This window comes from Meriones unguiculatus, chromosome 12, assembly GCF_030254825.1.
Source record: "Meriones unguiculatus strain TT.TT164.6M chromosome 12, Bangor_MerUng_6.1, whole genome shotgun sequence".
Taxonomy (NCBI): domain Eukaryota; kingdom Metazoa; phylum Chordata; class Mammalia; order Rodentia; family Muridae; genus Meriones; species Meriones unguiculatus.
The window spans coordinates 85,895,903-86,020,007 of record NC_083360.1 but is presented as its reverse complement, the minus strand read 5'-3'; the positions used below and the strand labels follow the sequence as shown (position 1 = coordinate 86,020,007).

General features: G+C 52.3%; 2 protein-coding genes and 1 long non-coding RNA gene across 14 annotated transcripts in view; 1 reads left to right on the top strand and 2 right to left on the bottom strand.

Moving 5' to 3' along the window:
- The window catches only part of Magoh (mago homolog, exon junction complex subunit), a 7,780-nt gene extending 7,073 nt beyond the window's left edge, over positions 1-707 (bottom strand). Inside the window, exon 1 of the mRNA XM_021660601.2 lies at positions 519-707. Coding sequence (XP_021516276.1) covers positions 519-606 — 88 coding nt within the window. The 5' untranslated portion in view covers positions 607-707. The remainder of the gene's footprint in view (positions 1-518) is intronic.
- Positions 708-2,910: 2,203 nt separating this feature from the next.
- Lrp8 (LDL receptor related protein 8) lies at positions 2,911-74,999 on the bottom strand. 12 transcript variants are annotated; one of them, XM_021661159.2, is made up of 21 exons: positions 74,724-74,999; positions 73,907-74,026; positions 44,566-44,688; positions 36,565-36,693; positions 33,437-33,817; positions 32,290-32,415; positions 31,422-31,544; positions 29,567-29,605; positions 28,292-28,411; positions 28,094-28,219; positions 24,830-25,004; positions 22,692-22,919; positions 21,431-21,549; positions 21,118-21,257; positions 19,727-19,868; positions 18,455-18,607; positions 17,184-17,408; positions 15,422-15,490; positions 10,527-10,699; positions 9,405-9,581; positions 2,911-7,317 (listed from the first exon to the last, which is right to left on the bottom strand). In XM_021661159.2, exons 1-21 carry the CDS (start codon positions 74,827-74,829, stop codon positions 7,279-7,281), a joined length of 3,033 nt encoding a protein of 1,010 aa, XP_021516834.1. In that variant the 5' UTR covers positions 74,830-74,999; the 3' UTR covers positions 2,911-7,278. The 12 variants fall into 12 exon arrangements, with proteins under 12 accessions (XP_021516834.1, XP_021516842.1, XP_021516851.1 ...); XM_021661167.2 differs by lacking the exon at positions 29,567-29,605 and having other exon boundaries at positions 74,724-74,998; XM_021661176.2 differs by lacking the exon at positions 31,422-31,544 and having other exon boundaries at positions 74,724-74,998.
- LOC132646857 (uncharacterized) lies at positions 9,801-14,765 on the top strand. The gene is made up of 3 exons (XR_009585190.1): positions 9,801-9,976; positions 13,407-13,498; positions 13,585-14,765. It is a non-coding gene; the product is annotated as an uncharacterized LOC132646857 (long non-coding RNA).
- Positions 75,000-124,105: the final 49,106 nt, after the last annotated feature.

Below are 124,105 nucleotides of genomic sequence, written 5' to 3'. Positions count from 1 at the left end.
CTGCTGCAGCTATTCATGGCCTACATAGCGAGGCTCCTTCCTAACATTATTTCCTACTACTGTCCTCAGTCACGCCAATGGCCAACTGAAATATGCCTGGTTCTTCTGTCCTAAGGCCTTGACACTTGCTACTCCTATAGAATGCCTTTCTTCCTGAACCTCAAAAATTGCTTCCTTTTCAATTACTTCTTAATTCAAATTAACCCACCCTTCAGAGCGCTCTCTAAATGCGACCCTATATGCCGATCACTCGTCGCTACAGGACATCACCGTTTCTCCCGGCACTGAAACAACATGTTCCACGAGAGGGGAAATTTATCTTCGATGCTCCTCTGTCCCCGGAATGGATCACAGCCCGGTGTTGAAATGTAAGCAGTCCGGCTTCTTAAAAGTTACCGAGAGCCCCAGCGTGTGAACAGAAAGAAGCAGTCCTTCCCTCCCATCGCCACATTCCGGCTGCTCCTCCGCCCTCCCCCAGGTCCGTCCCGCTCCCAGGAGGCGGGAGAGGCCGCTCTTACCGTCAGGTCGGAACTCAAACTCCAGGAACTCATGACCGAACTTGCCTTTGTGACCTACGTAGTAACGCAGGTAAAAGTCACTCTCCATGGCTCGCAAGGGACAATCAAGACCGAACTTAAGGAACGGATCACACGGCCACGGTCTGTACTCTACAATGACGTATGGCGGCGCGCGGAAGTGACGTCAAACCACAGCGACGGCAACAGCGCTTCGCTCTCCGGGGGCAGGAACAAGGTCGCCACGCCCCCTCACCGGAAGTTAAGGTTCTGCAAGGGTCTTGGCTTCTATACTGCGGAACTTGGGACCCTCTGTGCTCCCACTCATGTAACAAGTTGCCTTTCATCTCTCCTGTCTTCCAGGCTCACTGACGTCTCGGTGTTGTGGGTGGACGTTTAAATGGATGTTGGATTCCCACTCCTAATCACCGTATTTAGCCTTGATTCTCAGCCCTAGCTGTAGGCTGATGGAATCCAGTTGCATGAAGCTTCGAAAGCTCTGAGTTTAAACCCAGCCTGGTCTATGCATAGCGAGTCCCAGGCCAGCCAGGGGTCACAAGTTTGAGACCAACGGCGGCATACTAAGACCCTGTCTCAAAAAAATCGTCTTTTAAAAAAACTGTTTTAAACGACTCCTTCCCCACTCCACAGCGTTGCCAGGAACTTGCCTGCACTTAGCCAACATCCCACTCTGCCACTTACTTTGTTTTACCTATAGGGAGCATACTGGTTCTAGGCTAGCCAGGACCACAAAGTGAGATCCTCTTATGAAAAATTAGATGAGTCAAATTGGGGATCACTACCCACGAGGTTTGTTTTCAAGAGCCGAAGTTGACCACTGTGAAGGTTTTTCTGGCTGTGGGAATTTTAAGGTTGAGTGGGTAAAAAAGTTCTAATTTATAGATTAACACATCTTTACCAGATGAGCCATCTCACCACTGGCTCCCCTGCCACTGGCTTTTGTTTATTGTTTTTTGAGACAGAGTTTCACTGTGTATCCCCAGCTGGCCTGGAACTATGTAGGCCAGGCTGGACTTGAGTACAAATATCTGCCTGCCTTTGCCTCTGGAGTGCTAGTATTAAAAGGCATGTGCTACCACCATGCCCAGCCCCCACTGCATTTTAGAAAGATCACGTTGGCTGTCGTGTAAGCTAGACTGTAAAACGGAAAGGCCAGAAGTTTAATACATTGAGACAGGTAGTTGTTAAATCCACGAGGGTAGCAATATGATGATGACCCATGTACAGGTGGTTGTTGAGGAATATTAATACAGAAACATGGCTAAACACAGGCAAGAACATCTTCGAGTTCAAGGCCAGCCTGGTAGAGTACACTTCAGGTAAAGAAAAGCTTAGGTCCAGGCCTGGTGCTACATGCCTTTAGTCCCAGCACTCAGGCATGCAGATCTCTTGAGTTCAGTCAGGAAGTTCGGTTGAGTCAGGGAGTTGAGAGGCAGTACAGTGGAGCTGAGTTCATGGCAATTCAGTTCGTGGAATTTAGAGGCAGTTTTTACCAGGAGTTTTACAGAGAGAGGATGAAGGGAGAAAAGGCTAGACACAGGTGAAGAAAGAATGAGCCAAAGAATGAAGAGCCAGAAGATTAAAACACATTGTTAGTTTGAGGTCAAGAAGAGCAATTCAGTGAGAGACTGAGAGAAGCCAGATTAAGTCAGTTACCTTGGAGAGGAGTTTGAGACAAAACAGCTGAGTTGAACCAGGCAGCAAGCAAGAGTTCAGAAAGAACTAGAAGGAGTGAGCTTATTTAGCAGTAAGCCTCAGAGGCTGAAAACATTCTAGGCCTAGGTTAGATTGTACAGAGGCTAGAAGCTTCCAGGACGAGGCCTGGGTTTGCAGACAAAGGCAGTGAGCCTCCAAGACAACAGTTACTTCAGCTGAATAAAAGTTACTTGAACAGTGACAATGCAAGTTGAGAAATGGGAGGATTTGAAATGCAAAACCTTAACAGAAAGGGTAGGCAGAGGAGTCTAAGCTGTGGCCAGAGCTGTAAGGAAAAACCCAGGAATATGTCTTGTTAACGCCACCATAAGAGCATTTCAAAATGAGTGGCCTAGGGGTAAATACTGCTCCAAGGTCAAGGAAAAGGACTGAAGGTGTCTACAGGATTTTGAATGAGGGAGGCCCTAGGTGACCTTAGCAAGAGTCACCGCAGTGGCCCGGAAACACTGGGCAGCAAAGTGAGCACAGATCACAATGGAAACATGCAGCTGTCTAACCCGGACAGAGACAACAGGTTGCTTCCTGGAAGAGGCATTACCTAAATTGAGTACTTAAGGTCGAGGGGACTTGTGCAAAAACATTTGGTATTCACTAGGGAGTCGATTAGTGATAGTTCCCACCTTTGCCCCCATCAAAGGACCACAAGAAACAAAACAGATTTTAGAAAATGAATTTAATCTCTCTAGAAACAGCGTACTGATTTTACAAATGTCCACATTTGGTTCTCAGTTCACCAAGGTGATGTCACTACAGCTAGTGAAATAAATGGAGCCCACCTCCTTCAGTCTCTCCACCTCTGGAAGACTAGACTGCTGAGGCACTGAGCACAGGAGCTAATGGAACTCAGAATGACAGGACAAGAACAGAAATGGTTAGTGACCCAACATTTAACATGCCCTATTATTACATCAAATACGGTAATTTGGAGGATCGGGCAACAAATAAGAAAATCCATTTGGCTAGTGTGAGTTTGCAAACCAGTACCTTACCCTCACATTAACAGCTTATATAGAACAAAATGTTATTTTAAAAGCCTGTGGTTTGTACAGTCTCCTCTTGTAGCTTTTGTAAAAAAAAGTATCAAAACCTTGTCTTTAAATATATATGTATATACTTATACAGGTAGCTTTTTTAAAATTAGGTTTTTTGTTTGTTTTTTTACAGCACAAAGTGTTTGCAAATGCAGTTCCTGCTGATTCTTAAGATGTGCACATGGTGTGCGGCCTGAATGAAGCTTCCTCTAATCAACTAAAAAATTGAAGCTGTACTTTCCTCCACCATCTAAATCCTTCATATGCTGAAAACTCCCAAATACCCTAAAAATGTAGTGTAAGGGGACGGACACTCTTATCTTCATGCATTTATGGGGAAGGAAATGATACGCTTTGAAACGGCTAACTTACTGATGTTTGGTGAAATGGCGAGCGTGGTGGGATGGGAGTGGCTTTGTAGTCCTACGGGATTAGAATTTTTCTCCCCCACCCAAGAGCACCCCACTGTACTGTGGCAGGGGTACCCTCTCCGGGTTCTGTAGCTTGTTTTCTCTCACAGGTGAGAAAATCTAAAAGGTGCCTGCAACGTGGCGTGCTTCTGTTGAAAAATCCCACTGCCCTGACTTTAGTTGTCACCTACCATATCAAAATCTCTGACTCAGACCAATGAAGAGCAGTCAGCATTTCCCCACAGAATAACGTCAGGCCTGCAAAGGGCTGGCGGTGAGTGCTCTGTGATGCCCTGCACCCAGTGAACGGCCAAAGAAATGTCTGCTGAACTAAATCATTTTATAAAGTGCCTATGCCGAGCTTGTCTTTCCATCCAGGCTGACTTCCTGCCAACTCTCCTTGAGGTCTTTACTCCAGGTGTAATGAACTACGTGTTGTTCCCCAGAGCCCTGCTGCTGAGTCACGCCTCAGTTGCCAGCTCAGTGTCTCTGCCGGGAGCAACCTCAACACCACTTTTTTTTTTTTTAAGACTTGGCTTCAGGTCACTTCTATGAAGACCCTAAAGGGTGAAACGATAACCAAGCTTTGCCACGAGCACACAACACTTAGAGGATGGTTTTAAAGGGTAAGTATGCTGCCAGCATGTAAGGATAGCAGAACGGCTCAATAGTAACTGCCATCAGTTTAAATCCCATCTCATTTTTACTCCCTGAAGTCAGAAGCCTTTTCAATCTCCGTGTACACTGACACACATTCTGAAGAGTAAACAAAGGGTTAGTTTCTTCTTTCTGGAAGGCCGTTTCTGTTAGTGTCTTCCTCAGTTCATTGGACAGGTAGCCATGGGAGAGGAAGCAGGGCTGTCGAGGCAGCCCAAAGTTGTCTTCTGGAGAAGGGAGAACTGGGCTGGCTTCTTTTTAATAAGCCGTTTGATGAATTGTCTGCTCTCTTGATTATCACTAAGCATCCTCCCAGCTCTTATTGGCTGTGGATACATGTGCACAGGGGAAAAAGGCAACAGAAAATTTGAATCACACCTCAAAATGAGGCTCAAACGTTTGTGAGGAGGGGAGGAAGCGGGTCTGCCTCCTTCGACTGCTTCTACTGGACCGCTGTCCTGTATTTGTCAGCTGCTTCTGTGGTCTCTGCTTTCAGGCTGCAGTTGCAGTATGTTCAGGAAACACGCTGCTTCTAGGTTGTGAACTTAATCTTTTCTTTTTTTTTTTTTTTTAAATACCAGACTGCATGTTATTTTGAAGGCTAGGATCTGCCTAAAAGTTCAGACACTATGCATATTATGAAATAACTTGTTATTTCTGTTTTGTTTTTTGAAGGCAGATTAAAGAAAAAAAAAACCTGCTTGTTCTGTGTAAATTTTGATGTTTTCACCATTTTCCTTCTGTCAAAATTGATTTTCCTCTCCATTCTTGAATGAACAGTGTTAAGTAAGCGCCATAGCAGTTGGCCACCTGTTCTTGAGACTGTTTGGAATGGGTCAGAGGTCAGCTGCATTTCTTCAGTGAATATCCAGGACCAGCAACATATGCATACCAGAAATGTTGTCAGACATAATGGCAGAGCTTAGAACACAGCCATTTTTTTTTTTTTTTTTTTAATTAGGAAAACATGAGTGACATAGAGCAAGCTCCTAGGAACAGGATAACAGACTTCCAGCCTGAAAAGGGTTTCAAGCTGGTGAGACATTGAAGCTCCCTTGGTTTGGGGGAAGCTGGAGCAAGGGAGGCATTTTCTTAAGTATCAAGTTCCAGGTATGTGAAAGTTAGACATTAGTCTGCTGTCACTCACTGGTCACTTAGCTGGAGTGAACTGGCAGGACAGAAGAGTCATGGAAAGACCATACTTTGGAAGAGAAAGCTAGTGGGGGACTGAATTCCTTCTGGGACTATGGGATTATGCTTCTAAGAGTGGATTCCATAGAAAGAAAATGGCATTTCTCCACACAAACCCCCCAAGGCTCAGAAAAAGTACAGGTGGTGTTCATAACGAAGAAAAATCTATGTAAACACCCATAATTTTTCCTTTTATTTATAAATCAGGAAAACAAATCTTTGTGTGGACACACGCCCAGTATGCTATGGTATTTCCCCAAAATAGAACTTTGGATGTGGCCACCATTAGTTTATCCACGTGAGCATATGGCAGTAAGAGACAGACGTGCTTATTACTTTAAGGTGTCTCCCCTCCTCAAGAAAATGGTAGGAAGGATGGGGATGGAGAAACAGATGGAGTCAACCCTGTTCCAAAATCTCTGTCCTCATACGCAGCGATCCGGAGGTTCAGTGCCTGAGCCAGTCCTTACAGTAAACTTGGGAATCGTAGAAATGTCCCCACTTAGCTCTAGAGCAGTGGTTCTCGAGCTTCCTGTCGCTGCGACCTGCTAATACAGTTCCTCCTGCTGTGGTGCCCCCCAACCATGACATTATTATTGTTTCTACTTCAAAACTGTGACTTGGTACTGTTACGAATCATAATGTAAATATCCGTGTTTTCCTCTGTGAAAGGGCCTTTTGACCCACAGAGGGGGCACGACCCACCTGCTGAGGACCACTGTTCTAGAGGAATCTGTGTCCTCACTAAGAGCTGACCTTTAAAAGGACTCACTGAGCTCTGCTCTCTTGAGCTCATGAGAGCTTGTGGCACTGTGCAGTATCTGTACACTGACCTAAGCCACAGAACAGAAAGCCCAGGTGGGTGTCATGATAGCCACGGAGGAGTGAAAAAGCTTTTTCTGGCTCCCCAGGGCCTAAGGAGTAGCCAGAGGTGAAAAGATCTATGTTTCCCACCACATGTCTGCACAAACCGTGGCATCGTATTTTCTGAGCAAGGTATCTGAAGGTGTGTCTGAAAAGTAGATACCCCCTCTTGTGGACTGTTTTTTAAAAAAATCTTGTTTTTATGTATTTGAACAATAGTCTTAAGCGTGCCTCTTCTCTACAGATTCTTTTTCTCTCATACAAACATACACACATAAACACAGAGTCTGTGCAGTGGGCCAATCATACCAAAAATAAATACTCTCACTTCTCTACATTATTTATAGAGCTAACCTTACTTTGAGATATGTTAATAAATAATCTAAATGGGAAGGGAATTGACATGTTCTTTCTTTTTATACTTATGTTGATGGATAGCCACAAAGCATAATCTTATTTACAAAAGAAACCGAGCTCCTCAAACCTAAAAAAGCCCTCAAATCAAACCTCCTGTGTAAATATAGTATTCAAATGATGAGTCAAGTTTGTACCATCGGCCCCCGTTTGGTTATGTACATCATGTTAGTCACTCAGCAGTAGCTGTCCCATGAACTCCTCATGGGTAGTGCAACCAGTTAAAAAGTGTATAAAACATTATACATATAAAAACTTCCACATCCTTTGGATGTCTGCAGTTCATCATAACTTTGTGGTTACCTTTCCGCAACATAAATTTAAAAAAAGTCACACACACATACACACACACTCACACAGACCCACACATAGAAATGGCACTCATCCAGTCACACATCATCCAGAGAGAGTAGTGCATAGGACTGAACTCCATGAGGCACGAAGTGGGCGGTCCCATCCTCAGGGCAGTCCGTCGTCTTCAAGACTTAATGCCACTCGCTGGGAAAAGAGACCAGAGAAATATTCATTAGACCTCGAAGGCCATCTTTACTGAATATCAGCAAAAGTACCAGACATACTATTACTTTACAGGCGTTAGCTCACATAGCCTCCAAACTGCCCACGACAAGATTTACCTTACTTATTTTAGAGATGAGAAAACTGAGGCTCAGTGACAGCACTCGGGGTCACGCAGAAAATGGCTGAACTAAAGCTTGGCCGCCACATCTGTGCAGATGTAGCTTTCCCTCCCCATTTTGTTCTGTCCTTTCAGAGAGAAGGGCAGCCAAGGTCTAAACTTTGGTTCCTTATAGTTTGAGTTGGGTGAACTTACAGAGGGCTAACTCTTTAAGTTCAAACGTTAAATCCTGGGCTCTCAGACCCTGACTCCTGTTAGCTGGGTCCCATGCTGTACCCCTCTTAACCAAAAAAGAATGCTGGAGAGCAATGTGAGCAGTTCCATTCAGTTACTGGATGCTCAGCTCTCCTCGGCCTCCAATGGCTAACCAATGGCTCTGTTCCCGTAAGGCTTAAAATTCTTTCCTGTACTGATGTGATTTATATCTTCTAATGTTCCTGGTTTTGTATTAGTCACAGAGTTTTGGACAGGAAAACTCCAAAGTTTTTTTTTTTTTTTAATAAGAAAATCCCTTTTCTAGGATACACATCTAACGTTCCGTAGCGTATCCTGACAAAACCTTGTCTGCTCCTTTCCCCATTTCCTGGACACCTTCCTTGGATAGACCCTGGTTTCATTACCTTTCTAAAAGCTGTATGACTTGGGGATAGCCTCATTTCACTTTCCTAAGTCTTAGTTTCCTCAGCTGTCACTCAGACTAGAGCTGCTTAACAGCATTGGTGAGAAACCAAATGAAGGATCATATCTAGAGTTTTCACATGCTACCCAGAATGTATGACGTCTGGAGTAGTCTAGTCAAACCTAACCAGCATAAAATAAGCATTTCCCATCCCTGGACATGCTACATATGACAAAAAAAAAAAAAAAAAAAAACAAAAAAACAAACCTTTAAGTTAATTGAGTTATTTTTAATTTCTCCATGCATGCTTGCCCATGCTTTACTAACAGAGACATTGTCAGGCCACCCTCTTATTCTTGCTAAGCTGATCTGTAGGCCAAAGACAGGCCCTAGGAGTGACAGCAGAGCTACAGGAGTAAAGGACAGAAGAAGACAGGTGGTTGAGAGTTCTGATTTCCAGAGCTTCAAGGACACGTACCCATGACAGAGTGGAAAGGACACGGGCCTCTGCACACTGCCTAGAGTTTAATCTTGGTTCTGCCACTTTCTGGATATGACCTCAGGGAAACTTCTATGGGTCTGAAATTCTATGGGTCTCAGTTTTCTCAACTGTAAATGAAGCTAATATCCCTTCTGAAGGTAACTGTGAAGACTGAATGCGAGAAAGACATGCGAAACGCTGAAAGCTATGTCTGACACACAGTACATGCTCGCCAAATACCTCTCTGCTGACTCCATTTCTCTGTGACTGACACAGTGCTTATCACACAGGCCTTATATTAATCAGGTTTAAGCTCACCGCATCATTCTCCTTCTCTGGAAATGATGATACTTTAGTATAGACTGATTTATAGCTTACAAAATGCTCTTAAACTTTATAAACTCAGAAGCAGGGACTGGGGTTATCATTCGTATTTCTCTAGTAAAAGGAGACCAAACCACAGGGCTATGGAATGGTGAAACAGTCATCTGCTTGCTCCAAGCTCAAGGCTTCTAATACTGTGCCTTCTCTGATCTCTAAAAAGCTGTTGGCCTGCACTGGCCACAGTTCAGGATCCTAGAGGCCATCTTCTAACCCTCACAACACTGTTTAACTTGTTTCTCCTTTACAAACAGTTTGTTTGAGCAGCAGTTTGCCTGCCGCCCATTCAGTAACCTTTTCCCACATGCCATTTCCTGTCTGTGACAAGCCCATTCTTCCTCTGTCCCAAAGATCAAGCTTACAGGTGTAGCCTTCCAAAACCAGAGGCCTCCTAGGACTTGCTGTGCCTGCCTAGGGCGAAGGCCCTCACTCACCAGCCCCTCAGGCTCAGAGGGGCACTGCCCTACCTTGCACTTGACGACAGGCAGCTCGGAAAGAGGGTTCTTCGGGAGTTGGTGCAGCTGTGACCTTGGTTCCCCCGGCAAGACAAAAAGCTCCTTGAGGGCAGGGGCTGGGTCTTCCAGGTCTCTGGTCTCCCCAAGACAGGGCTCTGCCCACACTGGGCGATCAAAGCTGCTGATTGCCTGACAGGGGGATGGACCGGATGACCTCTGAGGTCATACTCAGCCCCCTGACTCTGCTGTACAACAATGACATCTGCGCTACCCACTTCACAATTCTTGCTCCCCGAGAGGCCACCCTCTTTGGTGCCTCTAAACCTTTGCACGTGATCCTGTCTGGAATGTCATTCCATTCTTCCCTATCTGAAAATTACTGTTTTTAAAGACACAGCTCATCTGTTACTGTGAGTCATTAGGGGCCCTGGTTCCCCAGACATAATTGGCAGCTCCCTTGCTGTGCTTTCATACCATTCAATCATTCAGCATTCGTTAGAAGCCGGCTATGCTATGCCTGGCCCAGGAAAACAGACTAACCACATTGGATCCTGCCCTCAGGGACCTCACGGTCTAAGCAAAAGGTAAGTGGACTGTGTGTGGACAGAGGCCCAGGAGACTGTGGGAGAAGAAAGCAAGCTGGGGAAGGCTTCCTAGAAAGATAGATTCTTCTATGGCACTTAGCATCTCTAACTCCAACAGCCACTTGGGATGCCACGTGTTCCTTTATTACTTCTGAAATTTGACTGGAGTATAGAGCTTGCTGGAATTCAAACATATATACTTACTACTATATATATATATATATATACATATATTAGCCAGTTACCTTTCTGCAGAAAGATATTTGGCTTCTTAACTGCCCCAAAGTCCTGCTATTCTGCTACCCTCATCACCTGCTTCAGTATGTCTGTGTTCTCCCAAAGCCAGAACAGTGCCTAATATATGTGGGAGGTTTGTGATTAAGGTAGAAGGGAGGAAGGGAGGAAAGGAGGAAAAGGAGAGGAAAGGAGAGAAGGAAGGAAGGGAGGGAGGGAGGGAGGGAAAGGAGAGGAAAGGAGGGAAGGAAGGAAGGGAGGGAGGGGCAGGGGAGAGGAAAGGAGGGAAGGAAGTACCCCAGCAAGGAATACTTACTGCGGGGTAGACGTGGCCAATCTGAGCAGCCCTGCCTATATGAAGCTCGTCTTCATCTTCCTCTTCTGTGGTCTTCCTGTATACCGGGTTGTCAAAATTCATGCTCTTGGTGTTCTTCCGCTTCCAGTTTCTCCAGATCAGGTACCCACTCATACACAGCAGGGCTATTACCACTGGAGGGAGGGACACATCACACTCAAGCAGGAGCCCCGGCCCAGTGTCAACACAGACCTCGCCACCTCCCCAGCTTTATTGCCCCCTGCTTCCCAGCACTGTTTCTGCACGCTCACTTTCTCCTGCTTGAAAGTCCTCTCACCACTGCTCTTTATTAACTCTTCATCTTCTGAACTCAAATGTGAAGTCTGTCCCAACTGCTCTGGAGAAGACTCTGCTGCTCCCTTACCTGTATTCCCAGGTCACACTATCATCAAACATCTGTTCTCCCAACTGAACTGAGCCTTTGAGGGCTGTGCTAACTTTAAAATATATATATATTTGTATCGTTTTTATATATGCGGATGCATGTGTGTCTCATGTACATGTGTACATGCGTGTGCAGGTTTGTGTGGAGACCAGGAAAAGGCATCTGATATGCTGGAACTGGTGTTACAGCTGAGTGTGACAAGGATGGCGGGAAATAAATTCCTGTCTGTTAGAAGAACAGCAAGCACGGTTAACTGCTGGGCCACCTCTGCAGCCCAGGGCGTGCTTATTTGTCTCTGTGCGCATGCCTCGCACTGAGGAGGTGCGCAGCGACACTTGCTCAGTGGCTGCGACGTGCTTGCCCACACCTGTGCCCTAACGCTGCTGCTTCTCTAGAACTCTTAAGAAAGCCGCTCCCTCCAAATCACACCTTTCCAACGCTAAGGCTCCATCAGATGAAGAGTGCCGCTAGACGCGAACAGAGAAGGAAATACAGGTTTGAGCTGCCGTCTTGAGAGCTGGTTAAAAACACCAAGCAGCTTGGTTCTCGTTGGACAGGATGGGAAAGTCAAGGCCCAGCACACTCTTTGTCCCTTTGCCAGAGAGAGCAAAGGAAGGGTGTCTTATAGGTTCAGGGCCGAGGCCTAGGAAGGGACCCATGCTTGATTCCAACTTGAGGGACAGGTCTTTTAGAACTGGTGGAAGTGCAGGCAAAGGGTTAGAGCAAGATGATGGGAGTGGGCAAGAACTCAGGGGCCACGTGGGAAGTACAGAGGCAATCAGGTTGGCCTGCAGGAAGGGAGTTTCCAAGACTGCCCACCAAAGTTCATAGTGGTTCTGAGCGTACTGGTGGAAGCTAGTTAGGGTGCTGTAGAGGGCTTTCTGTTTGAGGAAGATTACTGCAATTAAAGACAGCAATGAAGAAAACTTATAGTGTTAGAGAAGCAAGTGAAAAGAGCAGTAGAAATAATGTAGTTAATGAGGGAGGGGGCTACAGCTGGGATACAAAGTGAATAAACTGTAATTAATATAAAAAATAAATTAAAAAAAAGAAATAATCTAGTTAATCAAGAATCAACATAAAAAACCAATAGCTTTTTGTTGTTGTTTGAAACAGGGTTTCTCTTAGCTGTCCTGAAGCCACTCTGTAGACTAGGCTGGCCATGAACAGAGATCCACCTGCCTCTGCCTCCCCAAGTGCTGGGGAGTGTGTGTGCCACCGTGCCCGGGAGTAGCTTTTTAAGCAGTAACACATTAGAATGGCAGGTGTTGGGCTCACACACTATAATTCCAGTGCTCAGGAGACTGAGTCAAGAAGATTATCATGAGCTCAGGGATGGTCTGGACTCCGTAGTGAGCTCAGGCATGTCTGGCTTACAGAGTTTCTGCAAATCTGTCTCAAAAAAAACCACCCATCCAAACAAACAAATTTTCCAAATAAATAACCAATTAGAAAATGCCATGGCATGGAATAAGCACATTCATAACCACTCAGGAAAAGTTTAAAACTTCCTGGTATAATCTAACAAGAAGCAGGCAAATGTGATATGATCTATCAGCTTCTGCTAAAGGACACAATGAAGGCTGAAATGGAGATGTCATGTCCTAGATGGGGAAATTTGACCCTGTAAATGTGTAAATTCCCTTGCATAAGTGTATATATCCAAAGCAATTAAAAAAAGAATCTTATAACAAATTTTACAAAATGACACAATTATTCTAAAGATCATCTAAAAGAGAAGCCAGATATAAATCTGTTTTTAAGAATGTCTATAAGAATAACATTTCACAAAGTATCGCTGAAGGGGAATACACAGGCCAGCATGGATAGGCATATAGTTTACAATAAAGTTGGTCACTTAAGTCAGAAGGACATGATGGGTCCCTAAATATGGTTTTGGAGAATCTATACACATGTATAAACAAAGTCACAGATTAGAACAGGTGTAACAACTACAAAAGAAAACAGAGCGAAGGCTCTGCCTCATGCCACCCTCGGAAATAAGAAATACACCGAGAAAAGAGTTTAAATTAGAAAAAGAAAATATGAGGAGACATTTTAGTAATTCAGAATGAAGTGGGCCTTTCTAAGCAGGACAGAAAATCCATTAACTGACAAAAGAAAAGATTGACAGATCTGATACTTAAAAATGTAAATTTATGAATGATAAAAGATATCATGAGCAAATTTAAAATCAAGCGTCAAAGGCTGGGAGAAAATATTTGTTTATATATTATTAAGGTTTTAATACTTATTAAGTATTCCTACAAATACGATAACCAAAAGAAAAAAGGTAACACTGTAAACAGGCAGGTCATACAATGTAAATAAATGTCCAGGGAGCTTATGAAAACCTGACTATACTTCTTGTGGGAATAATACTCATCTCCAAAACCTTCAGGTTAGTAGACATTTAATTTAATGACTTAATGCAATTTAAATATTGATTCTTTCAGGGAGGGTGACAGCAACCAGAAAGCACACATCGATGGCAGGAACTGACTCACTCAGAATAAACTAGAAGACAGTCTCTCCACCATCTCTTGTGGTGAGCCCTTTGAAGACCAATTCAAATACTGCCCTCTTTAGCACCACCACTTCCACTCTGGAACCACCTCTCTGCTTCTTCCCCAGATGCTGTTATCACACCGACGTGTCTGCTATTACAGCACATCATACATACTATGCCTTAGCACCTACTGTATGTGACTTATCAAAAGGACCAAGGGAGATGACACAAGCCAGAGTCATCTGAGAGGAGGGAGCCTCAATTCAGAAAACGCCTCCATAAGATCAGGCTGTAGGCAAACCTGCAGGGCCTTTTCTTAACTAATGATTGATGGGGGAGGGCCCAGCCCACTGTGGGTGGTGCCATCCCTAGACTGGTGGTCCTGTGTTCTCTAAGAATGCAGGCTGAGCCAGGGTGCACCTGTCATCCCAGCTCTCTAGGAAGCAGAGGCTGGTGGATTTTCTGTGGATTTGAGGCCAGCCTGGTCTACAAAGTGAGTTCAAGACTGTCCTGAAAAACTGGGAGGTGGGGGGGGGCTGGCTGAAGCCAGGGTGGTAGTGGCTCATGTCTTTAATCCCAGCACTCAGGAGGCAGAGGCAGGCAGTTCTCTGAGTTCAAGGTGGGCTGGTCTACAGAGCGAGTTCAGGGCTATACAGAGAAACCTTGTCTTGAACCTCCCCCCCCCAAAAGAAAAAAAAGAAAAAGAAAAAGAAAAAAAGCAGCTGAGCAAGCTGTTGGGAGCAAGAGGCCAGTAAAGGCCTCTGCATTAGCTCCTGACTCCAAGTTCCTACCCTGTGTGAATTCCTGTCCTGCCTTCCTTCAATGATTTGGAAACATAATCCAAATAAATCATTTCTTCCCCAAGTTGCTTTGGTTGTGGGGTTTCATCACAGCACAAGTAGCCCTAACTAAGACAGGAGATGAACCTAAAAACGGGCACTCATGTCTTAGCTGAGACATCTGGCAGGAACGAGAGAATGGATATTCAGGACACAAGTGAGTATCCCAGGGGGAGAATGAGTCATCCCTGGTTCTGTCTGAGTCTTAACCAGGATTGCTCTGCCATGCTGAACTTCTAGTTCAACCTCCCTGACTCTCTCCATGCCTCTCCTACTCCTGGCTTTGCGCATGCTGTGTGCACTGCTTGGGCTGGCCTCGCTTGCTTTTCAGTTGGCCAACTCGGCTCACGGATTGTTTCCAGTGGGAAACCTTTGCCTGTCCTCTTCCCTTCTCGACCACAGCGATTCCCTGGCATTCCCACTCAGCTCCGTGACCTAATGAACTCACCTGTGGATGTGTGTCTCTTGTGTTGCTGTTTTTTTTTTTTTTTTTTTTTAAATTACATTCATTTCTTTATTTTGGGGTGGTATGAAGCATGCAAGCTACAAGGTGCAGGAACTGGCTCTCCTTCCGCTATGCAGGTTCCAGGGCTGGAACTCGGGTGGGCAGCCTTGGTGGCAAGTGCTTTTCCCCGCTGAGTTATCTTGCTAGATCAAGACTAGACTTTTACAGGATGGGACCATGTCTTACTCTAACTACCTTCCCTTTCTTTATTAGAGTTTGGCACACAGTAGCTGCTTGATAAAATGTCCATCGAAAACCAAAGAGAAAGAAAGCAAGGCAGGATGATTTGTTCAAGAAATGACAAACAGTTCAGCTCTTCAGTTGACAAATATACAGTTCCCTATCATGTGCCAGCCATCGCCAGGAGCTTGGAAGAACGGTGAGAAAGAGCCACCGGCTGGGGGCACTCGTTTGGTCTCCACATGTGAGTGTGGGGTGTGAAGGGGCCTGGGAGATGCAGCTAGATGGTTTCCATAGGGCCGGAAGCTGAAAAGCACCGTGTGCCAGGCAAGAACCCAGACTGAACCAGGCAGCATGCAAAGTTCTTTATCCCCCCTGTGCCTTTCCCAAACCTTGAGTGAAGCGTCCTTTTGCCCTCCTTGGTGGGACCATACTCACCTATGGGCACAATGATGCCAACGACAGCAGCAGTCACCGTTGAGCCCATCTGGCCGCCTTCGTTCCCATCTGCAAAACACCAACATTCACAGGATGATGCTCCGTGACTAGAATGCAAGGCCTTGTTGGCCTCCATCTCTAAGAACCATCCAGCCTCTTCATGCCCTCACTCTAAAATGATGATCCCAGCTCCTATGTAATAATTCAGTCTTACTAAATAGGACAGAGGTTATTTCACAAACAGGAAACTAAACTTTTGATAAATGAAGGCTTGGGACTTGAACTCAGGACTCACAGCCCAAGTCCCATCTTTCCCCATAGTGTCAGGATGGTAGGAAGCTTGTTTTCCTGAGATTGAGATGAGATCTACTAGGATGTAGTGGGATGTAATCAGGAAGCTTCGGGCTCAGGCTTCCTGGGTTCAAATTCTATCTCTAGCGCTCATTACCTGCGTGGCACTGTGACAGTTAATATAGCATTAGACATATAACTCACAGTATATTTCTTTATCTTAAAATGTTTTCTACTCCTAGGAGGTAGAGGGAGTAGGTGCAATAATTCATATGATACTTAGCATAATATATATATATAATTCAAGAGGGTGGCAAGGGGCAGAATGTCCTTTTGTGTGCCTTGAAGAGCAGCCCTTCCTTTAGCGATGGGGGAGGGGTTCCTCACTCTGGGGGCCAAACTAGCCTAAACCTGAGGTTTTCTTCCCTGACCATACTGGGTGTGGTGGGTTACACACATGCACCTCCATGCCTGGCTAACACACCTTCTCCAATTCAGCCTTCATAACAACTCCTGCTCCCTCTTGCTCTGACATGCTAGAAAACTTCTTGTGAGGACTCCCAGAGCTCTGCATCAGGGGAGAGGAAACGGAGTCCCAGCTCCTCTTGCAAACATCAGGGCGAGTGCTCTATTAGATTCCAGCCGCTGCTGGTAAAATAGCCCTGATCTGCAGGGCGCCAACAGCTTGTTTGGTTTCTGGGCCACCCAAGTATGGAAAAAAAAATGTGAGAGATGGTTTATCCTTTCAAATGAACTCCCCCTAGCAATCACAAAGGTATTTTCTGGCTAATGAGATAGAAGAGTTCCGACAGAGACAATTACTGCTCCCAATGATCTAAGGAGCGGTGAGCTTAATTAGCTTAGCCCAGGGTTTGGAAACAGGCACAAGCACATCGCAGTTACGGATGGTACTGTCTGGGCAGCTCAGCAAGGCTGTGGGAGCTTAGCAGAGAGTTCTAAACGCGGTGACACCCGCCTCAGGGACTCCTGAAACACTGACACACATCCAGACACTCCCATTTACAGTGCCTCTTTTGCCCACCCTCCCTATCTTGAGGCAGAGTTTTGCCTTGGAACTCTCTATGTAGAGAAGGCTGGCCTAAAACTTAAGAGTTCCGCCTGCCTCAGTCTCCTGTTAGCTGAGATTAAAGATGTGCACCACCATGCCGGGCTCCTTTGCCTTTCCTGAACTTCTTAAGAAGCAAGTTGGGGGTAGTCTATTATTTGCTCCCTTTAAGGGAAGAAACTGAGAGGGAATAAATAGTTTGCTCCCAGGCCCTTCAAAAGTTGTGGACACCCAAGTTTCCTCACTCCCAGGATAGCTCCTTCCCTCACTTGCTTCCTCCTGAGAGGCGGGCACTACTTTGTTCTGGTAACATCGCCCTTCCCAGACACTCCCAACCTTCACCCTAGCTTCCACAGGACCCCATCCCCCCCCAAGTCATGAAAAACTCAGGGCCAGTTTCCTTACAGTGCTGGGAATGGTTGCTGGTTGCGGGGCTGAGGGTTGATGCGCTGATGCTGGGCGCCCTGGGGACGTCAACTGAGCTCGGGGCAGCAGCTGTCCGGCTTGGTGTCTCTGTGCTGTGGTTCTGGTAGGTAGGCTCGCGGATGGTTGTCCCGGGGGCTCTTGTGATGGCAGGTACAGTCCTTGTCATAGCAGAGGCTAACGTTGTAGTTGAGGTAGACTGAGGTGCTACGGGGGAAAGACCATGGAAGGCACTTAGAGCACTTGGTCGCTTTAGTGCCAACGTTATCGCTGCTGAGTTCCACGGAGGGACCCTTCCTCCGGGCTTAGCGCTCAGATGCCACTTTTGTGAAACTTGCCCTCATCCCCCTGAATGGGCCATGATCTTCTCTTCAGCTGAGTCCTGAGTCCTAGCATTTCACTTTGATCTGATAAAGATGAGTCAGTGAAACAGTGCTGTAGAAATAAGTGTGGAAGAGGCCTCTGTAAAAGACTAGAGGGAGCAGAAATACAGATCTAGAAGCATTTCATCTACTATAGAGTTACGTCATTAGGCTTAAATTCTTCACTTTAAGCAATTGAACCTGGACATTATGAACGATGCAACAGACTTAATGTTCAAACCAAAGGCGTTGGCCGTACGTGGAGACTAGGAAATAAACCCCATTTAGGAGAAGGAAGAATTCCACTGTTAGTTACGGTGGTGCCGCAAGGGCTTCTGTGCAGGTCTGGCTAAGCAACAGGCAAGCACACAGCCATCTGTGTGGCAACAGTTGGTGGAGATGGATGGAGGGCTCTTAACTTGGGTTTTTGTTTTTTTTTAAACTTTTTTAAAGATTCATTTACTTTATTTTATATCTATGGGTGTTTTGTCTGTGCACCACATCCCTGCCTGGTGCCCTCAGAAGTCAGAAGAAGGCATCAGGATTGGATACCCTGGAACTGGAGTTAGAGATGGCTCTGAGCCACCATAAAGGGGCTAGGAACTGAGCCCCGGTCCTCTGCAAGAGCAACAAGTAGTTCTCAACAACAGTGCCGTTTCCAGCCCCATTGACTTGAGTTTTTCAAGGGATTCCAGAAACTTCCTGAAGGTTGGATTTAAAACACTTTATGCACTTTTCTGGGAGATGGGAAAGTCTTAGATGGCACCAGGAACTCACACACTCAAGGAAGGCTAAACATGAGCAATGTGCAAATATGACAGGCAAGGGGTCTGAGGGGGGACAACGAGCAGGATACTGTGTCCTCAAGCCACGGGCATGTCTGTCACTAACCTCGGTAGCATCTCTTCATGTCTGGACCCAGCCACATTGTGTCGGGACAGGCACACGTGTACTTGGGAGAGTGGCTGGAGATCTGAGGAGCAGGAAGGCACAGGTATTCACAGCCGCCATTGGGCTGGGCACTCAGGTCACAGACATCTGCAGCTAATGGGAGGAAAAGGGGCAGAGAGACACCATGGTGGCACACTGGCAGGCCAGGCCAGGCCCTCTTATTTACCAAGAATGCGACCCTGCCAACTGGACTTGCTCAAAGGTCCTTCCCTGCTTTTATTTGACCACCCACCAGCACAGTGCTCAGCATTTTATCCTTATTCTCACTCAGTTCTTACAGTTCTGAGGTGGGTGTTATGGTCCCAACAGACGGAGAACAAATGTGCAAGTTACAACTCTAAGAAATTTGGAGACAGACTTTAAATTGAGGGACAGTGATTCCCAAACTAAAACTTCCCACTACTGTTTTTGTCTTGCTTTCTCCTCTTCTGTGTTCTTGTCATCTCGTTCTGCCTTAAATTTCTAGAACCAGAATCAGGCACCAATCTTTTTTGTTTGGTTGGTTTTTTGCTTTTGAGACACGGTTTCTCTGTGTAGCCCTGGCTGTCCCAGAACTCACTTTGTAGACCAGGCTGTCCTGGAACTCACAGAGATTAGCCTGCCTTTACCTCCTGAGTGCCGGGATTAAAGGCATGTGCCACCACCGCCCAGCTCAGGTACCAGTCTTACCTCCTTGCCCTCTTTGCGGTCTCCCTCACCCTGGCAGCCAATACCTGTTACAGTTAGTAGTGGCAGAGGAGGAGACAGCCGTAGTACAATTACTAGACTCTGCTTCCAATGAGCTAACTGGCTAACCATAAGGCCTTGAGACACATTATTTTCTATTGCTGTAAAATGGGTGCCAAGAATTGGTGTGTCACGACAGAAGGAACTTTGACATCAGGCAGACCCGAGTTTATATTTTTGTTGTTCTACCTGCTGACATTGCTTTGTCTCTCTGCGCTTCAGTTTCCTCTATTGTTGAATGAGAAATTTAATAAGCACCTGTTATAATATTGGCAAAACCAGGACACTTATGTGCTCATTCATTCCTACCCTTGCTTCACACAGAGGCTGAAACAAAAAGAGACAAAGTATGGCGACATGCTCCACAACTAGGGAGATTATTGTATTCCCGGGGATACTGGGTCGTGACATGATGGAAGGAGACGTAGCCTGCTAGGTGACAGGAGAGGATGCGAGCAAACCCCCAGGGCCCAGGGAGGGCCTTACCTCTTGGCTGCTTCAGCTCATGGAGCACTACAATGTCATGCGGGTTATTAAGGTTCTCAGCCAGGATGGAGATTTCCAGGCCGTTGAGCCGATTCGCGCTGAAAATGGCCTCGTTCTCCAGATCTGTCCAGAACACCTTGTCCTGTGGGATACACGTGTAAAGGATGGGAAGCCCAGAATCCGGACTCACACTCCCAGTCTGAGGACCTAGACCCGAATCAGCCTCGGGAAGAGCCGACCTGCCATCCTCTCAGAGCCATATACCCTGTCTGTCCACGGGTTTTCAGAGGGCTCTCCGCCTCTGATGACGAAGCGGGCTCTCCTGGTGTCCTACCTTACGTGATCATCCGGTGCTGCTGAGCTAGGCTTACTTCCTGGAGCCAAAAGAAAGCCAAGGTTGGCTCTCTGCAGCTAGTACCTGCGGCCTGGAGCCAAGGTCAGAGGGGACGTGTGAGTTCCCGGGGGCCAGCAGCTGTAGGGCCTCTGAGAGGAGCACACAGGCCTGCACACTTAGTCCCCAGAAGCCCAGATGTGCAAATTCACAACTACAGGGGCAACCGTGCATCTGGTCCACGGATGCACACACAGCCTGCAGGTTCACCCGTACTCTGGTGCATGTATGCACACACGTGTAGCTTACACGTGCCAGGGAGATGCTCAAGTACACATGCATGTCCAGTGTACTCGAATGGAAGCAGTGGCTGGTTTGAGAGGAGGCGCTTTGCTCGCGAGTTCAAGCAGCACTGAGCGAAGCGTGTCTAAGAAGACACTGCGGCTGCCCACCACAGACGTCTTCCTCACGCTGCCTCCCCTTGATGGCAGGGTTAGTTTTGGGGAAGAGCTGTGTTTGAGAGGCTCTGGTAGGCTCTGGCTTCCTTACTTCCCCAGAAGAAAGGCTACTGGGGTCAGGGCAGATGGGCCTCTTGACTCTTTACCTTCCTGGGGGCTTCTCGAGGGCTTCACTAGGGTAGTGTCTAGTTTATTTCTGTGACCCCAGGATTTAGAAAGGTCCACAGAACTGAGCCACACAGCATCCCTCAGGCTGTGTCCTACGCTAAGCGAGTCTAAGGACAGGCGTGTTCCTTTCCCCTTCCTCCTCCCGTTAGGTGCCTTCTGCACGTGAGACACAGGGCTAGGTGCTGGGGACGCGGAGGGGAAGCGTCTGTGAGTGATTTTCCCGTGACATCCTCTGAAGGAGGCTCTCGGGGAGGAAGCAGAGGAAAGGCTGCCCGGCAGACCGGGCCGCAGCGCCTGGGCAGGCAGCCCTCAGAGCATATCCAAACATGGCAGGAGGGCGGCCTCCCAGTTCTTGTTTCCCTTTCTCAGGGAAGCGTCCTACTTGACCAAGCCTTCTCTACGTTTCGGGCCGTGCCTACCGCTATGCGGCTCACCTCAAACACAGCCACCCCAAAAGGGTGGCTTAGGAAGTCAGTGGAGAAAATCAGCATCTTTCTGTTGCCTCCGTTGAAGTCAATGCTGGACAGCTGGTGCCGTTTGGAGTCCACCCAGTAGAGACGCTGGCTCAGCAGGTCTTGGGGAGGAGGGATCGGGTCAGACACCAGTTACTGCCGCTGCATCTCTGCTCCACCGTACTCCTCCCTACCCACACGCCCAGGCCTTGGAGAGGGGACCCCCTGGATCCTAACAGTTGTCAGGATCAGTTCTGGTCCAGGCTTCCAACTCAGGCAGACAGGCAGGGCTCACCCAGGGTGATTCCATTGGGCCATTCGATATCGTCTGAAACCAGTGTTTGCCGGTCTGCACCGTTGAGCCCAGATTTCTCAATCTTTGCCTGAAACCCCCAGTCAGACCAGTACATGAACCTGAAAGACAGAAGAGCCCAAATTTAGTTTCTTGTTTGTGACAGTTGGAGTTGCCTGGGTCACAACGGTTCAGTGAGCCACTGAATAGTTGGGGCTTATATGAAATCCTTTGGCACTATCGAATCTTAAGAATAGGCACTTTGGCCGTCATCTCGTGAGCGCCTGGAGAAGCTCGGCTTACCCATAGTCTACTCACAGCTGAACGGCCTGGGCCCTGCCTGCTCTCACTTCCGGCTGCTCTAACCAGATGGGTAGAGCATCTGTGTGGTAAGGGCCCGTACAAACTTCTTCTGACTGACACAGAAAAAAGTAGCTGACCATCCTAACTCAGACTCCTGCCCCTTCACCCTCATTTCTAGTAGAGATCACAGCAGCCCACTGTTCCTGAGTCACCCTTTCACAGGCTGCTTTCAACAGCTGACCTCGATTGACGAGGGCTCTCTCAGCCCTCCTTTACAACCAAAGCTGAGGAAGAGGAAACATTTCCACTAAGGGAGGAAGAAGGTATTGTTTTGTTCAGGATTCCTGAGCCCCCATCCAGGTGTGGCCAGCATAAAGCAGCCTAGGGTATAAGGGGCCCATATATTGGGCAGCAAGGGAGGGGGACATGAGTTGCTAGGAGCAGAGCAGCCCCAGGGAGCTGAGCCCTCACATCTTCCTGGTTGCGCTGAGCGCAGGGTTTATGTAACTCCTACTGAGGAAAGTTATAGGGAGACAGACTTGGGATTATGAGGAAAACAAAAACAAAAACAAAAACAACTCCACTGAGTAATGGGTAGGTGTTCCACAATGAAACAGGCTCCTTTGAAAAGTCATGAGTTCTCTGTCCCCAAAACGGTTAAACAGCCAGATCCCCATGGACAGAGGCCTGAAGTAAGGCCTCCACCCTGGAAGGTACTGGCAGGGATCTCTAGTCCTGTGGTGCTCCATCTCAGCGACACAGTGAATGGGCCCGGCGTCCAGGGACAGCCCTGGTGACTAGAGCCTATTTTGGCTGGGGACAAACAGAACGGGGGCCGTCTGACTTCCTTCCCTGTGTCTGTCCGGCTCACAGGCGTCTGGAACCCCCGACAGCCTCTTGTAACAGACACAGAACTGAGCACCTTGGCCAGTGGGACGGAAAGCTGAGTGGGGACACTCACCCTCGCAAGGGGTCAACGGCAATGGCTCGGGGCTCGCTGAGGTCACGGCTGAAGAGAGTGCAGCGGCGGCGGCCGTCGGTCGTGGCTACGGAGATGGTCTTATTGCCTGAGTCTGTCCAGTAGATGTGCTCATGGACCCAGTCCACCGCCAGGCCCTCTGGAGAGTGCAGCTGCTCACCAATGAGGACCACCTGCTCATCCGGGTTACTGGCCTTGTCCATGGGGGCGCTTAGGAGAAAGCAGGGCTGGCCATGGGCAGGGGCTCCACCCACGGGCCCACGTGGAGCTGCCTCTGCAACCCTCCCCTCCTTTGTCTCTTCTCTGGGCCATTGCAGTGGGTTTTAGGGGAACCTGACTAATTCCACTCAAAACATTCCTTGAGCCACCAGGGTAAGGGACACAGGCTGAATCAGCTCATTTCTGGCCTGGTGGAGCTCAGTTAGTTAGGGGTGGGTGGGGGGAAGCTGGCAGGCAGGTACAAGGCAGTGTGTGAGAAGCTTTGTGGCAGAGTCCTGAGGGACCAGATCAGCAGGGGCACAAAAGATGAAGCCAAGCGCACAGAGACAGCAGTTCACACGAGTATAGGAGTGAGCGCGATCCGAAATGAGGCAGTGTTTGGTGCGGTAGCGTCGGTTTATGGGATGCAAAACTGGCAGTAAGTGCAGGCAAGGGCCACGCCCCGGCGGCTCTGAGTGCAATGCTCAAGAATTGGATTGCGTCTGGGGCAAGAAGGGCGCAGCAGGTAATGGAAGGAGCCCAAGGACATAGCTGGGAATGTAACAGATCATTGGCTTTGAGAGGAAGGGGAATGAAGGAAGGGAAGGTGCTGAGGAGGAGGCTATGACATGCAGAGGTGGGATGAAGAGGGGCTGCAGGGCGCTGGGCAGGGCAGGGAGAACTGACTCCACGGACAGACAGGAGGTGCCCAAGCAGGACTTTGCTTTCCAGATGCTGCTGCCCTCAGGCTGCCATTCCCTCCCTCCCAACCGTGCTCTCTCCGCTTCCGTATTGCTTCCGTGGACTGCCGTAATCCTGACTCTGCAATCTGGCAATTCTCTTAAAGGTCCAGACTGCAGAGCACCCTCAGACATCACCTGGACCCCTTTCCGTTCCTGCCCCTCGGCCACAGACTGCCCAGCTGATCTCCCGTGTTCCATCTCAAAGAGCAGCCCAGCTGACGAAAACCCCAGCCAGATTCCCGAGCTCCATGCTTTAATTTAGGCGACGTCTCATTCAGCCCCAGACCCAGGCTCTCCTTAAACCCAGCTTCCCAGCTGCATCTGTTGGACAGGCTCTAGCTGCTTCTGTGTATGCAGGCGTGAGCTCAGTGAGAGAGAGAGAGAGAGAGAGAGTGTGTGTGTGTGTGTGTGTGTGTTGGGGGGTGGAGATAGGGAAATGGGGCATTTACCCACCCACTCACCCCATCTTTCTTCCTACAGTGACTCGGTATCTACCCAATGTCTGGTTATCAGCAGTCCAGCCAAGTGGATCTCGGGGGGAGGGGAGAGAACCCAAAACAAAACATTAGCCCTCCAAAAGGCCTAGATAAGGCCAGGGAGGCCAGATATCATGGCATCTGACACAGACCCGAGAGAGAACTTTCTCAAGTGTCCCAGGTGCCGAAGTCCGCTGCTGAAGTCATGGCCAGTGATGGCAGTAGCCATGGTGACCCGGGTACTATCATCCAGGTTTTCTCAACTGCCAAAGCGGTTCAGCAGTCTCCTTAAAGCCTCCTCTCATGACTGCAAAGAGGCAGCCCCTTAGTCATGCGTGGGACCCTCCAGGCAGAGACCAGATCCTAGCCATCTTGAGTTCCCCAGGGCCCAGAAAACAGGTAAGTGGCCTTATTTGTAGCTCTCCACGGAGAAGTCAGGAGTTTTCTCCCTTTCCCCATTTCCTCTATCCCGCACTTCACAGCTCGGCCACCAGGGGTCAGACACAGTCTAGGATGTGAACTCAAGGTGGTTTTCCCACTACAGCACTCAGGATCCTGGCACTGCTACTGCCGCTGTGCTGTGCTTCCGCAGCCCTTCTGCCCAGCTCTGCCCTGAGGGGCAGAGGCCATGGTTCCTCTTCTCTGTGAACCTCCCCTCCCCCAGGCCTCTCCGTGGCTCGGCTGCGGGCTGCACGCCACTTACCTATAGATTTTGCGGTAGGAAAGGTCGCACCAGTAGATTCGGTTGGTAGCCACTTCCACGTCCAGCGCCACGACGTTCTTGAGCATGGGGATGAGGCGCGAGTAGTCCCGCTTCACCAGGTCTATTCTTCGAACCTCGTGTCGGTTGGTGAAGATCAGGGATGGGCTCTTGCCGGCTGCCGTGCAAGGAGGCCGTGTCAATGGAGGGAGCAGAGAGTCCAGAGACCAAGTTTCTGCCGCCAGTTTCCCTATGAAGTGGGGACGGCGGCCCCTACCTCACAGGCTAGAAGGGCAGACAAAATGAATACCAGCACACAGCAGAAGCTCTGTTCTCTGTTAGATGCAAACTCTGGAGCCCATGACTCCCTGCATCCTCGTGCCCACACTGACTGAGGCCTCTTGTAGCATAACGTGGCTTCCTGTCCTGCTCACCATCCTGGATTCCAGCTAAACTATCTACCATTCTGCTCTTCCCCAGCCAGACTTCACTGTCCCGGGCTCTCTTCAGGTCTCTCCTTGGCTCCAGAGGACGTTCCTTCCCAGCAGTCACCACCCTTTCAGCTTGGGGCTTCACCTGCCATCCTGCAAGAATGGCCCACCTAAAGCACATGAAGGTCCTGGGGGATAGCTCAGTGGGCTGATTAAGTCTGCTGAGCCATCAGAGACAGGACATGTGGCATCTGACAAGATCACATACATGCACTGGACAGAACAACTGACCACATATGTATTATTTATGTAAATATATGTAAATATATAATATTTACATTATATATTTATACTTATATATGTAAATTATATATATGTATGTATATATACACATTTTTAGACTCAGGACCTAGATATTCTTGGCTTCCATCGGGAAGGTTGCTGTCCCAGAGGTCTTTGCGAACCTTGCACTGCCCCACGCCAGGCCAGTTGTGAGATGTATCAGGCAATTCTCAGACACACTCCCCATGTTTTCCAGGACACGTTTCTTGTCAGCCTCCTGGTCCCTGCCAGGCTAACAGGGACAGGATGGGCCCAGTAGGGAACTACCATGTACAAACTGGGCTGTGTAGTACACGCACAGACAGACTTTGAGTACTGAAAGAAACTACTTCAAGGCGGAGGGGTGAGAGGGAAGCGGTGGTACAAACAGCAGGAAAAATCGGGCTCAGAGTGTGGGAAGCACCAGGTTCTCGCCTGCTCCATCGCCAACAGATCAGAACTTTCCTCACCCCAAATAACAGCCATGACTTTACCCCTCCTGAAGGGATGAGCTGGGTTAGAGGGCGTCTTGAGAATTTTATTGAGGACCGTGTCACCGTTTTTTGCACAGCTGCGCCTTAGACAGTCACGTGATTTGGTGTGCATACCCAGAATGTTATCTCTACCACCGACCTATTGGCCACACTGCTCATGTCCCATACGGAAGTGACGACAGGTTACGTGTGGGGATGTGTGTTACACAGTGTGTGGCGTGGGTGGTATATTTTAGGATTTACGGGTTTCGCAGCAAGAACTGTAGCTGCTGTGTTACCAGTATTCTGTCAAGTGCACGTGTGAAACTCCAGACTTCCACTAAACTGTTTGTTCAATACCTCCATCTGAGGAGTTACAGCGTCCTCAGAGCCCAACCTGCCCACCCCAGTCTACGTTCCTCCTCACATCGCCTCTTCCGCCATCCTCCTCATACACTGACAGAGCGAGTCTCCTCTTTTCCCAGTTATTCGTCTTTGGAATATTCCGGCTCATTTTTTTCCCCCTCTAGCCTCCTATATTAAAATTTTAAGCAACTCCTGTTGCTTGGCCTTCAAAAATGTACACACATCTGTCCACTTCTCACTAGTGCCACAGCAACCAGCCTGCCCCAAGCCCTTCTCCCGGAGCACTGCAGTAAAGGTGGCTTCTCCCTGCTCCTCTGCAGTCTGCTCCCAGCAGCGAGGCCAGGCAGAACTTAAATGTTACGGCACAGTTCCCTTCCACTCAGAACCCTCTGGGCGCTTCTCTTTGGACGCAGGAGAAATCAAATCAGTCTTCACCACAGTCTGGAAGGCTTTGGGGAGCACCCCGAGTCACCTCTGACTTCCCCTCTCACTGGTCTCCTTGTTCCAACTACACCAGCACCCTCGCTAGTCCTTCAACATCCAAACATTCCTTTCCTGGGGCTCATGCATTCATTGTCTGTTCCTTCGCCTGGAATGCTATTCCTGCAGGGGACTACTGGGCTCACTCACTTCCTTTAGGTTCCCACTCAATCGTCATCTTTTCTAGTGAGGGCTTCCCTGACTCTCCTGTTTAGAACCACAACTTGTTGCTTCTCCTCCTGCCTGTGGGCTTTCTCCCTGCAGTCAGGAGGGGCGTACCTGGAATGGCCAACGAGCCAGCCAGCGAGAACCAGCAGGGAGCTAGTTCAACTTTGATTCCAGAGAACAAAGGCCATATATACCCCTTGGGGAGTGGGTGCGGGGCTCCAAGGATAGGTGTGTGTAAGTGGTTGGAACCAGGCACTTCAAGGATGCTTGATTTGCGTTATACAGCACGCTCCTGCCATATGAATGGAAACACAGCCCCTAACTATCACATAGGTGAGAGGAGCGGAGAGCTAGAAGGGGCCACATATCAAATGTGGTTAGGGGTGTCTGTGTCTAAAGACACTCTCCAGATGAAGTCTGGCAGAGAGCAAGAGGAAAGAGGGAGTCCTGCACTTTAACCCTGAGCTCAGGTTGGCTTTCCGGACAAGGAGAGCTGTCAAACAGCAGGACCCCTTCCAACAATTCTCTCAGACTTTCCCAGCTCACCTCCTACTTTATTTCTCCTTAGCCTTCAATTGCCACCTGCCACGTGCTGTATTTTATCTACCTATCTTACTTCTCGTCTGTTTCAGTCATTAACAAGGACTGACTCTCTAGCGCCTGCAGCCGGGCTGCTGCCCTTAACATGAAGAATTAAATAACTACCCCAGCAATATACTGATCTGCAGAAGTCACGCTGCTAATGTGGGCTGCCTACACTGGCTGTGTGGTGCACGCTTGTGCCTGTCCGTTGTGCTGTGCGGAAGTGACCGCTGCGGGCCATCGTGAGCAGCTCTAACCACGCCCATGGGTGTGAGCGTACTGTGCCTCACGCTCGCAATGTTCACTTGTACCCTAAGCACTGTGTGCCACCGACCTGCTTTATGCGTGCTTAGGAGTGTGTTCAACCACTCCTCACATAGGTTGAAGTTAGGTGCTCCCTAGACTCTCCAGGGTTGTTCCCTATCTATCTGTCAGGAAGCCCGTACCGACAGCTTTGCAGTTCTTGGTCAGCGTGTCCATTTCATAGCCAGGGTGGCATTCACACTTAAAGTAGCCCTTGTAGTTCACACAGATCTGGCTGCAGGCGTCTGGGTCTTGGCATTCATCAATGTCTGTGGGAGAGACCAGAAGTCAGAGCTGGCAGGAGGACGAGCGTCCACTTGGGTGGGTGGGGGAGGGCTCACCACCACAGGTCTTCTGGTCCAAGAGCTGGAAGCCCGCTGGGCACGTGCACTCAAAGCCGATCTTCAGGTCAGTGCAGATGTGCGAACAGCCGCCATTGTTGTGCAGACACTCGTTCAGCCCTGGGGAGGGACACAGGCTGATGACCTCCTCCGACAAGCCGGGCAGTGGCCCCGAGCAAAGCTAAGCCTTGGGGCAGCAGACCCCCAGAGACCCAGGAAGACCAGAAACTGCACAGAACCAATAGCCAGGTGCCCGGGCAGGAGGAGGGTCAGCAGGGCAGGTCCCTGACTAGACCAGATGGGGCCGGTGGTACAAAGAGAACACAGGTCCTTGTCCTCCTGGGTCAGGGCTCCAACCAATACCAGACTAGAGGCAGCTGGGCCTTCCCTGGAGCCGAGGCCTTTCACAAACATGCTTTTCTCACTTTCCTCTTCCTTCTATCCCTTAAGCTTGCATGTGTAACATTCCCTCCGGGGTATCAAGAATGCCTTCTGAGGCCTCTGCATGGTCCACCCACAGTCAAGGTAGGCGACCACACCCGGAATGCGACTGCCCTTCCCCATCTGTTCCCCACAGGAGCTGCCTCCGCTAGTGCTGCTCCTCCCCCCAGCAATGCTCTGTGAGGTTGACCAACGTGACTCGCAGGGGTTCCCTCCGATCCGGAAGGGGTTCCCTCCGATCTCTGTACACTGCTGACTTCTGGGCCCCTACTATCGTGTGCTTTCTCAAGGCGGGGCCCAGCGTTAGTCTGCACTTGGGAGAAGGCAGACAATGTTGAATGCCCTTACTGGCCATAGCTCAGTCTCTAGGCCAGGCTCTCTTTTACACATGCCTGGGGCCAAGTCAACATTCTCCCGTGCCAGGATTTACACAGTGGAGCCTTCTCAACTCCTCTTTGACCTGCTCCATGCATCCGCCTTGTCTCGAGCCTACACCAGGATTACCAAGTGCCGCAAGGGCCGAAGGGACGCCATTCTCCACTCCCTCACCACCTTCTGGTACGTTCTAAGGGGGGCCAGGACCAAGGCTTACCAAGTTCTCACAGCATCTCCTGAGCTCAGAATCACAGGAAGTCAATCCCACAAGCTGGGGGAAGGGCCACACCACCCGTCTGCCCACCGGGCTCATGCACTGCCCCTCCAGCCAAGCGAAGCCGAGCCGAGCGGAGCCTTGGCCATGCATCCCGCTGCTCTGAGCTGCCCGTCCCAGGCCATGCACAGCTGTGGGTGTCCCCACCTCCAGCCGGAGCCATGCTTAGGGAATGTCCCCTTTACCCCTGGGCCTCCTCCTGTTTCCCCGGAATGTTGGTACAACTGAAAGAACAAGACCACAGCGAGCCGGTGACTTTTGGGGGGAACCGGGAGTGGCTCAGCCAGGCCCGTCCCTGGGAGGCCCCAGACTTCTGGAGGTGTTTGAGCCGTGGAAGCGCTGGAGTCATTGCTGGGGGAGCTACCACTGGGAGGTCATTCATCACTCACACCCTCTGTCGGCTATCTTGGGTTTTATTATTCCGAGAGCACCATCCATTCATTTGTTCTCCCATTCACTCACTGTCTCACTCACGCACCTTCCCACTTCCTTCCTCCCTTTTCGCAGGTAGCATCGAACCCCACAGTTCTGTCTGCTGGACACTTAGTGCAGCTCTATGTGTAGGGCGGTGCTGCTGAGGAAGAGTTCACGGTGACTGTGGCTTCTCGTGAAAGAACGCACACAGTGCCTCAAGGTCAACCCACAGGGGCTGAGAGAGGAGAAAAGCTAAGAGACCCCACTTAGCCTATCCCTGACCATCTTCTCCAGAAGGCCTGAAGGGAGCCTCCGTCCGGCTCTAATGCTGTGTGGCCCGGAGAGGAAGGAAGAAGGTAGAGTGGTGTAGAGGCCCGAGTGGTGTTTGACGTCACTTTCCCCAGCACATACTTGCATGCACACACCTTCATGCGTACACACGTGTAGACACACTAGCTTATTATGTGCAGAGACAGAGACAGGTCTGCATGCCCCACAGACATGGAGATGCAGGCAGAGATGCACGAGTGCAGGAAGTCAGAGATGTGCAAATGGACGCTGGCCTCTCACCAGCCCGGACAAAAAGAACACAGGTGGACACAAACGAGTCCATGCTTCTCTTTGACACGTCATGCAGAAGGTGAGAATGGAGAGTTTGGTAGGTTAGTAGCCCCTGGATAACTGCAGATCTGAGAGTCGTGGGGGAAGCGGGGCTCAGTTGGCCCTGTCCCCCCTTTCACAAGCCCCTTCTGGATCTCTTCTTGGGGTCAGTGGGGAAATCCGTCTCCTGCACGCCCAGGGGGAGGCCCAGCGGGCTCTGCTTAGCTACGCTTCCTTTCAGTCAGTCTGGTTTCACTGAAATCTTCAGAAGGGGAGCAAAGAGGCTGGGCCTAGGGAGCTCTGGGGTACGACGTTCCTCCGAGTTCCCAGGAGGGGAGACAGTGGCCAATCCTCTAGAGAGAGAGAGCAAGGAGGGGTCGACCTGGCCTGTTCTCTGGGGGCGCCTTTGTCCAATTCTCTGAAGTTCTGGCCCGAGAGAGCACAGACAGCTCACAAAGTCTTCTGCGCACACACCGGGCTCTCCCTGCCCTTCCCGCTCCGAGCCTCTGCTCTTGCTGGTTTATACTGTTTCTCTCTAGTCTGACCGGAAGCCTGAGCTCTCTCACACGTTCCAGCCTCTCGGGATTTACAGTAGCAACAGTGCCTGCTGCTGGGAGTGCTCTACTCCCATCCAGGCCTGGCCGAGCACTGCTGGGCCCCCGATGCCTCTCCCAGCCTTTGACTTTGTAAGGTGTCCCACCAAGGACTGGAAAGCTCAAGGACCAAGGTCATGGCTAGACCAGCAGGGCAGGAACAGAGAGGAAGAGAGAAGCTTGCAGAGGGCACACCCTCCAGTTTGTATGCAGCAGGAAAACAAGGAGGCCGATTCAGTGAGAAGCAGCCTGATGTTTGAGCATCTAGACTGCAAAGGAAAGACCCCTGGAGCTTTGCAGCAAAACAGAACAAGAGATCCGGTGGCAAATGGCCCAGAGGGACGGAACAGGCACCGAGGGCCTTCAGCTGGATGCGGAAAGGGAATACGGTACGAGCATTAGTTCAGCCGTTAGGTGTAGACAGATAGCATACCACACTCTTTCTGAGGCTCATCCGACCAGTCCCGGCAGTCCCTCTGATCATCACACACTTTCCCGCCGTCCACGCACTCGCCACTCTTACACTGAAATCTGCGGGGACCCTCACAGGTTGACTCTGTCGGGCCAGACAAGAGAGTGGACAGTGCCTGTGAGACAGTGGGCAGGAACGGGAAGGGCAAGGCCGGGTAGGGTCAACCAAGGCTCACAGAAAACGAACAGAGTTCAGGGGCTGGTCCTAACAGGTCTCTTAGGGGAGATGAAGGCAGACCGTGGAACCAGGCCTACAGACGCTCTTCTCACAGGACACACCCTCATTTATCCACACAGGGGTCCTTGTCTGTTCTGGGGGCACTGGGGTCCTGGGAAAGACCATGCAGCAGCCCTGTAGAGAGAGAGTCTGGACTGGCCATCTTCTAAGGGGATTTTTCTCCTCATGGGCCTTGGATAAGGTACACTGCTTCACTGCCCACCTGAGAGTAACAGGGACTTTCTGGGGACAGGCTTCAGTCTGTCCAGTCTGGGAACTACTAGCGAGGAAAGCCACAGGGAAGCTTGGGTGTGGACAGAGCTCCATTTCCCGAAATAGCCTGTGATGACCTCCCCCCACCCCACCCCCTTTTTTTTTTTTTTTTTACAAAGTCTTTAACTGAAAGTCTGGTTCTTGAACCCCAGAACCCCATGGGGAGGAATTCCAGTGATAACGGGCAAGTAAGGGGTAAAGGCATCTCAGAGATGAAGGGAAGAATTCCCCCAGCTCCGTTCTCTGCGAGCCTGGGAGGGCCACGGGGCCTTTCCTCACAGAGGACGCCAGGGGGGGCCTCTCCTCAGAGGACGCCAGCCCTCGCCTTGACCACACGCACCCTGCAGGCAGCCAGTTTCGTCGCTCCCATCCAAGCAGTCGTGTTCCTGGTCGCAGCGCTTGACTGCAAGAACGCAAGTCCCGTCCCCACACCGGAACTCTTTCTCGCTGCAGGGTCCTGGCGCGGCTGAAAGAGGGCAAGAGGAGGTCAAGACCAGCCTGGAGCGAAGACAGCTTTTCCCACAGCCTCACGCCACATCTACCCCTGGAAAGAATGGAACCACTGACTGAGCTTAGGAGGCCTCAAAGGACGCCTAGCCGAAGCATCTCTAGTGTCCACATGGGGAGACTGAAGCTCAGAGAGGGGGAAGGCCTTGCCAAAGGTCACACAGCACTCCAGTTTCCTGCTTCCCTGTCCACCACCTCAGCACAGATACAAGGTTTTCCGAGGAGTCCCGGTGCTCATGACTCAGTGATCTGGTCCACTCCTGTCAACCTCTCCTGAACAAGGCACTGTGCTGGGTGTGGGTAGGGAGCCCAGACACTGAGGGCCCATTTCCAGAAGCTCAGGTGCAGAGAGAGAGAGATGGGAAACGCACACATGAAGACAGCACAGGGAGCCGTGCCTGGAAGAGAGGGCAGCAGGGATCTGCCAAGGCCCTGGAAGGGACCCAACACAGCAGGGACAGTCAGCAGAATCTGACAGGCTCGGCATGCAGGCACTCCTAGGACAGAGGTCTCTGGGTTGGGTGGGGGTTGGGGTGAGGAACCAGTGCCAGCCATCCCGTAACAGGAAAGCACAGCCAACAGGTGTGATGGAACGGCCACATAGCAGAGACAAAGGTACCAGTGACAGCCGGGAGCAGCAGCACTCGCCTATAATCCCAGCACTCACTCAGGGGAGGCCGAGGTAGGCGGATCTCTGAGTTCGAGGCCAGCCTGGTCTACAAAGCGAGGCCAGGACAGTCCAGGATCCACAGAGAAACCCCGTCGCAGAAAACAAAAACAAAAAAACCAACCAACCAACCAAAACTGAAAACCAAAGGTACCAGCGAAGAAGCCTGGCTTCTGGGGTCAGACCTGAGCTCTGCTCCTCAGCAGCCATGTGACCTCCCGCAAATCACTTCATTCTCCCAAGGTTAAGTCTCCCGGCAGGAGGGCCGCCTCAGCGGGCCCTGGGTGGGGCTGGGTGGCGCGAGGGGGCTTACAGCAGTCGGCCTCGTCAGACTTGTCCTTGCAGTCGCGGTCGCCGTCGCAGCGCCAGCCCCGGTGTATGCACTCGCCGCTGCGGCAGGTGAACTGGGTGGCGGGGGCGCAGGCCGCCGGGGTGGCGCCGGCCCCCGGGCCCGCTCGCCCGCACAGCTCGGCCGCTTCGTCCGAGCGGTCCTCGCAGTCGAACTGGCGGTCGCAGAGCCAGCGCTCCGGGATGCAGGCGCCGCCTCCTCCGCAGCGGAACTCACGGGGCGGGCAGGCCGGGTCCGAGCAGCCGCGCTCGTCGCTGCCGTCGCCACAGTCGTCGTCGCCGTCGCACAGGAACACAGAGGCCAGGCAGGAGCGGTTGCTGCACTGGAACTCGTGCGGGGCGCACACTGCGCAGGACAGAGAGCCGGTCGGCCCGCCGGCTCCCATCCCCCGGGACCCAGCCCGCTGCTCCTGCTACAGGGGTACAGGGAGCTCTGACCCTCGGGTACAGGCTGCAATAGGTCCTGCTGGAGACCTCGGACCGCCTTTGCCCTTTCTGAGTCTCTGGGCTTCACCAAGCACACAGAATTCCTGCCCTGCAGCCAGCAGCGCGGTGGGGCTGAGAGGGGGTCCTGGCGGGAGCACTACCATCCTGAAGGACAGGAAATCATCTCTAACCAGGCACCAGATGACAGGGCAGGGGTTTGTTCACTTGTGGCACAGTGGTATATATAGCTTGCAGAGATTAATTCTGCAGCCTGGGATCTACCTCCCATGGTCCCCACACCTCCCTCCTGAACATAACCCCGCTACGGCCACCTTGATGATTTGCTAGGCCCGGGGCACACCGCTCCCCTCCACCCACGGCTTTGCTCAAGTTGCTCCATCGCTTCTAGATCTCAAGAGTTCTTCCCTGCACGGCTCCAGATTCCACCTCCGGCCATCACACACTTGCTTCCCTGCTTAGCAAATCTGCCTCCGCCCCAGCCTGCCTTCTCTGTGCCTTTCCCACATGCCTGGGTTCCATGTCCTTCACCGCTCTAAAGACTGGCACGGAGCCCCCTTGCAGGGTGTGGATGAAATAATTAAAGAACAGGTCCGGGCCCTGCCTGGGGCAAGCGTGGGCTTCCTTTCTCTGGTAGGCTACTCTGAAGTCCACGGGAACGGCCTTAAGAGACTAGCCAGCCCAGTTGCTGGTCCAGAGAGAGCACCTCGCTCATGGTCACATGTGCCAGGAGAACCAGAACCCAGGTTCCAGGCATCTCCTCCTACTCTGACCCATCCTCTCAGCTGTCCTGCCCTTTGTCTGTTTTGTTCTCGAGTGTTGGCTGTTTTCATGGCATCCACTCCCTTGCCTCCCCCGCCTCCGAGTCCTTCAGACTCTAGTCAGGAATGCTGTGGCTCAGACCACAAACATGGTGGTGGCAGCCGCATATCTCTCCACGTGGGGGCGCCCAGAGTCCACGTTTCTATTCTCTGGTGACAGGATGTCAATTTTCACCGTTACCGGAACATAAAATAAAGTGATGTCTTTGGCGTTTGGCAACGTCGGCAGATCGTGTCGCGTTCTTCTGACAGCTCTACCAAGTCCCTGACAGCTGCATTTTTTTCCCCCTTCTGGGCTTTTGGGATGTGGGAGAAAAGCACACGCTCTCTGATGCCACAGCTCCCAAGGTGCTGCTGCTGACGCCCTCCTGCCTGTCTAGACACAGCTTTTCCAGGCCCAGGGAGAAAAGAGTCTGTCTTCTCAGAGTCCTGATGGGAGGTGCTTCATAACACTGCATTCTCAGCAAGGTTCTGACGCTGGCAGTGACTGGCAGAACCCACGGCCAAGGCCAGGGACCCCACTCCCTGCCTTCACAAACGGAGGGGTCTCAGAGAACTGGAGGCAGAAAGGTTCTTTCTCTGTCTGGCCCACAGGGAGCCTGTTAAGCCTTTCTCTCACCTTTGGTTCCTATAATTAGCAGAAAGTCTCCCTGTCCCGACACGCCCTGGTCAGATGCTCCCATCAGCAATAGTGGCTGATGGCCTCATACTGGAAGAATCATTTGGTGGCCAGGTTGGGGGTGTTGAGAAGAGAGGCGGAACTTCCATGGGTGGATGAATTCTCACAAAACTATCACTGCGGAAGCCGGTGCCACCCTAGCCAGGACCCCCAGCATACACTTCCTACTTGAGACCCATCAACTCTCCACGCTTGAATCTCAGAAGCCTGAGGAGGAGATGGCTTTGCTCTTGGACAGGAGGAATGGCTGGGGGAGACCAGGATGCGGTGGGGGGAAGCTGGGAGAGGCAGCGGTGGACCAGAGCCTGCCACACACCCTCCAGAAGGACCACTTGTATCTCAGCCCAGCCTGGTAGCACAGCCAGTCTGTAGTCCCCAGAGGAAGGTTGAAGGATCACCTGATCGTCCCTTTCAGAACCTTATTCCAGACCTGGCACATAGTAGGTATCCGAGAAGTGAAATGAGCTGGGCTACGGTCACTGTCACCCCCCACACACACATACACACAAGCACCACCACCACCCCAAACCTTGCTGGCCTGCTCCCTGAGGAGGACATAATCCTGTGTTTGAAGTTCAGCCATGCGGAACTGTCCCAATGACCACTTCCATCTGTCCCTGCTGAGGCTGCTGCTCTGCATGTGACACGCGCCCCAGCCTGAGGTTTCAGCAACAGTCGTCCTTCACACCCTAGGAATCTGTCGGCACATGCCCCGTCCCCAGTGCCGCCAGTGTCCTGGCACCGCCTCTCATACAGCCCAGGTTTGGGTCCCCCTGGGCTTGCTTGGAGATCAGTGGGATCAGCAGAGTTGTAGAATGGATGAGCAGATGTCAGACATGGTAAAAGGTTGTGTTGTGTGTCAGAGCTGAATTTGAATCTCAGTTCCATCCCTCAGCCCCAGGCACGTTTCCTCCCTTGTCTGAGCCTCAGTTTCCTCACCCATAAAATGGGGATGGTAATGGCTATTCATGAGGTGGTAGTGAGCATGAAAGAAGAGGATGTCTCCTAAGTGCCCAGCAGTTTCTAACGTTCTCATTGTTCTTCCCTCCCCACCTACCAGGTCCCACAGAGAAACAGACCCCTCTCCAGGAGAGGCCCTGAGGCTGCCTGAGAGCTGGGCAGTCATGGGGATTTTGGCCCTGGACTCACAGGTAGGACAGCCGGCTTCATCTGCTCCTCCCTCACAGTCCTTCTCTCCATCGCAGCGCCATGAGGCAGGCACGCACTTGTGGCTGGCAGGGCCGCAGCTCAGCTTCTCAGCAGGACACTCTTCAGTGGCTGTAGAGACAGACATTGTGCATGGCTTAGTTAAGGGTGACACAGGACAGAGCAACAGCCAGTCCTGCTACTTGGCATAAGTCCCTAGCAACCCACAAGGGTCCCCTGCTCCATGTCTTTATCGGAAGCCAGTCTGCTCTTCAGGCTTTCTTAAGTCCTAAATCTGACCACACCCCACACAGTCCCGGCCAACACCCTCTCATGGTCTCCTAACCTGAGACACACAAGTCTTTCTTGATCCAAAGGCCCCTACACATCACCCCTCTTTGATCTAGCAATATGGAGCTCCCACACCCTTGCTCTGTTTCAACTGTGTGCCTTTGGCTGAGATAGGCCTAAACGGAGCTCGGTTTACCTTCCAGATTCTGTGCTCTGAACCCCGTGGGTTTGGAAGGATCACCCAAACCTTACGTGGCAACAATCTAAGTCACTGCAAAGATGGTGTCGAGCCCGCCGCTGAGAGCAGCCTGCACTCGCAGGGCCCAGCGGGACCGCGCAGCTATAATTACTGCAATCAGAGGCTGACTCAGTCAGGGGCCCACAGCCCGGGGCTTGATTCTCCATTTGGAAGAGTGAGAACCCTGTTCAGGACCAGGGGAAGCTCTTCCTCCCAGCGTCCCCTGCTCCACGTGACAGCCGAGGCAGATGCATCTTCGACCTCTCCTGTCGGCTCCCCGCTGCCTTCCACCAAGTGCAGGAGCCCCAAGCCTCAGGTCTCTGACGCGGGCACGGTGCTGGACATTTCCATTTAATCTTTAGAATAACCCAGCAGGGTGAGGATTAAGCCTTGGCCTCCAGCATGGAAAGTGAGGACGTGGGCTCTGAAAGAGGCTGTCTGGGTTTGAATCACGGCTCAGGCGTTCACTGGCCACGTGACCTTGGCCTAAAATACGTCTCTTTGTGTCAACAAGGCGTAGGTGACACTATGACCTGCTGCTTTGATGACCAGATTAGTGTCTGTAAAACGTTTAGGAGAACATTCAGCCTCGGCTTACCACGTGTTCCCCATTATTATCACCCACACATAATGGATGAGACTCTGAGTCCCGTCTACCCACTCGGTGGCTAATACTGGGCACTGCTGGGCACCAGGCATGATGGGAAGCCCCAGGTTCCTGTCACGTACACACACGACAGAGAAAAAAATGACACGAGGATTTGGCAGCTTTGTCTGGTAGCAGAGATGGGGCAAAGTTCCGCAGCCCCAGAAGAGGAGTGATTCCTGTCTCACTCGGATCTCTGACCTGCTTCCTCTCCTTTTATTTCTATGGCTAGAACGAGAGGCCACAAGAGATGAATAGAAGTGGCCTTGAGGCAAGAAAAGGCACAGAAGAGTTGGCTGGGGTGGTGGGCAGAGGCAGGTGTCTAAATCCAGGTTCCCAGCCAACGCCCCCTCTTGCAGTGAGGGGGGTACCTTCAATCCACTGCGCCTGTCCACTGGGGTCAGAGCATCCAGAGAGCTCACTCCATATGGAGCAACGTCCAGGCAGAGCTCTGGAAAGCACTGATGCCAAAAAATGGCCGCTTTTGCTGGAAGATGGTGACGCACGCCTTTGATCCCAGCCCTCGGGAGGCAGAGGCAGGTGAATCTCTGAGTTCAAGGCCAACCTGGTCTACAGAGTGAGTTCTAGGACAGCCAGGGCTACACAGAGAGACCATGTTTTAAAAAAAGAGGGAAAAGGCCCCTTTACGCTCTCCTGTGGGGGATGGGAGGGAAGAAGGTGGGTGTATGGAGATAGCATTTCTGTCACCACCACTGCAGAATAGTGACGCTTCTTGGCACTTCAGACACAAATCCGCTACAGCTCACCAGCTGACTCCCAGAAAGCACTCTAACCAAGAGGCCTGGGGCTAAGACAGTTGTTAGAAGCTCAAGTCCCCAGACCCCAGGTCATGTCGACTGAGTCTAGATGTCCAAGACCAAGAAATCTGCATTTTAAAAAAAGTTTTATATTTTTCTTCCACTGAATGAATGTGTGTCTGCTGCACGTGGGCAGGGTAGATGCTGGAACCCGAAAGCAGGCCCTCTGGAAAAGCAGACAGCACTCTTAACTTCCGAGCCACTGCTCCAGGCCTTGGAACCTGCATTTTAGTAACTGCTTTCAACTCAAGCACCTCTGTGGGAGAAGCCCTGGGTTAACAATCTGCATATTGAAAAGATACGGCACACCTCATCTCTTTGCAATGCCGGGGCGCCCTAAAAGCGATACGAATGTTCAAATGTCTACAAGACCCCGAGAAAGCAATGGGGTGGGAGAAGGTCATGGCTGAGCCACTAACCCACACTTGGGAAACTCACGGGGAGTCAAAACGATCATGGTTACAGGCACCTAAGTGGGTCAGGAGGCTCAGGGAGGAACACTTGTCCCTTTCTGCTTTACCTTCAGGAGGCAAGTAAGTCACGAGAGCAACACCCTCACCGATGGGGTTAGTGCCCTCTTATAAAAGGAGCTGCAGGGTGGACAAAGAGAAGGGGCGGGGTATACGCACAGTGGGATGCATCGTGCGGCCATAAAGAGCGGAGTCACGTCATTCACAGGAAAAGAAACGCAATCGGAGGTAAGCCTATCAAGCCATTAAGCTAGCCCCAGAGAGACAAATACTGCATGTCTTCTCTCCTTTGTGGTTCTAATTTTATATGGATATGGAAAATCAAGTGTGTATTATATGACATTAAAATAGAAGCAAAGGCATCTACGGGAACAAAGGGGTTAGGAGGGCAGGGGAGGAGGAAGAGGAGGGTTATGCTTAACATGGCACATCCTTGTATGAGAACGCCCTTATGGAATACAGTGCCACATTCACGAACACGCACACTTAAGGTTATCTATAATATCAGAATGACATGAGTGCTCCAGGTGGACTCCACAGCCCTCTGTTATGAAGTGAGACTGCAGCATCTCTGAGGGAGGGACCCTCGCCAGACATCAGTTTGTTAACATCCTGTGTAGCTACTAGAACTATACGCAGCAGATTTCTGTGATTTACAACCTACCCAGTCCAGTCTGTGGCATTTTGTTTTAATATCCAGAACCAGCAAAGAACCAAATGTCATCACCCTCACCCTGATCCCTGACGGGCAAGAAGGCTATGAGTACAGGCCCCAGGGTTACCATTCTCAAAGGGACCATGGCAGCTGTGTTTCCTAGACTGAGCAGAGCAGCAGTTCTAAGGTTCAGAGACATCAGGAAACTCACCCAAACATGCCCAGCCCATGAAAGACAGAGTCTAGGTTCCTCACAAAAGCCCTGTCTTAGCAGGGCCCAGCGGCGCATGCCTGTAATCCCAGCACTCGGGAGGCTGAGGCAGGTGGATCTCTGTGAGTTCGAGGTCTACAGCCTGCTCTATAAGGAGAGTCCAGGACTGCCAAGAAACCCTGTTTCAAACAACAAAACAAAAACAAACAAACAAAGCCCCATCTTTTCATCAGACCATGCATAACTGAGACTAGCCCCAAACTCTCTTCCCCAAAGCCGAGGTGACTAAAACAGCCTTCGGCCAGATGCTCCACCTCCAGAGGCTTGGCTCTGCAGCCCCCAGTGCGGCAGGCAGCCGGCTGAACTTTCAATGAATATTTATACAGTTAACGGCATAACCTTTCAACAAGGACAATGATTAAACAATCTGTCTGCTTCCTTTCTTTATAATTAATAAGGCATTTGCTGCGTCCCTAAATAGACAGTTCTAATTACAGGCTCTCAAGGACCCAGCAGTGCCTGCTACCAGTGCCTTCACCCCGAAAGAGTCAAGACTCTTGGAATGCCAGGACAAAAGAGGCCAAGGAGGTCAAGCTGACAAGCGTCTCTTGGAGTGCTATTCTAGGGCCCAGAGAGGAGCAGGTGGGTCAAATGCCTGTCTCTCCTGCCACCTCATTGCCTGCACCCCTCCTGTGATATGGCCCTTCCCCCCAGGCTCCAGGCCAGCCCTCTCCACTGCCCAGCTTCGGGAAGTGCTGATGGGGAGCTTCCAGAAGGCAGAAGGCAAAGCCTGGAGAGTGGGAGTTGCTCGCCTAGAGTCTTATGGAGGGAGCAGAGCTGGATTCCCCTTCCACGTCTACCCTGCACACAAGGAGACCCTGCTGCTTCCCCAGAGCGGCTAGAGACGTCAATGAGATGCCTGCCTAGCCTCTGCTCGGGTAGGCCAGGCAGCGTGATGTCTACTGCCAGGATCCTTGAAGCAAGACCTGCCGGTAAGTTGCTCTAGGCGAAGGAGCCTGGGTTTTAGAGCCGGTGGACCTAGGACATCTCATTTCCTACGGTCCTGAGGCAAGACACTTAACTTCCGTGCTTCCTGGGTCTCCTCTGCTGCAAACGGGGTCGAGTGATTACCTACAGCTGGTCAGTGGCTTTCGTGAGGCAGTGTGCAAACCCCTATACTCAAAAGCCTGGAACACACTTGGAGCTCAGGAAAACAGTTGCCCTTATCCTGCCCCGTGCAGTGAAAATGTAAATAACTGGGGTGGGAGGGGCTGCTTCCACCCCTGGGGAATGCACAGCAACTCCTGTGTCTCATTATATATGGTCCCCATCCCGGTACCGCCTTTCCCCTCCAGGGTAGATGCTCCCCGGGGGACACACTTGACACACTTGGCTTGCTGTTCAAGTGTCCCAGCTTCTAAGAGGCAGAAGAAAAAGCCCCCACTGCCAGACAGCACGGGTGAAGGGGCTTGACACATCGCCCTGAAGTGAATGAAGCTACTTATCAATAATTAATTAATTAATGAATCTATTTATTAATTAAGCTATTTCCCAAGAATCTTGTTCCAGAAACCCAAGTCCACAGGCACTCTTGCCAACTCCTACGTTAATAAATGAAGAGAAAAGGAACATGTCTGTCCACAGGACCCGGTGGCTACTCACTAGCCTGTAGAGACTCGGGTGAGTTTTAGGGCCCAACAGCTTCCAGCTGGGGATTGTCTACTCTAAGAGAACCGGAGACTTGGGCCGCAGGAACTGCTAGTGTTGCTTGGCTGGGTCCCTGCCTCAGGAAGCACACCCCTGCACCCTGTCCCCTTGTAGGAGCAGTTTACATCAGCTCCTCCACACCGCATCAGGCAAAATGGTGATCTCGGAGCTCCTGTCCTTTCCTTAGCAGCAAGGGCTGCAGAAAGAAAGAAGAAGAAGAAGAAGGAAAAAAAAAAAATAAGAAGCATCCAGATCTGTAACTCAGCTCCCCTGATCGTCTCTCCTCTTCCTGCCTGTGCCCCTCCCACAGGTGCCTGAAGGTGGGTCAGAGCCGGCTCCAATCAAGGGAGCTATAATTAGAGCCCAGATGATATCTTCATTAGTCGAATGTTCTGGGCTTCCCCATTGTGACTCTGGCCGCATTTGATGAGTACCTGCTCCCAGGTCCCTCTGCTCCTTACAACCCCTGCTTATGACACTTTAATAGTATGACTCTAGTGTCCCGACAGCCAAATCAACATATGCTGGGGACAGAGATTTTGAGATCCAAGTACAATAATAAACCATGATCACACTGACTCCAATACTTGTATTTTCTTACTGGAGTCACACATCCCTTAAAAGGCCAGTGCCACTATGCCATCTTACAAATGGAGAAACTGAGGCTCAGGAAGACTAGGCAACTTATATGAGTTTTCAAGGCAAAGGACCAGACCCAACTGAACCAGACTTCAAGCCTCCTGTGCTCTTCTATCTATCATGCCTCTGTTAGGGGTGAGGAAGAAGGCTCCATCCTGGGGCTGGCACAGTCCCAGAAACCTGGTAGGCTATGGAGGTTGCTATGGCAACACCAATTAAATGGACATCGGGTTGGCTGCTGGGTTTTCATTCAGTTGGGAAGCTGTGAACAAGCCTGCTGCCCCAGATTTCCGCCTGGCCTTCAAGGGCCTCTCTGGTTGATTCTTCCAGGCAGCCCTCCCTAGTCAAAGACCTCATGACCACTGCCTCTGACCAAGGCAATGGTTCAGGAAGCCCAGGCTTTGCATCCCACTGGACAAAGGGCAGAAAGAGTCTTGAAATACTAAGAATTTAGGAATTTAAAATGAAGAAATCTTTGGGATTGAAGATCGGGACCCATATTTGGGGGTGGGGAACAGTGGAGACAGGACCTCACAGGAGTAGCCCAGGATAATCCAGAGGGTTGGGCCTCCTCACTCCTGCGTGCTGCCTTGGCTGCTGCTCCCGTGAATACCAGAGAATTTAAGAAGCCACGAACAGGCTGTGTGTCTGTGAGGCAAGTCTATGAAGTTCTTGGGGCCTCTGGCTGCTCAGCTGTTAAATATAAGGGGACCTGGGAGCCAGAAGTTGGGTATATGCGTCCAGCAAACAAGCGTGGGGTAGAAAGGAACTGAGTATTTTGAGGGAGAAAGACAGGAGAATAGGCAGGATGGAAGAAACAAGTAGCAAGAGAGAGGCTGGGAGTATGGAGCATGAGCCAGAAAGGGCGGGGGCAGTCCAGGAGAGTGGGTCAGGTAAGCAGGGCCCAACAGGGAAGGGAGGAAGCGATATCACAAAAACAGAGATTTAAAGAAAAGGGGGAGCAAGAAGCCCTGGACTAATAATCTCCACAAAGCTCCTAGCTATGCCCAGGGCCAAGGCAGAACTGGCTGACTGTTAAGAGTAAGAAGCCAGTAACTTGCCAGGAGGCACATGACTGTGTCCCTTCTCTGCTGAGCAGCCACGGCCAAGGGGTCAAACCTAGTCCGTCAGTTTCTTTCTCTTTGGGGGATCTGCCAACCTCTCTTGCTCCAGGCTGGCGTGAGGATGACAGCCACAGGCAAGTGTGGCAGGGCAGGAGAAAGCCCCGGGCTTCCCTCTGCCTCCAGGCCTCCAGGCCAGCATGGAGTGGTATTTGGTGTGGCAAGGAAAGGATGGGCCTGCAGTAAAAATGGGGAGGGCTTGGCAGCTGCCTAGGAAATGAGGGGCCCTTTGTCTGGGGCGGGGGGGGGTGTCTCTCTTGCTCTCCCTTTCTCTTTCTTGGAAACTGGTAGCTCTGTTGCTAGGAGACAAGGAAACCCAGTTATCATCAGCGGCAGCCTTAGATGGGACTCTGGCCTCCATTGTCCCTGCCTCTACCTCTGGGGCAAGCGTCAGCCCCATAGAGGGGCTTCTGGATCTCCCCTTCAGCGCCACCGGCCTCCACGTGTTCCCCCCAGCCTTTTGTCTCCGGCTGACGCTGCTGCAGCTCTGCCTCTGGACCGCTGGATCCTCCCCCCCCCCCCCTTCTCCTTTTTAATTTAACAAATGTCACAGGATGACCTGCCAGGTCTAAGTTTGCTTTGAGGATTAGAGTCTAGAAGAGGAATCATGGAGAGACAAAGCCCGGGAGAGGGAAAGGTGGTCCTGGAGTGCAGGCTATGCCACCCGACCCCTGTCTCCTTCTGTCATCATCCAGCCGGCCACGAAGGACAGAGGAAAGAGCTGGACCCTTGAAGTCCCGGCCGAATGGCCGTGGACAAATCACACCAACTCTGAGTTTCCACGTGTCCCTTTTGACAATTCAGAAAGCGGGGAGGGATACCTGCCTCTAGAGGCTGCTGTGAAGATAAAAGGGAATGCCAGCATACAAAGAGCTTAGCGAGGTGTGGAGCACAGTGTAAATGATTAACACGCACCAGCTGCCAGTCAGTGCTACTGGAATTACAATTAAGATCCTCAAGAAGGAGAGCAGGGGGCCTGGAAGATGGGACTCGGCCATGTCTGAGCAGGGTTTGTGGACTGATTCTAGCTCCTGGTGCTGGGGGCACAGAGTCCAACCTGCAAGGGAGCCGAGAAGAAAGCCGGGAAGGCGACGGAGACCAGCTAGACAGACATTTGCTTACCAGGAGCCTCCCTCCTCCCCCCTCCCAGCATCCTCCAAGCCTGTCCTGTGAGACTGAGGAAATAGAAGTCCAGGGGCAAGACTCACAACACGCAGCCTTTGATTCGTCAGAGCCGTCAGGGCACTCCTCCTCGCCGTCACATTTCCACCGCTCTGGGATGCAGTGGCCATTATCACAGGTAAAGTCGCTGTCTGCGCAGGTCCTCTTGGCTGTGGGAAAAGGACGAGAATGAGCGTAAGGGATCTGGTGAGGACTGACCGCTTTTCTAAGACAGCAGACGGGTAATGTGCTGAGCCTAAAAAGTGCACCCCTAGCCCTCCCACAGGGGCTAGAAGTCGGAAGCGCAAGCCCAGCGAGGCTGGCACCATCGCTTCCCACTACAGCATCTCTCTTCTCAACTCCTCCTTCGGACGGCTCTCAGCCTCTTCGGCCCACATCCCACCACAAAACCAGGCCCCTTGGAAAAGCCCAGGGGAGCTCAAGACCATGAACCCTAAAAGCGGATGATGATTTTCGTGGCAAAACAAATGAGGAATTCTTTCCTTGAAGCTGTGGCCAAGCTGTGGAGCTGGTCAAGGCATCCACACAGGTCCCTGTCCTAAAACTCTGCGTCAGGGTTTTGGAATGACACCAGGCCTCCTGCCATCTGCATGAACTTGACATTACGAGCCTCTCAATTCCCTCTTCTTGACTGTAAACTGAGAGAGCACAAAGGGCTGAATAGCAGCAAGAAGTTAATGTCTGAGGACATGCCACCAGGCCCTGGCACACGGCAGGTGCTTGCAGTCGGTACAGCTACTGCCGTTTGCCTGGACAGTAATTACAAGGGAAAGGAATGGGGTGTTGTATGCCCACGCAAGCTGAGATCTTACGGCTCGTGGCAGACAGGGAGTAAGAATGTGAATACCAGGTCCAGCCCCAAACTATGCTACCCTGGATGCCTAGTTCTGAGAGAAACTGGAGTTGAAGGGTCAGGGTGGAGGAGAAGCCCACGGCCCAAGGTTGCCCCATATCTGAGTTGTGCTCGTGCCTCAAACTGACCTCATCTTCAGACAGGGGCAGAACAAGGCAGCTGTCCCAAAGGGGAACCTGCCGGTGAGCTCGGCTGCCTGCTCACCCTGGCAAGTGTGGAGTAGAGGTCTGGGGACTTGGCCTTTGGCTCCTTGCACCCTCAGGGCGCTCCAGGGCCTCCAAGAGTCACCTGCATTCCACTTCCATGAGCCCTGCCTGGGCTTGGTCTGAGGGTCCAGGAGTGGGGGCTGGAATGGGGGAGCACTCTGCAGGGAGCTAGCAGGCCTGGATTTTCACCTTGGCTGTTCTGCTTTGCTGTGTACTCTCAAGTAGGACACTTTCCTATCAAGGCCTTTGGTTTCTTTGTAGGGGGAGGGAAGGGGATTAGGGAAGACACAATCTTTTGAACATGATAGGTAGTCACAGATCAAGAGGCCCAGAACTGGCAGAGAGAGTGTCTTCCTAGCCTTAGAGGGTCGTTAGACAGCCCAGGTCTAGGAAGTCCTCTCCCTGAATGACCCTGGGACTAGACGTGATGTTAGGGCCATCTGGACACTGTCCCTCTCTAGGGGCTGAAAGCTCTTCCTCTTCCTTCTGTCTCCGACTTTCCGCTTGACCCCACACTGACTGCTGTTGGTCCCTAGCTACTACTAATGCCATCATACTCCGCCAAGGGTGTCTGTCATCTGGAAAGCCTCCCTTTAGACACGGCTATTACATTAGAAGCTTGGACGTCACTTTCTCTGGGAAGCCTCCCCATCACCTCCAGCCTCTGCCAGGGGCCTACCCTTAGTTGCCATAATCCTCTAAATGGTCCTCCACAGCCTGGCAAACTTGGTGCAGACGGTAGGTATTGGGGCTTTCGGCCGCATAGGCTGTGCGCTGCTCCCCAGTTTTGCTCTTGTGGACACGGCCCTGACAGAAAGTAGATGTCTGCACAGGACTGTGTTTCAGCACGAGTTTGTCTTCAAAGACCAGCAACAGGCTGGTCATCACTGAGCCTCTGGTCTGGCATGGCTTGCCCGTCTCCTGTCCTCCCACAACAGGGACCGTGTCAGATCCCACACAAGACCCAACTCAGGGCGAACCCCAGGAAGGACACCAAGCCCATGCCTGGCCTCTCTGCTTTTACACCTCCAGGGTAGGGCTCCTTCCCCTTGGTAAGCACATTCCATGACCCAAAGATTTTTTGTTTTGTTTTCCGTTTTCCCTTCTTGTGGTCCTCCAGCTGCCTAGCAGGGTTCTGGAAAAAACTGAGTGGCTTCTTTGACTCCACCCCATGTCTGCTTTGCTTTTCCGTGGCATCCATCAGGGCATCTCTGTTCTGAGAAGCCTTCTTCATGTCTTCCTAAGATAGTTGCCTCCGTTTTGTTTTTCTAGCTCTCTATGTCTTTGCTGGATGTTTTACTTGGGAAACCCAGGGACTAACGGCCTGATATTTCCTCATTTGACATAGGCAGAGTTCTAGGCAGAGCTGTTAAGTTATATATCCAAGGTCACATGCAAGTGGAGACAGATCCGAACCTGTCAAATCAGCAGATTTCCCCGGTGCAATCCTCAAACAGTGAGTGGCCCATGTGGCAGGAAAGCCCCCCCAAATAAGTGGAGGAGCCTGTGAGAGCCTCCCTATCCACTAAGCTTCTGTCCAAGGAGCTCTAACAAGGGGCAGGCCTGCCAAGGAGGAAGACAGACTCCATAAGGTGATGCTGGGATTCTGTCACTGGGCACAAGACAGCCAGATACCATCCCGGGACCCTTTCTTCTGGGACATTCTGGGAGTGCAGACGAGAGCTTGCGCTTTCCCTATAAGCCAGGTGATGGCAGGTGCTGGGCATGGAAGCCATAGCAGCCAAATGCCAGAAATGGCAGCTTCAGGGACGGCTAGCTCACAGCAGATTGCAGAATAAACTATTTCAGCATGTGGGCCGGTTTTCACCCAGATCTGGACTTGTACCTTTGGCCCTAAATCCTAGGAAGCCCTCACAGCTATCCTGGTAGGTGCTATTAACCTTCTTTACAGAGGAAACTGAGGCACAAAGAACTGAGTCTGTGTCAGGAAAAAGACTTCAGGGGTCTACGTAGCAGCGGCCACGAGGCCTGCAGCCATCAGGGTTGGCAGGCGAAGAGCAAAGGCTTCTGAGACAGAAGCCCCTCAGACCTCAGGGACCTTGCTTCAAGGCAACAACCAAACGCAGAGGCGCCCGCACACAGGTATATTCTTACCGTGTGCCCAGAAGTGTGGCCCAGAAGCCTGGCCCATGATGAGCCATGCTTGGGTAGTGTCCTACCCCGGGAAACTGAGGTGGTGCAATCACTTTCAGGCTTGTGACTACACAGAGTCACCTTTGAAGGCCTCCACAGGGCGGGCCTCTGTAATTGCACAGAAGCATCTGGCACTGAGCTGAAGGTGAACTCTGACATGACCAAGTCTTCGCTAGGTGACCAAGGGTGACACAAGTCCCTTGTGTCTCAAGCTAGTGGGGATGTGGCTTTCCTGCATATCACTGCCACAGGACAAAAGGCAAAAGAGCTCGGTGAATAAGCTCGGCGGCATCGGGTCCCTCCAGCGCAACCAGGCTAGCTCAGCCTGCCACAGGAAGAGGCCAAGCAGTCGGTCAAGGCTGTCATGGCAGGCCATGCCAGACCCTACTGCCCTGGCCTTGGCTTTGGTTCCCAGGGCAATTCCCCAGCTGGGCTCCAGGCTGTGGTTCCCTGTTTCCAGGGATTTATGTCCCTCTGTGCCAGTCTGCCCCTTGGACAATGCCCACCTCTGTGAGTCCCTGTACTCCACGCTGCAGGAGCAATACATAGTCATCCAGGGTCTGCGACATCATAATCTGGTGCCATGGCAACAGATGGACTGCCACAAAGGACTTGGGATTCCTCGGGGGTTGTGAGGAGGGGCCTACCCCCAGGGAAGAGCAGAGGACAGTGGGAAATCCAGGACAAAGGAAGTGGGAGCTACCGCTGTTTATCATAAGAACACGAGCCAAGGATAGCATCAGACAGTTTGTGGTCAAAGGGACCCTCCCGCCACTTCTGGCTGTGTGACTTTATTCAAGATCTGCAGCTTCTCTGAGCCCCACAAAACGCAGCTCTACGAGGAACAAATGGGATAAGGATGGTGCTAGGGATTTGTGAGTGAGGAGTGTAAAGTTGCAACCTTGGCCCCGGCTAAAGGGTGTGTGATGCAGGGCTGTGGGTCAGCACGCCTGGGTGGTGCTCCGCCTCAAGAGATAGAGGTGTGGTGCTGGCAGGCCCTTCAGCAGCTCTCAGCCCCTGTGCGATCCTGCAAATTATGAGGATCACTCATCACTCCCACTTACCACCCCCAGGGGCATCCTTCCCCAAACAATGCCTGTCCTCAGGCTCTGGGCGCCCCCCACTCCTGCGCAGAGGCGTGGCTGCAAAGAATCCAGCTGCCAGCTGCTTCTCATGGCCAAGAGAATGTCCCACCACGCCAGATGAGTGACAAGTCAAGGTCACAGCATGCACCTGTGGGAGGCCGCAATTCAACTCAGGTATCTGGGTCCACTGTGTGGCCCAGAAGCCTGAGAAATGCCACTGGGGGAAGACTGTACCCCAAAGAAGGGGGTGCCTATTGTGAGGCTAGGGTTGGGGAATGAAGGGAAGGGGCATTCTGGGAAAAGTTAGCAGACCTGGCCTGGAGGAACCAGCAGAGTCTGTAAGGGACTGGGGAGGCAGCAAGTATCATGGTGCTTGAGGGCTCTGCCAGGCTAGCAGCCATATTGCTCTGCCTGGCATCAAACTGCCCCTCGGAGGCTGTTACCCAGGGACCCACTCAGTGTCTGGCTGAGCACGGAACTGCTTATTCAGCAGCCAGTAAGACCCATGGCTCTGTTTGCTTTGGCATTTGGAAAGGCTGTACAACATGGACCAGTGGCTCCTAGCAAAGGAAGAGAGAGTCTGGATACAGGCAGAGGGCATGGGTGGCCATCTACCCAGATCTCTGGGATATACCCTTGGAGAATCATGATGCCCACCAGCTTACCACCCCTCCACGCCTGCAGCAGATACCTGATGGCTTAGCGAAGATTCCCCCTTTTAGATGCCATGCCTATTAATTTCCTAAGAAGAGGAAGTCCAGTGACCACACCCGGGAAACACTACAAGCTCTCCATACTATGAGAAGATGAGGCTCTCAAGGGGGGAAAAGCCTGGCTACAGACAGCCGGCAGAGAATGGTACCCAGGCATCTCACAGTGAGCCTGTCCTACTAGGCCACGAGTTACAGGTGTTCAAAGGGCAGTCAGCACCGGGGAAACAGAAGCCATCAGAACATAGGCTGTCTGAGGGACTGAGGCCACCCACCTGGGACAGGGAGGAAGGAGAAGTCAGGGACGCAGACTGTCTCCCCATTGGTCTCCTGAGCTCTAGAGAGAAGCAGAGCAAGAGACCAACAAGAAAGGTGGAGACTGAGCTGCCCATGGACTACATCTGAGCAGGGGTTCTAGGTCTTCTCCATGCATGGTCCCTGGTTGGAATATTGGTCTCTGCAAAGACCCCTTGGGCCCAGATTTTTTGGCTCTGTTGGTCTCCTTGTGGAGCTCCTGTCCTCTCCAGGTCTTTCTATCTCCCCCTTCTTCCATAAGATTCCCTGCACTCCACCCAAACTTTGGCTATGAGTCTCAGTATCTGCTTCGATACCCTGCTGGGCAGATTCTTTCAGAGGCCCTCTGTGGTAGGCTCCTGTCCTGTTCCCTGTTTTCTCCCACTTCCGATGTCTGTCCCGTTAGCCCTTCTGAATAAGGGTTGAGCATCTTCCCTAGGGCAGCTCAACACTGCAACTGAGGGACCTGAGGCGGGTCCCTGCCCAGGACCGTAAAGCTCCCACCTCAGAACCTACCCAGAGGGACTCACTCTGGCTGCTTCCACTTCCTCCATCAGACCTAGGCCTGCACCAGGGGGCCTGGCTTTGCCTACAGCCAGCCCTATGGCAGCTGGGCCACTTGTACCCTGTTCGGGGAGATGAAAGGGCTGCTCCCCACACAGCTACCCTTCTGCAGAGCTCGCCAGGCCCTGGGGTTGTCAAGACGACTGCTGCCAGCAGAATGAAGTTCCGGGGTGGGGGCAGGGGGGCGTGCCAGCCCGCCCCTGGCCTACTAACCTGGCAGGCAGATTTAAATGACAGCCCAGGAAGCTGCTATTAAACTGTCACCCCAGTCAACAGGACGACAGACTAAGAGTGTTCTCTGGCTGCGGCAACAACACAGCAGGAGTGAGAGGGGGAGGAGACAGTGGCCTGGAGCAGCCTGCACCCCCCTCCGAGAGGCCCTAGCTGCAGGCCTGTCCACCCACTGATAGAGCCCCCCCGCCCCCCCCATGGCGGGTCCTGGCATGGAGCTGCCGCTTGGTGCAATGCCTGGCAAACGTTTCTTCACACTTAAGCAGAGGAACCTTTTCCCAAGCAAAACTCCAACACAGAAAATAGATAAAAATGGAGCTGTGCTGTGGAAACAGGGCAAGGAGTAGGGAACCCCCATAGCTGTTTCCCCTCAACAGCCCTGCAGGAACCTTCAGGAAACTCTGGGACTTGGAACCCCCTGAGAGCAACTTTGGTCCAACAGCTCTGAGTTCAAATCCTTCCCCCATCCCCAGGTAGATGATGCTCCCACAAGTCCTGAGTTTAAAGACCCGGTGGGCCTGACATTTAAAGCAGGTTCCCCGAGTCTCAGGCGCTAACTTTCTAAGGATTCTTAGTTCTAGTGCCACACGCCCTGAGCCCTTACGACTCTGTCTCTCAGATAGTCACTGCCAGTCAGTGAGGCCAGGAGACAGCGGATGGCACCAACTGTGTCCCCACAAGCAACTGTTTTCCTGGGTCCAGGCAGCCACACTCTTACAATCCGCACACCCAGGTCCTGGGTGGTAGATGGGCAGCAGGCTGTTCCTACAGTCCTGGCATCAAGGGTGGCCTGAGCCTTGGCTCTGTGCTGGCCACCTGGCTCCAGTACTTAGCAGGTGCCATTCACGCCATCTGAGTCCTTTTCCACCTGCGGAGAATGAGGAAGACTCCACAGTTGCTATGGAGCCAAGCGAAGTGCAGAGCTCCGCTCAAGGCCACAAGCCCTCTCTGCTATGAAGTTGGTAATGGCTTCCCTCAAGTTTTCCCAGTTGCCTCCTCGCCTGCTGAGTTCACTACAGTTCGCATCAGGCGCCAAAATGTCCCCCAAACAAAACGAGGGGGGGGCAGGAGGCCAGGGAGTGGTCATGCAGGAGACACATGCTGGGGACACTGGGTGGTGGAGCTGGGCCTGGAATGTCAGGGTCACCTCTTGGCCGTAGCCACAGCAGGCATCATAAGTGTTAGTCTGGAAGCACCCAGTACTACTATCTCCCAGCCATCCTCAGCTGGGACCTTAGGGGAAAGCACCACTACCAGATGACAGGACAGAGTCCCAGAAGGAGAGCCTGTGGGGTCTGAGCCAAGATATGAGCCCACGTCTCCCTCCCTGACCCAGGTTCTTCCTCGGTGTCCTCGAGCTTAGGAACCCCTCAGAGAGCATCTCCAGCGCCACATGCCTAACCGGCTAGGTGACTTCATTTCCTCATCTGAAGCAACCTTCAAGGGACTCTCTCCAGCTGATGTTCTGGACCAGTGGCTTCAAGACACGCAAGGGTTGTGACAAAAGGGTCACTCGGGGCTTCCCACAACCACCCCTCCTCCCAGATCCAGCCCATCCCAGTTGCTGTCGGACGCTGTCGGACACTCTCCGACCCTGCTCTGGCTGTCACCAAGGGAGGTCCAAGCTCTCACTGGGGTATGCAGGACTCCCAGGGCCACAGGAAAGATGAGCAGCTCACAAAGGCATCTTCCTGTCCCAGTGATTTGTAGAAGCAGGCAGTATGAGCCAGCGACAGCTGGGGGCGGGTGGGGGGGGGGGAGGCGGATAGCATGGGATCAGCAGGTGTCTTGGGCTGGTGCCTGCCAACCACCCAAACCCAATGGGTGCACGCTGCCTGGAGGCCCCTCGGGAACACCACCACCTAAGGATCAACCAGCCCCATCCTGGACTACGGGCTGTCCACTTGGTTGTAGGATTGTGTGTCCCAGGGAAACAGCTGAAAGAAAACTCAGGGTATCCTCAGAGTAGAAGCTTCCAGAGAGCAGGAAGGTTCTCCCTGGCTGCATCTTTACACACACACACACACCCCTCGAGGCCTGCCAAGGTCCCTTGAATTTGGGAACCTGTTCTTTCTGCCACAGGTCTCCTGACGGGAGGAGGGGCAGCTACCATTTAGAAGGCGCTAGACTGCATTCCAGGCCCGCTCTGCGGCTATGCTGAGGGACTCCTTTAGGCTTAGGGATCCACCAACTGCCAGCGGAAGGCCCAGAGTTCCCAGACCAGAACTTGGCAACCAGTGCCCAAGGAAGCCAGGCTACAGAAGCTCACCCTCCCCCCCCCCAGGTTCAAAGGAGTAAGAGATGGAGTGACTAGCCTCTTCCCACAGAGGTCAACCCCAGGGGGTGCCCCTAGGTGAAGCATTCCCGTCAGCCCAGGGGCCATGCGACAGTAACTCCTGAGAAGTCCACTTCTTGGTGCTGGGCCTGCTGCCTCTCTGGAGCACAAATAACCTCTGTCCTGTGCCCTCGCTCCTTGCTAGCATGTGTGAGGCAGGCAGGAGCTGGGAGTCTGGCACTCCAGACCATACCAGCCATGGAAGGGGTGTCTGCTCATCTCTGTGCCCAGTTTAAGGCATGGCTCTGTGAAGTTGTTGGGCTCCGTGGTGGTGGTGGTGGTGGGGCTACCGGCATGTGTGTTCCTGTTCATGTGTGTTTGTGCCACATACACAGGCGTGCATGGAGGTCTGAGGACAACCTGTAAGAGTCAGTTCTCTCCCTGTACCACACGGCTCCTGGGGCTTGAACTCAGGTCGTCAGGCTTGATGGCCAAGCACCCTTACGGACTGAATCATCTTGCTGGCCCCTACTGGTTAATGTTCTATTGAGGACAGGGTTAACCTGGGGCTATCTCCGGCCCCCAGCCTGTGGAATCCTGGCTGTGCTCTGGGGCCGTTGCCTACTCTGTGCCTTGGTGTCCTGTCAGTGGTGTGATGGACTGGAGAGGTGAGCTCCAAGCTCCTTAACTTTTAGGTGCAGTGCTGCCCACCCCAGGCCACATCAAGGCAGGCAGGAGGAAGTATGGCTAGGTGCCCAGGTCTTCCTCACTCTGTAGGCCGCTTTGGCTCAAGATACTGGGAGGCAGGTAGAAATCAAGGCCCCTCCTGACCAGGAAGACATCTTTCCCTATCCTGCTGACTCTCCCTTCCTCAGAAGACCGTCAAGGGGTTATTCAGGGGCTCAGGAACCTATTACCCTAATTCCTGGTCACCTGCTTCCCCCAATCACTCAACAGTCCATCAACCAGAGCCTTCTCACCAGAAACCCTGACATGGGTAGCTCCTCTGGCCCTTCTTCCTCGATCCCTGGCGAGCCTCTTCCCATGTGTCACAGCCGGCTCGAGCGCCAGTGAAAAGGTGTCTGGCAGCGACCCCATCTCACAAGGCAAACCCCAGCCGACCCCTGGGTCTATGATGTCACCCTCTGGAGGTGTTTTCCCCTACCCCAGCCCCAGCATTTGGATAGGCCAGCTCCAAGGAGTGCAGCGGAAGCCCCGTCACAGTGATCCACGCTTGCCCACCTTCCCCAGATGGGACCAGGGTTGTGCACACCCTCATCAGCCCAGTGCAGCGCAGAAGCTCTTGGTGGTCCGGGAGGTCCACACAGCCGGGCCTGGGCTGAGGCAGTCCTGAGCATTACTCCAGGTTGCCCCTGGCTTCTGGGGGTACACTGGACACGGCCCTCGCCTCCTGCAGTTCAGTCTCCTCTTACAGAAAGCAGATAGGACCGGTGGGGAGCTCTCCAGTCGAAGGAGCTAAGACAAGGGTCTTGATGAGAGCCAAGGGGTGGCAGGCTGGGCATGATGGCATACACCTTTAATCACAGCGCTCGGGAGACAGAGGGGAGTGGATCTCAAGGCCGGCCAGGTACAGGGTAAAATGCTGCCCCCCCAAAAAAAGAAAAGCAAAGCTAGCAGAGGACACTCTCCCTTTCTTTGGAGCATCTTTAGGACATGGACACTGAGCCAGGCTGTCTCCAAAGCCCCTTCTCTGCAAACAAGCCGCAGTGGCGGAGAAGAAGGAGCAGGGGGAGGGAAGGCTGCCTGAAGAGGAAGATTTCAGTCGGACCTCAGAGAAAGGGGTGACCTGGGTCAGGACAGAGCCGTGTGTCTCACTGAGGTCCTACAGGCTGGCTAATGCAGGCCTCTTGCGTCTAGTGAGACTCCCCAGCCACAGCTGTGCAGGCTACAAGGATACAGACAAGGCCCTGGGCGGAAACTGTACGGGGCGGAGGAGATCATCTCTCGGGACCTTGGTTTCCTCCCCTAGAACACAGGGCTCAGATTTTGGAGTAGAGGGACTTTGAGGATATATGAATATTGAAATCATGTCCTGGACTAAACAGCCCCACCAGGGCGTGTCACTGTCAATGCTTTCCTGCTGGGGCTTCAGGGACAGCCGGGCGCGTCCTCTCTGGAATGGTTGAGGGCTCAGATGGACAAGACACCTTCTACGAGGCTCAGGTCCCATGAAGTGCTAGACAGAGACCGGGCCACGTAGGACACTATAGGCAGGCAGGACAAACCTGGAACTTGGGCCTTGGAAGCTGCCTGGCCCAATCCTCAACTCTAGGAACAGGGAAACGATACCAAGAGAAGCTCGGGCCAACCTGAGGCGACATTTCCAAGGTAAGCTTAGCAAAGCAATTCCTCCCTCCCAAGACCCAACGCAACGCAACTCCTGCAGCTGAAGAGTATCGGGAGATGGCTCCATTGATACCATGCCTGCTGTGCAAGTGCCATGCCTTGACTTTGGGTCCCTAGCACCCACGTTAAAAAAAAAAAAAAGCCAGCTATAACTCCGGGAGGGGTTAAGGAGAGACAGAACCGGAGAGCTCAGTGGCCAGCAGTCTAGCCATGAGAAACCCTGTATGAGCACACACTCTCTCTCTCTTTGTCTCCTCTCTGTCTGTCTGTCTCTCTCTGAACCACAAAAGAGCCATAGAACCACCGATCCAACTCTTCAAGGTTAAAAAAAAAAAAAACACAAAATCTTAGCGTCTCAAGATGCAAAATCAGACTGCTGAGGCCCACTGGACCGGAATGTGGGCACTACTCACAGAAGCTTTCCAATGTGGCCATCAGAGACTCTCACAAGCAAATGGCAGAACCCCAGAAACTCCTGTCATGAGATCTAAGGCAGGTGCCAGGAGCAGCAGGCAGAGCCGCCCCTCCCCCACCACAGGCACAGGAATCCCGTTCCCACCGCTGACATATGGCCAGTCTGTGCAGGCAAGGGGCTGACTGCTGTCCCTCCTGAACAGGGAGGGAAATAAGTTCTCAACGGGAGACCCCCACTTTGTACAAATGGATTCTTCACCCTCCTTGTTCTTTGGCTCTGGTCAGAAAGATTCCCGGGGAAGTGGCAAGGAGCCAAGAGCTGCCACGAAATGACTTTAACCAGCAGACAGGCTGGTAATAGGTTTCGGTGGGAAAAAGGCAGGAGCAGGCGATTCATTCCAGCTTGCCACGCGGTAAAGAAAATTAAGGCATAATACTGAGGAGGCAGTGGCGCGCTTAACCTGTGTGGAATACCAATTACTTCCAGCTTCTCAAAATCGCTAGAAATAAAAAGAAAACCCCAAAAGAGTGCCTTTGCAGCCCAAGGCTCATCTGGGTTAGGCTGTTTGTTTGCCCTGGCACCCTAATGATGGGAGTGAGAGAAAATTCCCCGTTACCTGGGAGACAGCTATGCTAAAGTGGGGGGTGGGGGAGGCAGGCCCATGCACAGCCACTGGTCTGCTTGGCAAGTGCTCAGGAGGTAGAGGGGATCCCCAGGTCACTCCAGGAAGGCTGGGTGCAGAGGCTGCTAGGGCCTCCCCTCCCCTTGTCCTGCCTTCTATGGAAACTTCAGTCCCAGGTGTAGCATCTGGAAGGACCAGCTTCACTGACCCTACTCAACAGGAGAATCTCAGGTCTCTACCATGGGAAGCCAAAGAATCAGGAAGGGAGGATGGGCACCTACTGTATGCCAGCCACCAGGCAGGTATTGCTGAACTCTGAAGTTAGGGGAGACTTCAGGGAGGCTGGTCCTGGAAGACAGCCCATTCATCTGAAGCCATCCAGAGAGCACGCAGCAGAGTGGCCAGGTAGTGGCCAGGTGCTATAGTACAGGGCTCAGCAAGGGCTGAGCAAGACACGGGCCGAGGAAGGGAGCAGAGGCAAGGAATAGGACCAGACACAGGCCTCCGGCCCACATCTCAGCTCTTCGGCCTTGACAGCAACTGCCTTGAGCCAGCCTGTTGCCCAATAAAGTGGCCCTGCAGCTTGCATGGAGGAGACGCTGCCTACCTCAGCAAGCATTCATTCATTCATTCCCCTTGGTCTTCCCTTCCAGTGGCCAGTTCCTCCTGGCACGGAAGCTGAGAGTCTATAGCCTGCCTGCTGTGGTCTTCCTCCTACCAGGAGCAGGTTAGGGGACCCCGGGCTTCAAGCCTGCTCCGCTCCTCACTGGCTGTGTGACCTCATGCAGGTTACTTGGCCCAATTTACTCTCAGAGGAGGAACATGGGCTGAGACTTGGCACTGACCATGGAGCGGTGGCCACCTCATTGCTCCGTAAGGTCCACGGAGCCTGTTACATATACTTCCTCTCTTAATTTGATGCTGAGAAACGAACCTAAGACCACTGAGCTACATTATCTGTCTGTCTGTCTATCCATCCATCATCCATCCATCATCTATCTATCTATCTATCTATCTATCTATCTATCTATCTATCTATATTGGAGACAAGGCAGCAGACCACTTTGTGCTCAGGCTGGCCTTAAACTCACTGTGTAGCCAAGGATTATCTTGGTCTTCTGATCCTCCTACCTCCACTATCATCCCTGAGTTATACAGAGCCGGGGACTGAGCTATACACTCTCCTAACTGAGCGATCGCTCCAGTCCTTACTGAGGTTCAGAAAGGAACAGGATGGGCCTAGTTCACACAGCATATGAGTAGACCTGCTAGGTCCAATGTTCTCCAGCAGCTCAAGGTGCCTCCTCTACGGAAGGAGAGCACAAGAGCTGCAGGAGGAGCTATGAACTTGATCCTGGTCAGTCCTAAAAATACAAGTGGTACTCTTTCAGAAACCTCTCTGAGCCACCATGAAAATCTAATGGCATCAAGGATGCCTAAGGCACAAATTGCTGGCCAGGGCAATAGCCTTAGTGAAGCAGAAAAAACAACACAGGGAGTCCAGGGACTGGGCTCCAGTCCTGTCCCCCCGCCCTACCTCTGTGCTTGGACAGGCCTGGGTTTCCCCATCTGTCAAACAAGGCGCGAAGACTCCTGCCCCCTTCCCAATGCCGGTGTACACCTGCCAACCCTCTCTCCATCTTGCCTTCTGCCCAGACAGTCTGTGACCACCACCTCTGCCAGGAAGGCTCGAGAGGCCCACTGGGCAGATAGCCCAGCCTGTCTCACTCTGCTCACAAGCCAGGCCTCAGCCTGGACCACACACGGGGAAGTGTGTGAAAACGGACATGCAGGCCCTCGGGCGTGGTGCACAGCGCACACCCGTGCCGAAATGCACAGAGATACGCTCAGCCGCTTGCACACTCCTCTGTGCCCCAAGCCCAAGCATGCCGAGACACACACGCTGCACTGCGCACACGCTGCCGCACGCGGGCCACATACCCACACACGCACAGGTGGCTCCCTACGATGCTCACACACTGCAGAAAGATATGCAGAGACTCGCCTGCCTCTCCTGTGACAGCCAGATGGTGGGATTCTCCCACCGGGCTACCATTTGATGCTCTAATTAATTAAAAAAAAAAGTCCTAGGTACCCGAGGCCTGGATTTGTTCCAAATGTCTCAGGCATGGCCCAGGCAGAGGCCAAGGAAGACAGCAGGACTTAGGGGGAGGGGACAGGCTGCACCTCACAGAGCTAACAAGGGGGCAGGCAGGGGCCATCCGCCCCTGTCTGGGGAAGACTGCACTGTGGCATTTCTGCATCTTCACCTGGCCCTGGGGAACTCTGTTCCCGCGGGGTGGGGGTGGGGGGCAGCTCCTTCACTGCAACAGCGAAGGTGTTTGCCAACACCGAGGTGGAATGGCGGCTTCCACGCAGATCCGCAGCTGTCTTCGCCGAGTCGTGGTGTGTGCCGAGCCTGAGTCCGTGGGAGGACTCTGTGCTTGTGTACAGCAGTCCGCTGTGAGTCAGGAGGGAGACAGCGCTGAGGGACCAGGCAGAGGGGCTGCCAAGCTCCTGCCCTGAGCTTTGGCACGCCAGTGAGGCAGTCAGCTGGAAACGGTCAGCTGACCTAAGTCTTCCAGGGAGCCAACCCCTCACCCTCTCCCCACCCCCACCATTGCCCAGGCAGTGAGGTGTGGGGGAGGGTGCAGGCGATGGAGGACGGAGGACGGAGCATCATTCGCCCTCCAGGCCTTTCCAAATGTGGTCTTCCGCCTCTGAGCGTTTGGGAAACGCTTAGTATATTTACCGCCTCATTTATGAGTAATCTGCTGTCGGGAGCTTCTCAGAAGCGCAGGGGCTGAATAACAGGGCGTAATTAACGTTAATGTTGTGACAGTTCTCAACCTGAGTGGGGAAACCCCCCATATCCTGCACCCAGGCCCCACCCGCTCTCTCCTGCTCACGGAGGAGGCTCAGCAGGGCCTCTCAGAGATACTGATGGACAAAATGGGGGCCAGTCCCTAACACATGATTAGGAGTGGGGGTAAGGGCCTTACAGCCTGAGTCAGTCCAGGATGCCAGAAGCCCGAATACCCATTTCCCATAGGGCTCCCACACTGCCCTTGAGAGCCAGGCTCCAGGCTCTCCATGCCTTCACAGGCCACGTGACCTTGGGTGAGTTTCCCCACCTTCTGGTGTCTCACAGAGCCAGGCCAGTGAGTAGCCACAATACATCAGTTCACAGTCCTCCGAAGTGGGGACCACCCAGCCCAGGCTACTGTGCAGACAGGACACCCTGACCCTAAGAGGGAAGGTGACCCACCCAACTCCAACGCTGTGTGACTGTGATAGGGCAGGCCACTGTACGGGTGGGCTGAGGGGCCACTGCCATCCACGGAGCTCACTGAAAAGAGCCGAAGTAGGTGGGGGAAAGGCTAGCCCCTGGGGCTACCCTGGGCTGTGCCCAGGCCTGGCCAACAACGTTTGTAGAATGACTTGGTAAATGACAAGGAGGGAGGAAGGTGGTCTTGAACAGCAAGTGGACACCCAACAGGAGTGGCCTGTTTTCCAGCCACCGAGGCTTAACTAAGCCAAGTACCCAGGCAGTATCAGTCAGGCTCTGGGGAAGAGACAACAGCAGTGGGAATCCAGGGAGAAGCACGCCCCTTGCTCTCAAGACTGACGCCATCTTCCATTCCCCACAGCTGTCCTCGGGATGCCAGCAGAGACCTGGCATGAGGCAGACACATCGTAATTTATCATTAATGATTGCCATTATTAATATTAATGAAAAGATGCCCGTGCCCAAGAAAGAGGCCCAGGGCCTCGGTCCTGCATATATCTTGGGTTACTCTAGCCAAATCACCTGTTAGTTTAAGGGCCTTGGGTTCCATCCCAAAGTGGATTGTATGTTGGCTCCAGAGACAGGAGCCCTGGGTCCTACGTCCTCAGTTCCCAGTGAGAAACTACCCAGCTAATACCAAAGACCTGCCTGGGAATGGACAGAGCCTGGACAGAGTCTACCTCCAGAAAAGCGATGGGAACCCTCATTAGGCCAGTGGCCCCCAACAAGCCCCCGTGCACCCAATCCATGCTCCAGGAGACCCAGCCCCTACCGTCCAGATGGGCACCCAAGGAAGTCACTCATTACTATCTACCTCACTCATCTCCTCTGCCAAGAAGGGAGAAAAGCAGGGCGCACTTCACAAGGTGAGTGCTCAGTCGAGACCACTGCCCACAACCCGGAGAACCAACACACTGAGGACCCAACCTGCTGGGGGTCACTCAAGGGATGCTCAGAGATGCTCTGAATAAGCAAGACCAGCCAGAGAGGCCCTGGTGGGCCCTGTGGAAGGCTGGAACCCCCGAGGCCTCAGGACGGACCAAAAGAACATTCTGAGAGCTGAGAAGTGCATCATGAAGGAGCGTGGTGGCTCTATCCCAGAAGCTATGCAAGCAAAGACTCCACCCACCCACCCATTCATCCAACCAAAAAGTGTCCACTCAACCCTGTGCGGCCACTGGGAGTTAGGAGACAGCCATTCTTGCCTGTTGAAACTATTCTAAAGAGTCAAGACACACCCAAGGGACCAGGTCAAACCCAGGTCAGGACTGTCCACTCCTGTGAATGTGTCAGGGCCTAGAATAAATGCAAGGGGCTTCCTGGCATGAAGGCAGCTTGAGGAAACCCAGAACAGCACACCTAGTTGTTGAGTTCTGGCCCGGAGGGTGTTCTGCTTGAGTCCCCAAGGCCTCCTGTCCCCAAGCCCTTCCTTGACCACAGCTCAAGTGGCAGCCTCCAGAGCCCCTGCCCACCCCCAACACCCAGTGAAAGAGAGCAACATCTGTCCTTAGTGGGTAGGGGCAGGAGGCAGGTGGCAGGCTCACCCCGTGCCCGCTTTCCCGCCCCACAGCCTCCACGCGTCACCCACCCCCACGGTCCTGGGGAACTGTCTCTGAGGAGGCCAGGCGGCCAGACCACCAGCTGCTTCCCCTCCCTCCACAAACCCTGGACACAAAGCACCCTCCCCCGGCTCTGCCCGCCTGCGGTGACAGCCTCTTGGCACCAGCTCTCCCCTCCCTCCATCTGTCAGGAATCGGGTGCAGACAAACTGTGAGAACCAAAGAGGAAGTAGAATGCTGCATAGACCCCCTCCCCTCTCCCTGCCTTCTCAGCACCCCCTCCCCTTCTCCACTCCTCCCATATTTGCCCCTCCTCTTCCATCTGTCTCCGTGGTCCCTGCAGATGAGTACATTGACAGAGTGGGCATGCAGAGAGGATGAGAACAGGCTACCCAGCAACACCCCTGATGGCCAGCAGGACCATAGCACGGTCACCATCTTGTCTTCCCCTTCTCCCAGCCATTGAGGAATGATGAGAGTGAGAGCTCAGTGTTCCCATCTGTACAATGGGTACAGTACACCTCCCAAGGGCTATCATGAGCTTCCAGACCTCACATGGAAAGGAGTTGGTCCACTGTGAGGCCTCACAGGAGACAGCCAGCCAGTGTCTTTGGCATAGTCTAGGGTTTCAATGCTGCCTTACTCCTAGGAGTCATGAGGCCACAGCAGGATTTGATGGATAAACGCCTTGCAGAGTACCAGTAGCAACAGGATCATCCAGGATACAGAGTCTCCCCCATAATTGCAAGAGGGCAGAGTGAGGGGTGGGGAAACTAGAAAGCCAGTCTATGCTGGGCTGGAGACGAAGCCTGTGTCAGTGGAGTCCTGGTCCTCCACACCCAGGGTGCCGGTCATGCTTGACCTCTCACCGGGCTCTAATTCTCTGCATTCTCCAAAATGTGGAGCAGAGACCAGCATTTTTGTCTTCAGGTGAGCCATGCCCCGCTGGCTCAGCCCTGCTGCACAGCATGGGGTGGGGAGCAGCAGTCAGTGCTTGTGGGGGTGCAGGAAGGTTGGTCTGGTGTCCAGGCGGCTGAGGGCTTTCTGAGATGTGAGACCGCTATTTTCAATCCTGCTCTGAGCAGAGCAGAGCGAGTGAGTCGTCCTCGCTTGGGGTAGCCCTTGGCAATGACAAGCAGTAAGCAAGACGGAATTTTCACCGGAAGAGCAAGCGGCCTGCTGTGAGAGTTTCTGTCGGGGAGAAGCTCTGGTCTGAGCCCAGCCACAGCATATACGGGCAAGGCCACAGCTCCTCCACCCCTTCATAGGGGCAGAAGCTGAGGCTCAGAGGCGATCACGTTGGAACAGGGGCCAGTGATCTTGGGGTAGGGCCCATAGCACATGACCAAACTCAGGGAATGCTAGAGGGAGGAACACAGGACCCTCATCTCCTCCACACTTCTCTGGGACTCTCGGAAATCCTGTGCCCAAGGTGCCAAGGGAGCAGACACACTGCAAGAGGTGGCAAGCACTGGGCACCCGAAAGGCCCAGGCTCACCCTCCACTCACACTCACTGTCCCTTCCACAACAGGCACTCTCCTGCCCCCGCCACCAAGGCACATATACATTCTGAGCCTCGGACTCTGGTTAGACCATCACAGTATAGTGTGACAGGGATGGAAATGGAGAGAAAGATGGGAGGCGAGGAACGTGTCAGGGAACAGTGTGGAAAAGGCGGCTCTACAGGTAAACTGGACTGCATGGGGAAGAGGGGAGAGCTTTTTACCTGGGAATGGCTGGGGCACGGACCTGGGGTTTGGGGCAGCAGACAGAGACCTGAGGCTACAAAGGAGACAGGAGCCTGTTAAGCCACCACTGGCTGTGAACAGCAGCTGAGGAGACTGTCCTCTCTAAGTGCAGGCGAGGAGGAAGAGGAGGAGGACATCCTTGTCCCTTTCAGAGTGCCCCTGCAAAGCACAGGTTAGCCGGGAGGCAGAAGACAAGACTTCAGGCGGATAATACCATGGAGTCTGGGAGGGTGAGTCAATGGGAGGGAGGGGAGTAGGGCGGGCATGGGCTGACTGGTGGCAGGCAGGGGGAAGGATCTTGGGGACCACAACAGGTAAGGGCTCAGGTTGCTGGGAGTTCCAGCCAGAGCCCTCACACTCACATGCTGTGCCATCACAGACCTGGGCGCTGCTGCCCAGGAAGCTAAGTAGGAAGTCGCCTTTGCCTCTGGGCACAGCACATCTGTCCTCAGGGTAATGCCGACAGCGCCAGAGAATATGCAGCCTGTGGGCCCCACACTGAGGTCCAAGAGACAGAGATGAGGATGAGCGCCTCTATACCAGGGCCATGGCAGGGTAGAGAGGAAGGGAGCCCAAGCAGTCTCTGTCAGCAGAGGTTCCTAAATCAGCTGGAGCCAGAAGGCAGGCAGCAGGCTGGGCTGACTGGAAATGCTGTCTTGGCAGAGAAAGTAATGGGCAGTCAAGGAGGTCCCTGTCCCAGGAGGTGCTAAGCCCTGCCCCTGGGTGCCGAGACCGGAGGCTGCTTCACTACCCAAGGGCCAAACCTTGCTCACGTGGCGCCTCGGGAGGTCTCCGTAAGGCCAGGCTCAGAGGCCTCCAGCGGTGCACACAACACAACAGCATGACGCTCTACCTTCAGGCCTTCCCATTCCCACAGGCAGAATGCTGGGGCAGGGCGGGGAGGGGCGGGGGACAGTGGACGGAGGTGAGGCAGCCCTTCAGCCCTGGCTGTCACACTCGCATCACTGGCCTGTGTCCTCTCTGAAGGGCCCAGTGTCCTTCCCTTCCTGGGCACACCCAGGGACAGGGCCAGACAAATACCCTCCTCTGCACAGCACCCCCTTCCGGGTCCCTGAGGCTCTGAGCTCATTTCTTAACAAGGACCCTGGAAGGACTCACTCTAATTAAACTGGGCCAGTAAGTTCCAGCCTGGGGCCACAGGAATGAGGGGTACTGAAAAAATTTTCCAGGGGTGGGGGAGCTCTCTGGCTCCTCCCACCCCATCCAACAGCGTGGCACAGGAGGCAGTCTCTCGGGGACAGGTTGAAGAGGGGTTTAAAGGGGGCCGAGGTTTGTTCCAGTGTTGCTCCTGGGTCTATAATGGATCCCACTGTCACCTGGAGGTAGTTTCCCGATGGCGCCACTCCGGGCAGCTGGCATATTCAGAGGTTAGGTGACTTGCCCAGAGTCTCCGGCTACAGAGAGTTGAGGCTCAGACTCGACTCAGCCTCGCTGGAGAGTTGAAGCCCTGAGGAGGATTCTGGCCTCGTGCTAAGCTGGGATTGCTAGTCAGGCCTGGAAAGGAGCTGGGCCTCAAGTTCAAAGGCTGCCCACACTGGCTCCGACTCCAGGCCATGAAACCCTCCCCAGGGAGGGCCATAGCTTTACCCAGTAAGTCCCAACAAAGACCCAGCTTTCCTGGGTCTTAGGGTGGGGCTGAGAGCCTGGGGCTGAGGAGCCTGGAACAGTTGAGTTCCAGCAGCCACAAGGGTTCAGGGCTGGGTTTCCAGATATATAGAGAAAGAGCTCAGCACAGAACTGTAAGGGCAGGAAAGACCCTAGCCCGGGACAGGAAAGGAAAGGAAGAAAGTGCTGAGTGTAAACCACGTGGCTGTGGTCCACACTGTGTGACCTCAACCGATGTACAGACTCAGCACCACACTGTTTGTGGTGTTTGTGGTGCCTGCCGTGAGGTAGGAATTACTTAATCCCTACACTGTACAGTCCGGGGTTCATGGGACTTACCCAGGGCTGAGGCCGGAACTAGCTGATGCTGTACACAGCCTAGTTCCTGCAGCCCCTTCCGGGAATGAGCACAGGTGAGGCAGGCCGCAGGAGAACACAGGCAGCCTTTCACAGGCAGCCTTTCACAGGCAGCCAACAGAAAGTCTGCGCTGGCTAGCTCACGGCATTAAAGAGTCGCTCCAGGCAGCTCAGCAAAAGTAAACAGGCATAAAAAGCTCCACGGAGAGATGGAGACAGTGGCTCAGTGGGCAAGAGCGTTTGTGGTATAAGCACAGAGACCCAGCTGAAACCCCACACCCACATAAAAGCTGGCCCTGGAAACACAGGCTGGGACCTGTAACCCCACATTAGGGGCAGAGACGGACGGATCCAGGAGCTGGCCTAACTGTAACAGTGAGCCTCAGGTTCAGGGAGAGGGACAGGTTCAAGGGGAGAAGAGCAACAGAGGAAGGCTACCAACGCCAACCTCTGGCCTCTGCCGGAACACATGAACACGCACGCACGCACGCTGTTGAACATGCTTTCCTCTTTTTGTGTACAGTTCAGACCATGTCCATTAGGGTTAGGGCAGGCCCGTTAGGGTCCACAGGGTCGGCTCTCACAGCTCCCCCTTCTGTGTCTGGACCTGAACTCCTGAAGCGCCTTGGAGCCCCCACGCTTAGGACCTGACCGTGGTGAACTCCAGCTTCTGTGAACACCCTGAAGCTCAAGGGAAAACAGCAGAGACCTGGAGGATTTGGGTCAAATAGGACCCAAAGTTGCCCACTTCCAAAGAGTGGAAACCCTCCTCTCAAAAGGGTCAAGGTCCTCCTGCCAAATGGCCACATGGCAAGCCGGGCCTACAGCCTGGCCCAGCTGCTGACAACCACCTCAGTCCTCAGGGAGGAGCCAGACAGCACATCTCAGGCTGTGGCAGGGTGCAGAGGCACAGGACAGAGACTGCTGGCTCCCCTCCAGCTGCAAGCAAACCCCAGCTGCACAGCCTGGAGGGGACACTTGCTTGGTTTGGGCCACCTCGGTGGGACAGGAGGAAGGCTGCCACCTCGGTTTGTCGAGAATGGTCACCTCGCTCCTGGTTACACCTGCTCTCAAGCACACAAGGTGTGCACAGCCAAAAGAAGGGACTTTCTCCAACTGAAAAATTTCTCTTTCATACACTATGTTTTGATCATAGTCTCTTTCCCTCCCTGAAATCCTTCCCAGCTCCTCCCCATCTCCCTACTGACCCAACGTCACTTCTTTCTCTCTCTGAAACAGACAATGAAAAGCCTGGACTTTAAGGGTGATGGGCAGCAGATGGCAGACCAAGGTCTAGGAAGTGGGGTTGGAGGAGGGCTGGCTTGAATGTCCTTGGATCCCGGCCATCAGGAAAGCCCACGCTGCCTCCAGCTTTTCAGCCAGGCGGCTTAACCTGGGCCTGGTGGGACCTCCCTGCCTCTCATCAGCTGCCACGTCCCTGATGTCACCCTGGACCCACTGCGAACCATGGGAGGGCCAGCTCCTGGAGCCACCCCGAAGCAGCTGCCCTGGACCCCACTGCAGCCGGGATGGGCATGACTGCCGAGACCTCACCCCAGTCTGGACCTCTCCTTCCCTCTGGGTAACTGACCTACATCCCTCCTGCCGCTCTCGAAGCAGCTGCCCCTTGTTGCGCCCTTGGCAGAGGACAGTGGCTGACAGCGCTCTTCGGAGTTTCCATATGCAGGAATCACGTGCTCAGGAAGGGGCTGGGAATGGTCAGCTACTGGTCCTCGCACCTCCACGCTGCGGTGTTTCTGTTTTCTCCCCTCCATCACCGCACTTCATCCAGCCCAAGGAGGGGCTTAAGCAAATGGAAGGGAACGTGGACTAATAGGCCTGGACCCCGGGGCTGGGCTCTGGATCCTAAAATGCTCAGCTGCTCTCTCTACAGGCCCCGACCAAAATCTAGCTCAGGGGAGTCTCCCATTCCTCAGGCTAGCTCCAGCCCTGAGCTCAGCCCCAGGCGAGAGTCTGAGGCTAGGAGGGCCCAGCAGGACCGATGAGTGATGGGAGAATGAAGTTCAGACCAGAAAGCCGCTTGCCCACGTCACACAGCCAGTTTGGGACAGAGGCAGAAGAATCACTGCAAAGCCAAAAGGGAGGTGGGTTCTACTAATGCTTTAGGACAAATGAGGCCACAGTTTGGTTCTATTGTGGGTTTTCTGGTGGGTGAGTGTCCTTGGGCCGGAACACAGTTGCCCTTTATCTCTGCTCTGTGTGGCCCAGATATGGCTACTTTGTCTATACCGTGGGGCTGGGACAAGGTGGCCCTGTGCTTAGGGAACAGAAGGTCCTCTGGGCTGACACCAGGGCCACTGGGGCGTGCAGGGGTGTTGCGGGATGGGAAGGGATGAGCGATGATAAAAATGCGCACGCTAGTCAAGTCCTCCGGAAGACGTCATCTTTTGTTGTTTGTTTCAATTTCGCGTATTTAGTTAGGGTCTAGCTTTGAAGGCCAGGCTGGCCTACCATTCAAGATCCTCTTGCCTCAGCCTCCCAACTGCCGGGGTTACAGACACCTCTGTCCACGGGAGAACACGTCACCACACGTGGGCCACCCTCCCAGTGTAATGACATCCAGTCCTTTAAGACAACTCACATCTCTGTTAATGGCCCGGGAAGCTGCATGGGACATGAAGAGAAAACGACCTGAGTAACGGGGCCTCATTTTTTTTTTAATTACTTTCGTAATCAGAAAAAGGTTATTTCTGTGAGGAAAAATAAGCACATGAATAAATAGGATCAACTGAAGTTTTAGCTCCAGAATGAGCAGTAACTGAGCATGTCCTGTGGGGCTCCTCAGCCCGAAATTCCTCTTTAGGGCAATGGGCTTACACGCTGCCATTATCTGCCTCCTAGGTGCACGTCTGTGGGGCAAGCCGCTATCAGGAAACAGAGAGAGAAACAGGGATGAGGTTCCTTCTAGAACCTCAAGGCCAGTGTCCAGGGCGGGGTGAGGCCACAAGCCCACTCCCATGGAGCAGCTCCCCAGGAAGGCTTCTGCCTGTTTGTCCTGCCGTGTTCTAGGAGGCAGAGTTTGGGGCTGGAGAGATGCCTCAGCAGGCAAGCACATGTGTTACTCTTGCAAAGGACCCAGGTTTGAGTCCCAGCACCCTCATGGTAACTGTCCAAAACTCCAATTCCAAGAGATGTGACATTCCCTTCTGGTCCCCTGCAGGCACCGGGCATACATGTGGTGTCCGTAAACACATGCGGGCAAAATTTCATACACATAAAATAAATGCATCTGGTAGGTTGTAGGTAAAGGCAGTCAGGAGGCGTGGGAACTAGGGATGGTGTCATCGCCTGGACATTCAGGAGGCCTGACAGGACCTCAGAGCCTCTAATCCCAAGGTGCCTGGGCCCAGCTCTCCCAGCTGAGGGTCCCGGGCTAGCCTCCCAGTGAACAGCGACCAGACCAGCATGGTGGTGAAAAGCAAGGTGTTGGTACTGAGCAGGGTTCCCCTAAGGCCCTCAGCTCTCCCTGGGCCATTCAGCCCCAGGGTGGGTGACATGGCAGCTTGGAGCAGGAGGGAAGAGCTCAGGGGGCTTCCTGGCTGATGGTGGAGGGCATCCCAGGGCTAGTATGTCTCCGGAGGGAGCCGGCACACCCTGTGACAGGGGCTGGCGTGGATGCCTGGAATGCTTGGAAAGCGAGACTGTGACACACCTGTGTCTCCCACACGCTGTGGTGACTGATGTGTGTGACCTCTTCCTCTCAGCTGCAAAGGGCTGACACTCCCTTCTGCCTCCATCATCAAAACTTTTGAGTTCTCCTTTCTGAATAGAACAGCTAACAGAAACCCATGAGGCTAGGACAGGGGGCCAGTGTTGGGACTCCATGGGGGGGTCTCCAGGGAAAGTCCCTCCCAGTCCCACTCCCCAGGCAAGAAACTTGTTCCCTAGGGAGACCCTACCGGGCAATGTACCCTTTGACCCCATTGGGTGGACAGAGCTAAAAGAAGCTATTTGTGTTTGTAACCGTAGCATTCAGGAGGCTGAGGCAGGAGAATTACTGTGAACTCAAGGTCAGTCAGGTCGGGGGTGAGGGGTGGGGAGGAAATATGAGGAGGAGTGAGGGAAAGAGGAGAAACAGGGGCTAAGGTAGCAGTTTTCAGATAGTGGAGCGCCAGTCCAGAGGCACCAGGCCATACGCAGCCCATGAGCCATGCCATTTCTCTGTGAGCCTCTGCTGCCTCTTTAAAATGGGAATAAGAGAGCAGAGCTGAGAAGAGCTGGAGAAAATAAGCTGCCCAACCCAGCCGCAGGCCTGGGGCTGCTCGCTCTCCAGAGGAAGAGATTTATTCTGGAGTGCCTGGTGCCTAACATGAGGCCAGTAGAGTGAGGAAGAACCTTAGACTAAAGAGGGGACAGGACGAAAAAAAAAGCCGCCACCCTGAGAGAGACAGCACCTAAGCCACACCTCCAGAGACCCGGATGGGGCCCAGCCTGACTTCCTAGAACAATGAGGGCCTTGGGGACATGACCATTCGCCCCGGGCCAGGAGAATGGCACCTGACTACACCCTGAAGGGGTGCTTGCTCCACTAGCCCTCTGGGTCCCTCTCTTCCTCTGTCCCTGGGGTCCTTTGGTTTCACCTGCTGCCTCCTTCCCCCGAGGTGGAAGGCTGTTATGCCAGCAGCCTGCAGGCAGTGGGGAGGGAAGAAGCCACCAGCCATGGGCCAGCTGCAGCCTCAGAAACTGAGAGGACTCTGACCCAGGAGGGCCCATGGAAGGCCCAAGGGAGAGCCTTCAGCAGCACTCAACTCCCTCGGCACAGACCTGGGCCCACAGCAAGGCAGGCCTGGGGCCTGTCGGCAGTGCCACCGTGGTAGCAGACCCCAGGACCTGCCCTTCCCAGACCCAGACAACTTTCAGAGACCAGCCACATTTGTTAGATCCTTTCCAGATACTTTCTGCCACATCTAGGACACTTCCACTAGGGCTAGACTGTCCACGGCCTGAAGCCACACCCCCTGCCCGAAGCCACACCCCTGCCTGAAGCCACACCCCCTGCCTTCACGGCTCTCAGCACAGCTTCTCCCGTTGTGCTACCCACTTCCCACACCTCTGGAAAGGGAGGACTATTGTCACCAGGGCCGTTCAGCCAGGAGGGCGATAGCTGGGGTTGTCTGATTCAGGACTACACAGAGTTGCAATTTCAGCATTGTTCCCAAAGTCCCTTATCTCGGCCTGCGGAGGGAGTAGCTGACCTTCTTCAAGGAGATGACCCGTTCCTGAACTGTCTCAGTCTCAGACAGCGGTTCTCACCCTTCCTAATGCTGCGACCCTTTAATACAGTTCCTCATGTTGTGGTGAGTCCCTCCCCTCCCCAACCATAAAATTATTTCATTGCGGCTTCCCAACAGCAATTCTGCTACTGTCGCGATGTAAACATCCCACACGCAGGGTGGCTAATATGCAACCCCGGAGGGGGTCTCAACCCTCAGGCTGAAAAACGCTGGGAGGAGAGAACAGTGACCTGGGAAGCAGCTCACACGACAGCCGACAGGTGAAAAGCGAGAGGAAGGTGAGCGAGTGGCAAGGGTGACCAGGCTCACAGGAAGATGAAGGAAGAGAGCGACCGGAGGACAGTGGGCACAGGGCCCCACACAGAAGACCAACAAAGAGGCCACTGTGCAAGCACCCTCCTCAGGGTGCTGAGCGGAGGGACAGCTTGGTCAGGTGAGGAAACCAAGGTTCAGAGAACAGCCATCAGGGAAGGCATCCATCGGAAAGGAAAATAAACTGGGGCCTGGCCCGGAGCAACCAGCGCGCCTGAAGCCCTGGGGGCCAAGCCGTGACCGATCTTCACTGAAGAGGATGGACCAGATGGACCAGATGATGGCCACGAGCTAAGGCAAGGGGAAAGGCATCTGAGCACGGAGAGGGTGCTCCCTGACCAACCTCCCACAAAGCATTCCAGGAGGTGGGGCAGTGGGGGTGGGGGCTGCATACATCCTCTCCTCTCAGGAGGAGAACTGGAGGCCTGGGGAGAGCTGTGCAGGCTCCATGGCCGCATTTCACCCAAACACAGCTGACTGCTCTGTACCCCTCTCAGCCGCTACAAGCCTCCAAGGGTCACCATCTATATAGGAACACTCGCTGCCTGGCAGTGGCAAGTGTGAACAGGGGCTGTGTCCGGGGGCCCAGGAGCAAAGGCCTGGCCAGAGACCGGAATCCCCACCTCTGCTCCTAGACACCAGGAAGCAACAGGAAGCCCAGGCCTACGTGAGCCCACAGCATGTAGGCCTAACCCGACTTCCCCTGACTGGAGCCCTGGGGCGTCGGACCCTTCCTCCACTTTGAAGGCTCGATGGGAACTAAAGCTCCCGTAAGCTTCCCTTCCCTGGCTGGCCAGCTGTGGGCCAGGAGTCCTCTCTGCAGATAAGGATCAAGACCTCAGCGTGATTTCCAGAGTCTCGGACAAGCTGCATGGCTTAAGTGTCAGGTCACTGCTCCGAGCACAGGTGACCTCTCCATAATGGGCAGGACCACCTTTTCTTATGTGTGTTTATTTGTTGAGACTGGGTCTCACTGTGTACCATTAGCCGGACTGGAACTCACGCTGAAGTCTAGGCTGGCCTCGAACTTACAGAACTCACGCTGAGACCAGGCTGGCCTCGACTTAAGAGAAATCCACCTGCCTCCCGAGCACTGGGATTAAAGGCTTGCACTACCATGACCCATCTTATGTTCCTTTGAGCTGTCAAATCTTGAGTGACCCTTCTAGGGATGAGCTCAGCAGTAGCCTTCTATAGGAAGCCTGTCTCAGCCTCTTCAATGCAAAAGCTCCCTTTTCCCCCTCACCGCCCTGGTACTCTGGGCTACATCAGAAGCTTGGAGATTCACTGTGCCTACATTAACCTTTAAAAAAAAAAAAACTAATTAAAACCACTTCCCTTGCCCTATTTTGCAGCCTAGAGGGTTACAGAGGCTGAGCAACCAGGCCTCTTGGGGATAGGGAAGAGAGGGAGGTATAAGGGGTGAATGAGTCTAGGCAGGTGGCCTGGATGGGTTATCCTCAAGGGGTGTGTGTGTGTGTGTGTGTGTGTACACACACGCACGTGCACATGCTGGTGCCCACAGAGGCCACAAGAGGGCGTCAGATCAGCTCTCCTGGATCTGGAGTTACCGGCCGATGTGAGACGCTGGACATGGGTGTAGATACTACAAAACGAACCTCTGCAAGAGCACTGCGTATCTTAACTGCTGGGCGATCTCTCCGGCTCCGTGGGGAAGAATTTCTAAAAGGTTTCCCCTCCCCTTCTTGCCAGCCCCACGAGGAGACTTCCTGAGTTCTAATGGAGACGGGCTTCCCGGTGGGCCTGTGAGGAAGCAAGCTCAGCAGAGTCAAGCCACGTGCAGCCAGCATCTGCCGCCACAGGAAGCCGCTGCACATTCCACCCCACACGGCTGGCACCTCGGAGCCCGCCCACTCGCTGCCGCCTCACCAGCCACCCTCGCCCACCTGGCCAAATCCTTACGAAGAACAGCAGGCCCTCCTGCCCACACCACACTACCTCGGTTCAAGCCCCGAGCTAACAGGCGGGCAGAGACCTTGACCGAGTTCTGTCACCCTGTGCTGTGTGACCTTGGGCAAGCCACCCCGTCCCTCTGGGCCAGAATCTCTATAAAACGAGATGACAGGAAAAGCATCACCACCACACTCACAAGACTAGCGTTCTAAAGAGCCAAGGGGATAAGAGACAAGGTTTCTATTTCTGTACCCTCTCCTCTGCCTGCCCCTCTACGAAAACCAGAACAAGTTCCCAGGCATGAGACTCCCTCTAATATTTCACCCAACCACCGCCACAGCATAGGAGAAGGATTAGGCTAAGATCTTTGCAGAAAAGGCTTAGCTCAGCCCGCTGCTTGGCAACTCAGTAGTCACGGAGCAAGTAGCTCAAGACCTGAGGAACTGAGGCAGTCAGGTTCCGCATGCCCCCAAAGCCTGCCCGAGGCTAGCCCAGAGTGAACTGCCAGGCTGACTGGCCAACAGTCAACAGCAGGTGAAGGCATTCACCGTCCAGCTGTTGGACGAATGGGAGTGTTGTCCAGCCTGAGTGCTGGCCGGGGTCGTGTGCCCACCTGGTGCCTTCCCGGCTCTGACTCAGTGACCCCACGCTGCGGGGCTGGCCTGATCCTGTATGCCTAACACCGGCAGAGCAACAGCAAGCCTGGCAACGGAAAGGCCTCCCTGCTAGAAGAGGAACTCCATTCCTTTCACAGCAGCTAATTCTGTGACAGCCCCACTGCCACCCTACACACCGGCTCGCCCACCCGCGCAAGAGGGAACTTCCAGTGTGTTCAAAGTCCCAGCTCAGCGAAGGCAGCGGGACTCACGGGTAGGGCCCGCCTCCCCTGCCATTGCTCCTGTGGCTTCCAGGAAACACACTTTTCCTCCTGGGCCCCTCCTGGCTGTTGGGCCCCATGACTCACACCCATGCCGGGCTGGCAGGAGAACGCTGTCTGAAGGGTGACTCGACAGAAAGGCTGCGGGTTGTGACCAGGACCACGCGGAGTCTACCACGCGGAGGATGCGCGCGGGGGGCGCGACCGGGGCTGGCCAAGGCAGGGCCGAGAGCCGAGAGCGCACCGCCGGCCTCACGATTGGCCGCTCCGGCCACGGGCCTATGGGGTGGTCCTTGCGCAGCCAATCAGGGGCCCCGGGGAGCCCATTCATTCATTCATTCATTCATAAAACCGAGCAGGGAAGGAGCCCCTCGCGGCCCGAGCTGCGTGGAATTTCGAAAAGCGCGCGCCCAGTAGGGTCCAGGCTGGGGTTCCGATGCACAGAGGTTGGAGGGGCTGCCGGGTCCCCGCCCACAGTCTCCCAGCAGCACGAGCAAGCGGCGCTGGGCTCCGCCCTGAGCCGGACACGCCTGCCACCGGGCCGGGAGCGTGGGCGCCAGCCCGGGGCAGGTGGCCCCAGTGACGGACGCAGCCACGTGCGCGGCGGAGCATGGCGCCCCCCGCCCCACACTTCTCCCTCCGCCCCGACTCACGGCAGTCGTCCTCGTCGCTGTTGTCCGAGCAGTCGTTGTCCTCGTCGCACCTCCACACCGAGGGGATGCAGCGCTCGTTCCGACACCGGAACTGGTCCTCTTCGCACTCCTTGACCGGCCCTGCGGGGAGGGGGGAGGGGGTCGTGAGCCGGGTCACTGTCCCAGAGCCCGTTCCCCACCGCGCAGAGTCCAGGGGGCACAGGAGAGCGGGGAGGTCCCTCCGGGGCCTCCGGGCAGCGTAACCGGGAGGGAGGACCGAGTGGCGCGGGTTCCTCCTCAGCGGGACCCGGCGATGGCCCCGCGAGACCCGACCCGAGCCTACGGCCCGCGGCTGTACCCTGCATCCGGACACGCCCTCGCACACGGCCGAAGGCAGGTCCACGCAGACCCGGCCTGCGGGGGGAACCCCGCGCACTGGCGGCGCACGCACCGGGGCGCAACGGGCTCGGCCCCCTCGCAACCTGTCACCCTCCTCGGACCGCAGGGGTCCCCGGAAACGCATTGTCAGGGAGGGCTGTGCGGCTTCGCTCGGCACCGCGGCGGAGCGCGCGTGGCCAAGAAGCCAAACGGCTTCCCCGAGACCCTGCACGACCGCCCCCCGCAAAGTTCACGAGCCGGGGGGGGGAACCCCAAGAGGGTGCCCGGAGCTGGGGCAGAGCTTCGGTACCCGGAGCCGCGAGCGACGGTCCAAGGAACATCCAGAGAGCCGGGGGGCCCCCGGAGCCTCTCCGGCCGGGCCTCGCCGCACAACGCCCCCTCCCCCCGGCCGCGCTTTGTTGGCGGCTCCGAGCCTGCCCGGGGGAAGCGCCGTACGCACCTTGGCCGCCGGGCAGCGGATCCGCCGCGGAGGGATGCTGGAGCTGCAGCAGCAGCAGCAGCAGCAGCGCCAGCGGCCGGAGCGCGCCCCGCTCTGGGCGGCCCATGGCGGGCCCGGGGCTCCGGCCGCCGCGCCCCGACACCCCCGCGCCGCCGCCGCGCCTCAGCCCGCCAAGTCCTTAACGCGGCGCCGGGGCTGCCGCTGCCGCCGCCGCCACCACCGCCGCTGCCGCCCGCCCCGGCTCCTCGGCTGCATTTCAAGCAGGTTCGGTGACGCTCGGCGGCGGGGCGGGCTCAGGCTGGGCGCGCGGCCCCGGCCCTGGGCGGCCGCCGTCGGCGCGCGCGCTCCCTCCCGCCGCCGCCTCCGCCCCACGCTCCTCCTGCCACCGCCTCTCCTCCTCCCCCGCCTGGCCTTGGTCCCCTCCTCTCTCCGCGGGAGCCCTGCGACCCGGCTTCGCGCGCGCTCGGGCGCCGGGCGCTGCAGACACGGGAACGGTCCCAGCTAGGCTCGGGCCCTCTGCTTTCCCTGCGCGAGCGGATGAGAGGAGGAGGGATGGCGGGGAAGGTGATGTTGCAGACGCACAGGCCTGTGAAATGAACGCGCCTGTGCGTCGGGCGGGAAGGCTGAACGCATTGCCAAGGGAGAAGCTAGGGGTGCCGGGCACCTCCCTGCACCTGTCGCGGCTTCAGATCAGACGAGTAGTTGCTTTCTGCGACCATGTGCGCCTGTGATTGTTACACACTGAGATCCTGGGCGGAGAGGTGCGGCAGCTGTCTTGGGTCTGACGAACAGACTGTTGTTTCCACACCCGCCCTGCTCCGGGGGCCCAGCAGAGAAGCAGATCAGGGGCGCCCCGCGCAAGCGTGGCAAGGTAATCCTTGCTGCTGAGAAGAGCAGGGACAGTGGAGGCCGAGGGGAAGGCTGTGCCATCCCTGCCGCTAGAGGCCGCACAGTTAGGGTCTCTGTTTGGGCCCCATTAGCCTCTGCACAAAGAATGCCCCTCCTCTGGCCCCACCTCCCCCACTCTACCGTGCCGGGAAGGCAAAGCTTAGACAAGGTTTCAGCCACCTGCTGGCGAGCCGGGCCCCAAGCACAACCTTCCTCCTATAGAGAACCAGAGTCATTGAAGGTGCAGTGGCCCAGGGTTAAATCGGCTGTCCCTCTTCAGAAAAAGAGTGGAAGCTGTGAGCCCTGCGCCAGGCTGGGTGCGGAGCCCCTCTGGGTCAGCAGCCTCTTCAGTCCTAGGCCTTCCCCCAAAAGAGGAGCCCGGACCAAAGGCTGTGGCCACCCCACCAGAAAAGAACAGAGGCCTCAGGAGACCACAGGGTGCTCCTGTCATCATCCCTTGGCCACCTTCAGGCCCCATGCTGGGTCTGGAAGTTCCGGTCACAGTGAGGTCCTTGGCTGAGGGGAAGACAGACCATCCACAGAAGAAAATGTAACATTGGCTTATGTATGCTGTGTGTCAGGGACCATTCAAGACCCAAGGCTGCAGAATAAAAAATAAGGTCCTTCCCCGACTTCCTGATGCTTTCATATTAGTTAGAAGAGAGAACTACAGAAGCAAAAGCAAAGCAAAAACGGGGGCTTATGTCAGATCGTAAACAATGTGAGGGCATGGAGGTGATTTAGAGAAGGCAATCACCTCAGAGGAGATGACATTTCATGGACAGCAAGGAGCCTGACCACACAACCACGTGTGGAAGGCCATTCTTGGTGAAGGGAAGATCAATGGAAAAACATCATGGTGAGCTGGAACCTAGTGATGGAGAGAGGAGAACACATCAGGGGTGGCCTTGGAGAGCCAGCAGGGCCCAGTCACAGGACGGCTGTGCAAGCCACAGCTAGGAGTTTGGATTTCGTCCAAGCACAATGGTACCCGATGTGGTATCCTTGGAAGTTAAGCTGGAATCCCTCCTGCAAGCCAGACTCACCCATGAAGCCTCACATCGCTTCTGCTCTGCCCTCCTCGGAAAATCAGCCCCCCAACTGCCAAGGCGACTGAGAACTGGGGAGTCTGGGAAGGTCCCTCTAGTGCTAAGATCTTTGCATGGGGTGAAGTTCAGGCTGCCCTGAACGTCGGCCTTTGGGTCTGAGGCTGCCCCTCCCCTCCCTGACTGCGATGTTGGGGACTTCGCTTCTGTGATTCAGGCTCTTCATGTATGGGACAGGAGAGCAGTGTGTGTGTGTGTGTGTGTGTGTAAGCACTCACCGCACAGGCTGCTGTGACAGTTAGATTAGACGCTGTTGTGTGAGAGCCTCGTACAGAGCACAGTAGATGCCTAACGAACATTAGCTCCTCTTACCATTATTCAAACACCCTCCTTAAAAAACCCCTGAAGGCTCCCCAGACCCCAAAGAATACAAATTGCCCACCCTGGGGATATAGCTCAGTAGGCACAGACCTGTAATTCAAGCTACTTGGATGCTAGGGCAGGAGGAGCTCAAGTCTGGGCTGGTACCTGCCCAGCCTTGGGCCTCTGCTCTCATAGCCTTCCCTACGGAAGCTTCTGGTCTCTCTACAGAAACCCTCTGCTCCTGCAAGTTCCCATGGCCCTGCAGGTCAGCCTCTCCGAACTGCCATTGGGTCCACTTCTGTGCAAGGGTCTCAGGTCAGAAGGGCTCTTGGCAGTCCCTGCTTTGTCTCCACTGGTGGCTTGTTAAGTTTGCTCCAGGACCAGAAAGCCTACTGTCCTGCTTGGCTCTGGGCTGGGGGAGGGCTGGGAGGTGATACACAGCTGATAAAGACTCCGTGCCTGCCCTTGGGACTCTCCGGCCTAAGGACCCAGACAGCTTTGGATAGACGGTGATGACGTCACAGGAGGATAAGCAGCCCGGAGAGCGGGTTGCTCAAGAACATCAGATTCCCACCCCCCCGTGACTCAGGCCCGGGTCACTTACACAACCAGGGTTGGAGACCAGGGGCCCAGCTGAGCCTCACAGCTTGGAGCCTCTCGCCGGCCCCTCCCTTCACTTTACAGAAGTGTCGTCCCATTCTCCCCTGCCGTAGCATGGCCCGTGCCCATCTCTCCTGGTCAGTGTGCTGATCCACGAGGTGAACTTGACTTTTAATCTATGCGACCTCAGGAAAGTTCCGTGGGCTCTCGGCGCGTTAACCTTTTCATCTATAAACTGGGACTACGGCCCTGTGAGGTGGCCCAGTGCGTAAAGGCGCCCAACACAAAGCTCGGTCACCTGAGTTTCACCCCCAGGGCTCACGGCAGAAGGAGAGAACTGACTGCCTCAAGCTGTCCTTTGTCGACTCCCACGTGTGTGCCATAAACACATGGGTACACACACACACTCTCAGAGGCACACACACACACTGTAATAAAACATTTTGATAAACGTAAGGGAATAAAGTAGGAATGGAATCGATCGTGGTGGTTTATACCCATAATCTCATCACTTGGGTGGCTGAGACAAGGAGGATCATGACAAGTTTGAAGCCAGTGTGGGCTACGTGAAGACCCTGTGTCAAAAATAAAAGTGAAAAGGGGACTGATCCTGAAGAGCATCGGTTATCTGTTGCTACGCAACAAACAATTCATCAGCTTAGCAGACAAAATGGGGCTGGGCACAGTGGCACGCCTTTAATCCCAGCAGTCAGGAGGAGGAGGCAGGCGGGTCTCCGCAAGCTTGAGGCCAGCCTGTTCATCGTAGGGAGATCCAGGACAGCCAGGGCTATGTAGTGAGACCTCGTCTCAAAAAACCAGCCAGACAGCGTGGGTTTGGAGGTGGGAGTGGGCACAGCTTCCCTGGGCTGGAGGCTCCCGGATGGCTTCCTTGGCGGCTGGTGAGTCCGTGTTGGTGGGCAGCAAGAGGACCTGGTTCTTCACCCGAGTCCCCCGGAACTGCTTGAGTGTCCTCGTCAGCTGGCTTCCCAGGACAGCTGAACCCCTCAAGATCAAGGGACAAAGTATTCTTCACATTAAATTTACCCTCTAATCATCACTCAAAGTAACAGACTTCATTCTGATTTTTTTTTTTTTTTTTTTTTTTTTTGAGACAGGATTTCTCCTTGTAGCCTTGGCTGTCCTGGACTTGCTTTGTACCTCTCAAACTCAAAGCCATCCTCCTGCCTCTGCTTCCCTGAGTGCTGGGATAAAAGATGTGAGACACCATGCCTGGCTTCGTTCTGACATTTTCACACATGCTCAGTCTTGGTTGGTCCTTCCCCCACCCCTTGCTGGTCTTCCCCATCTCCCAGCTGCCACCCCCTCTTGCACCATTTCAACTCCAGTGACCCTCCCCCCATTTCACTTCCATGTCACATGCGATCTGACACTCTCTTCACCCACTCCCTTAGGTCTCCCCCCCCCTTTCCCCTCTGGGACCCTTTTCTGGGTCCCTGGCCTCCACTCACACACACACGTGTGCACACGCACACCTATATCCACATCAGAAGCTAGGCCACATAGGAGAGGACAGGAGCACTCGTCTTTCTGGCTTCTCCAGCCTCATTCACTGTCCTGCAAACATCATCATTTCATTTTCCTCGTGTGAGCGCAGGCACACATTTGCATGCACATGTGTGCAGATGGGGGGGAGGGGCAGAGGACTCCTCCCACAGACATTCTCCAGGTGCCGTCCATATTGGTTTTTTTGACACGGGTCCTTTACTGGCTAGGAACTTGCTAATGAGGCTGGCTGGCCAGCCAGCCCTAGGAATGCCATTTCAGCTGATTTCAGCATTTGGGGTGACACGCACAGAACACCAGACCTGGCTGTTTGTACAGGCGTCCTGGGGATCAGACTCAGGCCTCGGGTTTGCAAGGCAAGCCCTTCAACAGCTGAACAAGTTGCCCAGGCCTGTAACTTCACTTTTCTTTTATGCAGCTGAGTAAAACTGCATGTCTATACCTACCATATTTCCAAACTATCCATCAGTAAACGGGCCACTGCACTGATCATATAGTTTTTCAAAGGAAGAAGTATAAATATTCGATTAATGTCTTAAGATGCCGTCGACATTTTCAGCCGCCAGGGAAATGAGAACTAAAACTACTTTGAGATTCCGTCTCACCCTAGCAGAGCTGCTATCATCAAGAGAACAAAAGGCAACAAAGCTGATGAGGATATTCGAAAAGAGGAGCCCTCGTTCATTACTGGGGAGAGTGAAAATCAGTGTGGAAGTTTCTGAAAGAAAGAAAGAAAGTTGAACTCTCTTGGTCTAGCTTTATAAGACTTGTGCACACACCTAAAGGACTCTATGCCGATGGCCGGGCTACCTAAGCATCCGTATTTATTGCTGCTTTATGATAAAAGCAAGGAAATGGGATCAGCCTAAGTGCCTACCAGCAGGGGAGTGGCCAAGGACACTGTGGGGCATAAGCACAGTGTCTTTCCTGACCCAAGCGTGGCTGTCACACCATCATTGCTGCCAGCGTTCCGTTGGTTGCCCAGGTCTGCCTGTTTACCGGAGAGAACCCAGCCCTGACCCCCAGCAGGCAAAGGTCTTGTAGGCTGGCTGCCACATCGTCTCCTAGGGGGCGGGACTCTCCTCAGCGGGGGATCCGGCACACAGCACACCTTACCGTGTGTGAGAGATGGCTCTCATTACTGCTGTGGTCACCGCTTCTGTCACACAGAGAGTAAGCGCCCTGGGAGGACTCTGAGCAGCCACCGTTGACACAATCGCCGGTGACCACAGGACTCTTATAGAGAGACGGGCACTCAGCAGCTGAGAGATGACCGTGGATGAGAGGCAGAAGAGGAGGACAAACACAGCCTCCATCTTCTGCTCCTCGGCCAAGTGCTGTCAGGAGAAAGCTGGGAGCCACCCCTCCTGCATGGCGGCATGGCGTTCTGTCAGTACTGGCTGGACCCCTCTTTCTTCAGGTTTGCAGTTAACCCCTGGGGGTCCAATTACGTCAGCATTTCCTGAGTCTTCCGCCATATCCGTTCTACTTAAATGAAGTTTCCCATTTCTGCATGTCTCCTCAAGACTCTGCCTTCTACAGCTATCTCTCAGGATTTGTGGAGGGCTGGTCCAGGATCATTCTCCCCCAGGGATCCCAAAGGCAAAGCCAATGGATAGCCAGGCAAAATGACACAATCCAAGCTCTTGGGAAGCTGAGCAAGTGAGCAGTGCGTTCCAGACCAGCCTGGGGTACAGGCGGAGACCCTGTCTCAAAAGAAGAAAAGACAAATCCATGGCCCCTTGTGTAAAAGGGCTCCATATTTGCATATGACCTAAGTACTGCTTGGACACTCTGCCAAATCACCCACAGCCTGTTTAGAGTGTCTAACACAACGAGAGTGATGGGTGTTCTGTTTAGGACCAACCACAAAGGGGAATGTCTGTTCTTCTTCAGTAGACGGAGACTGTTTTTACACTTTATCATCCGGGGTTGATTGAATCTGAGGATGTGAAACTCATGTGTACGAATCGCCCACTGTATTTGCCTTAGATCCTCTCACTTAATAAACTTGGCTTCATCCTAAGCAAAAAATCTCCATGAAATAATGGGGTTTGGTATGCGAATTGCGTTTCCGAAACACAGTGAAATGAACGTGTGCCTGTGACAGTAAATGACAGAGGCTCTGTCGGGGGTGAGCTTCTCCAAAAGATGCTTTGAGACACATCATTTGTTCTGGGGAAGGGGGTGGCATGCCAGAGCCCTCATCACTCTGCCCATTGTGAAGGACGTCCCTCAAGGTCCTATGAATGGGTCCTGGGCGCCGAGGACCGGAGACACTCCCAAGATACTCAACAATTTTTTTGGTTGCTTTTGATGCACAATTAATTACTTTCAAACAACGTTTTTTAATTAGTTTATTTTAATGTGTACAGGTGTTTCTCCTGCATGTGTGTCTGGGTACCACGCATGTACCTGGCACCTGTGGAGGCCAGAAGCAGACACTGGATCCCCTGGAACTGGAGTCACAGATGGCTGTAGCCACTCAGCATGGGTGCTGGGAATTGAACTAGGCTTCTCTGAAAGAGGCATCTCTCCAGCCCTTAGCCACACTTGTATTTGGATGCAGCTTATGAAGAACTTAAGTCAGTGGGCGCCCACATCCCTTTCCTTCTTCCATAGGCAGCTGCTGGAATAATTGGGCTGAATTATTCGGAAGGTATCCACATCACTGACTAACACAACTCTTCTGCTTATCTTTTCAGTTACTTTATCCAGTGTGTGTGCATGCGTGCACGCGTGTGCCAAGGCCTGCACATGGAAGTCACAGGACAACTTGCGGGAGTTGGTTCTCTCTTTCCACCATGTGGGTGCCAGGAACCAATTCCAGGTTGTCAGGATTATCAGCGGGCATCCTGCTGGCGGGAGCACGGAAGTCATGACTGGCAAGGAAATGGGTAGCCTGGGTGCGCTCGTTTCTCTCTGCTTTTGCTTGTGGATCGAGGCTTCTCGTTCCCGCCTTTGACTTCCCACAACGGCGACTGTACCCTGGACTCTGAGCTCTCCTTTCTCCCCCGAGTCTCTTTGGGTTAGACGGTTCTATCATAGAAACGGAGATGAAGCTAGAAAAATGGCATCGAGTGTGTTCACATGGTTGTGAAACTATCACCATCATCCACACCCGTTTCCTGTCTCAGTCAGTTCAACTAGTCAAGGACGTAGGGTCATACGTTGTTTTGCCTTTGGGGCGAGCCTGTTTCCCTTATCTCATGTCCTCAAGGTTCATCCGTGTCACAGCGTGACATGTAGTATTCCATAGGTGTCCCACATTCATCTAACCCTGTGACGCTTGCTCTGGTCCTGTTGTACCCATCTCGCGTGATGCTGCAGTGGACACACGTGTTCACACAGACCTGCTTTCAGTTATCTGGAAGATGAGCAGACTCGGACTTGCTGGGCCATGTTGTGACTAGGCTTTAGTTTCTGAGGAGCCGCCGTGCCTTATTCGCACAGCGACATTTCCGTTTTTACCTCCGCGATGTACAGGGTTTTCCAGTTTTTCCCATACCAGCCAAAAGTTGCTGGTTTATGGGTTTTGTTATTTGTTTCCTTGAGTTTTTGAAAACATAATAGCTATCCTAATGAGTACGAGGTTATTTTTTTAATTGTGGTTTGCATTTGCATTGCAAATGATCAGCGATAAAGAGCATATTTTCATGTGCCTATTGCCCATTTGTTTACCTTGTTTGGATAAACGTCTACTCAAGTCCTTTGCCCAATTCGAAATCAAGACAGGATAGTTTTTGTGGTTGCTATTATTGAGTTGTAGGAATACCTAGATTTCTTTTTTTCCTTAAAGATTTATTGTTGTTATTATTATTAGTAGTAGTAGCAGTAGTATGTGTGTAGGGATATGTGCATGTGAGTACAGGTGCCCTTGGAAGCCACAAGAGGGCGTTGGATCCCCTGAAACTGGGGTTACAGGCAGTTCAGAGTTGCCTAGCGTAAGTGGTTCTCTGCTTATGTGGTAAGTAAATGTTCTTACCTGCTGAGTCCCAATTCCTGTATTTCTTATATCAGCCCCTCATCAGATGTTTTCTCCATTCTGTAGGTGGCCTTTTCCCTCTGTTGATGTTCCTCTTAAATTTTGTTGTAACCTAATTTTTGTATTTGTCTTTTGTTGCCTATGCTTTTGCTGTTGCATTTTGAAAAGCTTTTTATATGATCATAAAAATGAAACAACATTCACAGTGTGCTGTGATTAATATTTTTCTTACGCAGCTTTGTGTTGAACTTGGAATTAATAATTGATATTTTTTTCCTTTAGTATTTTATTGCTTGCTCAGTTTTCTGTATGTTCATCCCTTACCCCTCTCTACAGTTTTCTAAAGGGAAATGGCTTGTGCCCTCTAAAACTCATGCTAAAAGCCGTTTCCATTGGCGAGGCAACAGTGGGGGGCTCTGACAGTGCTGTTTGGAAATGGGATCTTGGAGCTGGTGACACAGATCAGTCAGGGAGCCAGGCTCGTAGCTTTATGGGAAGGGGAGAGACCGGAGGGACACTCTCCCCACATGACGCCCTACATCACCTAAGCACTCCACTAGCAAGAAAGCCACCACCAGATGCAGCCCTTGACTTCCGATGAGAATCGTGAGCCAAAATAAACCTCTTTCCAGTCAGTACCCAACGCTGTGCTGCTAGCAACAGGAAACAGGCCAGGACAGGGGTCCTTAATGTGAAATGTTCTTTTTTTTATTGAGTATTTTTTTAAATTTTTTATTAATTACACTTTATTCATTTTGTATCCCCCCATAAGCCCCTCCCTCCTCCCCTCCTGATCCCACCCTTTCTCTCCTTTCTGCATGCATGCTCCTCCCCGAGTCCACTGATAGGGGAGGTCCTCCTCTCCTTCCTTCTGATATTAGTCTATTAGATCACATCAGGAATGGCTGCATTGTCTTCTTCTGTGGCCTGGTAAGGCTGCTCCCCCCTCAGGGGGAGGTGATCAAAGAGCAGGCCAATCAGTTTATGTCAGAGGCAGTCCCTCTTCCCATCACTATGTAACCCACTTGGACACTAAACTGCCATGGGCTACATCTGTGCAGGGGTTCTAGGTTATCTCCATGAATAGTCTTTGGTTGGAGTATGAGTCTCTGGGAAGTTCCCTGTGTTCAAATTTTCTTGTTCTGTTGCTCTCCTTGTAGAGTTCCTGTCCTCTCCAGCTCTTGCTATTTCCCACTTCTTACATACAATTCCATTGACTCTGCCCGAGAGTTGGCCATCAGGCTCAGTATCTGCTTTGATAGTCTGCAGGGCAGAGGCTTTCAGAGGCCCTCTGTAGCAGGTTCCTAGGTTGTTTCCTGTTTTCTTCTTCTGGCTTTCAGAGGCCCTCTGTAGCAGGTTGTTTTCTGTTTTCTTCTTCTTCTGATGTCCATCCTCTTTGCCTTTCAGGATGGGGATTGAGCGTTTTAGTTAGGGTCCTCTCTTTTGCTTAGTTTGTTTAGATGTACCAATTTTAGTGGGTTTATCCTATGTTGTATGTTTATATGAGTGGGTATATACCGTGTGTGTGTCTTTTTGCTTCTGGGACAACTCACTCAGGATGATCCTTTCCAGGTCTCACCATAATGAAATGAAGGAGCTTACAGTTCTAAAAGTGTTTCATATTTGACTGACAATTTGCCAGGTACAGAATTTTAAACTGGAAATAATCTTCTTTCTGGAATTTGAAGGCTTGCTCCGTTGTCTTCAGTTCCTGCCAAACCCTTCAACGACATTCTGTTTCCCGATTTATCGGAAGAGCCTGTTCTTTCTCTCTCACAGTGTCTAGGAACATGGGTGTTTCTAGTCATGGTGTTGAGCACATAGCATAGACTCTTGTTCTGGACATGTGTCAGCTTCAGTCTGAAGATATTCCTCTAGAACTAATCCTACGTAGCTTTTGCTCACCTACTTTCCTTCCATCCCTTTTTGCTCTCCCTTCCTGGAAATTTTCAACTCTCTACGGAATTAATTTTTCACTTTTATCATACCTCCAGGAGCACGTCGCTGTGTGACTGCTCCTTTTTTTCTATTTCGTTGTTCTTTTTTCGTGGGTACAATACTTTCTCCCGTTTCTTTGAAGTAGCAAGTTAGTGAGGCTTTGTTGCTGCTTCTGTTGCGGTGTTCTTCACCCTGCCTAGACTCTGCTTTCTCCAACTTAGCCTTCCCCCACCCCCAATACTGAAAATACTAGCCCCATACTGGGAGAACACATCATAGCATGAATAATGAACAAAGCACCACCACCCAGAACGAGTAAAGATATCCAGCAAATCACCGACTGAGGAGACAAACAACTCAATTTAAAAAGAAAAAGAGATAAAACAATCTTCTCACATCAGAGGAAATAAAATTGGAAAGCAAACCTAAAGAGAAGCAGCTCGTGCTCAATAAAAAACAGGGAAATGTCAACGAAGAGCCAGAGATAGCCAGGCATGGTGACACAATGCCTTTAATCCCAGAGACAGGAGGAACTCTGTGAGTTTGAGGCCAGCCAGGACTACATAGCAAGTTCCATAGCAGCTAGGGATCCAGTGGTTGTAAGTATGGTTGATATGTTAATCAGTATATTTTTTTATTTTTAAGGCAGGATCTTACTACCTAGTTCACACTTGCCTCAAAATGATCACCCTCCTAACTTAGGTGCGGATCAGAGGGGTTCACTATTACATCTAGCCAACAAGCCTCCTCCTCATCTTCTCCTCCTTTTAAATGTGTCTGAGTATGTGCCACGTGCGTTCAGGTGCCCACAGAGACCAGAAGGTGCCGGCTTCCCTGGGAGCTGGGGTTATTGATGGCTGTGAGCCACCCAGTATGGGTTCTGGGCACTAAACCTGGGTCCTCTGGAAGAGCAGCAAGTGCTCTCAACTGATGAGTGCTCTCAACTGATGAGTGCTCACAACTGATGAGTCTCTCCAGCTCCAACCATTCTTATACAATCCTTGTATATTCGGGGTTGCTTGCTGCAGCCACTGTGGGAGACTGTAATCTCATTACTAACTGCAAGGCCTAGAAAAGGAAAGAAAAAAAGAGAGAGAGAGAGCAGTTTATTAGTTAGTGGTTGAAATTATGCTAAGGTAACAAACTCTAAGATCCCAGTGCAGTGGTAATAAAGGTTTATTTCTTGCTTGCACAAATATAGTGCAGGCCAATGAATCTCCTGAGCACACCAACTCACATATCCTATCTCCTTCCTTTCCTGGGTGGGGAGAGCAGGGACAGGGTCAGGGTCTTAGGTAGCCCACGCTGGCCCTGAACTAGCAGGATAGCCGAGAATGCCCTTGAACTTCCGATCTGCTCACTGCAGCTTCCCAAGATGCGCAGTGCAAATGCTTTCCGTTTTAGGAGATCACTTCTCTTCAACGCACGGATGTGGTAAGAGGCAAGGAAAACAGCAAGTGTCACTCCAGGGGTAGTGGGGAAGGCTGGCTCTAGGAACAGCAGACATCGCTTCCACCTAAGCACCTTTGGTAAGAACCAGTTGCATGGCACGTTAGTCCGTTTTATGATTCCGTAGCACCATGGTTCCCAGCCTTCCTAAATGCTGTGACCTTTTTAAGACATGGTGTGGTGACCCCACCAGCCGTAACATTATTTTCGTTGCTACTTCATAACTGTGATTTTGCTACTGCTGTAAATTGTACTATAAATATCTGTGCAGCCTGATAGGTCTCAGGCGACCTCTGTGAAAGGGTTGGTTGACCCCCAGAGGGGTCGAGACCCACAGGCTGAGAACCATCTCTACAGCAGGGTATCGGATAGTGGGTAATTTACAAAGAAAGCGGGTTTACTTATCACCTGGCTTCCTAGAAGCCGAGACGCTCAGGATTTGGTGGTTCACGCTGGTAACGTCGCCATGACGCAGTGGACACATCACAGGGAGACCTGCACGTGAGGGAGGTAGCGGGTGCATGGCAAAGAAGGCGGGGGCAGACAAAAGAGTTGACCCAGTTTGTAACAACCGGCTTTTGTGAGACTGAATCCGTCCCTGCGGAAGCTAATCCAGCCTTGCGAGGAAAATATTATCCCGCTTAAGTTTTGCCTCCCAACCCAACTACCTCGGCAACCAAACCTCAATTTGTTGGGAACCAACCATAGCGCTTTGACCCCCTTGGAAATTTAGGCTGGGAAATGCAAGCTTCCCATGGGTCGAGGGAGAAGAAACAAGGCAGTCACACCTGAGCGCTCCGTTGCAGGGCGGGTGGGCATCTCCTTCAAGTCTCACATCAGGTGATGCTGGGGCCTGGGATAAGTGGGATTTGGTCAAGGTATCCAGACTCCCAGGAGAAGAGTTCCTTAGGGCCCCAAGGGGAGGCCAGGCCAGCTTGGGACAGGTCAGGAGCAGCTTCAGTATGCCTGCTTTAGGTTTTCTTGAGGGTTCATAGGGCAATTAGCCCTTGCATGGGGTTTCCCAGTCTTAAGCTTTGCTTTTCATGATCTCTTAAATCCTTTGTGCCCATGCATTTCCCTTCAGGGTCCAGGATAGCCTAAGACTTCTGCTTTCTTAGGTCAGGGGGCCGGGAGCTGTAGGTCCTGCAGAAACCTTCCGGGGACAAGGACTTCTTCTTCTTCTTCTTTTTTTTTTTTTTTTTTAGATTTATTTATTTATTTTTATGTATACAATGTTGTGTTTTGCATGTACACCTGCAGGCCAGAAGAGGGCATCAGATTTCATTACAGATGGTTGTGAGCCACCATGTGATTGCTGGGAATTGAACTCATGACCTCTGGAAGAACAGTCAGTGCTCTTAACCTCTGAGCCATCTCTCCAGCCCCAAGGCCCTTCTTTATATGACAGCCAGCCACTGTCAGGTGCTGGTAAAAGCAGCCACTGGTTTCTGAGGTGCTTTCAGAGCTGGAGCAGGTGGAAGAGATGATGCCTCAGACCGTACAGGCCAGCTGTCCTCAGCAACAGCTCTCCTGCTACCCTGCCAAAGAAAGACCCCACACACTTGAGTTGGTTGATCCTGTCATTTCCCCTGGTACTGGGAGAGGACAGGGAGGGTTTAAGCAGCTTGGGGGACCCAGGGGTCAGAACCAACCTGGAAAGACTGGGTCACCAGGCAACTTCCTTCATCTCTCAGAACCTCCATTTCCCCATCCTTAGAATGGATGGAATGATCCCCAGTTGTCAGAAGGGCCCCAAAGAGGGCTCCCCGAGATAATGACTGAGGGCTCCGGGTCTGGGCTGTGAGGAACCTTGAGCAAGGAAGCCTTTGGGCTCCGGCTAATGGAAGCAGGACTCCTTATCTAAGGGCAAAGATGATGGAGGCACAGCTGGGCCAGCGACTCCTTGGGTGAGGGAGTCTTAAGCACAAGGGGGAAGAAGAATCAGCACAGCCTCCCTCTCGGTAAGCTCCTGATAGACATGAGTGTCGCATGTCTTTCTCTCAGAGGGAGGTAGCAACCTGGCTTCCTAGGCCCTGCTCTCCAGGGAATCCTTCTTAAAGGCCCCCCATCCGTACCTCAGCAACCAACCTTCAATATGAGTTTCGGTGGGAACAAACAGCTAAAAGAAAATCTTGTCATGGGTGAGGGGAAAGGCCTGACATACAAGGAACACTGCAGAAAAGATCCTGAAGTTAAAAAAGGCACGCTGAAAGAGCTGAGCACGGTGGTGGGGCTCGCCTGTAATCCCAGCACTCAGGGAGGCACAGGCAGGTGGATCTCTGTGAGTTCGAGGCCAGCCTGGCCTACAAAATGAGTCCAGGCCAGCCAAGGCTACACAGAGAAACACAAACACAAACAAACAAACAAACAAACAAACAAAGGCACACTGAAGACATCCTACAGGTCTCCTGATGAGGCCTGGCAGGGTGGGAGGTAAGACAGGAGAGGGCAGGGTATGTTTATGGCTCCTGCAAAGCTCTGAGAAGGGAGAAGGAGGTTCTGGCAGGGACGGAGACTAGGAAGTAGACAGGACTCCCAGCATGCCCTGGGCCAGCTCAGCGTCCTGTGTTGTTCTCATGTTGCTTACTTTCTTTGCAGAGGTCACAGCCTGAGCACCCAGCCAGACCCAAGCAGACACTGGGTTGGAGCTGGAGGGGTCTTGTGGGGAACCCTGTTTTTTTGGAACAGAAATTCCTGTGCCCAGCAGTCATGGCTCATCTGCTCCCAATGTAGTACTGCTGGGCACTGAGGAGGCCTGCAGGGCTTAGGTCCAGCACCTGGGGCAGAAGGAAAAGCGAGGACTCTGGATCTAGAAAGCTTGGATTAAACTCTGACCCTGTCACGCACCTGTTTGAGACCTCAGGGAAGACCCCTCGCTCCTCTGTACCTCGTTTTCCCAGTTTATAACAGGGTTCAAAAACAGTAACGCCGGAGCCTGCGGATAGTGTTGATTAAGTGAGCTAATATGTTCAAAATGCTTAGACCAGCGCTCGGTAGAGCGACTATGAAATCATCTGCTACTGTTCTGTTATTTATTATCTAATTATGTTCTCACAGCCTCCGTGTGTGGCTCACTTAAATGCTTTCATTTCAGGAGCGCTGGCTTTGGGCTCACCCGCATCTGGAGCCTGAGCCGGAACCTACCCCCAGCTGTGCGGCCTCTGGGAGAGTCCCTGTCTCTTGCTGAGTTTGATCTCCAGGTCTGGTTGCTGTCAGGAATGAATGCAATGGTGTAGAAAAGGCTCTCAGCTCCACACCTTATGCCCAGTAGACACTGCTGATGAGTCATGACAGGGCAATGAAGGCTCCGTCGGGGTGTCAGAGCCAACTAGTCTCTTCCTGTCAGGCTGTCTCTCCTGGTCCTGGCTTTCCCAGCTGTAGAGCACAGAACTGAGAAGGTTGCTGGTTGGGCCCTGGGGACAGAGGACACAAGCATGCAGCCTGCAGAGTGATAGGGCATGCAGTGGAGATCAGAAAAAGCCCAGCCTCCAAAAAAGAAAAAGAAAAAGGAAAAGGAAAAAGAAAAAGAAAAAGAAAAAGAAAAAGAAAAAGAAAGAAAAGGCTGAAGAGCAGTGGTGCGCACCTTTAATCCCAGCACTCGGAAGAAGCAGGCAGATCTCTGAGTTCAAGGCCATCCTGGTCTGCAGAGTGAATTTTAGGACATCCAGAGCTACACAGAGAAACCATGCCAGATAGATAGATAGATAGATAGATAGATAGATAGATAGATAGATATAATTTAAATTCCCTGTGACCAAGTCTGAACAGTGCCAGGGACTCTTTCTGGAGTCCAGTCCCTTATTGGCGCTTTCACAGTGTGCCCGTTGACTGTGATCCTAGGCCAGTGTCTCAGTCTCCCCCGGCTTTAGTGACGTCATCTGGCTGCCAGGTGACCAGGTGCCAGGGTACCTGCCACGCGTATGAATGGCCAGCATGCCTTGAGCAAGCCATGTGTGTCAGACTCTTTGTTGATTAAGTTAACTGTCTGCTGAGCCAGGTAAGGATGGAAAAGGTCCCTAGGGTCCTCGTAAGAGACAGATGAGGCAATGGCAAGATCAGAGCCTAACTATGGGAAGTGGAGTCAGAAAGATCCCCGAGACCTGTGGACAGTAATTCTGGCCAAATGGGTGAGCTCCAGGGTTAGTGAGAAACACTATTCAAAAAATAAGATGGAGAGTGACCAGAGATGTCACCTGACATTGATCTCTCTCTCTCTCTCTCTCTCTCTCTGTCTCACACACACACACACATACACACATGGACAAGGACATATGGACAAAGACACACAGATATGCTCATTTGTCTATGTAGCATACAGTAGGTGCCAACTAGTGCCAGATGCCTCCTTTCGTGGGACTGAACCTCCCAGGCCCAGCTTTGGAGGTGGGAACTTCCCCATAAGATTAATGCACCTTGACACTTGTGTGATCGACAGTGATGGGCACACGTTGGCTCCAACTTCCTGCCATAAATAGAAGCCCCCTGTACCCCAGGGTCTTGGTAAGACAGGGTCAGGCTCCAAAGTGCCCAGAGCAACCCTTTCACCTGAAGCTTTCCCAACAGCTGCCTCCCTTCCTCACTGAGCCCTCGCTTCTGCGATGCTCCAGTTCTTCCCCAGCCCCTGAGATCATTCTTCCCACTGAGGAGAGTCTCCTAAACCTAGATCCCCCCCCCCCCCCCGCCCTCACTTCCCTTTAACAGCTGCCATGGTCTGCATCCTCCTCAGAGCCTTGGCCTGGCATCCTAGACTTTCTCAGTCTGGGCCTTGCTGTATTTCCCAGAGCCTCACCTCCTAGGGATCACCAGAAGCCCAGCCTCCGGCTGCACCGCCTTTCCTTCCCTGATCTTTCACCCCTCAAGCCTTTACCCCTGAGGCACCTGCTTCCTTTTCTTCTTTCTGTCTTTAATATCTGAGGCCGCTCATGCGAGGCACAGCGCCACACACAAAGATAAGAAAGCAGCCATAACACACGCGCTCCCCTCATGGCGCGATGCTTCCAGAGGGGAAACTGGAAAACAAAGAGATCGGTGAATTAAAGCGGGTCAGGTGGCACCGAGGACATTACTCACAGCGGGGACTGGAGACCGGAACCTCTGCAGCCTCTGTAAGTCTGAGGCTGTGGACCAGGGTAGGGTGTTTGCTTTGAATGCACTAGGCCCTGCGTTCAGTCCCCTGTAGAGAGAGAAAAAAAATTTTTTTTTCCTGATTGTATAGTTCCTACCACATAGTTCAAGGAACTTAGAGGGATCCTCCTGCCTCAGCCTTTCAAGTTCTGAATTACAGACAGGTAGGCACCCATGAGGGTCACAAACCTCTCAGTTTCCTCAGGGAGTTACACGAGTATTTGACATAAATGCAAATCTAGTTTTGGAGGGACATTAAAAAATCATATCTGTAGATCAAAAGAAAAAAAAATCCCGGTTGTGGTCGCCTGTTAGCAACGGAGAGACTGAATCTCCCATGGCAGCAGTTACTCAGCAGAGGCTGGAAGGAGCCCGGTGTGAGAGCCAGGCCCGGGGTCTGAGCATGGAGCCAGCTGCCTGCCTGCTCCATGGCAGTTCCTATAGCTCACCCTAGTTTCAGGTTCCGGGCCCTCTGCGGATGACAGCAAGAATCGCTGCTGTAGACTATGGGACTTCAGATAAAAATGAGGTGTTGCTGGGGGAGCACCAAAGACCCTCTGAGAGGGGACACCAGGACAGAGGCCTGAGGAGCATGAAGAAGGAAGAAGTGAGGGTGAGGCGGGACTTCGAACTCCTTGGAAAGGTGTCCAGGCCCCCCGGGATGTCCAGTGCAAAGGCCTGAGTCTACAGCAGCTCCACCCAGGAGGCTGACCCCAGAATCTCCCCAACTCCATGCCCCAGCCCTGTCACCTGAGGTAGGTTTGGGTGGCTTGAGGCCTTGTTGAAAACAGCTGCAGCCCCACCAGAAACTTTAGAGCAGCCATTCTCAACCTGCGGGTCACGACCCCAACGCTGGGGTCACATATCAGATATTTACAGTATGATTCGTGACAGTAGCAAAATTACAGCCGTGATGTAGCAACAAACCGATTTTTAAGGTTGGGGGTCACCACAAGTGAGGAGCTGTCTTGAAGGGTCGCACACAGCCTTCAGAAGGTTGAGAACCACTAGCATCCCAGCCTGATTTTCACACCACGGGGTGCTGGGAGACCAGGGGTGCATGGGAGATTGGGGAGGTTCGCAGCGTCTTATCTTCATGGTGATACACTCGTTTTAAAATGAGTTTATTAGCACACCAAACCTGGCATTAACGCCAAGGGCCCTTGGGGGAAAGGCTTTGTTTATTTCAATTTGAAATCGAACGTAAGGTGTTTGTCTTTCTTGCTTTCAGCGTCCCGGTATAATTGAGACGCTTTAGAGCATAACATGGTTGGGAAAGGGAAGGGGATAAATTGTCCAGGGTGGGGGAAGGAAGCCAGGACCTCGTGCATGTTGGGCAAGCGCCTGCTGCTGAGCCACAGCCGTGTCTCGCTTCTCTTTAAGAAGCAGCCCGTCCTTTGAGCTCTTCTTGGTAGCAGAACATAACGGTTACAAGCACAGACTTCGGAGCCCTCTGCTTTGGTACAGCTCCTGCCTGTGGCCTTGAACTTCTTCCTCAGCCTGCCTTAAATTCTGCCTCTGCACAGGCCACAGTGACAGCGCCCACCGCCTCACCTGTCAGAGGCTGCGAGGGACTAATCTCAGGCAGTCTTTGGGCGTTGGGTCAACTCTAGCCGGAGTGGTGGTGGTGCGTTCCTTAGAGAGCTCCTGACAAGGTGACAGGGCAACGGAAGGGGACCCTCATTGGGAGGGCTCTGTCCACCGACTCCTCTCTTAAAAATTTTGTTCTCATTATTAGTACCATGTACGGTGCCTGTGCACCCATATCAGGGTGCGTTCACAGGTACATAACCCTATGCACGTGGAATCCAGGCGTGGAGGTGAGAGGCCCTCCTCCATCAACCTCCGCCTTATTTTCTGAGACGGCCTCTCTTGCTGAGTCAGGCGCTCTCCGATTTGGCAAGACCAGATGGGCATCGAGTAACAGGGATCCCCCTGTCTCTATGTCCCCCTCACAGATGCGTGGAGGCTATTGTTTGAGACAGGGTCTCACTCAGTACCTTGGCTGGCCTGCCACTCCCAGTAGAAATCAGGCTGGTTTCAAACTCAGAGAGAGCCGCCTGCCTCTGCTTCCCTAGTGCCGGGATTGCAGGCGCATGCTGTCACAGAAAGTATTTCACCTACTGAGCCATCTCCTCAGCTCCCTCTGCTCATCTTTGCACACACACACACACACACACACACACACACACACACACACACCCGCACTAGCCTCTCCGTGCCGATTACATTTTGGCAAGTCACGTTTATCACTGCTGGTATTGAGCTATTAATTTTTTATTCCAATATAAAAAATTTAATAACATCAGTTTGTTTTTAGTGTTCGTTTCTAAGATTAAAGTCTGTTTGAGGTGAATCATGCTGGCTTCTCTATGTGCAAAAAGAATGAAGCATCCTTTTAGAATAAAATTTAAGAAGCAGGTCCAAATGGGAAGGAGTGAGGGGGGTGGGTGAATATGATCAAAATACATTGTATGCCATTCTCAGAGACTTAATAAAAATATTAAAATGAATTGTCATTATATTTCTGTAAAGCTCAAACTAGTTTAAAGAAGAGAGTTTATTTTAAAAAGGTAGGCTCAGTCTCTTTTGTTTTGTTTTTTTGTTTGTTTGCTTGTGGGTGACAGGCCCAGAGCTCCTTGAAGCCTCTGGCAGAACCTCCACAGCACCACCCACTGTTCCCCAGTGCCTAGCCTTCACCCCCCCCCACACACCCCACATCCTCCCCCAGCTTCTCCAGCCTCCCACAGCCTCCGCCCTTCCCACTGGCTGCGTCAGTCCTGAGGGCAGGGGAGGTGAAAGGGCATCTAGTCCCGGCAGCTGATATCTGTAGAGCAGGGGTTCCCAACCTCCCTAACACTGTGACGGTCTAATACAGTTCCTCGTGCTGTGGTGACACCCCACCCCCCAGCCACAGAAGTCTTTTCGTTACTACTTCATAACTGTGACTTCGCAACTGTTACGAGTCGTAAGGTAAACATTCCAGGATGATGGCGGCTTTGCAGATTGCTGGGGAGAACCAGGCAGCCAGAGGCTCCTGCACACAGCGATGTAACACACACACACACACACACACACACACCCGCCCCGCCTCCCCGCTCAGTGCCTATCTCCCCTCCGAGTCTCAGTTTCCTCCTCTGTCCTCTGACACCATTTAGCTCAGAGAAGCGGAAGAGAGCAAGCAGTGTCCAGCAGCACCTTGGCTCTCTGGTCAAACTGTACCTTCTACCCTTTCTAAGAGAGGGCAAAGCCACCCCTACTGCCTCTGCCGTCCCCCACCCAGCCACTGCGAGGGCAGTGATGTCCCCAGCACGGGTCACTTCTGGTCCCGCCACAAGCTTTTTTGGGGAAAGCCTGCGTCCACCTGGTGTGCCGGGTCACCAGGACCTGCCATTCTGTCCCACCCCTGCCAGAAGGAATAGAAGGGAGCCTGAGGTCTGCCGAGGGAGCAAGTCGTCCACGGCCATACCGGTCAGGGGAAGGTATCCCAGGGGCCTAATTGGCTAGGACGTGGGGCAGGAGGCCTTTTCTCCGGAACCAGCCTGTTTTCCAGGCCTGTGGAGCCCTCCCCGGAGGTGGGGAGAATCCTGGTCAAGGCCTCTGCTCATCTAATTTTCTAGCCTAATTAAACACCTGCAAATCTGTTTACTACCTAAGATACAGGAGGAGCCCTAAGGGAATGTTGGAGGGGGGAGAAAAAAAAAACCCAAAAAACAAAAAACAATCATTCAAACCCAAGAAATAAGCAGCCCTGAAGGATTGGCCACCAACAATCTCAGTGTCATGATTCCATTGCTCGTCCGCCTCTTCCCAGCCTGTTCTCGTTTTCGGGCAGATAGTTGATAACCTCTGTTCTTAAAGAAAGACACTGCAAAAGCACCTTCAAATGCTCCCGCCGACCCTGAGCCACCCCCACCACCAGCCTTCCCTTGGCCCAAGAGGAAATGTGTGATGTCAGCCCTAGTCCATGGAGTCGGCTGTGTGGCCTTGGGTGCCTGCCGAGCCTCTCTGGGCCTGGCCAAGGAACTTGGTCTCCTCATCCCACAAGTGAAGAAACGAGGACGCACCAGGATGGGGACGGCATGGCAGTCAGCTCTCGCTGTATGATAGAGGCAGTGGGTTTAAGACAATGAGCGTTCACGAGCCAGCGGCCATTCTGATCTCTCTGGGTCTACTGCAGCTGAGTCAAGACTTTCCGTCCGTGACAGATGGATCACAAAACCGGCTCCAGCCTCCACCCTCCACCCTCCAGCCCCAACCTGCCTCTTGCAATGTGGCTTCCCAGCCCTCCCCCGCCCCCGGCCCCAGGAGGGGGCCTTTTCTCCCCGTTCATCTGGGCAAGCAGAATGAAGCTCCACTTCAGAGGCCTTGCTCGCAGCTGCTTGCAGTCTGGGGCACGGAGCGGCTGCTGGGAACGACCTGGGCCAGGCTGCGGGGAGGGGGGGGGGCTGCAAGCCTCGTGGAGAGGGGCCCAGCTGTCCCGGACCGCCGCCGGGACAGCCAGCTCTGCACCTGCCTGAGATGGATGGCTTTCCCAGGACACTGGCCCTTCAGTACAAAACCCGCCACAGTCCCAGGTAAATGAAGATGGTTCATCTCTCCTTAGCGGCCTCACCAACTGACCCAGGCACAGGAGCAAACCCCACCGAGGTCAGAACTGCCTTGCCGGCCCCCCGTTCGTCGCGTTAAACCAACTTCTGTGTTTTGGAATGGTGAGTATCAAGGCTTTCACTGGGACATCTTCCCATCTCTCTGTGAGTGTTGTGAGCGACTGACTGTCTCCTGGGTCAGGAAACTGCCATCTTGGAGCATTTACCTGTACCCCTCACCATCCCAACTGGGCTGGTGGATGGTTAACAAACCCCCTTTTCCCTCCCCTGTACCCAACTGTGCCCTGCAACTGGCAGCTACAGAGGGGCTAGCATACAGGGAAGCCAGAGGAGACTAAAGCGGAGACTGCGTATGTGGCCCCGGGGGAGCCCTCATCCCTTCTGGGTACCGCTGTTTGGGGAGCAGTCCCCACAGCGCTGTAAGCAACCCCATCACCTATCTGTGCTCTGCAAGGAACCCTAATGACCTCACTGGTTCCCCAGAGGGAACTTTGGTGGAATTGTGTCTTGGTTTGTCGCTAGGACCTTAAGCTCACATCTCCACTGGGAAGGGATTCTCAAAACGCTGAAGAACTCAGCGTTGCTGTCTGTGGCTGTGTCCGGTACTACGCAGGAGCAACAGTGACAGGGCCCACGTTATAAACCACACTGCTCAGAGCTGTTCAGAACAGAAGCCCGCCCAAATTCTCCAGGGCACTTGGCCAAATGTCACCCTCTCTCTAGCCCTTCTTGACTTCCCACTCCCCCATACCCCGGACCTGATTTCTTAGTGCAAAAGAGTCTTTTGTGCTAAGAAGCGTCTAGTCTGGCATGCCTCAAAGGCCCTGCCGTGTGCACCTTGGGCAAGCCATTTTACAGTGATGCCCTCTGCCATCCTCTGGGGCCTCGAGGAGAGAGCAGGGGCCAGACAGCAGGTAGCACTGTCACCACACGCCCGGAGAAAGAAAGCAGTGCACCCGTCCTCCATGCCTTGCTGGCCTCCCTCCTGCATCCCCATGCTGTGCCGAGTCCTCCCTCATCCCCCTTCCCCCCCCCCCCCGTGCTGTTCCAGGTCACACTATTCCTTTGCGTCCCCGCCATGCTGTGGTTAGTCCTCCATCTGATATCCCCGCGCCTCCCGGGTCCTCCCTCCTGTGTCCCCACAGCACGCTGAGGCCTCCCTTCTCTCCCTGGAACCCACTCTGATAGCTCCCTGTCCCTGCTGTGGCCACCTCCCCACTGGCCTCCTTGTCTGTCCTGAGGCTGCTCGGAAACCCACGGAAATGCTGGGCACGCGTGGCAGCCCTCAGCTCGTGGGAGGCAGGGACAGGAGATCCTTACAGCAAGTTGACTAGCTGGACTGATGAAATCAGCGCGCTCTGGGTTCAAGGGCGAGAGGCTGCCAAGTATATAAGATGGAGAATGACGTCAGCTTCTGGCCTCCACCTGCTTGTGCACACATATTCGTCCTCACACCCATGCACCCACACATGCAAGCACACACACACATACATGCACACACACACCCCCCACATGTGCAAACAAATAAAATTAAACTTGTGTCATTACCACGATAATAGGAAGCAGAATGGTTCCATCATCCCAAAGAGCTTCTTTTCAAAATGTGCTTCCATTTTTCTTTTGAGTAGCCAGTGTGTAAACTTTGCATGCACACACACAAAAGCGTATTTAGCTGCACAAAAGTTGCTCCCGTCCCTGATCACGCCTCAGATATAATTTGCGGGATTTTCCCCCCCATTGTTGTTTCTTTGTTTTTTGGACCCTTATGTAACCCAGGTTGGTCTGGAATTCATGGTCCTCCTACCCCAGCTCACTAGTGCTAGAATCGCAGATGTATACAACAAGCAGATAATTTGTGGTCACCCGGGCAACCTTCTAGGGACAGTGCATGAACGTGAGAGCACCCAGGTGTAGCTCTGCTGTTTCATTGCTTTTTATCAACCCCATAAGTGTGACATTCGGATACTCCCTGGCTTTCTGCAACTGGAGCCACATCTTGTTTGTTTGTTTGTTTGTTTGTTTTGTGCATAATGTAATTTGGAGATCACTTGAGGTAAGTGACTATTTCTCAGTGAACACCTGCCCTGAGCTAAACCCATGAGGTGTGGATTGTTCATTTGATCCTGAGTCTTGGTGCTGGAGCTAAGTGCACTGTCCGCCCTTCCAAAGGACCGAGGTTCAATTCCCAGTGCTCACAGGGTGGTTTCCAACCTTCTGTAATTCCAGTTCTAGAGAATCTGATGCCCTCTTCTGGCCTTCTCAGGTACTGCATACACTCGCATTCTGGCAAAACATCCAAATATATTTTATAAATAATCCTCTAGGCCTGGTGTGGTGTGGGGTGATGCAAGCCTTTAATCCTAGTACTTGGGAGGCAGAGGTATGCAAATTTCTGTAAGTTCAAGGTCAGCCTGATCTACATAGCAAGTTACAAGACAGCTGGGGCTCTGGAGAGAGACGCCTTTCTTAAAAAAAAAAAATCTTCAGTCTTGAGGTTGGTGGCCTTACTATTAAATTATTGTGGTTTCTCTGACTTTTATTGCCATTATAATCCCATCTGGGAGATGTGACAGTAGAACACAGTAAGGCAAGGACTGCCATGAACGCCACAGTCGCCACAGGGCAGGATTCAGGTATGTGGCCCTGGAGGAGCAGCCCTCAGGGATCCCGCCGAACCACTCCAGCACCTCAGGCAATCTCGAGCAATCCCTTTACGGCTAGACAGGGCCATTCATCTCGCCAGCCTCCTCCTGACGGCCGCTCTCTGCCACCTCGAACAAGGCTGGGCCGGCCGACTCTGTCGTCTGTCTTTCTGGACGTGCGGAAGTGTATCTGTTGAATTAATTCCTAGAAGCAAAATGCCTGGGTCATGAGGTGAGGGCAATTTTATGTTTGATAGATATGGCTGGATTGTCTTCCAGGAGTCCATCAATTTATATTCCCATCAACGAGGCGGGAGGGAGAGAGCTTTCTGCTTTGCCCAGCACGGGAGATGGCCGGGCACCGAGACCCGAGCCAGCTAATCAGGGGAACCAGCATCGTGTTCTTGTCGGCCTTTTTCTTTCTGTAATTGAGCGTGGACATCTTTGTGTGTTTTTACAAGCCATTTGCATGTATTCTCTGCAAGCCATCTGTCCCCGTCCTGTGCCCACTTTTCTCTTGGGTTACTAATCTTGAAGGAAAACAAAAAAGTGACTCTTTTTTTACATACTAATTTGTTCATTTCCCTTCAGTTATTCAAGCCCCGGCCCCTCACTCGCGTGACGCGAGGTTGATTTTAGCGTGTGCATCTTCTCCTTTTAAGGTTCCTCTGTTTAGATTATTTTTTAAAAATGATGACGTGTACGTACAATGTTGGAGGTGTGTGGACATGCCACGGCACTCGTGTGGAGGATGGGGGGGGCAACTTTAGGAAGTCATTTCCCCTTTTCCGCTTTTACTTGGGTGCCGAGATGGGGCTGATGTCGGCTGCTATTTTTGTCAGCTGGGTGTAAATCGTTTTGAGAAAGGCCTTTCCGTCCTAGACCTAGAGGAATACAATTAATTACCCCCGTTTGCCTCAGCACCCACGGGGTTCACAGAGTACTTTAAATCCTTGGTCCACTCAAAATTAATATTGGTGCAAGAAGCGGCCTGCAGGGTCTTTTTAAATCAGTCTGTGGGGGGGTGGCGGGGGGCACACACTCACACACAGACACAGACACACACGATGGAGAGTGTCAGTGTGTGTGTGAAGATGAAAGGAAAACTGTGGAGCTGGTTCTCTCCTTTGACCCTTACGTGAGTCTTGGGGGATCGAACTCAGAGCATCAGATTAGCACTGCCTGGTAACAAGCTCCTTCACCCACTGAGCCAACTCACTGGTTTGCTTTTTTTTTTTTTTTTTTCAGTCATCTCAATATCATCACTAAATAACCCGTTAAACTACTAATTTGTAATAAAACTCATTGTCGTCTGTGTTGCATCTGATTCTGAATCGGTCGTTGTGAAACGACGCTCCGGCTATTCTTTCTCACTTCCTGCGGGATGATACGTACCTGCTCTGTGTCTGTAGTTCCAAGTGTTCAGTGTGGGAAGTCTGGCGATTCTAGGTGCCTGCGGCCCTTCACCTCCGCGTACAGAACGCCCTCATCACCCCTCCCCAGCCAGGCTCCGCCCCACCACATCCAGGCAGCAGCCGTGGGGTCGTCTCCCCCTCCCCAACTCAGATGCTTGTTTTGCTTCTTCTAATAAAGCTCTGCCCAGGTTGGTATCAAGAGTGTCTTGTCGATCGCTGCAGAACTGCATCATAGGTACATTCCACAACCTACCCAGCCCATCTCCTGTCCGCAGGCACTCTGACTGATTCCAGCCAGGACAACAATGAATAAAGCAGTTATCAGCGTTCAGACAGGAATCCTTCCACAGGTATTTGTTTCTTCATTTCTAAGAGAGTGCCGGAGCTGGGAACATACGAGCAGCAGAAGTTTCCTGGCATGTCCTAAGGTCTCTGGAGTTCAATCCCATGCACCGGAAACAGATAAGACTAAGAGCCATCAGGTTATAAAAAACAAAAAAAAACGATAGCTGAGCATGGCAGCACATGCCTTTAATCCCAGCACTCGGGAGCAGAAGCAGGCAGATCTCTGTGAGTTCAAGGCCAGCCTGGTCTATAAGTTCCAGGACAGCCAGGGCTGTTTCACAGAGAAACCCTGTCTTGAAACAAAACAAATCAAAATAAGAAACAGTTGTATGGTCTTATATTCCACTAAAATTGTATAAGAAATTCAGTTACACTTAAACCTTGGTAATATTTGGTGTTTTCTCTTTCTTTCTTTCCTTCTTTCTTTTTCTTTCTTTCTTTCTTTCTTTCTTTCTTCCTTTCTTTCTTTCTTCCTTCTTTTTTTTTTTTTTGTAGGGTCCCTCTGAAGCAGCGGTTCTCACTTGCCTGACACTACGACCCTTTAATACAGTTCCTCATGTTGTGGTGACCCCCAACCATAAAGTCACTTTCATCGCAATTTCATAAATGTAATTTTGCTGCTGTTAGGAGTTGTACTGTAAATATCTGTGCTTTCCAGTGGTCTTAGTTGACCCCTGTGAAGGGTTGACCCCCAGGTTAAGAATGGCTGTCCTGGTACTCACTGTGAAGACCAGGCTTAAACTCAAGAGCTCTGCCTGCCCCAGCCACGCAAGGGCCTAGATGAAAGGCGTGCGCCACCACACCTGGCTGTGTTTGGTATCTCCAGTCCTGTCATTTCTAACTGATCTGATACGTGTGGCCTCACTATGATCAGAGGATGACGAACAGCTACAGGGCACTTATTTCACTGCTCTTTGGGCATTTGCACACTATCCTGAGGCAAGTGTCTGTTCAAATCAGTGGCCTATTTCAAATTCGATGATCATTTAAAGAAAGATTAAAATTGTAGGTGTTCTTATATTTCTAGAGACCAGACACATGATTTTCAAGTATTTCCTAACCAACCTGGAGCTTGCTTATTTATTTTCTCGATAAAAAAAAAAAAAAAAAAAAACAGCCCAAAAGCTGTAACTCTTATTTGTATGATACCAATAAAAATAATAGAAGCAATGTCAAATGCTGGTGTTACATGAAGAATCATTGTCGCTGTTTTTCTCTCCTTGGCTCAGGCAGTTTTTTTTAGAAGAGGTGAGAATGCTAGCCAGACACAGTGTGTAATCCTGGAATCCCAGCACTTAGGAGGTGGAGGCATTAGAGCAGTTCATTGCGTCCTGAGCTGCACAGCCAGTTCTCGGCCAACCTGGGCCACGTGAGACTACATTAAAAAAAAAATGGAGGAGGAGAAACTAAAAAAAAAAAGATTGTCTTTTTTTTGACTATTTTGGTCACATATACAGTATATCTTGATCTCAGCCCCTCACTTCCTGGAAATGAACCTTTAGTGACAGGTTGCATTTTCCAGTCTATAGGCAAGAACTCCTAAGACACAGAAAGGGTTTGTTCAAAAATATGTCAGGGCTGGGGAGATGGCTCAGTGTGCATATGAGGACTGAGTTCATGTCTCCACAGCTTACGGAGTTTGTTTGTTTTTGTTTTTGAGACAGGATTTCTCTAGGCAGCCCTGGCTGTCCTTCACTCTGTAGACCAGGCTGGCCTCGAACTCACAGAGATCCACCTGCCTCTGCCTCCCCTAGTGCTGGGATTACAGGTGTGCACACCCACGCCCAGCTCTCCAGAACGTATGTAAAGTCACATGATCCCAACATTCCTCTGAGGAGAAAGGATGGGCATCCTGGAGGCTGGCCACGGCCTGAATAGCAGAAGACAAAGAGACCCTGTCTCAAAATGGAAGACAAGAACTGATAGCTGGGGCTATCCTCTGAGCTACACACCATGGCACAACACCAACATTTACGCACACTCACACACAAACGCACACTCACACACTCACACACACACACACACACACACACACCACACAAGTGTGTGAGTGCATGTTAGGAATATCTGTGGTGGCTCATCCTGCACTCATCCGGAAAAGCACGCTCACGTCATTGCTTCATTTTCTGCACCTGCCACAGTCCCGTTGACGCCCCAGAACAAAACTTGGTTCTTCTGATAGGAGAATCTCTGTTTCTCGGTAAATCAAGCATGCGTCCATCTACACAATCAGGTGGAATAAAAGGATGGCCCACCTCTTCTACCTGATCAGCAGTCTGGGCTTCGCCGCATGGCTTTCTGTATCTTCAGGGGACAGGGAATCACAAGATGCCAGAAAGGATTTGGGAGCTGAAGCGGAAGCAAGATGAAAAACTATCAAAACGATTACACTGGCCATTTCCGCACTGAACAGGAGGCTGAACTCAATAAGCTTGAAAGTGCCTTCAATTTCTCAGACTAAATCTTCCGTCCGGTTTGGGAAGGCGGTTTGGTGTGTCTACAGCTGTTCGCAGTGCTGTGTCTCCGGGGAGGCCGTCTGTCACTAGCAAACCTGAGCCGACATTTTTTTTCCCCTTTTATGGTTATTTCATATGCAAAAAAAAAAAAATAATAATCCTTGCTTGCCTCAAAACCCCCAAAACATTCTGTGGTGCGCGACTATCCTCTGAGGCAAGCAACCACTGTCTTGGGGGCTTAGCTGTACCCCTTTGCAAAATGATCGCCCCGTCTGGGCTTGGGACTGTTTACAGTCCCCCGTGGAAGGCTGGAGCGGGTCACAGGGTCCTGACCTGAACTGCCAGACATTTTCTCTCGCCTGGCGCAGCAACCCTGACCTCAGTTGCACATGAGCTGGGGGAGGGGATAGAACACATCCTCAGGGAGGTTTGGCCACAGCCCTGATTCCTGCTGTGAAGGCAGGAGTGACTGTTTTAGGGGGCAGCATTCACAGCCCCTAGTAACCCCTCACCTACGTTATGTAGGTAAACCCAGCAGGCTCTTTGGTTCCCCCGAGTGAGCTTTGGCAGAATTGTGCCTTGGTTTGTCCTTGGGACCTTCGGCGGAGGGGTAGATGTTAGTTATGCACCCCCACCCCAGGAAAGGAGTTCTAGCGAGATGCTTTTTCTAAGAACTTTATGATTAATGCATTTTCGTTTAGGTTCATGATCTGGACCAATTCAATGCGTTTGGAGGGAGGGAAGGGCTTGATTTAATATTTCCTCTTATGGATAGCTAATTGTTTCACTGTATTTGTCTGAAATGATGGCTCTCCTTGAGGGGTCTTAGCTGAAAGTCATTTGGCCCTGTGTGGGTCTCCGGTTTGAGTCTGTTCCTCCCCTCTGTTTGCTGTGCTTTCTTAGGCACCACAATGTCTAGCGAGTCACTCTTGGTTCCTCAAGTCTGTTCTTCAGGATTGTTTCAGACCACAAACTCTCAAGTTCTCATGAATCATAGAGGTTTTATTTTCATTTTGGTTTTTGTCTTCTTTGGTTTTGTTTTTCAGTTTTTTGAGACAGGGTTTCTCTGTGTAGCCTTGGCTGTCCTAGACTCACTCTGTAGACCAGGCTGGCTTCAAACTCACAGAGATCTGCCTGCCTCTGGCTCCCCAAGTGCTGGGATTACAGGCGTGCCCCCAGCTTTATTTTTGTCTTCGGGAGAGACAGTCTCCTCATGTAGCCCAGGGCGGCCTTGAACTTGATCCTCCTATCTCTTGTCTGCTTCTTCAGAAAAGCCTGCTGGGATTAATTTCTTGTTAATCTTACGTGTATTTATTTTGTGTGTATGTGTGTAGAGACGTGCAACAAGGCATAGATGTGGACACGAGAGGTCAACTTGGAGGTGTCTGTCCTCTCCCTCCACCATGGGGGTTTCAGGGATCCAGTGCAGGTCTCTAGGCAGAAAGCACCCTTATCTGTTGAGCCATCTCACCAGCCCCTGCTGCGGTTGTGTTGACACTATAGGTCCTCTGGGAGGTACTGCCATCTTCCAGGACATTGGACATGGTCATATTTGTATACATCATAAGTCTCTGTTAGCTATATTCTGTAGCTTTTACATACACTCGAACCTTCTTAGATCTATTTTTAGTATTCTCTGCTTTGTGATAACTATACGACATTTAAATTTTTTCATCTTCCAATATGCTTTTCTTGCACATCAAAACACAACTGACTTTTATAAACCCACCTCATATTCTATAACTGAATTTGCTCAGCAATTCCAGCGAATACTTTGTAGGTTCTACAGGGCTCTCTACTGAATGCCATTTGTAGATTTCAGCACCTTACCTTATTATTTTCCTGTACATATACTATTATTTTTCTTGCCTCCTAATTTCACTAGAACTTCCATTCAGTACAAAATAGAAACGGTGCAAGCGGGCATAATCGCTCTCTACTTCACTACGTTGAATGGTGCTGGCTGGAGGTCATTTGCAGATGTCTCTTATGGTGCTGAGAAAGGGGCCATCTACCACTTCCCTTACAGTTTCGTCATGAATACGTTTTCGATTTCCTCCGATGATTTCTCTGCATCTACAGAAGCAATCGTAGGTTTTCTCCTTTGTTTATCGATCGGAAATTACATTCATTACCACATGGGAAGCTAGCCTTGCACTTCTGAGACAATCTCAGTGGAGTACCACAGGTTGTGCTGTTACAAATTGCCCTGAGGACCCTTGGTCCCCTGCTCCCAAACATCAGGGTTACAGACAGGCCGCCGTGCCCACCTGGCATTTACGCGGGTGGTAGGGATCTGACCTTATGTTCTTGCTTTTGCTCACTGAGGGCTCTCCCTGGTCCTTCCCTGGCTTTTGCATATTTTTCATGCAAATTGAAGAGCCTGTTGGTTTTCTCATGACAGAGTGCCTCAGCTCTGTTGTACCTTTGTTTCTCAGGCATTCAGATCGGCTGCATAGTTATGAGTGGCTGCCTTAGTCATCCAGGAGAATTCTAGCCAAGGAAATGTGGGTGGAAGAGATATGTTTTGCTTCTTGGATACATAGATGCTTAGGGAGGCATAACTTGGCCTCTGACTATTGTGAATATGGGCATAAAAACTCACCTCACATTTCTTTATCTGTGTGAGTATTCGTGACTGTGTGTAGAAGTCAGAGGACCACGTTCGGTAGTCACTTCTGTCCTTCTCCCCATGTGAATCCTGGGGATCAAACTCAGGTTGTCAGACCCAGCGATGTACGCCTTTCACCGATCAGCTGCCTCACAAGCCCCAGCTGTAGTTTAAAAAAAAAAAAAAAAGAGTTTAAAGTTTATAGTTATTTCTTCCTCTTTCTTCTTTTCCTCTTCTTGACATGTGGTTTATTTGCTTCTGTGTGTCCATGCTGCAGATGTAGAGACCAGAGGAAGTCATTCTATGCCTTCCTCTGTAGTCCTGTGTCTTTAGTCCCTTGATTCAGTGGTCCTCACTGAACCAGGACCTTCCAGTTTTTCAGCTAGGCTGCCTGGCCATATTGGGCATTTCAAGTGGATGCTGGGATTTGAACTCAAATCATCCTGCTTGCACAGTAATTTTTCTTACCCACAGAGTCAGTGCTTGTTCTCTCTCTCTCTCTCGATTCTCCTGTCTCTTCTTCCTGAGTGCAATAACTGTAGACACACAGCACCACACACGCCTAGCTCTAATTTATATAGTTGGTTAGTTGGTTAGCTAGTTAGTTGTGTGTGCATGTGTGCAGGTCAGAGGATAACGTTTTGGAATTGATTCTCTCCTTTCAATCACGAGGCTCCCAGGGATTGAACTTGGATGATCAGGCTTGGTGCAAGCACTGTCACCCTGGGAGACATCTCTCCACCAGCCTTCTGATCATTCTTAAACGGGCATCCTGTTATTCTGTTTAGCTCCAAGTCCTGCAAATCGTGCACCCATCTTGTCCATGGCGAGGCTGTTGCTGGGGAGTCAGGATGCCCCGGGGCAGGCTTAGGGAGCCAGGTTCACCTCAGGCACAGTGTAGCCCTAGACAGGCCCCTTCCCTCATCAAAGGTTCTTTTCACTTCGATCAGTGAAGAGGGCAGATTTAAGACTCAGGGAGACTCAGGGCAGGGTGAGGGTTGGCATGGGCCCTGTTCTTTGTCCGTTTCCTCCTCCTCCCTCCTCAGATTTCTGAGCTTCCTTGGAGCTGACGGTGTGAAGTGTGGCCACTGTGGCCGGGCCGTCTCTGCGCATGCCGTCTCGTGTGTCCAGAGCCTCCACCCTTCGGGCAGATGCTCAGTGCCTTGCCCTGCCTCTCCCACAGATTTCCCACAGAGAGCAAGCTCTCCAAAGCCTCTATGCCAGTGGTTCTCAACCCTCCTGAGGCTGTGACCCTTTGATACAGTACCTCATGTTGTGGTGACCCCCAACCATAAAATTATTTCAAGGCGACTTGTAATCGTAACGTAAGCATCTGATACGTAGGAAAAGCTCTAGCTTGGTCCCAACACCACTCCCAGAGGGCTTTAGGGCTGTTAGCAAGTGGCCCCTTCCGGAAGTAGACCCTCAAGAATTCTTTGCCCTCACGCAGACCCATTCTTCTGCTGAGATGGGGCACTGGAGCCGAAAGTCTGGGCACTAACCTAGATGCTCCCTCTCTCTGCAGCTCTCTTTCCAACCTCCCAATCCTCCAGACTATCACCCAGGAAGATACCCTGCCTCAGCTAGGATTGGCCTACGAGAAGGAACCACAGGGATGGGTATTGGCTGCCTAGTCCCCTCCCCCCTGGGCTGTGTAGTGACTGGTCCCTCTGAGTGGGTTCCGGGGACTTCTGTCTCTAGGAGTGGGGATGGTGACAGTTCTGTATATGGCTAGCCTGAGAGCCTTACCACCAGACTGTCCCTTCTTGGCTTCCCTTTGCCTGTCCTGTGCTTGCAAGCAGTTCCTTTGCCACTCCCCTCTGATGTCAATACTGGCAATGCCATGTGCTTCTATCCAGAAAAAAAAAGCCATCAGCCCTTTCCATGCAGCCCCCTAAGTAGGTCCCTTCACTGTCTCCCTATTTACTGCAGGACACTGGAGTCTTCTGCCTGGCCTGCTGTTCCCCAAAGCTCCCAGTTCACACCTCACCAGCAGCCATACTGCTTCCTTCCAATGCAGTTCTCCAGGGCGCCATGAATATTTAAAGCGCTTCATCACAAAAGCAATACTTGCTTATTGTGCGGAATGTCAAAAGCTGTCAAGGGAGAAGTGGAAAGTGCTGCCTTCCTCTGCTCCCACCTTGGAGCCACGGCGGGTGACGGGTGACGGTTCCTGCCGATCTTGCCACACGTTTTCTGTACACGAGTGAGTGAGTGTACATATCAGTCGTATCAAGGGGTCTATCGGTGCTTCAGACACTCCTTTCAGAAGCTCAGCTGTCCACGCGCATGTATTTTTTACTGCCATGTCTCTCGCTCCTATTATCATACATCACTGTGCAGGATAATGGAGTGTGTTGTGGCCTTTTCCTACCCTTATACAATGAGCTTCGATTACACTCATCCTCTCGTTTGTCCTCATTATGCCCTTCCCCTTGCCCAAGGTTTCCTCCCCCCCCAAAAAAAAATCTGCCTTATGCTCTATGCCTTTAAAAAAAAAAAAACTCTAGATTTTGCATATAAAAAAATAGGTGAGCTGCGTGGTGACGGTGGTGGTGGTGACACACGTCTTTAATCCCACCACCCAGGAGACGGAAGCAGTCGGACCTCTGAGTTTGGGGCCAGTCCGGTCTGCAAAGTGAGCTCTAGGACAGCCAGGGCTATACAGAGAAACCCTGTGTGTGTCTGTGTTTCGGAGTCTGGCTTGCTTCATTTATTGTGCTCTCCAGTTCCATTCATTTTTGTGTAAATCACATCACTTCATTTTTCTTTATGAATGACTAATACTCCGCTGTGTGGGGGGCATCTTTAGCTGCTCAGCCATTGGCTCCTATGCAGATTCGGTGACGTTGGCACCGAACATCGATGCGGTGACCACAGATGGGCAGGTATCCCTGAGCTGTACCCACTTGGCTTCCCTCAGATTCAGTCCCAGGAGCAGGGCAGCTGCTTGGTATTTTGTGATGTGAATGTGCTACTGTTTTCCTACCAATGAGCAGTGTTGGGTTGAGTCACACAGTGTTGATGATTTCCCACGGGATTGCCAGTCTTCCTCGCCTGGGTGTCACTGTGCCTGTGGGTGGGTACTCCCACAGCAGTGGCTTGCTGGGTCAAAGGACCTGTGCATTTAACATGTGACGGATGTGACAAATTGTTCCCCTCACCAGCAGAATACAAGGGTGTCTGCCCATGCTGGCTGGTACTGGATTTAGGAAAAAGGACCCACCATGCTAATTTCAGTTCAAAGAAATTGTGTCCTATCGTCAAGTGCCCACCTCACAAACAGTTTCCCAGAGAAGATGGAAGAGAGTGCAGGGTGGGGAGGGACCCACACTCTGACCTCAGAGACGCTCAACAAGGGCCCTCCCAACCACTGGATCAGCTCAGGGACCAGTCACAGTGACAGGACACGAGGGTGTCATCAAATGGCAGGAACCACCGAAAGCAGGAAGCACTGTCAGAAGAATGACTCTTGCGGTGGGGTGTGCTGGTGCACACTTTGATCTCAGCACCGGGCGGCAGAAGCAGGCAGGTGAGGTGGAGGCCCCGCCTGGTGTACACTGTGAGTCCTAGGGCAGCTACACAGAGAAACCCTGTCTCAAATCCCTCCCTAAAAGAAGAAAAAGGAGAAAAAGGAGAAGAAGAAAAGAAGAGGAAGAAGAAGGAGAAGGAAGAAGAGGAAGAGGAGGAGGAGGAGAAGGAGAAGAAGAAGGAAGGAGAAGGAGAAGGAGAAGGAGAAGGAGAAGGAGAAGGAGAAGGAGAAGGAGAAGGAAAGAAGGAAAGAAGGAGGACTCTTGCCCAGCATGGTGGTGAATGGCTTTAATCCCAGGTCTCGGGAGGCAGATACGAGAGGATCTCTGTGAGTTTGAGGCCAGCCTGGTCTACATAGTGAATTTTAGGCCAGCTGGAACTATACAGTGAGACCATGTTTTAAAATAATAATGATGATGATGATGATGATGATGATGATGATTTAAAATGTCTCTTTGCCTCTGATGCTTCCTTCCTGACACTGCTCGTGAGAAAGAAGGTGACTGGTCCAGCAAGTGAACCTTCCACAAACACCAGCCAGAGTCTTTCATATGTCAAGGTCATCCAAGATGAGGCCTGTCCAGAGGTTGCCAAGACCAGAGAACAGCCTAAGATAATACTGTGGCACCACAAAATGTTGCATCTCCAACGGAATAGCAGAGAAAGGACATAGGGTTACAAACCCACACAGTCTGAACAAGGCTTTGACTTTAGCCAATAATGTGTCAACACTGGTTCATTAGTTGTAACAAATGCCCCCAAGCCAAGGTCATGGTGAAAGGGAAGCTGGAGAGTTAGGACTAGACACAGACCTCCCGAGCTGTCAAGTTTAGCATTGTTCAGCTTTACAGCGGGGTGAGGGAGATAGGCTTAGCTGAAGTCCTACGGTTCTGCCTTTTGAAGACAGGAATGCAAATGTCTGGGAATGCTGGTCCACCGAAGAAAGCCACACCCTAGAGCCCGCTCAGAGACTGTGCCGGGCAACTGCTGGTGGCAGGCATGGGCCCAAGCCTTTTTGGGTATTGTGTTTTGACATCTAACCACATCCACAAAACAGCCACTTGGGTTCCTTGCGTCACTTGCAGCACGGTACTTGCTAGATTACAGCTGCCGCTCAGGAGTCAGTCATGACACGGGCACGTGTGAGCGGATTTGGGTTGTGCCAGGATGTAGTGGGCAGTAAATATAGATTTAATTTAATGAAGTTCTCAGTATAATGATGGGTTTATCAAGGCATGGCCCTATTTTAAGTTGAAAACAGTGTATACTACCTTCTTGAATTTTCTGGGAACTTAAAGCATCTCTGTGATAGAAAGCAAAAACAAACAAACAAAAAAAACCTACTATTAACAACAACAGGAACAAGAAAACTACAAAAACAGCAGCAGAAGCAGCAATATAAAACAAAAACCACCAGTCTGGGAGAAACCTCATACTGGTGTCCAGTGGCCTCTGATCTGGCCCCTATGACCTCAGGTCTGTTTGCCCTGATCCCCATCCAGGTGAACCGCCTTCCTCTAGAATCTTGTACTTTTTTTTTTTTTTTTTAAAGACAGGATTTCCTTTTTTTTTTTTTTTTTTTTTAAGATTTATTTATTATTTATACAGCATTCTGCCTGCATGTGTGCCTGTACACCAGGAGAGGGCACCAGATCTCACTATAGATGGTTATGAGCCACCGTGTGGTTGCTGGGAATTGAACTTAGGACCTTTGGAAGAAGAGCCAGCGTTCTTAACCTCTGAGCCATCTCTCCAGCCCGAATCTTGTACTTTCATCTCATCTGCGGTGCCTTTCCTCTGGGCTGTTTTGAGTTTTGCTCTTCCTCTTGGCTTGACTCCTTCCTGACCTCCCAACACCCCTTCTTCAAGATCAAAACCAAAGGAAAAGTAACCCTTTCGAGCACCCCTTTTCAGGCAGGCAGCTCTGTGCCCAGTGCCCGGGGACTTGGGAAGTGAGCTTCTGCAGGAGCCTCGTGGGATGGAGAAGGGTATGAGTTTCCAGTGGCTGCTGAAACAAGTCTCCACAAACTTTACAGCTTGCAACAATAGGAATGTGGTGGTATCACAGGGCTGGGTCCAGATGCCTCAGTGGAGGGCCCATGGGGCAGAGGTGCCTTCTTTGGCTCGTGGTCCCATCACTCCAGTCTTCCATCTTCTCCATGAGTCTGTCTTTCTCTTGTTTATGGGTCCTAAGTCCAACGAGCTGTGTCTTCATAAACACAGAGCATCTTCTCAAGGAAGGCAGCACCTCCAGGCTGCCATTTGGCCTCCACAGCACTCAATGCACGTGTCTCCGAAGGCCCTTCATGCTTATGCCACACGCTGCTGCTTCCCACTGCGTCAAGCCCTGTCCTCCTTGGGGAGGGACCTAGAGTAAATGGCGGATCTGTTCACATAGACCATCTCAGGGTGGCTGGAATCAGCAGGCCCTGTCACCGGTGGGGTTGTCTGCAGCAGACCTTGACATGGACTTTGGTGTGGAAGATACATATTAAAGATCATGCCCGGAAGCCGGGCACGGTGGCACACGCCTTTAACTCCAGCACCTGGGGAGGCAGAGAGGCAGGCGAATCTCTGTGAGTTCAAGGCCAGCCTGTGGTCTACAAATCAAGTCCAGGACAGCCAAGGCTACACAAAGAAATCCTGTCTTGAAAAACAAAACAAAACAAAAGGCAAGGCTGGGGAAAGGTGGGGAGAAAGAATTAGCAGGGGAAACCGGAACACAACTGGTCTGACAGAGCTTGTCTGTGCACATCTGTCTTCCCATGGTGGATGGAACTGCATAGGCCTTTGCTCCTGGCTACGATCAGCCTCCGGGGTAAGAACGCTTCTACTCCTAGGTCAGTGGGTTAAGTGCAAAGCCTTGACCATCCCCACACGCCCCGTGAGCCAGAGTGGGTTATTTTTGCTTCACTGAGCAGATGGAGGAAGCTGGAGTTTAGATCAGCATACAACTTCCCAAGTCCGCCCCCTGGGGAATGGCAGAGCCAGGACCTACGCCCAGGTGTGCTAAACACTCGAGGCTTGAGTGTGAGTCCCTGATAAGCTGGGGCTGGTTCACTCCCAGCCCTGATCGTCACCTCCTCCTAGCCCCTCCCAGTATTTGTCCCCTGAGGAACCCCAACAGGGCTAGCTGGCCTCCCTTCCCACCATGCTCCGGCTCAGGGCTCCAGGCTCCATGGGTCACTCAACAATGCCCCAAGCACTGCCCTAACCATCCCCGCGTCCAGGTGTTCCCATGCCTGGAATCATTTACTAGCAATAGATTAGTCGTGAGTCAGACATGTATCTAAAATGGTTGTGCTGGCTAGTCCCAAAAGCTAGAGTCATTTGGGAAGAGGTAACCTCAGCTGTCTTGTGGGCAAGCCTGTGGTACATTTCCTTGATTGAAGCTTGATGGGGTAGCCTAGCTCACTGTGGATGGTGCCATCCCTGGGCTGGTGGTCCTGGGGTGTATAAGAAAACGGTCTGAGCAAGCCTGGAGGAGCAAGCCAGTAAGCAGCACCTCTCCATGTCCTCTGCATCAGCTCCTGCCTCCAGGTCCCTGTGGAGACTTCCCTCAGTGATGGACAATGCTGAGGGACTGTAAGCTGAAGTTAACTCTTTTCTCCCCAAGGTGCTTTTGGTATTCTATCACAGCAATAGAAACCTTAACTAAGACAACGGTGTAGCATTTTCATTTCACCTATAGACAGCCAGCTGCATACTTTAAATCACCGCTAGATTATTCAGGCAATGTAATAGAATGGAAATAATTGTTACATGGAGCTGCTGAGGGAGTAACGGCAAGGGGAAAATCTGTACATCTTCAATAGATGCATCTCTCTCTCTTTCTTTCTTTTTGCTTTGATTTGTTTTTGGAGACAGGGATAGCCTTGGCTGTCCTGGACTTGCTTTGTAGACCAGGCTGGCCTCAAACTCAGAGATCCGCCTGCCTCTCCCTCCCTGAGTGCCGGGATTACAGGGGCCTGGTTCAGTGCAGGTTTTTGGGCTCATTGCTTCCTTCTTTTGGTCTTTCAGTTGGAATCCAGGGGCTCCCCACCAAGTGTTCCCTATATGCAGCTGCAGGCTCCCACTGTTCACCCCCCTGATTGCTCACAGGCCCCTGCCGAAATAAAAAGCAGGTAGGTGCTGAAGACCTGCCCTTGGCTGGGGACGGAGACTGTCCCTGCCACTCGGTGTGTTCAGACCCCAACCCTGCTTCCAGTGGCCTCCCCTCCCTTTCCCACGGTCTCACCCAGAGCCTTGTCCCAGGGCTCAGCCTATTTTGTGACATAGAACAGAGCTCCCCAGGAAGCTGGACACCTCCAGTCTCCGCAGCCTTGGGTAGAACATCCGGTGACGGTTCTAGAAGGTGACCAGGTCAGCACTGACAGCCTGTGTCCTCATCTCTTCACCAGGACAATACCGGCTTCACAGGCTGCCACATGGACTAAACGAGACCTGGCACTTCAAAAGTGTTAGCTGAAGCTACTTTACCTATGTCCCATCGGAGTGGGGGAGGGAAAGAGCAGAGACCCTGATCTTCACGGAGAGTGAGACAACTAAGGTCTAGGAAAAGTAGTTTTCTAAGAGAGAGTATGGCTCAGCCTCAGGCCCGGCTCCTTTATGTCTTCAGCTTGCACAAAAACCCTAGCACCCATTGCTAGGGTTCTCTCCCCGTAAGGACCTGTAGTAGACATGTTCACATCCTATTTGGAGCCCGGGTGGCAGCCCTAAGGCTGTGGTGATGAGGGCACCACCTCACTGCCAGCAGATGCTTTGCATTAAAACTTCAGATGAGGAGGTGGTGGCTCAGAGAGGGCAGTGCACCCATCCAGGGCCAGAAACTGTTATTCAGACTCCAGGCCTTCACCTACTTGGCGTAAGCCATTTGCTCCATACTGTCTCCCAAATAGCCCACATTTGAAGGGTGAATAGAGCCCACCCAGTTAGGTGCCCACTTGTCTTTGGCACTTTTCGAAAGAATTATAAGGCCCAGGTGCCTGTTCCAGGGCTAACAATCCCTCCTTCTACCCTCGTTCCCACCCAAGATCACAGGCCCTCCCCACCCTACCAGCTGGTGGCTATTCTGCTACTTAAATGGTTACACAAAAGGCTCCTTGGTACCAGAGAATGTTACAGCTGCTGGGGCAGGAACATAACCTTGCAATAGACCAGAGCATGCACTGTCACTGGACAGTTGGATTTCAGACACTCTTTAGGACAGCTTGCTTTTGGGGCAAGGGAGAGGAACCTCTGAGGAAAGCATGAGAGAAAGGCCAAAGGAATTTTTCTGAGTAGCATTTCTTGGGTAGGGACTGTGCCCTTGCTGAGCCTCGGATGGGGCGTGCCAAGGTTCCCGCCTTTCCAGAGTCCTGAGGATCCATGTGGCCTCAGGGCCGTGGGGCATTCTATGACAAGGGATTGCCAAAAGCAGGGCTGGCAGGAGCTGACGAGAACTCACTGGCCCTTAGAGACACCTCACCTGGCCTGCTGCCACACGCAAGCCCCCTGGCCCCCAGAACACCCAGCTTTTCCCTTCATCTTTCCCTTGTGTTTCTTCGGGTAGCAGCTATACCCCTCCTGGGGTCCTGTATTCTCCACAGCGTGACCCCCAACCCTCCCTCCACCCCCCTCCTGTGGGGTCCCTGCCCCCATTTCTAGAGCAGTGGTTACTGCCCAAGCATAGCAGGCTGCTGGAATGGGCTCCCTTAGTGAGCTCTTCAAGCCGGGGTCAGGCGCCGATAGACGATGGGGGCCATCTCATCTGGCGTAATTCATACAGATCCCCTTCCACTCCCTGCTGAGGCAGGGGGGGAGGGAAACACCTCTGCAGGTGCAGGAGCTTCAGCTTTCCCGCCCCCCGCCCCCCATCCCCGCCCCCACCCCACCCCCACCATGGCTATTAGCCTGGGGTTTCATCTCCACGGCCTCCCAGAAAGTCACTTCAATAATTTATAGGGATGTTATCACAAACCCACTTCTGGCATGATGGGAAGTGTGAGGGAGAAGGAATCACAGCCAGAATGCCAAGTAGGGTGGGCAGCTTCACCTGGCTGGGGAGGAGGGTTGGCTGGGCCTCCAGGCCCTTCCTTGCCTGTCAGTCTCTCCTGCTGAGACTCACCTAGAAAACTGACAAAAGGCACCTGCTGTGCCACACCACAGGCCCAAGCACTGTAGGGGGCAGGGTTCCGCACTCTGACTCAGCCCAAGCTCTGCTCAGGGCTGGCATGGAGAGCCTGCCAGGTCCATTTCACTTCCCTCCCTCCCCCTCCCTTTCTCCGTCCAGTCCTCTGGTCCTCCTTTCCTTTCAGAAGCCAGGGCATGAGTGCCATGCTCCTGGTTCTAGCAGGGGCCAAGCCAAGCCCTGTCCTCACAGGGTTTGGAGCTTTGAATGGGTCACCAACTGTCTCTTAGGAAGTAATAAAATACACTGAGAAACTCAAGCAGGGGAGTTGAGATAGAGTGAGCTGAGATGGGGAGGCCACCTCAGCTGCGAGGCCAGGAAAGAAGGCCATCTGGGGAGAATTAGGGGGAGGAAGGGGCAAGGGGGGGGGAAGCAACAGAGAGGAAATGGATCTTTCTGAGGGAGAGGCTGGCAGAGCACTTACTGTGAATTGTATGCTATGTGATGGCAGGTCATTTGGAAGGTCTAAGGTGGAGGAGGGAGGCCTGCCCTTCCTGATGTGTGTGTGAGGGGTGGATGGCTTGACCGGGAGATGAATGGATTGGAGAGGAAGAGAATCAGTGACAGCGCTGCACGAATGGGCCTGGTCACGCACGCACGGCATACAGCGCTGCTGCCGTTGTCACACTGTGATGAGCACCGTTGGGCTAAATCTTTGTGTGGCCTCCTCCATTATTTTCACAGCATACGCCGCCTCTGGGAGCGGTGATGATTAAGAGCCTTAGGACCCGCCACAGATCTTAGCACCGCAGAGGACAGCAGGAGAGGGTGGGGGCAGCCCTTTCTTCACTCAGGAAGCCATGGTGCCCGAGGGAGGAGAGGCGTCCCTCAGGCGGATAGGTGAGTCTGGGTCCCTGCTCCCAGCAGATCTCCTTTTCAAAAGTCTGGGTGTGTGTCGGTGTGTGCATCTGGACACGTGGAATAGCACAGTGTGTGTGTAGAGGTCAGAAGACAGCTTTCAAGAAAAATTTTAAAATATTTGTTTGTTTGTTTGTTTGTTTGTTTTTGCTTGCACTGTGGGTCCCAGGGACGGAACTGAGGTCATCAGCCTTGGGCTGAAAACATGCTCACCTGCTGCATGGGTCATCTTGACAGCTCTCTGGGCCGTTCATGAGGGTCTCATTTTGAGATGCCAGCCTTCTATTGATGTCCCTGAAGGCTAGCTCTCTGTCACCATCGTTGGCCCGATACCATCCCTCAGTCATTTCCCCCTCTTCACTCCCATTTTCCCTCCAGGCCCTGGTCACTCAGGACTCAGAACCCTAGAGGGGCTGAAACCAGCTTGGGGTGAGGCCCATCTTCCCCTAGAAACCGGGTCTTTTCCCTCAGGTAGAGAGAAAGGCCCAGGGGGTACTAGCCCCAGGAGGGAGCTTTTCTTCCCTATTCTCTTCCTTATGGCTGAAGCCAGGATGGGAGCTCATGCTGAGTCCAGGGACAAAGCGGAGGCCTCACAGGGAAGCTCAGAATCCCAGCATCCCCAGCTGGGCCTCCACATCCAGTTCTAGGTCCAGAATGAATGGCCAAGCTCTGCAGTCCGGCTCTAGGCTCCTTAGCTACATCTGGGAGCCTGTTGGCCCATCTGTAAAGTGGGAACACTCATCAGACTTCCCTCATAGAACTGAGATGATAATGTTGGCAATCGAATAGTGCATAACAAACAGCCAACAGTTTAAAACACATGCGAGGTGCTACATGCTTCTGAAGTAATCTCTACAAAACACACGGCACAGAGCTGCTAATCAGAAGGGCCTTAGTAAAGTCAAGCGGATGCGTGAACTCAGTGTCCGTCCCCTAGGGCTGAGGACAAGTGGTCCAGGCCTTGGGCCCCAATGGCAGGATGTGCTGCGGCCTGCCTGATGTGGAAAATCAAGAGTAGAGCCTGGGGCCTCCCTAACATGTATCATCATTCTTTTAACCTGTTCCCCACGGTGATCTGCTTTTCACAGACAACTGACCACAACTTCGGATGGTAGCTGGGCCTCCAGCTTGCGGGCTGGGCGCAGCTAGGAGAAAACACAGCTCGCTGACAGGCCTCTCGCACATGCTCTGATCAAATATTTAGGTCTTCAGAGGGCCTGCAATATTAATGAAGTGGACGAAAGCCCTGGCTGCAGCTGGCCGAGGGCTGGGGCTTCAATAATGAACACGGGCCTCACCTGCCAGCAGAAACACCAGTTAGTTATTCCAGCCCACGAGCAGGACAAAGACACCACAGAAGAAAGCGGAGGCGTCGCCAGCGTCCCTTCCTCTTCAGTCAGGACATCATGGTCACAGCATGGAGTTAGCGACAGGCGTTAAAGTACAGGCTTCACAAATGTGTGATGTTCTGCCCAGCCTTATGATGAGATAGGACTGTGTGTGTGTGTGTGGTACCGGACAGCAATCCCAGGGCCTGAGCTCGGACGCCCCCCCTCCCATCAATGAGTTACATTCCAAGCCCTAGGGGACATTTTAAAAAACCCACACAACTGCATCCCTGGGGAGGGGGTGCCTTTCTAGAAACGTAGAGGAAGGAAATAACCAAAGTGTGGGGAAAGCTTTGTGTTTAAGTGTATTAATTATTCATAGTAATAAGCTGGAAATATCCCAAATTCCAAACAGCAAAGGGATTGGTTAGCGAAATAATAGCATATCATCTCGGCAAATGTTACCCAGTCATTAAAAATGCCGCATACGAATGGGTCTCCTGGTATTAGCATAACGCGAGTAAATGAAGAGGGCCCAACAAAAAGGCTATGTCCAGTACCAGCCCATTATTAAACTCACCGTTCATACCTCATTTCTCGGGTCCAGTCCCCTCGCCTTAAACATAAGCACAGCGCCTTCTGTACGTTACGAAAAGGAGTGACTGGGCCCCGGGGAGACGGCTCAGAGGTTAAGAGCACCTGCTGCTCTTGCGGAGGACCCGAGCCTGGTTCCGGTGCATCACAGCTCCCTGTAACTCTAGTTCCCGGGTGTGTCTGCCTCCGCAGGCACCTGCACGGCCATCATTGCGCACGCACACATAATTAAAAATGAAGACAAACCTTAAAAGAAATACCACAGTATTTGGAGATGGCCCGCCGTGGTATAGTGGACAAGGGATCTATAGTGCTTATAGAAGTTGTAACAAAACGCCTGAAGCCACCAGCCCAAAATATTCCTTGCAGATTAAGCGTTTTGACTAGTTTTCTTCCGTTTTTTTGCTGTTTCCCCGACTTTTTGCAAGCCGGGAGCTATTTCCACAGCAAAGACATTTCTAATGACCCGTCTTCTTTATCTGACAAAGGTACTGAGTGGCATCGATGTGCCCAACAATGAGCCATAACTTCCCAGCTTCTGCCGAATCCCGTCAGGGCACGCTAATCGAAGGCAGGACAGTCAACAAATCATATCCTCCTGGACGCATTTCCTTACTGGGACAGACAGCGGTGTTAAAGAAAGCAGGGGTGGGGGGTGGGGGGGTGGCAGTGTGTAGGTACCTAAGTGGGATTTCTAGGGAAGGCCTGAGGTGAGACTATGCTCCAGAAACTTCAGGAGGCAGGCAGAGTTAGGAGAGGAAAGGAGTTAGTCAGAGAGGAGACAGCGAGGGTCAGGGCTGGAGGGTCAGGCCTGGCCTTTAGATTTTACGCTCAGGGAGTCAGAGAGAGTTCAGAACCTGAGAGTTCTTGTTTGGTTTTGTTTTTGAGACAGCCAGTTGTGACTCCGGTTGTTTCGGGACATGATATGTAGACCAGGCTGGCCTTGAACTTGTGGTGATCCTCCTACCTCTGCCTCCAGAGTGCTGGGATTACAGATATGTGCCACCATGCCCATTTTTGGGGGGACAGAGAGAGAGGCCTATTTTGTCTTCTGTCTTTCAGTTTTGCACTGGTCCAAGGTTTGAACAAGTCAGTTTGCTCAGCTGAAAAGAGGCAGGTTGGGAGTAGGGAACAAGAAGAAGGAGGAGAGTCTCAGGCCTGGGTGGAAGATGGAGTAAGATACTGAAATCTAAAGGATGGATGGATGGATGGATGGATGGATGGATGGACGGACGTGATGAGAGAGAAGGAGCCAAGGTTTCAGGTTCTCCTTCACCTGGAGGGAAAACCCGTCCCTGCTGCTGGACTAAGAAACTAGGAAGGAAGTGGGTCTATTTAAAAATAAAACAGGCTTCGGGAGAGAGAACCGTTTGATCTTCAGGGCTTCAGAGGCAACAGGAGTCTATGGAGGAGTGGCCCAGGAAAAGGGAGGGGGAGGCCCGGGTGGAGGAGAGTGGGAAGCTAGCCGGCCTGGTGAATAATACAGGAGGCCGAGCTTTGATGATGAGCAAGTGGTTCTGTGCTGGGCTTCTCCGGAACCCCCAGGGATGCCCGTCCTTTACCCAGCAGCCCCTCTACCAGGATACCTGTGCCCTAGCCAGAGTGAGCAGCAGTTCTCCCTAACAGGGATCCATCCAGCCTTCTCATGCAGCTTTCCCCTCAGCTGGCCCTGCGCTGATGCCCTCACGCTTTTGGGGACAAAAAGCACAGACTAGGGGCAGGAGGAAGGGAACCCTGTCATGGTGGATCAGCCTCATCCACTGCTCATGGGCCCACCCACCACTGTTACATGGGACCCAGGATTCCCAAGGCCCTGAGGAGACTTGGGAAGGTTTACCTTGCCTTGCGTAGCGGCCCAGGGGAAATCTGGGAAGAGTGCTGGGCTTCGGGCTGCTGTCTCCTTTTGCTGTTGACTCTCCAGTTTCAGCCACCAGCCATCTCCCACCCACCTGCCCACCTGTCCATGGAAGAGCCATGTCATGTTTACAGGCTTACCCTCCCGGCCTGTCACTAAACTTGCCCTCCAGCTGTGCTGGCTCCGGAGCCCACACTTCACTCACTGCTCTTCTGGAAGGCATGGGAGGGTTGTAGTTCAAGTGAGAAGAAAGGAACAGTGAACATAGCCTCACGGAAGACCCTGAGGTGCAGTTCCCAGGCCAGGGAAGTGGTGGCAACCTGTTTTAAACCTGATGGTTGGCAGGGAAAGGCTCTTTGTTAACTGTAGAGTACACTGTGGGTGGAAAAAAAAAAAGATGCTCCACCATACAACAAGGACATTTGCTCAACTATGTTCATAGCAGCTTTATTTGTCATAGCCAGAATCTGGAGATAACCTGGATGTCCCTCATTTGAGGAATGGATACGGAGATTGTGGTACATCTACACAATGGAATACTACTCAGCTATTAAAAACAACGAAATCAAGAAATTTGCAGGCAAATGAATGGAACTAGAAAAGATCATCTTGAGTGAGAAAACCCAGACCCAGAAAGACACACATGGTATGTACTCCCTTATAAGCAGATATTAGACCTATAGTACAGGATAACCACAATAAATCTACAGACCCGAAGAAGCTGAGTAACAAGGAGGGCCCAAGGGAGGGTGCTGGAATGTCACTTAGAAGAGGAAATGGAACAGACAGCAGAAGTGGATAAAGAGAAGGAGATAGGCAGATGGAATGGGGAGGGGAAACAAGGATTGGGATGAGATGTGGGGAGAACAGGGGTGAGAGGTGAGAGGGCTGGGAACAAGAAGGGAAACTGAGGGGGGACATCTCTTTGTCAAGCCGGAGGCCTATGACAGGGTGGACTCCAGGAAGGATATGGGTGTTACCCTAGCTGCTTCAATTGTTACAGCTTGTTTGCTTCATCCTGGGGTCAACACCACTATAGGTAGGAGTGGCCATCATGGCTCCTTCAGAGAACAGGAAACCAACATCACACTAGCAATGGGGGTCTGGCACCTGGCTCCTTCGAGGCCCTGGCCAACCTCCCTCCATGGATGCCATCTCTCCTCACTGAGGTCCAGGCTTCCATGGTGCCTCAGGAACTCCCACACAGGGTGAAGATGGTGCATCTCGACACCACCTAAAGGCCGTGGCTGCAGGGGAGCCGAGGAAAGCCGCCATGGCAGTGGCCAGCTGATTGACACGTCCTGTCACCAAGCACAGCCACCTGCAACCTCTGATTAAAGCTCGCCTTTGCAAGTGCCCATGTGCCCAGTGCCCACGGCTCAGCTGAGCTAAGGGCTCATGACCCAGAACACTAGATGGATGGGCCCAGAAGTTTCTCATCTCTGGTGTAGGCCACATAGCCTTCTCCCAGGTACTTCTGCTGTCATGGCCCAGCCTAGAGGACTTCTGACTTTCCCAGACAGTCTGCCCCCACTGCCAGACCCTGCTGTACCCAACTGAAAGCATGGTCACATGAGAAAGCAGGGGGCCAGAGCTAGGTCTAAACCAAGTGGAACTTTAAAACAGTATAGGAAAGGGCTTCAGGGAAATTTTCTTTCCTTTCTTTTCTCTTTCTTTCTTTCTTTCTTTCTTTCTTTCTTTCTTTCTTTCTTTCCTCCCTCCCTCCCTCCCTCCCTCCCTCCCTTCTTTCTTTCCTCCCTCCCTCCCTCCCTCCCTCCCTCCCTCCCTCCCTCCCTCCCTCCCTCCCTCCTTTCTTTCTTTCTTTCTTTCTTTCTTTCTTTCTTTCTTTCTTTCTTTCCTTCCTCCCTCCCTCCCTCCCTCACTTCTTTCTTTCTTCCCTCCCTCCCTCCCTCCCTCCCTCCCTCCCTCCCTTCTTTCTTTTTTTCTCTCTCTCTCTCTCTCTCTCTCTCTTTCTTTCTTTCTTTCTTCAGTTTTTCTGGACAGGGTTTCTCTGCGTAGTCTTGGCTGCCCTGGAGGAAATTTTTCTAGTGCGTATGAGCAGCGGGTTACAGAAGAAAGCAGGGTTGCTATCTTTCAGGTTGCTGTTAGGGGAGTCAACATTGATCTGGCTCAAACCCACACTGTGATGTTCCTGGTTCCAGAAACAGAGCACACTCAGACACCTCTCCAATGTATTCTCCAAATATCCACCACCTGCCCGCTCACACCTGCCCGTCCGCCTCCATCGCCCGTCGGTTGTCTCCCTATCTGCCTAAGTCAGGCTTCTGTTGAACACTGTGAACACTGTGGTTGGGCGCACAATGTAAGGTCATGGCGTGGGGCCTGACGCCCCGTGGCAACAAGTCGTGCCTTTCAGAAAGATTCTTGGCACTCTGCAGTGTGAAGTAGTTTTTCAATTCATTAGCGTTTCCGGGGTTGGAGCGAGGCGGGCGCAGGGCCCTGGGGACAGCAGTGAGCAGAGTAAATCACCAGGCCTGAATGCTTAGGTGTGTGCCCTCGGCCCGTAATTCTCGCTCCACTCTGGTGCCATCAGAAATGAAACACATCCAAGCTGGACCCGTTTCCACGTGTGGGCCTGGCGTCTCCCAGCTTATTTAGCCTCCCTAATCCTCCGGGCAATTTATGAAGCCTGACAAAAAGTCAGGCCTTAAGCCTTGGGTGCCACAAGCTTTATGGCTCCCTCCAGCAGAGGGCTGTCTCTCCTCCCCTGCCACCATCAGGACTTGACTGCAGGTGGTGCCTAGAGACAGGTTGCAGCCTCGTGTGATGAACTCCGAATTGACTCCTCGGTACCCAACAGCGATGAGTAGGGAGGCGAGCGGCCTTCAGCACCCTGAGTCCCCAGCCGCGTTCCGACTTGGCACACGGACGGACGGCAGGTGCACCGGTACGTGTCTGTGTTTTCCGAATCTCAGATTCAACCAACGAATGGGGTAGGGGTGGGGGTGGGCGAATTGCATTTGTATTAAATGTACACAGGTACTTTTTTTTTTTCTTGTTGTGATTACCCAAGCAATACGCTGTGACAATAATTTACATAGCCTTAAGGATTGTACGTTATCTGGAGGTGATTTAAAGCACACAGAAGGCTATGTGTCGGTTATATGCAAATATCGCATCATTTCACAGAAGGGGCTTAAGCATCAGTAGATTTTGGTGTCTGACAATCAAGACACAGCAAGCTATACTGACTTTGATTCAAAGGCTCGTGGGGGGAAAGGTAAGAGACTTGTGTGATTCATGATGTCTGCCAAAGTCATGACGAGGGGGGGAGTGGCAAGGCTACAGTATGTGTTTGCCACCTGTGACAGATTCCTCTGAGGGCCTCCTCTCCTGACATCGTGACTCTGTGTGCCCCACCTGTGTAACGTGACAGTGTTTCCCTGTTTGTGGACTTGGCTGTTAGACCGGGACACAGACTTCCTCTGTGCTCCTGTTGTACTTTTGTTGCCGTGCAGCCGGGGGTACTTTAAGGGCTGGCGCCTGACTTATCTCTGGCTCCCTGGTCCCCCTCACAGGCCTTACAGAGTGGGATTTAGTGAATATTTGTGAAAGAATGGATAAATGCTGGCTACACGGGCAAATGAATGAATGAAAACTTCCAACCTCATGAGGTGGCAGTGAAAACTAATGCATTTTGAAAGGTCCTGGGAATGTGGAAGGGGAGCGGAATGTGAAAGATAAGATGTCCAGAGGGCTCAGGGTGTGGGCAGGAGGCCGAGGACATGAGGCCAGGGTGGGGAGTGAGGGAGTTTTTACCTCATTTGGGAGATAAAGCGTGCCAGAGCTCCCGAAAAGGCCAACGCAATGACAAGGGGATATGGCCTCCTGGCCTCCCTCTTTAGGCATTAGGAGCCAGGCTTAGGCCCTGGTAGTTTGGGTTTTGTTTGGCAAAACGAGTGGCCCTGTTTCTTCCTCTGACAGTCTATGTATGTGCCCTCCCACTGCAGGCTCACACTCTGGACAGTATCGGTGCACAGAGAGAGGTAAGTGTGAGCGAGATTTGAACAAACAGTTCTCCAACGTCTCC

Bases quoted from the DNA above. Each gene is read 5' to 3' on its own strand.
- Lrp8 (XM_021661159.2), bottom strand. From the start codon at position 74,829: ATGGGCCGCCCAGAGCGGGGCGCGCTCCGGCCGCTGGCGCTGCTGCTG. The intron at 44,689-73,906 runs GTGAGTCGGGGC...CTTTTCCCACAG, and splicing joins CAGCGACGAGGACGACTGCC to CCAAGAGGACCTGCGCAGAC. The intron at 15,491-17,183 runs GTAAGGAAACTG...GGTGTTTTGCAG, and splicing joins CAGCAACCATTCCCAGCACT to ATGGGAACGAAGGCGGCCAG.